This window comes from Delphinapterus leucas, chromosome 12 (genome assembly GCF_059928025.1).
Source record: "Delphinapterus leucas isolate spDelLeu-1000000601 "Yukka" chromosome 12, BTC_Dleu_Yukka2, whole genome shotgun sequence".
NCBI lineage: Eukaryota > Metazoa > Chordata > Mammalia > Artiodactyla > Monodontidae > Delphinapterus > Delphinapterus leucas.
The window spans coordinates 62,059,394-62,188,961 of record NC_143140.1 but is presented as its reverse complement, the minus strand read 5'-3'; the positions used below and the strand labels follow the sequence as shown (position 1 = coordinate 62,188,961).

The window sequence follows — 129,568 nt, the reverse complement described above, 5'->3', positions numbered from 1 at the left end:
CCATAAAGTATGTAAATTTGTGAACGTAAATATATTTCTAATTTACTATCCCTTTTTAAAGATGACAGTAAACAAAACTTCCTCAGTTATTACAGTGAAATGTGAATAATGAAATTCTCTGGATAACCACTAGATGGTGCTATATAACCTATTAAATATAGCCTACCACCTTGTTTTCACCGTCCTCTGTTTTAGGCTCCTTCCAGATGGCTTTTTAATGATTGCAAGTCCAGTTTTAACTAATATTTATTTAACGACTTCTATAGATAGTGATCAAATGGCATTGTACTAGTTGAATGACCTTGGACAAGTCAGTTATCCTCCCTGTGCCTCAGTTTCCTCATCCATGAAATGGGCAGAAGAGTCTTTCCTCGTGCAGGACCCCACGTCATGGCCTCTTGGTTGTGGCAGAATACACCAAGGGTGAGCCTATGACCTAAAAAGAGTGATTCAGAATCCTTCCCTGGGTTTTTTTCAAACTAGAATTAGGAAAAGCCAGCCAGTGCCTCCTTAGAAGTTTGATTTGGGTTATCATCACTTTAGCCAGAGGAATTCTTACTAATCCAGGTGGTCACTCATTCTGTTCATTCAAAAGTATAGCGAGCAGTTTAAGTCCTTACCCCATAATCTGTTCAAGTCTAACTCCCATCGTATTTAATAATACCAAAAGAGAAAAAGTGCAAAGACGGCAAAAGGCAAAATAAGGAGAATAAGTTCCAAGCTTGTGACCCATTAGATATGAGTAGAACCTTGAAAGGAAGTGCCCCCCCCAGAAATACCAAGCACTTTGCAAATGGATGTTACCTCTTACAACCATCACTTCAGTCCTAAAAGTCTGGATGGCTCAGCTTTCCCAAATATTCTGCTACTGGGAAGATCAATAGTTTTGGAGGGTAGGTAAGTGGCATAATTTTATTCTGTTAACTTATAGTGGTCCTGATTCTACTCTTAAAAACTAATGGAATAAATATATATTTCGCAGTACTTACATTCTCAGAAATTCAAGACTAAAGGAAATAGTAGAAGATACTAGGGTTCTGGTGCAGAACCTCAAAGCAATAAACCAATGTAGATCTCTCTCTCTTTCTCTTTCTCTCTTTCCTCTCCCTCTCCCTTTTTCTCCAGCTCTCTCTGTCTCTGTCTTGGCAGAAGAATGTAGTATCTTGCGACCTATTAATGTCTTTGAAAGCAGAGTCTTAAGGTGGGTACACTGCTGGGGGACAGGATCAGAAAGAACCTGGGGACTCATCTATTGTTTCATGCCTTTTTCAGACCCAGCAGGAACATACCCTAAATTAACTTGGAGCAGTACAGAATCGCTCGTCTGTTGATTAGTATGCAGGTCAAATACAGCTGTCCGAGGTATGGAGGAGCAATATAAAACATAAAAAGTAAAAACATCCTTTTAAAAAAGTGTTTTATGACTTTAAAAATTTGTTTTCATTCATCCTCTACATCATTGCAATAAAGAACACTGTGGGTTCAAAACAATTAAAAAAAAAAATCTCAATAAACCGTCACTCTTCCTCCGTAACAGCAGTGTCGTTCTTCCAAACCTTCCCACCTTCTTTCTTGTTGAAAGTGGCCCAACAGTTTCCAGCTCTTGAAGATCGCAGTATTATTAAGAATATCTGTGAAATGCCACTTCCCTCCACCCACTGTAGTTATTTCAACCAGTTCACTTCTTGTCCCTTTTGAATTCATTACTTTTGCTCCAGTTGTATAACCATTCCTAAACCACATTCCAGCGATCTCAGATTGAATTACAGTAATCTCTTCCTCACTCTCTTTGTCTTGCTGAGATTTATTCTCTCTCTGACTGCAAGTAATCTTTAATCTTTTCTTCTAGTATCCATAGTATATCTCTGTTTCTTTGTATATCAAAGCAAAACTCTGTTTTGACATTTGAAACCTCCATGAACTCTTATTTACTTATGCACTGACTTTGTATTTATTCGTTCATTTGTTTAAATAAATGAAAACATTTTTGAGTTCTTACTAATGTCCTGTGTTTTGGGTCCTAGAGATAGAGCGGTGAAAAAACCCAAAGCTCTACCATCTTGTAGCTCCCATTTTAGACAGGAAAAATCAATTACTATAGAGTATGTTAAATGCAGATAAGTGCTATGAAGGGGGAAAAAAGCACGGTAAGGAAGATAGAGATTGTTGAATGGGCACAAGTTTGTACAAAGAAATTACGATATTGGGACAGTCAAAGAAGGTGATATTTGAAAAAAGACCAGAGGAGGTGTGGAGGTGAGGCAAGTGACTATTTTAGAGAAGAACATTCTTAACGGAAGAGAAACAATGCTTCAAAAATCCCGAGTCATGAGTGTGCATGTAGTGTTTGAGGAAAAAGCAAGGAGTCCAGTGTGAAAGGGGAGAGTGGGACAGGACCAGGGCAGAGAGAGTGAGGGAGCCAGACCCCCTGGCCTCTGTGAGCCATACGTGTACCGTAGGTTTTGCCCTGGGAGAGATGGCAAGTCGTTTTAAGGTTTGAGCAGAAGAGCAACATGTTCTGACATGCAGTTGAAAATATCACTCTGGTCACCCTGTGGACATTACTTACATAGGAAAGAGAGCAAGTGTAGAAGCAGGGAGATGCTCTTAGGGAAGTGATCATTTTCCTTTGGACTGTGGTGGTAGCAGTGAGAGTAGTGAGAAATGAGTCTATATGGAAATTATTTTGTATTTACAGCTGACGAGACTACCTGATTGCTTAAGGGGTTGTGTAGGGAAGAAGAAAGGAGTCAAGAATTTTGAATTAAATAACTGGAAAGGTGGAGTTATTACTGATGTTGGAAAACTGCTGAAGATACCTGAGTAGTCATTAACACAAAGATTCTACATCTTTCACTTTGGCCTCCTTCCTTGCCTTAGTCTATATGTTTCATTTCCTTTGCTTAGATTCCTCTTCCCTTTCGCAACATTCCCATTCAATTGAGAATATTTATGAAGCACTCATAATTGGCAAAACCCTGGTCTAAAAGCTGGGAAGGGTATAAAATACGTAAGATGTGGCTTCACACATCCCAATCTATATGAGAGGAATATTACATGCATTTGTGACAATACAGCAATATCATTCAAATATGCACATTTTTATGGATAAATAAACTTCTGTGAGCAAAGAACAGTGAATAGGTACATATGCAGTAGGGATGTAACTATGAGCAAGACATGGCTCCTGCTCTCAAGAAGCTTATAACATATGCTGAAAGTTCAATGAAAAATATGGAAAGAATGAAACAGAATTAAGGCAGAAATAGATCACTGTCAGCCAGGGGAATTCAGTAAATGGGTCAAACCTGCAGTTCTCTCAAGGCCAGCTTGAGTTTTATCCTTCCATGAGGTTTTCCCTAACTAAATGTCTCTCCAATAAGTTTCCTGAACACCTACATAAAATCAGCACTCATCTGATTTTCACTTAGGTTTATATTTTCTTAGAAGCATCCATAAGTTATACTCTAGAATGTAAACATGAAAGCAGGAACTTCATCTTATTTAGTTTCCTTTGAAATTTGTGAACACTAAATATTGTAAAAACATTACAAAATATACCTGAATATTATAAAATGTCTTATATTGCTTTAAAATGCTTTTGGAAAAGGAGTGTGGAAGGGTAGGAGAGTCTTCCCAAAAGTCCAGAACACTTCCACCTTTTGAATATATATATATATGTATATATATATTTGTCTATATATACAAATATATATATACATATATATATATATATCATCCCAAACAGGAATCCACTAAATGTTGAAAGACTTAGTACAATGCTTGTTCCCTAATTTTAGTTCTTAGACTTTAAATCAAGCAACTGTTCTATTTCCACATATTCCATACAATTGCTATCAATCATGAGATGTGTGATTTAAAGGTTCCTTTCATCAGGCATTGCATGTTATTTTAACTTCCTCTGAAATATTTCTGATTTAAAGCGCTATTACTTTGTGATAAAGATTAAAAGAAATAATGTATGGAAACACTATAGAGTTTGAAGCATTTTGTAAATGTAGCATATTTTTCTAAACTACTAAAACCTGCTATTACGCTAGTTCTGTCCATCTTTGGCAAGATGCTTTTGGTCAAAATGGGGAGTTTCATCTAGAATGGTTGACACTAGTTTGTTGCGTTGATGATTTTTTTTACACTTCAGAGGTGTATACTTTTATGTGGGGTGTGTGTGTGTGTTTGTGTGTGTTCTTTAAACAAAACTTTCTTCAGGTTGTCTCAGACCATCAATGACCTTCATAGTATGAAGTTTTTGCCTTTTAAAAGTGCTGAGATTGACAAAACGTAGTGAAAGAAATCACTGCATAATACTGATCTTTTCACTTTGTCAGGCACTCTGTAGTTGGTTAAGCAAGATTTGAGATTATCTTAATAATGTAAACAGGCATATCATTTTTTCTTAGACTTCTTTATGCAAAAGAAAAACAAAAAGTGAAAAAAAAAGACAGCAAAGAAAAAATCATTCAAGTGAAGAAAATTTGTTCACACGCACATCGACTAGCTCAAAATCCATAAAATTTACTGACTTTTAGTGGGTAGATTCAGGGAATATTTATTCGTTTGTGTAACGATTTTACATTCTTCATTTCTAAAGGCAATTCAAAAGGTTTTCATATTCTTCATTTCTACAAAACATTTAAAATAGTGAATGAAAAACGAAATTTACAACATCATTCAGCTACATGGCAGAGACAAAAATCAACTAATTATAGTTTTCATATACAGCAACAAATAATTGGAAAATATAGTTGAGAAATATGCTGTTTACAATTGAAACAGATATTTTGAAATACCTGAAAATAAGGCCAGTACATAAGTGCAAGACTATAACAACGACAAAAAAGAAACATTATTAAGGACCACTTAAAATAATCAAAATCAACAGGTAGATTATGTTCCTAGCAAAAATACTCTAATATTATAAAGACATGAATTTTCCCAAGTAAATGTATAAAGCTAGATAATCACAGCAGGATTTCCATAAAACTTGATAAGCTAATTCTAAAGTTCACATGAGAGAGAAAATGGAAATAAGGAAACAAGAAAAGATTTAAACGAATAGGAGGGGACAAGCCCTACCAGAAAGCAACATGGTTTATGAATTTATTATAATTAAAGTAGCATATATCAGCATAGGAATAGATCAATGAACAGACTGGGTATGCAGAAAAGACAACATTATTATCGGAATATAGAATATTATAAAAATAGTATGATAATTAACAGCATGCATTCTGGAGCTAGCATGGCTGGTTTCAAGTCTGAGTCTGACACTAAACTGTGACTTGGGAAAATTATTTAATCTCACTGAACCTTGAAATCCTAATGTATAAAATGGGGGTAATATCAGTACCTATGTATTTTTAGGATTAAATTTATAAATCATATAAAATACTTGAAAGGTTGGACTACCTTCATTAGCAATCAAAAGATGTTATTTATAACATTCATCATCACAGTAAGACAAAGAACAACAACAACTAGTACGATTATCAGTGGAGAAAGGATAACTGATTATTCATTTACTTAAACCAGACTTAAATTACTATATCACATCATTCACAAAAATAATTTCCAGATTTATTTGAAACAACTAACTTTAAAATTTTTTTAAATGATATCTGAATTAAAGCTATGCATAAAATATAATTATAATTTTGTAATGGGAAGACCTTTCTAAGCTAGATATAAAGACTAACAGCTATAAATATAATGATTGAAAAATGTATCCACATATTAATTAAAAATTTTGTGCAAAACACCATAAAGTCAAAAGGCAAAAGACATTCTGGAGACAATATTTACAAATAGAATATAGGAAAAGTTGTACTAAGATTTCCCAGTGGAGTATAGAGTAACTTAGGATGGCTACTATACTCATATTAGGGAAATTTAATTATTGATGAAGGAGGATTTAGGGTAAGAAGATAAAAAATTATTAAAGCACTGCTATATGAAATTTGACAGTTCTGAGCTATTAAACTAGTAGAATTAGGGGAAATTTAATAACAAACTTAAATGTTTATAACATTTACATAATAACTACTAGACTTGTTAAAAATCTCCACTAAGATTAAGACTGAATATGGAATGGGATTGAAATCAGATGCCTGATAATATTTTGGCTATAATGACATTAAATTGAATTATCAAAGGTTGATATTCATGAGCAGTTATAGAAGTAATGCAACAGAAGTTTGGCTATGCAATACCCAACTGCAAACTTCCACAACAGCAAAAGCAAGAGTGAATAAAACATCTGTGGTAGAGTAGCAATTTCTGCCATTCACAAGTAGCAATCTTAATCCAGTATACGAATTAAACCATAGGTTTTTGGTCCTAATGTTAAATTAAAATATGTGTACATTTAGTCCAAGAGATTGTAGAACAGACTTTATTGAGAGGGCTGAAATTAGGCTAAACCCAAAGTATTATATGGTGTGGGTAGCCTGCTTAGAGATAAAAAGATAAATCATGGTGTTTACAACCCAAAGAGTCTATGATTCTTAAATTATTATCTAAAATGTAACCCAGATAACAAATGTGGTGGGTGGCTGCATACATATGTCAGTAAAGGTCAAGACAATGGCACATATCCAAGCTAAATTACTCTCCAAAAACAGAGGATGGATCTGAAAATATCAGCTTTTCTCCGTCACTAGAAATTTACCAACCAATCCAATCTCTATACTAACCAGCCTCAATGTGCCCAGCTCTCTGCTGAAGACAATGAGGGAAACAAGAGTATAATTTTAAGATATTTACTATCTGAGTGGACAATTATAAAATAATCCAAGATTAACCAAGTGTTTCTAACAGTGTCACACTGTTTATTAGTTCTGTGGAAATTCAAGAATAGTAGAATTTGGTGTAATATAATTATATTCCTAAAGTATTAATTGACAATAATAGCTAACATTTATTGATAGCTTACAGTGCCAGGCACATAGTAATTATCACTGATCATTAGCTATAATTAGAGCATGTTTCATGCACTGCGATATGAATTACTTTCACCATTGTATTAATTATCACATAAATTAGGTCTATTAAAATAAATTCAATAATATATGTTACATTTATAAATAGATGAATGAATGCGTTAGTGTGAAAAAAACTGAGGTGCAGAAATTTTAAATAACTTGCCTAAATTCATATGAAAGAAAGATTTGAAACTTAAACTAAACCTTAAAACATGGGTAACTTTTGGACAGGAAAGGAAGACAGACATACCAAGTATGGAAAATGACAAGAGGAAAAGTACACAAGCAAAACAAGACCACATACTTATGGGGAAAAGAGACAATAAGTCTAAGAAGACAGAGAATATGTATTAGGGAATACATTTTGGCATAGGATGGGGACAGTGCAGCCCCTTAAAGTCTAGGAAGAAGGGTTTGAACATGACGCAGTGACTGTAAGAGTGACATGAGGAAAATTTTGTTTAATAAAGGTGTAAACTGGCAGCATTGGACAGTGTGGATTTAGCAGAAAGAATCTATCTAGGGCTTCCCTGGTGGCGCAGAGGTTGAGAGTCCGCCTGCCGATACAGGGAACACGGGTTCGTACCCCGGTCCGGGAAGATCCCACATGCCGCGGAGCGGCTGGGCCCGTGAGCCGTGGCCGCAGAGCCTGCGCGTCCGGAGCCTGTGCTCCGCAACGGGAGAGGCCACAACAGTGAGAGGCCCGCGTACCGGGAAAAAAAAAAAAAAAAAAGAATCTATCTAATATAGAAAGTATTTGCAGTAGTTTAGGATGTGGGTTTTGATAGTGATTGCACAGGAAGTTTAATAAAAAAGATAAGCCTAGGAAATATTTTGAAAGAAAAAAATGGATATAGAAGCAAAGGAAAAATATTAAGCAATGAAGAACCCAGTGTTTAGTGGGAAGGATATAAAAGGATGATTTCACTAAAAGAAAAAAAGATATAGAATACAGTTTTTCTCAACTAAAAGAAAAATAGAATAGAAATCGATGCTAGTTAGGGGAAAGAGGAAAAATTCACATGACATTTGAGGTGATAGTATTATTTCCACATGTAGAGAGCCTGTGCATATGTGAAAAGATCAGACTAGGATACCGGTGAAAAATCAGGCTTAGAGATTAAGATTTTTAAGTTATGGTATGAAAAACGTGGGAAAAATATGAAAAAGGAGACAATGGAAGAGGACCTAAGTTCAAGTTCTGATTGTGAAACTGAACTTGAGTAAGTCACTTAACATCACTGAAACTCAGTTACTCCAGGTTTTAAATGGAGAAAATAGTATTTACTTCACAGTATTTTGAGCATACAAAGTGAAATGCCCTTGCAAACTGTAAAGCTATGTAGGTAAAGAGCTGTTATATAAAGTCATGAGAATCAAAAGGTAGATATTTTAAGCTATGTATTTCTTAAGGGCTTCGAAGTTGAGACCTTAGCCTTCCCTTGATCAAAGATCCACATTACTGTGCTACAGAGTGGATGATTTATTATTACACACATTAAAAGGTCAGTTGGCCAGTCTGCTTCTGAAACACAGTAAAAATAATACCTAAGCCTTTCTAAATTCTGACAAAATCTTTGAATAATCATCTTTGGTGCTTGCTTAATTGGAGAAATATAATTTTAACTAGAAAATAAAATAAATCAGATAAATTTCCAATTCAAAAGTTCTTCTTATGGCATATTTACATGAGTAAAGAAGCATCCTAAATATTGCTCATACTTAATCTTTATTATTAAAAAGTTTAAAACCTTGAAATTGCATAATACTGTATTATAAAATGACACACTTAAGCACATGATAATGTGCTTAAGAATGCATGATAATGAATTCTTGATTTTTATTAGACTTAGAGTCACTAATTGCTTTGAAATAAATAATACTGCCTTAGGAAAAATTGAAACATAGATGCCTGAACAGAGTACAAGTTCTTAAAGAAGCAGGACCAGGTAGGTTTTCTGTCCACAGACTATGTTTATAATATTATTTGATTTGTAAAGATTAACCTGAAAATTTTTTTATCCATTTTGGTTAAATGAATCTTAGTATTTCTTAAGGAAATCGCAACTCAAATTTGAGTACATAATGACAATTTATTATTTAGCATAAATTCCAAGTAAATTGTGATTACATTTTACTTTGCCTTTTTCTCTGTATTTTTGGTATGCTAGTCAAAGTCTGAGCTATTCATTATAGAGTCACAGACATCACATTTCCACCTTCAAAAAGTATTTAAAGGATTATATGGAAATTATCCCAATTCTCATCAATATGCTTAAGCCTTCCCAGACAGGAACTATTTCTTATCTTTGCATACCCAGGACCTTGGACAGTGCCAGGCATAAACTAGGCATTTATCTATTTGGGAGCAGATGAGTACGTGAATGATTTTGTCCTGCTGCTATATTTGTCTTATATATTGCTGGAGATACTAATCACCAGGGCTTGAACATCTTTTTATTTTGCTGTAATGATATTGTCTGAATGCAAAACATTCCTAAATTGTGTTATTTCATTTTTAATGCAAGATATTACACTTGGAAAATAAAATTTGTTATACTAAAATTCATATTAATATAAAAAATTATTCAAGATATTGACCTCATTTTACATACAAAACCACAATATTAATGTAAGAGAAATTTAAAATAAGTAAAATACCCTTTCTAAGACAGTGTTTATTTTCATTCTTGTCTTCAAGTTCACCAAGGAATTCTTAAAGGTAAGAAGAACTTCATACTTTCCTCCACACCACTCCCCCTCCCATCACCACCAAAAAATAAAAATAAACAAAACTAGAAGGGAAAAGAGAATTTTCCGGTCATTTAAAAATACTATTACTGTGAAGTATTATGGATTCTTGTACATCGTAAAGGCACCTATTCTGAATTCCCTTTTCCCCCTGAATTTCCTTTAAATGCCTATCTTATAATAAATACATTAGATGATTCCTGTTACCCGCATGCACTACTATAAAGATTATGGATCCTGGTAATTGTTCCTTGTATTCACAGTGGAAACTGGAACTTAATAAAGGAGAGAAGAAAATGTATCGAAGGCAAACCCATCTGTAAAGGATCGCTGTAAACCGGTATTTATTCGGTTTGTACCAAATTAGTCGTGGCATGACAAGAACCCTTTGTCTGTGGGACCGTTGGTCTGGCAACCATTATCTACCCGTGGAAAAGACGTCTGAAGACTCCGCCTTGGCTGGGGGTGGGGAAGGCGCACCGCGTGGAGAGCTCGACTGAGAATTAAAGGGAGCGAACAAAGAGAACTCCCAGCAGCCGCCCGCCAGCGCCTTGCCGCTGCATCAGGAGACGTCAGTCAAGCCCGGAAGGCTGTTGGAATCCGCCTCCCTGCGAAAAGCTCAAGTAAATAATTGATGGCAATTGACGCGGTCCAGGACAAAGCTTTGAGGAAAGCCAGTGCATCCGATTTCGAGCGGTTTGGGAATCTTCCGCCGAGTAAGGGGTATGCGAGTGCAGCGAGGACTGTGAGCTTGGCTACCGGTCTTCCATCGCGGGCGTGGCTCTGGCCTTTTTGTCTTCTTGCCGCCCGCCCCTCCGCCTCCGCACTCCGCCTTCTTCTCTTCCCTTTTGAAAGTAGCCTCTGGTTACTTCTACGCAGTCCTCCCTTGCAATCCCGCCCCCTCCCCTGCCCAGTCCGGTGAGGCCAGCTCACGAATATCAGTGCACTTCCCGGGGAGCGTCTGGCACGGCTTGGTACCTTGCGTGTTCGCCTGCTCAGAGCCGCAGCTCCAGCCCAGCCGCGGGCCGCCAAGGAGTAATCCGCTCTTCCGGCCGTTGAGCCTCCACGTTAACGCCATTGTTTGGAGAAACAGAGTGGGTGTGGAACTGGGGCGAACCGGTCCAAAGTCAAAAGTGCTCAGCCAGATAGTCGCATATATAAAACTACGAAGTTAAACTCTCCTCGTCTCCGAAAAGACACAGTAAGAACCCTGAGGTCCCCGGAAGATCAGAAGGAAAGCGCTGTTGATTTGCTCCAGCCTCAAAACATCGCCTCTGCCAAGAAGTGAGCAGTTCTGGATTTTCTAAAGGGATGGGGAGGGTGAGTGGGCAGATAAAACTTGAGATTAAAATTGTTGGTTTAGGCCGTGCTGGGGTTGCTGGGTTGGCGAATTTCACAGGAGAAGCCTCAAAGAGACACAGCATCCTGGTACTTTGTGAGAACCACGTGACAGCAGCCAGGTACCTTTGATTGTGGGAGCCGAGTTCCTGGAACTCGAGCTTTCTCCTGCGATAGAGCTGTATGGGGGCCGAATTAAACGTTCTCTGGTGGCTCTCAGCTTCAGAGTGGTTCTGCCTAATTCAAAACAAAAATAAGTTTGCATTGGCAATATAACTTATTTGGGTGATCCCGGTTAGTGTGACCTGCTAGTGAACTAGACCAGATATTCTAGGAGCATGTTGCTCCGGGAGAACATGTAGAAAATAAGTTGATGGATGACTCCTCCCTCTCCCTCCCCATGTCTTCTTTGTTCACTGTTATTTTCCAAATTGAGTTGGAAGGAGATCCCAGAAAGAGAAAGGGAGGTGGAGGAGCCTTCCAGTAATATTTCTTTATAAAATGAGGGATTACTACACATTGACTAAGCTATGATACTTAGACAATAACAGGACTAATGCTAGTAAAGTAACTAGCAAGTATCTCCTCCCCTAATAGGATTTTTTTTTTTAAGCAGAACTTTCTGCCTAGTCATGCCCTTTTCAGTCATGCCCTTTAGAGAGAAATTATATTTCTAAGGAAAACGCACCTAACTGACTAGCTGACTAAGCAGTTGGATCACTAGGGAGAAAAAACCAGGAGGCAGTGGGTTTTGAGTTGCTATTTTCCAGATTTTAAAAGCCAGTGATGGATTTATCTTGGAAAAAATACAAAACAGAAGTTGATCTTACCACCGTGAGTGAGGATGCACCAGCCTTCTTGGGTGCAGGGTCATTCTGTCTTAGCATTTGGCTTCGTGGAAAGGACTGGGCACTTTAAAAGTACACCTTTGCCTGTTATATACCATCTGAGAAGGTGCTTAATAATGAAAATACTTTGTTTAGCAATTACACTTAAACCTAAAGCAATTCACAAGAACATTGAAATTTAGATAAGTGTAGAAAAAGTTATCACCTGTAATTTAAGAAATTGTGCAGAGCCACCAATAAATTTTTCCAAATGATTTTTAATTTATTTCTCAAAACTAAAAAATAAATCAATTAAAAGAAAAAGAAAAATCCCTTCAGCGCTGCTAATGACTAAACCACATAGATGATTTTTAATGCCATATTTTCTTGAAACTGAAGTTGGCTTAAAGTCATTCATTATTTATATTTTCTTTTAGTTCTAGTCTAAAGGAAATTGGGTGTATTTCTCTCACAAAATGCAACATTAAGGGCTAGAGCTGTTTGAGAAAAGTATCATTTATCCATAACAAGTGTTCTCTAAGAAAAACCCTTTCATAACCGTTTTCATCTAATTGACACTTGGGAATATCAATTAAAACTTTCTCCATGAAATTAGGCTTTGAAACGCAGATTTGATAGTGAGGAAACCAAAGCTGAAAAATCAGGGTATTGACAGTTCTAGCCTTTGGACTTCTTTTCCTTCTGAAGCTTCTTGACCTTATCTTCTTAAACAAACAAACAAACAAACAAACAAAAAACTCCCTTCCCATCAATTCCTTTCTGATTCCATCCTTGCCATAACCTGCTACCGTGAGAATGGGAGGTTCAGCGGCTTTCAGATCTTCATTTTACTGAGGTGGCGTGAGATGGAGATAGCGCCTCCCTGGGCAAAATGAGAATTGACAGTTCTACATCCTAGTTCTAAAGTCTAGTCTTCTATTAAGCGCCGTCCAAATCTCATTTTCTAGGGCTTCTCTTGTTACGGAAAATCACTCTTTGCTCTGTAACAATGCAGACACGCTGTGTGCTTTCCTTCTTTTGTTTCTGTCCCAGATTAGAAAGGAAGGTTGCTGGCAGTGAGGAGGGAAGAGAGTGATCTGGTGATAGACTATTGTAAATCGCCTCTGATAGATTCTTCCTAGACCGCAATGAGTCAGCCACCGACGGGGGGCGCTGCCCCTGCCACAGCCGCAGCTTCTGCCGCCACAGCTGCCACTGAGGCTCGCTTGCACCCGGAGGGCAGCAGCAGAAAGCAGCAGCGTGCTCAGTCACCCGCTAGACCGAGAGACAATTCGGTCCGACAGACCACCGCGGCCACCCGGTCCCCGGTAGGGGCTGGTACTAAACTCAATTCTATTCGACAGCAGCAGCTGCAGCAGCAGCAGGGCAACAAGACCGGGAGCCGCACGGCGCCTCCGGCCAGCGCCCGAGGAAGCGGAGGAGGGGCGGAGAAGACCGCGCCCCTGGCGCCCAAGGGGGCCGCGCCGGGAGCTGTCCAGTCCTTGGCTGGTGCTGAAGTGGCCCCCGTGGCGACCCTGGCCCCGGTGGGTGTCAGGAGGCCTGGCGCGTCGGAGGAGCCGCCCCGGGAGCTAGAGCCCGCGTCCTCTAAACTCGGGGAACCCCCTCCTCTCGGAGAAGGAGGAGGAGGGGGTGGGGAAGGAGGAGGAGCCGGCAGCGGCTCTGGGGAAAGGGAGGGGGGCGCTCCGCAGCCGCCGCCGCCGCCCAGGGGTTGGCGAGGGAAAAGCGTACGCGCTCAGCCGAGGGGCGGCAGCGGCGCGGAGGGGGCCTCCCCCTCGCCATCCACCTCCTCTGCGGGCAAAACCCCAGGCTCCGGCAGCAGAAACTCTGGGATTGGCGTTGTGGGGCCTGGCAGCGGTGGCGGAGGGAGCTACTGGAAAGAAGGATGTCTGCAGTCTGAGCTCATCCAGTTCCATCTCAAGAAAGAGCGGGCGGCGGCGGCGGCGGCCGCGGCTCAGATGCACAGTAAGAACGGCGGCGGCGGCAGCAATCGCAGCTCTCCGGTCGCTGGCGCCCCTGCCATTTGTGAGCCCCTCGCAGTCCCTCCCACCTCCCCAATGGCGGCGGCAGCAGAGGGCCCCCAACAGGGCGCAGAGGGCAGCGCGAGCGGCGGCGGCGGCATGCAGGCAGCGGCGCCCCCTTCGTCGCAGCCGCACCCGCAGCAGCTCCAGGAGCAGGAGGAAATGCAGGAGGAGATGGAGAAGCTGCGGGAGGAAAACGAGACTCTCAAGGTGAGGAGGGTGTGGGGGACGGGTTGGAGGAGGGGAGGTGTGGGCCTCGGAGCATTAGGGCGTGTCCTGGCGGGAGTGAGAGGCTGCTAACCTGTTAGGGAGCCTTCAAGAGGGAGGGGAACAGGAAATGAGGGGAGGGGGTCCCTAGGCCCTTTCCGGATCTAAAAGGGCTTTGCGATCAGCAGCGTTAGGTTTTTATTTAGATCCAAATCTGGGCCTTCGTTTCTCCGTTTATTATGGTTTGGCTCACTTTTTCACGGACAGAGCTGGAGTAGGAGAGCGAGGGAAGGCCTAAAGACGGCCCGTTTTTTCTAGTTTCTTCTTGTTCATTCAGCTCCGGGTCATTCCTGTCTCATGGAGAGGGAGCAGTAAAGCTGAGAATTTGGAGCTGGGATGGGGTGTAGACGGTGTATGTCCGAGGGGTGGGAGGCGAAGCTAATTTTGACCCGCGGCCTGTCACCGCCTCAGAACGAGATCGATGAACTGAGGACCGAGATGGACGAGATGAGGGACACTTTCTTCGAGGAGGATGCCTGCCAACTGCAGGAAATGCGCCACGAGTTGGAGAGAGCCAACAAAAACTGCCGGATCCTGCAGTACCGCCTCCGCAAAGCCGAGCGCAAAAGGCTCCGCTACGCGCAGACCGGGGAGATCGACGGGGAGCTGTTGCGCAGCCTGGAGCAGGACCTCAAGGTCTGCGGCGCCGGGGCCCGGGGGGCGCGCGGCAGGGGCGGTGGGTGGGGACTCAGGTCACGGGCGCTTTGCGTTGAAAGGCCTTCAGTGGTGATTGGCAAAGAGCTCTAGGGACATGGAGTTTCGCAGCGCCAATCACAGAATGTCAAGGTGCCGGAAAGGGAAGAGGAAAAACGGACAGGTGGGTCTGAAGAGCCCTGTGTGGGGGGAGGGTCTTGCAGAGAGCGAGCTCTGCGGGCTGCCCTGAGAGCCACGGTGACGATTACAGAGGTGGTGGGAGGAGGGCGCCTCCTTCCGCGGCGGAAACGGCGTGGCCGAGCGCAGGCCTTGATCTGACTTCCAGAGACTGCCCTCCAAGCGCAGGCCAGATGGAGTCAGGCCCTCTGGAGCAGCGCGGTGAAGACTCCTTCAGTGGAGTTGAAGCCCAGAATAGGAACAGCACTGGGAAGATATTAGAGTTAAGATTTCTCTCTGAAAGCCACCCCCGTCCCCAGCGCCTTCTTCCAGAACTCCTTCCTTTCTGTAATTACCACTTAGATAACTCCCAGAAAGGAAGACTGTCCAGCTTGTGGTCCCTTTTGGAAAAGTAAAGGGAGAGTGCGCTAAATGAAAGAACCATGTTCTTAGGGAGGTTGCTTCTTCAGAGTCTCCCCCAGTGGAGAAATTTCAACTTTGAAGTGCGTTTTTTAGATAGGTGTGGTCTGTTCGTTCGGTTTTACTGTAGGCAGATTCACTGACAACGCAAATCAGATGTTATCTTCATGGTCTGGGACAGCAAACGAAATATAATTTTAATTGTATTAATTTCATGAAGATTTAAAAGCCGAGTGTAATTATCTTGTATTTTTTTTAAAAGAAAGCCATGGGAAAACATTTTATGAAAGCCGTTGTATCATTTCTCTTTTTTTCCTTTTTCTGACATTTGTCAAGTGTTGACTAGGCACCAGGCACTGTGGCAACCATTGTTACTCATATTATTATTTCATTTAGTTCTCAAGGAGAAAAACCTGTAAGGAAGGGATTATGAGTAGCATCATTTTACAGGTGCCCACAATGAACCTTTTACGAAAGTTAAGTGCCCAGCCCCTAGCCCTGGAACTTGGCTAGTAGTTGGTCAGGCTGGCTCCCCACTCAGTCCAAAACCACAGCCTGTGTCCTGAGCTGCCCCACTTTTCTTCCAAACCCTAAAATTTCTGAGGTAGTCTTAAAACAGGAGGCAAAAATGCACACACTAATTTAAACAAACAAACAAAAGTCTCAAAGACTAAAATATTTCTTAAAACTAAGCACCTGGAATGTTAGGATCAAAATTCAAGCCCCAGACCCTACCTGGGAATATTTTATTTTCTAGTCTTTAAAATAAGTGATAATGGAGGCATCTACCTCATAGTTTTGTTGTGGAATTCGAGACTTGTGAAATCTCTACACGTGATAAAACACAATTGAACATTTATAACCATGATGTCATGTAGACATTAAGGGAACAGAGTGGAGAGCCAGACTACCTGGCCACTTGTTAGCTGTGTCACCTTGAGCGTATTACTTTACCTCCATGAGACTCAGTTTTCCTCATCTATAAAACAGGAATAATAATAGGGTCTATTTCATGGGATTGTTGAGAGAGTTAAATGGTTTATGTATGTGAAATGGCTTATATGTAATGCATCTGGAATGATGTCTGGCATATGGTAGACACTATATACATATTGGTTCTAGTACTTTTAATATAACTTAAGCCCATTTGTTGTATTGTCTTTAATTACAGTTTATTGTTAAAAACACTTTAATTTAGGTAGCAAAGGATGTATCTGTGAGACTTCACCATGAATTGGAAAATGTGGAAGAAAAGCGAACAACAACAGAAGATGAAAATGAGAAACTGAGGCAACAGCTTATAGAAGTTGAGATAGCAAAGCAAGCTCTGCAGAATGAACTGGAAAAAATGAAGGAGGTTAGTAATCAGTTATCTCATGGCGTGCTATATATATTTAGCTCTTCATAGAGCGTACCAAAGACTAATATGACTGTTAAAATAATTAAATTTTTTATGATTATAGGACAGTTTGTTGTTCTCACCCAATATAGTAACAGATACATGATTTCATACTAATAAATAAGTAGCAAAGAAGAAATTCTGACCTCTACCCTGCCTCTGACTTGACATATACGAGCTGTGACGGATGCTTCGTGTGTGATATCTAAATGGATGTTAATTAAATAAATTACACAGCTATACCAAACACAAGGGATATCAAGAATATGAAGGAATAAGCCTTCTGTTAGTTGAGGGGAAGTGCTAATCCTGTGAGATTACTAGAGTTCATAGAAGCACAGACTTTCAGGATGAAAAAGACCATAAAGGCCATTCAATCTAATCTAATCATTGTTTGATTCCTTCTTATAACAAAGCCCCCAAATGGTCTAATACTTAGAACTTCACCAGTGACTAGCCCTTAAGATCATCTCCAGCAGCCAATTTTATCACAGCATAGCTCTGTTTAAGGTTTTCTTTGTTTTGAGTTGAAATCTATCTACTTGTAACTTTAATAAATTCATCTCAGTCCTCCCCTTTCGGGTACAAGAGTCAGAGTTCTCTTCCACATCAGCTATTAGAAAATTCCTACCATGTTTCCCCTGAATCTTCTCAAAGCACAAAATCAGTATCAAAGAAAATAACGAGAATAAAAGAAACAGAAAGATGTATCGAGAAATAATTAGAACTAACACACCATTGTAGAGCAATTATACTCCAATAAAGATGTTTAAAAAAAAAAAAGAAATAGCTTTGTGAAAAGTAACAGTTTGAATTGAAATAATATTCTTCCTTGAAAACTGCCTGAAAATGTACAGTGCAACTTGTGAAAACCATTATTGAGAATTAGCAAATACACACGTGGTCCTCTGAACACTTCCTCTGCTTAAATATGCAGAATTTAAATGAAAATCCTAATCTTCCCATAGACTAACTGAGATATTGGCACATTCCACTGCTGTGTTTATCTCGAAATGGTATAAAAATATAACTACCGTGTAACAGTGAAAATATCAGTTGTCAATTAAGAATGTGTGGCAGGAATTTGTAGAACACTGTTTCAGTGGGGCAACCTGTTTTGTGATCTAAGTTTCTACTTATATTATCCTGAATTTAAACATTTTTAACATGACAAATTAGGGCAGAATCATTGTACTGGGGCTTCCCTGGTGGCGCAGTGGTTGGGAGTCCACCTGCCGATGCAGGGGACACGGGTTCGTGCCCCGGTCCGGGAAGATCCCACATGCCGCGGAGCGGCTGGGCCCGCGAGCCATGGCCGCTGAGCCTGCGCGTCCGGAGCCTGTGCTCCGCAACGGGAGAGGCCACAGCAGTGAGAGGCCCGCGTACCGCCAAAAAAAAAAAAAAAAAATCATTGTACTGATATGTGATTCTTAGCTAATACCTAAGGGTGGCTGTGTGCTACAGCAGAAAAACATGGCGACTGGGAGCCGTGGGACTATCTTCACCAGTAACTAATTGGGTGACTTAAAAGTCCTCTAACTTCTACTTGCCTCACTGCAGTTATAAAGTGTTATTTTCAGTGAATCTCCACACCTCTTGCAGCTATCATTACTTTTATCGTGAAGTCCAGGACATTACCATTAAAGAACAGCATAGATTTTATTCTAAAGTTGAGAGATCAAATATTAAATTAATATAAATATAAGGATAGGTTTCTTCGGTAATAATGTACAGTTGAAGTTTGTGAAAAATTGAAAGTTTGAAAAAATTAAGTAGGTAGCTGTTATTTGGTGGGGCTGTCATAAGAAAGTACTACAAACTGAGTGGCTTAAACAATAGAAGTTTATTTTCTCAGAGTTCTGGAGGCTAAAAGTCCAAAATCAAGGTGTTGGCAGGGTTGGTTTCTTCTGAGGGCTGTGAAGGAAGGATCTATTCCAGGCCTCTCTCCTTGGCTTATATATATGCATCTTCACACTCACATGGCATTCTCCCCGTAGCTGTCTATGACCAAATTTCCACTTCTTGTAAGACACCAGTCAAATTAGATTAGGACCTGCTGTAATGGCTTTATTGTAGCTTGATTGTCTCAGTAAAGACCCTCTCTCCAAATAAAGTCACATTCTGAGGTACTTGCTTGGTGCTAGGACTTCAACATGTAAATTGGGGCAGTGGCACAATTCAACCTATAAGAATAGCTCTTAAATGCCTTCTTATGGACAAGCAAGAAGAAAGCTCATTGTCAGTTCCATAAGGCTCCATTCCATATTCAGACCTCACTTGCCTTCTTCCATACTCTTTGTTTATCCAATTAAAAATATTCAGGGCTTCCCTGGTGGCGCGGTGGTTGAGAGTCCGCCTGCCAATGCAGGGGACGCGGGTTCGTGCCCCAGTCCGGGAAGATCCCACATGCCGCGGAGCGGCTGGGCCCGTGAGCCATGGCCGCTGAGCCTGCACGTCCAGAGCTTGTACTCTGCAACGGGGGAGGCCACAGCAGTGAGAGGCCCGCACACCGCAAAAAAAAAAAAAAAAAAAAATTCAAGTAAAAACAAACTTCACTGATTATAAGGGATAGAAAAATGCCTCGTGATTTGGCATTATATCAATGTTTTTCAAGTGGATATCTGGAAAGTTGGATTTAAGAATGGCATAAGAGCTTTCTGATTTTCATCCTGTGTCCAGGAAAGGGGGAAATTCCTGTAGACTGGCTGTCCATTAGCCAGAGAGATGAGACTTTTCCCATCTTAAAATAAAAGCCAAGATAATCTGGCTACTAGAAAAAAATGACTGGAATCTGGGGACGTCCTCAGGAGAATCATTGTAAAAATGCATTTCCACTTGTTTTCCACACTTTTTCTTATAACTGTTTCCTCCATCAGGGTTCTAACTCTGAATTAGGAAGATACTCTTGCTGCATTAGGCAGTGTGGGTATATGTTCATGCCAAAGAAAAAATTCTCATCCTCCTTGGACTTATAAAAGCCAAACTCCAATCCCTAATTAGAGACTACAACAATAAAAGTGTAAAAAATTTAGGAGCAGGTATGCAGGACATTGGCTTTTAAAGTGACCTTTTATTTTTAAAATGGGCTCTAAAATAGCATTCACAGTTTGAGTAGGTAAGTGGTGATAGGGAAAAGAAATGGAAATAGAGAAGGGAGAGAAAGCAGAAGTTAAATATCTGAAGGATTCTAAATGGTACAATAAAGGGAAAATGAAATATATTCTGGCAGAAAAGTTCCATAATCGTTCACTAGAGGTTGACCTTCATAGTGTTCAGAAAAGTGTCAGAAATAGAAAAAGTAGTTTAAAAGTAGTTTATAAATCAGAAATGTTTCATTAAAATTAAGATTTTTGTAATGGTGATTTTGTTATTCTCCAAGAAAATAAATATAAAAACTGAATTGCGGGGCTTCCCTGGTGGCGCAGTGGTTGAGAGTCCGCCTGCCGATGCAGGAGGCATGGGTTCATGCCCCGGTCCGGGAAAGATCCCACATGCAGCAGAGCAGCTAGGCCCATGAGCCATGGCCACTGAGCCTGCGCGTCCAGAGCCTGTGCTCCGCAACGGGAGAGGCCACAACAGTGAGAGGCCCGCGTACCGCAAAAAAAAAAAAAAAAAAAACTGAATTGCAATCATAACTGGCTTACTGTGTGCGTTAGAGGTTGTGCGTTTGAAGCCTGACTTGTCCCCCTCTAACTTCAGCAACTTCAGTTAATCATCTGCTTTCTTGTTTGTAAAATGAAAACATATTCAAGTCCTTGGTGAGTGTTAACCACACAACTTTTATCACTTTGAGGCGTTCTACCAGTGAAGAAAACATAACCAGGCCAAGCTTTCCATTATGAAGAAAATGCACTAGCTATGGAGTAAAATCATAAAATGCCCAATAGAATACACTACAGAGAAGCAATCCTCCAACTCGCAGATTTTAGTTTCCTCTATGGAGTCATATAGCTGTAGAACAGCACAACTGGGAACAGTAGGCCATCTGCTGGAGTTTGGAAACCATTTTCTAAGAGTTTAACGGGCTTCAAGGGTGTTGGCCAATTGCTCTCAGGGCTGGTGGCTGCACAAGGTCCTGTGCACCTGCTCACATCCATCTGCTTATCTTCTCCCCCTGAGAGCAGGGAGTCGGTACTGGGGGAAAGAAGAGTTGAGCAGAGGCAGGATGGAGGTAATTAGTTGACTCTACTACTACTCATTGCTTGTGTTGAACAGCTGATGTTCTGCCACCTGTAAACAGGAGGGATCTCTTAGGATGCTGCCTTAGAATCTTAATGGCATTCTCATCCTACTTATAAAACATTGATTACTACTGGCATTATGCTTTCTTGCAGTAGAAAAATGCCTTTACCTTTATGTAACCTGGGAAAAATGCTTTTCTATCTTTCAGCATCACAAACAATCAGTGAGACAGAAGTTTTTGTAAAAGTTATTTTATGGAAACTACAACTAGCTCTTTGAATGCCAGGATGGGTTAATGCACACATAATGAGAATATAGAGTAGGCTATATACAGTATGGAGGAGGTTCTATGAGGGGTGAGTCTCTGCTACAGTTAATTGAGGATCACTGCCCTTTCTGAAGTCCTACTGCTGTGGGAACAACCTTTATTTTCAAAGCTTTGAAAGCCCTGTGCTCTTCAGGAGGAAGGCGTCTTCTCATGTCACCTTTAAAGTCTGGTACTTGGAGAAGCACTGGTGACAGATATTTGAGAAAAGAATGAACCAACAGAGGATCTTTAAAGATGGAAAAGGAAAAAAGAGTAACAGTAACTGAGATGATGATGATGAGAGCTCTTTGTTAGATCTTTTTCAGTTCAGAATCTCTTTGTGTCGTCTCATCCCTCACCCCGACCCAAGAATCTTAAAAGAAAATAATTTTCTTAGCTTTTACTGGCCTTTGCTCTAGGGGGCTGTTAACTGGCCTACTGCAATAGCACCATCTATCTTGGGACTTCTATTTTCTGTGCACTTGGTTAATATATCCTATCTATTACAATGAACTTTCATTCTAGAACACAAAAATAATTAGTACTATAAATTTCAACAGTAGTGCCTCTGTTTTTTAAAAAAAAATTTTATTGAGTACATAGAGAATATATCTGTTTACTCAGACTCTGTACAGGCAGAACACTTTAATAAACAAATGCTTGTCCTGACTGTTTACAACTACCTACTTCTTTTCTTTTTTTTTTTTAACATCTTTATTGGGGTATAATTGCTTTACAATGGTGTGTTAGTTTCTGCTTTATAACAAAGTGAATCAGTTATACATATACATATGTTCCCATATCTCTTCCCTCTTACGTCTCCCTCCCTCCCACCCTACTTATTTTCTTATATAAAATAAAGAACTGATTGTAACCATACTTGGTTTTGATAGGGCATGTTTAAGTTATAAAGTGCAAAAAGATACTGAGTGATAAATCAGCAAAGAAGCAGCCCAAAAGACAGTTTAAATGGGGAATTTCTTTAGCATTCAAGTATTTTCCCCTGGTTCTGGTAGTTAACTTATAATTTGAAAAAATGGAACAGTAATCATTGATATTTTTGATGAAATTACTATAAATATTTTGAAATGCATCAATTAAACAATATGACGTTAGTTACATCTTCTCAGAGGCAGTAGTTTGTTGAATAACATAGGCAGGAATAAAAGAAACTAAATTAAAAGCAAAGAATAATGTGCCAGGTAAGCATAGAAAAGCTTGTCTTCCAGGTCACCAATTGTTGCATTTTTAAAGATATATTGATTTCGGAATTATAAACCTTATTGGATTTTTTAAACGAAATTACATATGCAATTATATGCACTTTGAAGTGATTCCCAAGACTCATTTGGGTAAATGGCACTTTTCTTTTACCCTGATGCCGAGTTCTCAGTAAAAGTGAAGTAGTGAACAGATCAGAAAATCCCTGTTGGCTTATTTTGTGAAAAATATTGATTTTTTTATTATAAACCTCAAATTTCTGGGTTTTGTTTTACATAAAAGTACACATCAGCATTACACACCCTGTACAATGGATCAGATTTCAGTTCTTTTCTTGGCTGGAATTTCAAACTTTATATTCTTGAAACAGTAAGGCACTGTACAAATGATGAACTCTTACAATAATGGACTAAGCACTTCCCATTGAGTACACATGCAGTTCCCATGGCTTCATAGAAATTGTTTGATAAATGTATTTTGAAATGGTTGTTGCACTTGCTGATAAACCATATCCATGGGCGCTAAGTCTCTCACCCTGGACTCTGCCAGTTTAACAGAGGACCTGGGGCTTTAGGCCGAACTTTGAGTGATCTGCCTCTGAAAACTGAGGAGCTGACCTGTGTTTCGGTATCTTCGTGGAAGCATGTTGCCACGTAGTTACTGAAGAGTTGTTTACTTCTCTGACTTCTCTATTCAACCTACTTTATTTTTTAATTAATTTATTTTTTTTTGCGGTACGCGGGCCTCTCCCTGTTGTGGACTCTCCCGTTGCGGAGCACAGGCTCCGGACGCGCAGGCTCAGCGGCCATGGCTCACGGGCCCAGCCGCTCCGCGGCATGTGGGATCTTCCCAGACTGGGGCACGAACCCATGTCCCCTGCATCAGCAGGTGGACTCTCAACCACTGCACCACCAGGGAAGCCCTCCAACCTACTTTAAAAAGGGGTTTGAAATGGTTCTTGGTAAATCATAACCATTGAAATAAGGGTTTAAAACTTTGGTCACAGAAGAATTCTGGGAACATGAAGGAAAACTTAGTCCAGGGGATGTACACTGTTAATCTAAGTTTAGTAGCAGTCAAGTCAGGGAGAGAAATATTGAATGAAATTCTTACCTAGCTGTGACCTAATATGGAGGTAACACCAGGTTTCATGAGAGGTCTCCAGAATAACCATGAAGAAAATCAATTACAGTACAGCAGAATGTTGACAATTATAAACAGACTTTATGTGATGATGGATGACAACCAATGGATGGATGAGCCTTTGTAAAAATTGTCAGTTCTCACCTTTGTAAAAATTGTCAGTTCTCACCTATACACTTAATAAATTAGGAATTTAAATTTTGCAGAAAATAAAGTTAAGACATTTTGTCATTAGCTGCGAATTTGAGGTTGACTTATTAAAAATCACATATGTCATGGAGTCTAGAAACTGGCTTTAAAATTTCACCTCTCATTCCCTGTTATGTTGAGCAAATAATTTGAAATTTTTAGGCCTCAGTTTCTTTATCCATAAATGCAGAAATTAAACTGAATGCTCTCAAAGGTCTCTATGAAAATGTCATTTTCGACATTATCAGTTATCCATCTCTGTGCTTCCTGAAAGTTCTGTTCATAGTCAGGATGCCACTTCATATCACTACTATTATTTTATTACTGTAATTTTTTGTATATTCAATCAACAGGTATTTATTGAACAGTAATTTATTATCTGCTAGAATGTGGCCACATGGATACCATGGAGGCTACAAATATACAGATATCAGGGGATTTCCTTGGTGGTCCAGTGGTTAAGACTCTGTGCTTCCACTGCAGTGGAATATATACACTGGGCAGAATATATACACTGGGCAGTATATATACACATACACATACACACACACACACACACACACACACGCAGAGATATCAGAATGTTGCATTAAACTGAGAGTTTGCACTCACTGAGGGCTCTGCTGAAGGGTTTTCAACCACAGAGACAAGACCTACAACGCTCTCTCTGGTTGTTGCTACTATTCAGCATTCAAGGGCCTGGTTTAGTGTCGAAATCAGAACTGAAGACCCGATATACAGGGCTGAGAATAAGTGAAGCTTTCTGAATAATCTGAGCCCCACTTTGTATGTAGTCTTAGTTCTCCAACCCAGGTGGCCAATAAGACATCATGATGACCAAAGAATTCACCATCTTCTCCAATAAGAAATAAACCAGAGTATTGAATGATGGTACCTAGACATTCTAAGTTGTGCGGAAAGTCTCTGAGGTGAGTTCTTTAAACGTATAATTCTCTGCAGTGAAATCTGCCACCGGAAGGCTGCCAGGTTCTCACCCTATGGTGTGTGGCACAAGTTAATGAGTGCTGGTCATCAGTTAAACATCCAAACATTTGTCTTTAGCTATTATTAAAATAATAGGAGACTCCTCTGATGTTTTTTGAAGGTGAAAGTCTTTATGTTTCCAAGAGCATAATAAGAATCTTTTTGAGGTCCTTTGGCCTTTGTTGTGTGTGTGACAGACAAAAACCTCATGTAGAGCCAGCCCCCATTAAACAACCTAGTCCCTTCCTTACTCAGGGGTGTCGTTGTGACCTAACTTGTCCCTGTGGTGCTTTTAGGCTTTGGGGCAGTAATTATCAACACTGTTCTCTACCACTGCCGTCTACCCACGGCCACCCTTGGCTGCCTGAGAACGGCCCTGCCTCTAGCAGTGGCAGAAAATAGCATCTACACTCTGTCTCAGCCTTTTCCATGAGGCTAAAATCCCAAGACTTTGATCTGACTTCAGTTTAGCAAATATTTTTAAACAAACATTTACTGAGTATGTGTATAGTGTGTATAAGGGAATAACAGTTAATGTCGCCATGAGAGTAGTAGTCTTTCCTATCAGAAAGTTAATTACTTTCTGATAGAAAAGACAACCTTGTAGAGGTTGTGTTTGACAGCAGAGTATTTGCTGAATACTGAGTACTGAATACTTTGATGTTCATTGTCTCAGTGTGGTGAACACTATGAAGACAGGGCCCTACCTATTTTGATCACTGTGGCACCTTCAGCGTCCAGTTCAGTGCCTGGCTTGTAGTCAGTTAGACCATATATTCTGTAATATTATAACAACTTCTATTTCATATTTAATTTGTCTGGAACTTTTTCCTGCACTAGAGTGTAAATTCCCTGAGGTTAAGGACTAAATCTGTCTTATTCATCATTGTATCCACAACAACCAGTAGTTGTTGACAAAATTTGACAAACAACAAATAATTTTGAATGAGAGAGTGTATGGAAATTAGGAGAGGTGTTTCAGGCCCTATTTTGCAGAGAGAACAAAAAATGTGACTCAGAATCAGGGCTCTTTCCTTGGTGCTGAGGCTCTACAAATAAGATGAGAAGGAAGCAGATGACTAACTCCAGCCTCACCCCACTTCCAGAATTAGAGGTCTCTTGAGATTTTTGCTACCTCCTAGAAATTTCCAGGCTTCTACCTTGCTTCTCGCAAACCCCAGTTATTCTCCAGAAGCAGCAACTCTTCCCTGAAACAAGTTCTCATAGGCTTCTTGGGAGGGGGAATGAGGACGGGAGTTCAAAAACAAGAGGACGACTCTGATATCCGGGGTATCAGTTCTGCAGTTTAACTTCTGTGTTCTTTGGTGAGAAAGTGTGAACTGCATGTTTAGAGAATGGGAGAAGGCTGCAGATCCTTTCACTCCCAAAAACTATCTAAATTTGCTTTCAATTTTCAATGTTTGGGACAGTCAATTCAGCAGTTAATTTGGCTGGGGAGATGTGGAAAATTACCCCAGGGCTGCAGTTGTTCAATAGCTACCAGTGTTGAGTACTAATTATAAGCCAGTCACTTTATGTATCATTGTGTTGTTAATAGTTTCATTTTAGAGCTGAACACTCAATGCTCAGAAAGCAGGCCAGGTCCACAGTAGTCCATCTGCCTCCAAGCCCATGGCCTCCACTAGCCAGCTTGGCCTCACTGCAGGGACTCAGGCTGCCCCTTCCGTCTTCTTCCTGACCCACACATGACCTGCCCTCGGTAGGGACCTCAGTACTCCTAGAATCTTTAAGTTCTGTACCTGTAGCACACGTTTAGGGATTGCTCTGGGCAGGCTTTGAGAGAATACTTCCAAGGTGTGTCTATAGGAAAAATCTATTTTATCTCACAAAAAGGGAGTCTTCGGAGGAAAAAAAAACAAAAACAACTAAGAACATAAAGCTAGAAAAATGTTTTCAGGTCTGTTGATCCTGGCTCTTCTTTTTACAGATTTAATACCTGTGTTACTTCAGATAGGTTATTTAATGGCTGATTCTCAATTTAATCACCTCTTAAAGGAAAATAAATATTTTCCGTATACAGTCTATTCACAAGGATAACAGGAGGTAACATGGGTGAAAGTGTGAAAAACTGTAAGGTATGATATAGACATCAGATTTTGTTGTTGTTAGTATAAAAATATAATATGTTAGTATATGTTAGTATAACATATATGTTATATGTGTTATTTTATATGTTAGTATAAAATGTTATACTGTATGTATACAGTATACTGTATATGTTATGTATACAGTATACTGTATGTATACTGTATACATATACATAATATGTTAGTATAAAAATATAATATGTGTTAATAATATTATTATTATCACATAGCTCTAGATTAGCTGATTAAGACAGGTCCTAGAAAGAAATTTTAAGTCCATGAGGTTGAAACTTTAGATCTATCTAGGGTGCTTGTTCTTTTATACAGGCCTTTGAAACACTTTTGCTTTCTCTTTTCCCATGAATGTCTGCTACTTTCTGAAGTTCCCCCTTACATCTAGCTTCACTATGGAACCATTCTAACTTCTGTCTGTCCTGAGGTATGAGGCATGGGGTATGTCCGAAGTCCTTGCTGCTTCACCATCCATTAGCTCACATTTGCAATGGTTTTGGGGACATGCTTACAACAAGGCTGCACTGTCTGCCCCTGCATCCATCAAAGGGGCTCACAGCACTAATTTGTCTGGATAAATGTTTCTCTCCTACCTTTGCTGCCCTATAAACATTCTTCTTAAAAAGAAACATCTTAGCAGGGAGTAGAGGGCTCTTGTATTCAAGCACAAGATACTTTAGATTGTTTTGTAGCTTTTGTTGACTCCACAGCTAAATTCTATGCTCTCTGAATTTAAGAACCATATTTCATTTAATTCACACACACTCACAGTTATACATACAAAAGCTATCAATAAATGCACAGGCAAGAGAAGCAGTGTTTCAGAAGACATGATTGCTGTCAGAAGAGCCCAGCTTTAGCTCCTAAAATTAGAATTTACTTGGTTCCTCTGTTTTCCAATAATTGTGTTACGTTTGAGTAAATATAACATGCAATTTCACTGTATATTAGGAAGTATTTTCCAAATTTAAAATTCAGTCATATATTGAATATTTTAGACTTGATTGCATTTTAATGGAAATACAGTCACTTATTTGATGTCTGTTCTGATTCTGATTTTTACATTTCAGGGTCAGTTAAAGTGATCTTTATCCAGATGGTAAATGACATTTGAAGATGACATTTAAAGATGTCATTTAGCTGCTCTCCTGACATTTTCCATTTTATACTTATATATTTTACTTAATGGAGCCATCTATATTCAGCATGACAACTCAGAAGCGCTTAAAATTAAAAATTCAAAGTGTTCTATATTCATTCATCTTCTGGCTAGCTCAGTTATTTCTAATTTGTCTAGCCCATCAATCATAGTGGTAAATAAAATTAAGTACATTATTTTTTCTTTCCTTCACAAAGTAAGCATTCTTACATTGGCCAAGAGCCTTGAATAATAGTAGAAATAATTAGACAACCCAACTGATTATTGCATTCAAGTGCATAGTGAGTGACTAATATGTTGGTATGTGATTATATCCACTGCCTCCTTGCACATGGAAAAAGGGTTTTCATAGAACTTTATGAAACGGTAGCCATCTGTCTGTATTTAGGAGGATCTGTTATATGGAAAGTATTGTCCTTCAAGGATAAAATGCAATTATCAAACTCATTTACTTAGAGATAAGGCTAAATTAGAATAATTATGTTCTACAGTGATTCAGAAGATAAATTTTTAAAAAGTTTTAAAGGCATTTTTAATTCTACTAGTGTTAACTTTGAGTTTTGTTTTTTGTTTTTTAATACATAGCAAACAGCTTTAATACAACCAGTTAGCATTTGGTTGACTTCACATAGGAACGCAGAATGAAATTTTTGAGTCAAAGCTTTTTCTTCTCATATATTTTTTTTCCATTAGCTTCTGGCATTTGTTTTGCAGTGGAGAAGCGTGTGATTGGTCTGACTTTGAGTCCTTTGTATATCAAATTATTTTCTCTCTGCATGTTTATTTTTCTTTACCCTTTGTATAAATCAGTGTCCTTCAGTAGGAAGTAAAATTCACCCTAGATGGCTCAAATGAATAGGATTATTCACAGTGGTGTAGGTAGGATTAAGGGAACAAGCGCTTAATTTGAGCTGGTGAGGCATTCAGAGAAGACTAGCAACAACACTTGGAAGCCATCAGTACCTCTAGAGATGAGGACATTGCTGAGGAAATAGTGTTACAGGGGCCAGTGAAAGCTGGAACTGTGGAGAGGATCCACCTAGTGGGAGCTGTCATCTGGAGGGGTCTTAGCTACTACTAAGATGTGGTGTTGAAAAAAGTGAGGGAGCAAGGAGAATCCCCCTGAACTCTCTCTCTTCCTGCCCTCTATCCCTCAGCATTTCTGCCAGTGCCTTCAATTGGCCAAACCCAAATAGAAGGTAATTGACAGGGGAGGGAGCCTGGGTAAAATGGTCTGCAAAGGTCAAGTTCTCAAAGTACAGAGCAGGGCAGAGAAGGGGCAAGAATGAATTGGGACAGCTGAAGGAGAATAACCAGTTTAAAAACACTGCCAGGGCATATCTAGGTGATGGTCTTTGTAATATACCCAAAATGTATAGACCCTTTAATTGGAAAATTAACATCTATTTATTAATTATTTCAGAGGAACTTTCTTGTAGTCTAGGCTTGATAATCACATATGCTTTATTTTTTCCCTAGGATTTTCTTCACTTTGTACTTCTTATACCTATTTTTCTCATCCTTTCACCTTTTTTATCCTTTTCACCTGTGTTGGATGATTTCTCAAGTTTGTTCTTAATATCACTGAGTTAATTGCCGTGTTCGTCACGTCATGCTCTTTAAAGATTCCAGTGCAAAATTTAATTTTTGCATTGAATTTTAGTGTCCTTTGTGAATTTTCTTATTCCCAACAGCTCCCTATTTCAGAGATTAATCTCTTCTATGACGTTCTATTTTTGGTTCATAGAGGCCATATTTATTATCTTATTAAGAGTAAGATTATTAAGAATTTATTATCATATTAAGCAGTTTTCAAAGCTGCTTTCTGTACTTTGAAAATTATTTCAAAATAATATTCAGACCGTTTTTTTGTTTTTTTCCTTTCTTTTTATCTGAACTTTTTCTTTTCTTTTCTTTCTTTCTTTCTTTATTTTTGGCCATGCCGCATGGCTTCCAGGATCTTAGTTTCCCACCAGGGATGGAACCCAGGCCCATAGCAGTGAAAGCACTGAGTCTTAACCACTGGACCGCCAGGGAATTCCCTGAATAGTTGTTTAAAATTGACCCAATACATTTTATTTTAACAGCTTTATTAAGGTGTAATTTACATATCATAAATTCGCTTGTTTTAAGTGTACAATTTAATGTTTTTTAGTAAATGTGCAGAATTGTGCAACCATCTCCATAATCAATTTTTGAATATTTCTATCACTGCACAGAGATTCCTAGTGGCCATTTGCAGTCACCTTCTCTTCTCACCCCTGACCTCAGTCGAGCACTAATACGTTTTCTACATCTATAGCTTTGTATTTTCTGAATATTTCATATAATTGTAATCATACCATATGTGGCCTTTTGCATCTGGCTCCTTTCACTTAGCCTAATGTTTTGATTTGTTTTGTTTTGTTTTTTATTAAAGTATAGTTTATTTACAATGTTAGTTTCTGCTGTACAGCAAAGTGATTCAGTTATACATATATATACATATTCTTTTCCATTGTGGTTTATTACAGGATATTGAATATAGTTCCCTGTGCAATACAGTAGGACCTTGTTTATCTATAGTAGTTTGTATCTGCTAATCCCAAACTCCTAATTTATCCCTCCCCCACCCTTTTTCTCTTTGGTAACCCTAAGTCTGTTTCTGTTTCTTAAATAGTTCATTTGTGTCATATTTTATATTCCACATATAAGTGATATCATATGGCATTTGTCTTTCTCTTTCTGACTTACTTCACGTTGTATGCTAATCTCTAGGTCCATCCATGTTGCTGCAAATTAGCCTAATGTTTTTGAGCTTGATTCTTGTTGTAGCGTGTATCAATACTTCATTCCTTTTTATTTCCAAATAATACTCAATTGTGTGTGTGTGTATATATATATATATATGTATACATCACATTGTTTACCCATTCATTAGTTGATGGACATTGGATTTTTTTTCATTTTTATTAATAATGCTGCTATGAGCCTTCACATATAAGTTTTTGTGTGAACCTGTGTTTCAATATCTTTAAAGATATCTAAGAGTAGAATTTATGGGTCATATGATGTATTTATGTTTAACTTTTTAAAGAAGCTGCCAAACTTCTTTTCAAAGTGGCTGTACCAACCACTTTACATTCTCAGCAGCAATGGAGGAGGGTTCCAATTTATCAACATCCTTGTCAACACTTATTACCTACCTTTTTTATTATAGCTATTTTATTGAACGTTGAGCGGGATACCTTTGTGGTTTAAATTTGTGTTTCCCCAATGATGCTGAACATCTTTTCATGTGCTTCTTTTCCATTCATATATCTTTTGTGCAATGTCTATTCAGTTTTCTGTTTATTTTGAATTGGATTATTAGTCTATATATTCTTGAGTTCAAATTTAAGCTCTTTATATATTCTGGATACAAGCCTTTTATCAGATGTATGATTTGCAATGTTTTCTTCTGTGGATTGTCTTCACTTTTTTAATGGTGCTTTTTAAAACCCAAAAGTTTTACATTTTGATGAAGTCCGATTTATAAAAGTTTTTTCTTTTATCACCTGTGCTTTTGGTGTCACATCTAAGACATCTTCACCTAACCCACAGGAAAATCATTCTATTGGGTTTTTTTTTTTTCCTAAGAGTTTCCTAGTTTTAGAAATTACACTCAGGTCTACGATCAATTTTGAATTAACTTATGTGTATGGTGTGAGTTAGGTTTCTAAATTCATCTTTTTGCATGTGGAGTTCCAGTTGCCCCAGCACCATTTGTGGAAAAGACTATCCTTTCCCTATTGAAGTGTCTTTGTCCAATGCACTTCCGTCTCTTTTTCTAATTTTTGTTTCTTTTTAGAAACTGTTATCATTGAATGTCAGATTTTCTTTTTAAATTCAATCTTGGCTCAAGACACTCACTGTGTAACTTTTTCTTAGTCCCCCTTGGTGCCTGTTCTCAGATCCAAAGCTGTGGTGCAACTTGATACGCACAACTCCAACCCAATTTCTGTTGGCTAGTAGACATTCATCTTTTTGGCCTATTCTGAAAGAACATAGGAAAGTCTACTACTGCAGCACTCTGTCTACACAGGCACACTGACTGTGAGGAAAATTTGAATCTTAGAAACATTTGAAGCAGCTTGTAGTTGTTCTTTGCCTACTTTAGTGTAAGAAAAACAATAAACCCCAATATAGGTGACCCCAAGGCTTTTCTGTCTATGCTTCTACCCTTGATGCCCTGGATAAGGAAAGAGTATATCTCTTGATTCATTACACAATTAATTATCTAGCTCCTTCCCTACTTGGTTCCTACTTGTTTTGGAGTTTTAATAACCAGAGAGCTGCTGATCGCAAAGGGGCCAGGCCATTTCTCCAGATACATGGTAAAGTAGAGCTTGTGCAATATTTTTGCATGTATTGGGGAAAGTAGGGATGTAGAAGTGTTGGCTGCCTAGTTGTTTGGGTTTATTTTAATAACTTTATTGTGGTATGTTTTATATATCATATAGTTCAGCAGTCCCCAACCTTTTTGGCACCAGGGACCGGTTTCGTGGAAGACAATTTTTCCATGGACCAGGGTAGGGGGGGATGGTTTCGGGATGATTCAAGCACATTACATTTATTGTGCACTTTATTTCTATTATTATTACCTTGTAATATATAATGAAATAATTATATAACTCATCATAATGCAGAATCAGTGGGAACCCTGAGCTTGTTTTCCTGCAACTAGATGGTCCCATCTGGGGGTGATGCGAGACAGTGACACCCAAAGCATGTTGCTTATGTCCAGTCTACTCCGTAAGATGCAGCTTCATTGTCACTTGCCACTCACTGTTAGGGCTTTGATATGAGTCTGCAAACAGCTGATTTATTATGGTCTCTGTGCAGTCAAACCTCTCTGCTAATGATAACCTGTATTTGCATCTGCTCCCCAGCGCTAGCGTCACTGCCTCAGCTCCACCTCAGATCATCAGGCATTAGATTCTCTTAAGGAGCGTGCAACCAAGATCCCTCGCATGCACAGTTCACAGTAGGGTTTGCGCCCCTATGAGAATCTAATGCCCCCACTGATCTGACAGGAGGTGGAGCTCAGGCGGTAATGCGAGCGATGGGGAGCGGCTGTAAATAGAGATGAAGCTTCGCTCGCTCGGCTGCTGCCCACCTCCTGCTGTGCAGCCCGGTTCCTAACAGGCTACAGACCTGTATCAGTCTGTGGCCCGGGTATTGGGGACCCCTGATATAGTTAACCCGTTAACAGCTGTACAATTCAATGTTTTTTTCTTTAGCAAATTTTCCAAGTTGTACAATTATTACAATAAATCGGTGTTAGAACAGTTTTATCACCTCGGTAGGATCCCTCATGCCCATTTACTGTTAATCCCCAACCACTAATCTACTTTCTATATCTATTGACTTCCCTTTTCTAGACATTTCATATAAACGAAATCATACAGTGTATGATTTCTGCCTGGCTTCTTTCACTTAACGTAATGTTTTTGAGGCTCATCTGTGTCATATCATGTATCAGTAGTTCATTTTTTATTGCTGAGTAGTATTCTATTACATGGATACTACACTTTATGTATCTACTCATCAGTAGGTGGACATCTAGGTTGTTCCCATTTGAGCTATTATGAATAATGCTTAACAATATTCTTGTGCAAGTCCTTGGTGAATATAAGTTTTCATTTTTCTTGGATATATACTTAAGAGTGGAATTGCTGAGTCATATGGCAAATTTGTATTTAACTTTTAAGAAACAGGGATGTCTAGTCCTGATTCATTTGCAGCTCCAATTCTTTTGTTTCAGACCGTAAAGGCTACATATAAGATACAGTATTTCTTTGTTGAATTCCACTGATGCTACCACTGAAGGAAAATTTTCTCAGATTCTGACAAATGCTTGACCATTAATCTTAGTTTCCAGTCTTACTGCATGTACATTTTAATCTTTGCCTTCAAGTATATTTTAATAGGAAGAAAGAGATAGCTTCGTGTCATGTTATCCCAAATTCTTTTAATTAGAGTAACAATGTGAACAGGGTAGATTTTCTTTAAAAAATAATACGTTAGGAAATGAATCTGGTTCATCTGTGATTACTTTCCATAACTTCCTTAATATATGGAATATTTTCTTCCTATTTCGGTGATAGCTCGTGCTCTATGTTCATGCATGTATCTTCCAGGTACTTATTTATTATTTATAAAGGGACTAATGTATGTGTAGCTGTTAAGTTGCTCTCATGTCTAAAGAAGATGTGTGTGAATATGTGTGCATTCTTTAACATTGTATTAAGGAATTAAGTAAATTTATTTAGCCTAAAATATGGTACTTGTTTTTGTTCAAATTAAAATTTCAGAAATTTAGTGATTTTCCATTTATTCCAAAGTAACTTTGAAATGAGCTGATTTGATCAAAAACAGTACACTTCCAAAGGATATCAAGATATCCCTTAATATAAAGTAAAATAAGATTATAACTTATTTCAGTGAGCGTGTGTTCTCATATCTCTAATAGACTTCAAACTATGTGTTTGGCATATGGATAGAGGTTACAGAGATTCTGACTAGCTTTGTGTTTTAGAATTCACTGAGCAATTTTTAAGATGTGTAGAAATTCTTTCCAGGACCTAAAACACATACATGTGTACACATGCACATACTCTCACATGGTCCGATGCATACACACACATATTTACATATGCATGTATGCACATAGACATACACACACACTCACTTGCTCTATGAATGTGCATAAATACATGCAAACAAAACACAGTCTGTGGATGTATTATTTGCTTTTAAAAGTTTGGATTTAGTTCTTTGTGCTTTTAAATATACTCTGTGAATTTTTTTAAAACTAATTACTTCTGCTTCTACTTTCTCTATCTTTAAAAATGGTAAAAGGCCAATTTCCCAGGAATAAGTTGATTATCATTGAATTAAACCATGGAAACAAGATTTTTTTCCAATCCATTTAAGAGTTGTGGAGAAAATATTCTATGATTATACTTTATTCATGATTTTTACTTGATGCATGTGTTGAGGTTACAGAGATTTTGACTGGCATGCTCTATTTATAAATGTTTTCATGTTATTTCAGCTACATGTCTAGTACATACCTATTATACTCTAATAAAAGAATATGTAGGCAGAATCTTCTTGTAGCAATCAAGAAAAATACAGGCAAGGACAGAACAAAAAAAATTGTTAGCGTACTAGACCAATAAACCCAAATTAATAATGAAATTTAATATGAATAAATGTGATGTCTTACAATTTGATTTTTTTTAATTTACAGAAATACAAAAAGGAGAGAAATATATTCATAGCTATTTACACAAAATAGGCTTAGGGAGTTAAGTTGACTGTAAGCTAGACATGAAACCATGTCACATGATGAATGCTTAAAAGTACTGGGTATTATATACAGATGTGATCACTCCCTTCTAAATGAAAGGATTTAATATAGAAGATAAAGTAGATTTATTCTTTGAATCACTTTAAGTGATTTCTACTTTAAGTGGATTTGAGATGAAAATAAAGACATTTTATCCATTAGAGCCATTTGTAAAGGGATTGTATTGCCTGCCTCCTATTGAAGCAAGCTCCTGGAAGAGCACAGGCAGGGTCTAGGTGGTATAGAAAGCATTCCTGTAAGGTACTGAATGGAAGATTGAGTTTCCTGGGCTCCTTCCGCATATGTGACCTTAGCAGTCCAGAGCAGAGTTTGATCATTCTGCTGTCACTCGGGGGTCAAACAGGTTATATGAATGAGTGAGGCTATCTGTGTTGAGTGATGGGGCTAAGTGGATATTGTGTATGTCTCAGTAGTCAGTTCCAATCTAAGGTTGCCACGCCATAATCAGGACCCAACTTTACCAGGTCTTCCAATTTTTCAACTGAAACTAGAAATCTTAATTTTTAAAATGTAAACTGTCCACTTTTTAAAATTTAGCAACTAATTCCAAAATTTTTAAAGCACAATTATGGGCTGTCACTTTTTAACTTAGTTTAGGAATTATCCCAGAAACTTGCTTCTACTCCCCCGCCTCCGAAGTGCATTTTGGGAATTACTGAATACTCTGACCTTTGAAATTTTATCACGAAATATCTAAATGTGTGACTGTGTAAAGAATAATTTTAAAGCACCTGTGTAATACCCACCCCTTAGCATCCTGTCACCTTTAATGGCACATCAAACATATTTCTTACAAGATTCTAAAGCTGATACAAAAATGATGTTAATATCACTGCATTAATTAAGTAGAAGCTGGTCGATACACAATATAAAAACTGGACAAATCATTATTTTAACGTACAAATGCTGGCCGCGATTTTTTTCTTAGCCTTATTATAGAGAAAAGCCATAAGAAACTGCTTTCACTGCCCAGCCATAATTTTCTAAATGCATTTTAATTTCTAACTGCATTTTAATTACTAAATGCAGTGGTGCTTAGAACTCAATTCATTAACTAGAGCAAATTAGAAGGGAATATAAATCTCCGCATTTGCTGATGACATTCATCGCTTAGTAAGCATACATTTACTGTGGATCAAGTATCTAAGACATAAAATAATTTTTTAATGATTATTACTTCAAAAGTCATTAACCAGGCTCTCAGGTTTAAAAAAAATAGTCTCAACTGAGAAAGCTTCCAGTCCTGTATCTATTCATTTGTGTGGGACTTTCTGAGGCCTTTTCAGGATATACCTATCCAAGTGTAATATGTGATATGAGTATCAGAGAAGCACTCGTATCATGTTGCCTTTGCTTTTTTAAAGCTAGGTGGTCTTGTTTGGGGATCAGTTTATTATTGATAATTTGGAAGACCTTCTAACAACCTACACCCTACGCCAATAGAGGATTTCTAAAATGATGTAAGAGATTCTTGTATCAGAAACTCTCTCACCAGTAGCCTTGAACCCTTTGAATATCTTCAAGCAGCTTAGAGAATACAGAGACTAATTCTGTCTAAGGAACAGGAGGTGTTTGGTCATATAGTATAAGGCACACAATGGAAGGCAGGGAATTATTGGGTCCAAACCTAACTTTTAAAAGGGATGTTTTTTACAAAGATTTTATAAGCGCCAACTATTATAGTATTATCTCCAGTTTCCTCCCAATTTCATTTCCTCTAGTTCTATAGCAACCACATCCCATTAATGGGAGAAACCTTCATTTTTTTCCCTTCTGACATCACATGGTCCTTCAGACCTTTTGGATTTTCTGGAGTTAAGTTCAGTATTTTGCTTTTCAAGTTTCTGGCTTACCTAAATTTCACTGTACTAATTATGGAAAATGAGTTCCAATCTAACAACATTTAAGCACTAGTAACAAGTAATATTCTAGGAAGAGGGCAGAAGAGATCTAAAATAATGACTGGCACCAAAGAATGACTTTTAAAAAGGAAAGACACTATGCAACTCTAGAGCCATTCAAAGCCATGTGGCCCTGAGGAGATAATCCTGACTCCCACATAGGCAAAAGTTCTAATGTTTTCTCTTTCATTGGTGGTTTGGTTTGATAGCATGCTCTACAGAATTCACACATTGAGATTCTTTAGCAATAAAGAATTTATACAACTCTGTATTCAGTCTGACCTCTGTTTTGGATATCTACATCAGCACAAAGGGAGAAGGATGAAGGAGCCAAGAAAAGGAAAATTCATTGGATTCTTTTATTTTTAAAAAACCCTTTAAATAACAAAGGACATGATCCCAGCTATTTCAATTTGGCATTGGTTCGAAGTAGAGCAGAAAACTAGCTTTTCCAGCTTTTAAAAGTGTTTACTTAGGCATTCACTGTAGGTAAGAAAATATAAGTTTTGAAGCCTCATAACTCAGAAGGGGCCTGGGCTTGTGGGACAGAAGGAGAAGATAACCTTCTGGCAAAAGAGGGTTGATTTATTCTTGCAGATGTGGGTCTCCACCTCCATGACACACACTCTGTATGCCAGATACACCTCTCCATGTGTGACATGTACCTCTGTGATAATATTCAGAAGGGGATCCCCATCTTCCCCAAGAATGAAAAATGCAGTTTTTTAAATAAATACTAATACTAATAAATATTAGTATTTTCTGGGAACAAATCCCAGATTTAAATTGTTGATTAATTTTCTTCCCCAATTCTTCCCAAGTTGTTTCTTGGAATAGATTTATTAATGACAACTTTCTTTTCCTCTCTTCTCTATTCTATCCCTTTCTAAATTCTGGCTTTTTAAACTAACAATCAGTAGGAGTTTGGGAAATCTAGTCCTTAAAATGCAATTGAGAATTTTCTCAATACAGCTTTCTTTGAATTGTTTATGTTTCAACTCTGTAAATTGACTTAATTAGGAAGTTTTGTAAAATTATTTTTCTTCCCTTGCCTAAGAAAACTATAGAAACAAAAGGACAAATAAAATTGACAGATATAAATTAGAAACCTAGATCCAGGGAAGCACTGTAAAGATGTATACATCACTTCTTCTGAAAAAGGAAGAATAAAAGCTAAGTTCAAATAGAAGAAGTACTTCAAAAATGTGCTGAGCCAGACCCTGTATTAAGCTTGACTGTTAGAATGAACTTTATTAGCATTTAACTTGTATCACGCCTTCGGTGCTAATTAAACACCTTCTTCTATTAAAAGAAGCATCTTAAGAGAAGCATCTACCTTTTAGAACTGAAAGGGAAGCTTTTATGATAACTTATTTAAAGCTCAGTTTTATTAAAAAAATATTTTATGGAATCAAAATATTGACAAAAGTAGGGGAAAAATAAAAACAAAGAAAGTACCTTGACTTTCTTTTTTTCCTATGTTTTGTGATCCTCCCTTCAGCTCTTTTACCTAGCCTTTTATGTATGTCTTTTGTTTTTCTGGGATTTGAATAAAGGATTTTTTAAAATAAATATCAACTGAATATTTTTCAAACTCAATGATGAAAAATATTTGGTAAATGTAATAGCTGTTTATGTGCAACAAACTATCACAAAACTCAGTGGCATTAAACTATCATTTATTTGCCTAATTCTTTTGCCCTCTGTATGGATTATTCTGGTCTCAGTTGGGTCCCCGAATATATTTGTGGTCAGCTGACAGTCAGTTGGGAAGCTCTGCTTCTGGGAGTTGGCTGGCTGTTGGCTAGGACAATGGGAATAACTAGGCCATGTGACTCTTTTCATCCAGCAGGCTATCCCGGACTTGTCACATGGGGCAGCATGTTTCTAAGAGAGAATGAGCAGAAATGTGCACGATCTCTTGAGGGTAGAGTCAGAACTAGCATGTCATCTTTCCTACCACATGTTACTCCTGCTGTATTTTATTGGTCAAAGCAGGTCACAAGGCCAGCCCAGTTTGAAGAGGTGCAGAAAAAGACTCTGCCTCTTAATGGGGCACATTGTAAATGGACTATTTACTGGGAGGGGAAAAATACAGCCAGTTTTGTAAACAGTTTTACTGTGGAAAGCCTTTATCACTAATAAAGTCTTAAGTCTAATGTATAAGAGACACTGGTAGGAACCCAAAGGTTAGGCTCCTTTATGCCCATAATTTCCAGATTATGTTTTGTAAATCCTTGGTGAATTATATTACATGGGAAGTAACTTAGTTCACATAAGAATTATCACATTGATGTTTCTCCAAGGCTAGGGAAAGTGAAAGAGTATGGAGAGTCATTGACTTGGTTCCTTCCACGACTGAGAGCTAAGAAGAGGTCACTTAAGAATGCACTTTGGTGTAGAGTGTCTTGATCCGGGCTTGAGGGCAGGAAGAGAAGCAGAGACTCTGTAGACTTCCAGGGCCAGGGGAAGAAGAGAAACTGTTGTAGAGGTGCTGATGAGAAGAAGCCACAAAGGCAGATAGGCCATCAAAGAGTGTTGGTACCAAACAAAATGATTTTGAGACCTAGAATCTTAATTTATCACGCTGGGAAAGTGAATTGGTAAAAATCAAAAAAAGTATTAGAACAGAGCAAAGGTGTATCATATGTCCCATTTTAAATACTTTTCAGCTCATACATTTTTTACTCTTTAGTCTTTTTGTTGAAAAGGTTGAGACACTTTGTTTTTCTAAGCTTTAAATGGAACTTTTAAAATGGACTTATTTGTTTGTTTTAACCTACCAATTTCTTGGATTAGGATGCTTCAAAAACAAAGCTACGTAAAAAATAAGGTCGAAGTAGCTATTTTCTCATTCAACTGACATTGTCTGAGCAACTCCTTTGTGCCAGGTATATTTCTAAGAGCCAGAGCTATCACAGAACATTACAAAGGCCCTGCATGGGTGGAACTCACATCCCAGAATGAGACAGACATGAAACAGATACACACGTCAGAGGGTGAGAGGAGGTCTGGAGAAAAATAAAGCGGAGTTAGGAAGACAAGGAATGTGTGGAGAAGAGAGGAGAGGAGGTATTTTATAGGGGCTTCCCTGTTTTTTTGTACCAAGTGGTCTGGGAAGGCCTCTCTAATTAGGGACCCTGAATGAGCTATGGGAGTGGGTGGTGAGAGTGTATGAAGGAAGAGTGTTGCAGGCAGAGGAAAGGCCCAATCTGGAGCATGCTTGGCATGTTTGAGGAACCACAGGGATGTTGGTGACACTGGAGCCGGGAAAGCAGAGGAGGAGTGAGGTGGGGATGAGGCTGGAGAGCTTGTTTGGGGTGGGGGGCAGGGCTGACCACATAGCTCAGGGTTGTGGTTCAGAGCCAGCTGTACATTTTACCCACTGTGGGAGCTTGGAAAAAATTCCTGAGCCCAACCCCAGAATCTATTGAAATTTGTCTGGGTTGAAGCCTGGTCATGTCTTTTTAAAATGGCACCAGGACAAATCCAGTGTGTAGTCAAGGTCTCCTGTGCCTTAGTAAAGCATGGCTCTGACTGAGCGAGCTGGAAAACCACTGGAAGATTTGCCAAAGAGTAACAAGACCTGATCATCCTAGCATGCCTCCTTCACCCACATTCCCTTTGCTTCTCAAGATCATGTCTTGTATAAAGCTTGGGACCCTGCCTCATACGTTGAGGGGAGAGAGTGGAGAATGTGGTCGTGGGCAAGATCTCTGGGTGCTCTTACCTGCCCCTCCTCTGCCAGGTGTCAAGGATGTAACACACAAGGCAAGGAGGAGGACTTCTAGGGACAAGAGCCTCTCCTGTTCCCTTTCAAAATGGGTTGCTATAACAAAATCCCACCGACTGGTTGGCTTATAAACAACAGAAATTTATTTCTCACAGTTTGGGAAGTCCCAGCTCAGCATGCCAGCATGGTCAAGTGAGAGCTCTCTTCCAGGTCACAAACTTGTATACTTATATGGCAGAAGAGGCTCAAGAGCTCCGTGGGGTCTCTTTTAAAAGGGCGCTAATCCCATTGTTGAGGGCTCCACTCTCATGATCTCAGCACCTCCCAAAGGTCCTACCTCCTGTTACCACCATCTTAGGCATTAGGATTTCAACATATGAACTTTGAGGAGACACAAGCATTCAGATGGTAGCAGAGCCAGAGTTCCTGGCTCTTCAAGTTTTCCTCCAGCCTTCAGTCAGAAATCCCCATGCCTCACTTCCAATGTCACCCTGAAGTCACAAGCATTCACAGGATGGCTGTGAGAACCAGTGAGTGTGTATGTCACTTCTGCTGACTTCTGTGTTGACAATAGAAAAATACATTGCTCATGTGTAATATATATAAACTAGTGCCTCAAACCCATGCAGCTATGATGTAATAGCATACAGAAGGATATGCCCAGAAATAATATAACCCTCTACTTGTTTTAGAGTAGCAGTGGGATGTAATTGTTCAGAGCAAAAGCCGTGAAGCTGGATAACTTACATCCTGGCTCTAACACTTGCTAGCTAAGTGGTTTATCCTTTGTGTGCTTTGGATAATGGTGGCAGACTCCTAAGACTGGTAAGATTAAATGAATGGATACATATTAAGTACTTAGGGAAGTACATGGCACACATTTAGTGCTCCATAAATCCTATATTAATACAGTTATAGTTTCCTTCTTGATTTAATCACCGTACAAATGGATCCCTCTTTAATTTTATTAAGTACATAGGAGATTTTTGTACAAATAATATGTATAAAAGTAACATTTTAGACGGGTTCTTCTCTGTTGTTTAATTGCCAAAAACACAAAGAGATCACATATTAAGAAGTGTACCAGATTTTAATCGAGGAAGAAAGTCAGTCTCAAAACATTTTAGAACACAAATCCAATTTATATAATTGCTGTGCAAACAATTTTTGGTAAAACTTTCTAATTCCTGGCCTTCGCGTGGATAAAAAGAACAGCAGTCTCTTTTGGATAGCTGAGGATGGGAATGCAAAGGATTAAGATGTGGACAAGACATGTTTTCAACATATTTATCTAGAGAGCCACCTGAAGTGCCTACTTTGAGAACAAAGATGAAAATGTGAGATTTAGCTCTAGCCTCCTAAACTGGTCCCCTTATAGAGGTTCCTAGATTTAGTGCATGAATGTGGGATGGTATGATTAGAGGGGGCGGTGACAAAATTTTATCCTCATGGGAAAGAGACTGTTTAGACTTACCTTATTTCTCCAGCTTTCTCTTCCCAAATGAATCTCTCATCTTTGTTTCATTGGGATCAGAAAGTTAATAAAAACTTACAGGAATACGAAAAGATGATTAAATATTTATTGAAAATTTAAATGTGATACTTAAAGGTACAGGTAGTCCTGGGGGTTCCTTAAAGGCAATATATTTTTATTTAGGGGGAAACCTTCTCTCAGAGCTTTATTTGAGTTTGACCCACCACTTGAGTGATGTTTAAATAAAAGTAAAATAGAAAATGCCTCTTAAGAAAGGATGGCCTAGTTTCAGCATTTCTCCTGTATTAATTTAGAGGGCTCATTTTTACATTGCCCACACGATAAAATCTAAATTTCTCATCTCCACAAGCTGACCTCAGTCCCTGAAGCGTCTTCTTCTATCTCGTCTCTATAGTGTCTCTGTCTCCATTCATCTGTAAGGCATGCTTATTCCTCCACACCTTTGCCCTTGCTGTTTACTTGGTTTTATTTCTGTTGAAATGTTGCACGTCCTTCAAAGGTCAGCGCTCTTGGGTGATTTTCTCTGATTTCCCGACGTCTGGAACCATAGCTGTTTCTTTGCTCTCTCAATCGTTTGTTTGTTCTTTATTCATAAATGCTGTTAATTCTGTCTACTGTTTTAACTAATTACCTGCATTCTTTTTACCATCATAGACAGTTAGCTCTTTGGGAGGAGAGTAAAATATTTCTCATATTTGTATAACCATACTGTACCGTATATATGCCAGAACTCAACAAATATATGTGGAATGAATGAAAAACAAACTCCCCCGCAAAAGTTCTCAGAACCAGAGCATACTTTCCCTCATTTCACTTGCATGTCATCCCTTTACTTCATGGTCATTTGGACTACCACCTTTGTGTCTTTGTATTTCTTCTATGACAATCTGATTATGGATACTCCTTTAATAATAATTTAATAATGAAATTTAACTAATCTAATAATGTAATTTAATCATGATTTAATTTAATTATTCTAATTAATTGGATAATTAAATTTAGTAAATTAATAACTTAGTAATTAAACCTCTTAATACTTCTAATTGACCTTAGGACAATAATTTGACTTGATGAGGTAAAATCCAAACTTTATTCAATGTCCTTCAAGATCTGATAGTAAATCCCATGTCACCCTCTCCTCACACTTTGTTACAGCCATCCCAAATTTCTTTGTGTTCCAGAAATGGTCTACGTGGAATGCTTTGTTCTTCCCTTCGCCCTCCTCTCCATCTTTAGGTGTGTTAGTCCTCGTCTACCAGATTCAAGATAAGCTGTTACTTCTTTCTGGAAATCACCTCTAGTTCCCCATACCATCTCCAGCCCTAGACTGGATTAAGCCTTTCTTCTTTGTGATCTAGTAAATAATAAAGATCAGAAAGACTTGGGTCAAGATCTGATTTTGCTACTTACCAAGTAGTGAGTTTAGACCAATGCTTCTCACAGTTCAACATGCATCAGAATCACCTGGAGAGCTGGTTAAATTGTGGCTCACTAGGCCCCATTTCCAGAGTTTCTGATTCAGTAGTTCTGGGATGGGTCCCGAGAATTTGCATTTATCACAAGTTACCAAGTGACACTGATGATGTTGTTCTGGGGATCGTACTTTGAGAACCACTGATTTAAATAATCTAGTTAACCTCTCTAAGCTTTAGTGTTACCATCTGCAAAAGGAGACTAAAGGGGTGTTTTAAGAATTAGTTGGGGTAATGTATATAAAGTGTTTGACATGAATTAGTCCTCAATCAATGCCAGTTAATATTGCTTCTGCATTATCATTGCTTTCATCACACTGTATTAAATTGCAGACTGAACTGACCATTTGCCAAGTAAATCAGGAACTTCATAATGAGCAGAGACTGTGCTGTTTTTATTATGGTACCTTATGAAGTGCATTAGTAAGTGCTAAATAAACATATAATGGAGTAAATTCAAAGTAAGAGCATTCCATAAATATTCAACAAAATAAGGTGGTTCTTTGTAGGTAGCCCCTATACAGAATGTTCCAGGATTCCCCAGTTCAGCTCTCACTATATTCTTGGTTTTCTTGAGACTGTTTTTGCTGCTTGGTTCCTAAATCACTTTTGGTTATGGTGAATCAGTCCCCACAGCTTCTGTTTCTAAGAAAATTATACAAGCAACATGGAGAATGTCTGTGAACTAGAAATAAATAACCACGTAGACTATTCATTCGGCTCTGTAGTTTCCTTTTTATACTGAATGAAAGCAGTTGCAGCACGAACGTATGCCAGCCTTTAACACTGGAACTGGGTTAGAAATGAACATGTGAAGAATTTAATTTGCAGGTCTTGGCAAATTCATGAAGCCTGCTCTTTAGAGAAACCGTGCCTCCTTTTCCTGTCAGCCTGTACCGCCATCCTCCTCTTTGACCTCAGAATCTCATGTTTCATATTCACTCATTAGTTCAGCCAGTATTGTTTTCAACGTCTGCTGTGTGGCAGCTATTACTCTCATGGTGGTGATGCCACACTAGGACAAAGTCGCTTCTTTACAGAACCGAAAGCACGGCATTTGCCAACTTGTACTTTGTTTGCATCCCTGTCTCCCACGCTAAATTGTGAGCTTACTAATGGTAGGTGCATTATTTAATTGTGTATCCAGCTCAGTATTTGGTACATGGTAGATATTCATACATACAGTTACTGTTCATACAGAGGAACTTTATTTTAACGGTGGTGAGAAATGGAACTGAGCACCAGAGATCAATACTGCTGGTCCATGAAAGGATTTGACACTAGATGTGTATTTTTTGACCTACAAAGTGTTATTTGTTTGAATTTCAATTAGAGCCAGCCAATAAAATGGGGGAGATTTTACGTAAAAATCCAGATCTCCGGCTTCTTTTGAAAAAGCCTACATTCCTAATTCCCCCTCAGCCGGCTCCTTTAGATGGAGCATGCCATCTCCATTTTACTATAACCCCTACTATTCCCTACAGTATTACATGTGTGTGGAAGAGTGTACATGAACATGTGTATCATGTTTGTCTACATGCATATGTGGTGAGGAAAGAATGAAATTCTTCAAATTCTACATAAATCCACTGAAAGTTTGTCTTTATAAGCTTATAACAACCTAAGTCCAACTGCAAATAATACCGTATTCCTTTCTTTTCTTTAATGATGTAGAATGCTAACAAGGATTTCTTTCATTTGAATAATATAATACATTGAGTTATCGATCTAAATTTTCTCCAAATTGCTTTTCTGCGTTTTTATAGTAGGTTTCCTGTATTTCCCAAATCACCTTGGTAATTGCCAGCTACTCTTCTATTGTGATATATATCCCCATCCAAAGTAAAATATATCTAAATCTATCTGGTTTGGTTTTCTTTCCCTCCCTTATGGCTATTAAACTAACACTTTTCATTTGGCTTGGTTTTATCATAGGAAATTAGGATACTTAAAAATATAAAATTGAATTAAAATTGTAGTTTACCAAACTAAATCTATTCATGCTTTATTTCAGTTATCTTTAAAGAGAAGAGGAAGCAAAGATTTGCCAAAATCTGAAAAGAAGGCTCAACAGACTCCCACAGAGGTATGTGGAAATAAAATTTCAGCTAGTACATCAGACATCTCTAAATGTATGTAATAATAAGCTACATCTATAAGTAGACATAGTAACCAGATACACTCATGTAAAACAGAGTTAAATTATGCATATCAATTATGTAGCTGTAGATGCAGGAGACAATATAAAGCATTCAGTATCTTTTCTTTAAAAGCTAGCGCTAACATCCCTGTTATTATTGCTTTTGCATTGTAAGCACACAGCAGAATGTCATTAGTACTTTATGTGTTGCTACATTTAAGAACTGTACCCATGGTGCTGATCTTGTTCACTCATAATTAATAAGGACAATAGAATAGCTATTCCTATAGTATCAGGAGAGAGTAAAGTAAGGAATGTTGTAGGAAGGGTGGCAGAGGGGAGGGAGAGACTCCTGATGGCTTTGGAGAGTCCTAGCGTGAAGTAGTTCTCTCTACCAATGACTGGGGAAGCAAAAGAAAGGAAATTAAGTAATAAAAATAAAACTTAAAACATGTCTTCAACATGGGCTTGTTAAGAGACTTAGAAACACAGCCACAGTAAAGACTAGGTCTACTTTTAGGGAGAGCAGAGGTGCTGGTGGATGTAATAAAGGAGATTTTAAAACAGAAGAGGAAATATTTAGGGACAGCTATGATACTATGGCTCGTTAAAAATACTTGGCTAGGGCTTCCCTGGTGGCGCAGTGGTTGAGAGTCCGCCTGCCGATGCAGGGGACACGGGTTCGTGCCCCGGTCCGGGAAGATCCCACATGCTGCGGAGCGGCTGGGCCCGTGAGCCATGGCCACTGAGCCTGCGCGTCCGGAGCCTGTGCTCCGCAATGGGAGAGGCCACAATAGTGAGAGGCCCATGTACCAAAAAAAAAAAAAAAAAATACTTGGCTAGATATTGATTTTTAAATGTGTAAGTTGGGATCTATAGGACTGTAGCATATGTACTTTTTTTTATTCTTACAAGGGGTTTTCTCATTAGATAATAATTTTAACTAAAGCAATACTTAAATATTCAAAATTTGAAAAAGTTGATCTCACTCATTTTTTTAAAAGCATAACATATTAATTGTTAATTTTCCTCTTCCTCGCTCTCCCTGCTCTGTCCTTGGTTAATTTTTCCCCTGGTGCTGGACATGAACATTTATAGGCCTCAGCAGTTCTAGAATCCCAGAGTCTCCTACCAAAATCATCTCCTTTTTGCACCTTTCTCATCATCCCCTTAATAAGTTCATATATGCTCTGTCACCACAACTCTCGCACCGTGTCTTTGCCATAATTTTATGCAACAGTTCTCTTCCCCGCCTCACTGAGGGAGAGGTGCTATACGCTCCCCGTTCTAAAAATCTTAAGTCAGCTTTAATCAACAGTTTATTTTTTTAACTCATGTTTGTCCTATTCTTTTGTCCTATTCTTATACTTCCCATGGTAAAGCTTATTTATTTTTTTCAACAACATTCTCTAATCCAGGAATTCTTAACTGTTTGTTCCTGGCTCTGTGGACCCCCCACTCCATGTGTACAGGGGCACTTTTCTGCAAAAGACATATGCAGCTTTCATCAACTTCTCAGTGGAACCTGGGGCCTTACAACAGTCAAGACATGTTGCAATCCACCAGTTTTTATTTCATGCACAGAAATGTCCTGGGAAATTTGCAAGGACGCTATTATGGCCTTTGAAGTCCCTGCTATCATTTTCAATTCATTTATTTTCAGAGGTTATTACCTGTCTTTTTTTCAAAAACCCACCCCAGAAGATTGATTGGACTGTCTCAGATGGGAGATCTCAATTATAAAATAGTCCATAGTTGATTCTATTGCTCAGTCAAGGTTGAGGACCATTGAGTCACATACTTATGTTAGGGCAAGCATCCTATATTGTTGTAATTCACATTTACATATTCATCTCCCATGCTTAGCCAGGGCATATTGTAGGCAGGGGCCATCTTATTCAGCTTGCACTCATCGGTGTCTAGTGTCTGGCACTCTGCAGCGGGATCAATATGCACTTTTGAATACTCCCACGTCCCCCTTTTCTAGATGAGCCATATGAAATTGCAACATGCTGTTGTTCTGACCTACACGAATGGCAATTTCATATGGTTCAACCTGCTATTATTTATATAGCTTTTTATTTCATTTTATTCAGTTTCTTCTTTGTATTCCTCACATGTTCCTCCAGCAGCACAGTGACTTTATATACTGAGAAATGGTATTGCATAGCAGTTAAAAACAGTAACTTTAGGGTCAGGTTGCCTACATGGGAATCTCTGCCACATACCAGCTGCATGGCCTTAGACAAGCTGTCTCCTCATCCTTAAAATGGGGTCATAATAGAGAGTTGTACAGATTAAATGAGTTAGTATATGTAATTTATCAGAGTGCAACTTAGCTTCCAGTAGTGGCTAGGTTAAAGCCAAGCTCAGTTCACTGCTTTGGGCCCTCATCATCTTTATGTTCCCCTTCCTCTTAACGTCGTCTGTATCTTCTCAAGACTGAGTCTTTAACATACACAAAAATAAGAGACAGCTTGCTTCACATCTCAAAGCTTTGTAATGTTTCTTGACTGGCATTCACTGTGAAAAACAGGAGCAAGCGTTTCTGATCAGTTACATTTCAACGAGGCACTTTCCAAACAATCTCTGATTTTAATGATTTCACATTTATATATGGGATTTCCCTGCCCAGTTCCAAACGGAGCCTACGATAGTTAGGTTATAGGATGAGGAGGCAAGGCACATTGGCATACAGGATTCTTAAACCTTGGCCATTGCAGAAACTACCATACTTGGTATCTTGAAAAGACTTCTCTTAAAATAAATAAAATAATCATCATGCCCATCATTCTCCTTCCTTCTTTATCACGGCTTTGTTACATGCAATATAGGTCCAACTCTTAAAATACTTTTCATGTTTTCATCCCTTTGGGCAGGAGAGCTTACACGTACACAAATCAAATATCCTCCTCTTTTATATTTGCTTTACATAGTCCAGCGAAGTGTTATTCTGTTCCAGTCTGTGATTTATATCACATCCATTGCCGTTTTGGTTAGATTCAAAGTGCAGTATTATAACATTTTTTTTTCTTACTAGCAAATAAAGGCCTTGCCTTGCAATCGAGGACTTTGATAGAACATGCAGCCCAGCTAGCTTCCCAGTCTCACCTGCTCTTACTTCCCAGCAGAGCCTAGTCTAGATAAAAGCATATTTGATATGCATATTGTTGGACAACTTTCTATTCAAACATTATTTCTAATTCTGGCTTTAGTGACCTTCGACTCTCCTGCTCTGTGCTCCAACTTTTAATCATTTCTTCTCAGTCTCCCTTTCTTTTTTTCTCCTCTTTGATTGCCTCTGAAGCCATTGCAATAGCTTCAATCATCACCTCTATGCATCTCATCCTCATGTCCTCCCCTCTGGGCCTGAGCTGTCCTCTAGGTCCAGTGCTGTAATCTTGGTAATCTTGGGCCTGAGATTCCACATGCCTGTTGATAGATGTTTCCACTGGGTATCCCTCCACCGACACACCTCAAAGGCAGCGTTTTAATGTACTTAAATCCATATTCTTCCCATAAAACTTGATCCTCTTTGTTCAGTCTCTGTCCCTATTATTGGCAACACATCCATCAAGACACCCAAGCTCAAAACATTGGGGTTATCTTTGACTCTTCTGCTGATGTGCTATTAGACATTGTAATACGTCCTTGGTTTCATCCTCACAGAATTAGTTCAGGGACCCGAACACATAGTCTCTTGCAGGGCAGCTTCTTTCTTTGCTTGGGAAACGGATTCTCACATCGAATCTATCTGTGACATATATTCTTATCCTTTTTCACTATGCTCCTGGAGTTCTCTCAGTTCTCTGTGCTTCTCTCTTTTCTTCTAAACCCCTTCTAAAGGGAAGCATACAAGCCAGCACATCTGATTTTGTTATCTTACCTCATTGCCCTACTTTTTTCCTCTCATGCATCTTTTCACGCAACATGTACAGTGGAAAAAATATGATTTTTGGAATCAGTCTGAATACAGATGTGCTCTGTCACATTAATTTGCGCTCTACCATGTAGCTGCCTTGTCTGCAAAGTAGACATAGTATATCATCTTCCTCGTGGGGCTCATGTGAGGATATAATGATATAAGGAATGTGATATTCAGGCTCTGCACACTCAGCAACTCTCATACTAATTCTTATTAGTGGATGGGAGCATAGGAGCCCAGTGCCCTGCTCTCCATCTCTTCTCTCGCAAAAGCTCTGGGCCATATTTATTGAGCATCTCTGGCAGGAGCTCATTATTCTCCTCACCTTCACCATCAGTGGTTGCTACTTTTTTACCAGAATTCATCTCAAACACAGCTGACTCAGTGCTGGAAAAGAAAGGCATTTTTATTCCTTCCCATTTTTTAAAATGAGGAAACCAAAGTCCACAGAAGTTACATGGTATGCCCAAAGTGCATACTTAAAAGAGAATTTTGGGAAATTGTCTTTGGGAAATATGTCCTTGGATATAATAATGTGTTTTTATATTAGCTCTCTGAGAAAGAGTTGATTTCCATTTTTCTGTTTGTAGTTTTCCGTTTAGTTAATGATTAGGGTTTGAAGGTTGTCCTAAGAATGTGTGAGAAGAACTTCTACAGGGTCTACGCCATCATCCTTTTACCAGGCAGAACCAGTTCTATCCATTTCAGACTGATGGAAATAAATCCAATTTTAAAAGTGATCTAGATGGAACACTTACCAATTTCTTCTTGGACGGACCATTCCAGTGTTAAACTTTCCCTACTTTAAAGCCCTTTAAAAACAATTCTCCCTTGCATAAAGATGGGGGACAGATTACTTGCTGTATGGCCGAGTGATCATGTACCAAACTAAGCTTTAGTGTCAGAACCGAATTCCAGTTTCATCTTTGTCCTTTGCCACTTATGAGCTATGTAACCTTGAACAAGCTATCGAACATCTTTAAACCAGGAATTTTAATAGCTACTCATAAGCTTACTCTGCACGTTAAATTAGGTCATACATGTGAAGAACTTTACAGTATCTGGCTGAGAGTCAGAGCTCAATAAATGGCAGTGGGTACATATTAAGCCACATGCTCCTTCCAGGGAAGAGGTTTCATATTTACTACAGTCAGGGGAACTCAAACCATGAGAAAAACAAAACAAACAAAATGAACATTGTTGAAAATGACAGCCAAACAGTTGTATGCAGTGAGAACGTATAATTCTCTGAATAGTGATGACCACAGTTTTTCTTTTTATATTCCCTTCTCTTTTGGTTTCCAGGATGTAATATTGTCCTAGTCTTTTCTCTGCCAAAGAATTTAAATGATTTGGGAAAAATGTACAGCATCTACTTCTCTGTCTCATTAAATCTTATTTACAAGAAAAAGGAGTTAGTTTTGCAGGTGTCCCTTTTTGGTTGTTTTATTTACATAAAAATGATCTCCTGTCCGCTTCCCTTTTTTTTTCTCAAATGAGGAGGACAATGAAGATCTGAAATGCCAGCTGCAGTTCGTGAAGGAAGAAGCTGCTTTGATGAGAAAGAAAATGGCCAAGATTGATAAAGAAAAGGACAGATTCGAACACGAGCTCCAGAAGTACAGATCCTTTTATGGGGATCTGGACAGTCCTTTGCCTAAAGGAGAAGCCGGGGGGCCTCCCAGCACCAGAGAGGCTGAGCTCAAGCTGCGGCTGAGGCTGGTGGAGGAAGAAGCCAACATCCTCGGCAGAAAAATCGTCGAACTGGAGGTGGAGAACAGAGGCCTGAAGGCGGAACTGGATGATCTGAAGGGCGACGACTTTAACGGCTCGGCCAACCCCCTCCTGCGGGAGCAGAGCGAATCCCTGTCGGAGCTGCGGCAGCACCTGCAGCTGGTGGAAGACGAGACGGAGCTGCTGCGGAGGAACGTGGCCGACCTGGAGGAGCAGAACAAGCGCATCACGGCGGAGCTCAACAAGTACAAGTACAAGTCGGGCGGCCACGAGAGCGCGCGGCACCACGACAGCGCCAAGACCGAGGCCCTGCAGGAGGAGCTGAAGGCGGCTCGCCTGCAGATCAACGAGCTCAGCGGCAAGGTCATGCAGCTGCAGTACGAGAACCGCGTGCTCATGTCCAACATGCAGCGCTATGACCTGGCTTCTCACCTGGGCATCCGCGGCAGCCCCCGCGACAGCGACGCCGAGAGCGATGCGGGCAAGAAGGAGAGCGACGACGACTCGCGGCCGCCACACCGCAAGCGCGAAGGGCCCATCGGCGGCGAGAGCGACTCGGAGGAGGTGCGCAACATCCGCTGCCTCACGCCCACCCGCTCCTTCTACCCCGCGCCCGGACCCTGGCCCAAGAGCTTCTCTGACCGGCAGCAGATGAAGGACATCCGCTCGGAGGCCGAGCGCCTGGGCAAGACCATCGACCGGCTCATCGCTGACACCAGCACCATCATCACCGAGGCGCGCATCTACGTGGCCAACGGGGACCTGTTCGGACTGATGGACGAGGAGGACGATGGCAGCCGCATCCGCGAGCACGAGCTGCTCTACCGCATCAATGCGCAGATGAAGGCCTTCCGCAAGGAGCTGCAGACCTTCATCGACCGCCTCGAGGTGCCCAAGTCCGCGGACGACGCCGGCGCCGAGGAGCCCATATCCGTGAGTCAGGTACAGTTCTGCCTATTGCGAGCCACGGCGATGGCGAGGCTGGTCCGCGGAGCCGCGGTCCCTGGAGGGGCGACTCCGCGCACCGACCTCCAAGCCCCGCTTTAGGGAAGTCCCAGCTCAGAGCCTCTCTGGGCTTGGAAGCCCCATGGCGCACTTGTTCTTTCACACTGTCCTTCTTCAGGCCTGAGGTTTTCGTAGTCCAATCACTTAGCAACTATTCTCCCTCTGTTTTGCTTAAAAGGGAAATTTGCCCGCCTCCCCCTCTCTCCACCCCCCACCCCCAGTTTTTGTGTAAAGATGAAAGGATTTCTAAAATATATGATTATTGAAGGTCCACATTTTCAATATTACTCTACTGATTCTAATAGATTGAGCTGCAAGAAGATTCCGAATAGAAATCTTCAATTGCTCATCTGTGGTTTTCGAGCCGAGATTCAAATTAAGCTTAAAATATTTTCAAATCACTAAATGATCAGGATTGATGCATAACTCCTGGAAAGAATGTAGAAACCAGAGGTAAAGAGAGATAATATTGTGTCTGGATCCCTACCAAGAGGAGCAAATAGGAGCCGCTGATGTACCTACCACACGTCGAAGTAACATGATCTTTATTTCTAGAGAAAATCACTGTCGGCTCTATAACGGAGAATCTCAGGACTGGGGAAGGAGTGTTATACCTTAGCTTTAAGGCAACACTAATTCAGAGAAATAGTAATAACTATTCCCGAACAGGGAAAACCAGCATTTTTCCTTCATCCTAATTGTAGAGGCACACCCGATGAGTTGGACTGATCTCCTCTAGCCAGGTATGGTGGCCAAAGACTGATGCATTTTGTCAGGGTTAAGCACGGAAGAGAGTTTATAAAGCAAACAGGCAGTGCTACTCCTCTAGCAAGGCTGGTATCTTGTATCCATTGGAGAACCCACGGAAGAACAACAGCATGCATGGCTTTTAAGACACGCAAGAGGGTTAAACTTAAAAATCAGTTTATACACAGAAGCATGATATTAGATTAACTGCCTGTTAGTCACAACTAGAAAAATTGCAACCCTATCGCTTATTTATCTCGCATGCTGCTTTGCTTTGCTATTTAAAAAAAAAAAACAAACTTTTATAATAAAACTTGTTGAATTTCGAAATATTAAAGATTTTTTTCCTCTATGTATTATATCACATAGTTGGTTTTTAATTTCCTAGTTTCAGATTTTTGAATACTTTAAGTATGTGGCTTTTCAATTATACTCTCAGGGTGAAGAGATAGAAATCAGAGTGAGAGAAAGTACTGTACATAATAGTAGGTTTTCAGACTTTGTAAATATATATAAGGGAGGGTTCTCTATTGTAAGTTGAATGAATGCTTAGATTAGTTGATATAAACTTAAGTTTTAAAAATTATTATTAATGAGTTCTTCTTTTTGTCTTTGCATTTACCTTCCCAGATGTTCCAGCCTATCATTTTACTTATTCTCATTCTTGTATTATTTTCATCACTTTCTTACACAACGATATTTAAACTTGTCTTCCTTTTTACACTGTTTTTTGTACTGTAAATCTCTCATCATTTACCATTCATTGTAGTATTTTCAGTTTGTTTGTTTTGTTCACCCTTCAAGACAAGAAGTAAAAGAAGTATAATTTCTGTAGTAACCAATGCTGTAAAAACACTGAAGACTGCTTATTTCTTTAAAAAGACACATCTTACCACTACTAAATTCAATAAGAAGCCTGAGCATTAAATGTTTCAGGTAAGGGAGTAAGTATGACTTCTCTTTTTATGAATCATTTAAATTTTTACTTCTTTCTTTTACATCTTGATTTGCACTCTTCTTAAATCACTGTAAGAATGACTGTAAAAATTGCCTAGATCTCTCAATTATTTCTCAGTATTTGACTATTATGATAATTCAAAAGCTGGACATTCACAAGTTGGTCACATCTTAGAAAATATATAGACTTATAAAGTACTTTTGCTAGGTTGCAACAGACTAACAACATAATTTTGATAACCAATAAATATCAATGAAAATTATGGTGAACAAATGAAATGTGACCATCATGGGAACTAAACTATTTATTGTGATACTGATGGTGTTCTGTCTAAAAAGATGTGTTTGGAAGCATGAGAGTGGATTAGGCCTTAGTTCATTGAGAAAGTAATTATCTTCATCCTACTACATTTGACCAGCTTCAACCATTCCAACCAAACCAACCATTTCTGCATTTACCTGTTATACTTGGAGCCATATATTGCTAATCAAGTTTTTGCCTGGAGTCCTGTCCTCTATAATAGGTTACCACACAGAACTGCTTCTGGGGCAGGAAATATGCTAGAAATACAGTATATTAAATATTTTGAGTAGGGAAAAGAATAGTCATTCTGTAGAATTTCATTAAATCACAGTCCAAAGCCAGTAGCATAGTTCCAGTGGGAGTTGCTCTCTAGACAAACTTACTTTGGTGAACCTCAACATTATCCTTTCTCCTCCTACCTAAAGTGGCCTGGATAGGTTTCCTGTACCCAGAAGGTCCTATTCTGTCAACCTCATTGGCAGTTTACAGAGTGGAAAGCTGGACTGCACTACTGTCACCAAGATTCAGAAATACTAGCACTCGTTGACGTCACAGACGTAGAGATACTTGTATGTTGGTTGGTGGATATGAAAATCTGTAGTAAAGTGAAGTGTCTTGCCCTCAGCATAAAAAGTAATATATGGAAAATCTTTGCTCTAATACAAAATTTGGTACTGGCAACAGTCTTTTGAGTCCTCATCCCCCAGCACGTCAGTTTCCCTTTGAGTATTAATTTAATAAAAAGGAAAACTACATAATAGTTTAAAATTTAGTTTATAATACTTGCTCTTAATATCCATGGTTTTCAATTTAATTTTGGTTTTCATTTTGTTTTGTTTTGAGGGGAGGAGAGACCGGGAGTGAGGAGTGGTTGACCAACAGTTCAAATCTGTCACTACATACTTGCGGCTTTTTGTCTTAGAGATTCAAATGGCTAGATAGAACGTCATGACAAGAACAAATGAAATAACATAAATGCTATACTTAATTATTCAAGTGTTACTTTTTAAAAATTCTCATCTCAGGAAAAGCAACCACTTTAAAAATCAAAATTTGTCTGTTAGATCCTTGGTCAACCCCTAGACCACCATCTCAGAGGAACCATTTTGGCAATGGAAGTGGAACTGAAGGTAAATGTTTGAGGCTGAAATTTATCTGAAATATTTATTGCCTTGGGAGCCAGATACAGCCAGCTAAGCAAGCAATGACTCTTAGCTACCTATGGAGCATTTGGTAGCTTATGGAGGTGTTGCCAGTTCCAGTCACAATGACTGGAAGCTCATTGGCATTTAGAGGAAAGGGGTCAGAATTTCAAATAATTGTCCTGCCCAGATTCCTAACATTATCCCTCTGGGGAAGCATGGCATGCAGTGCACTTGTTCACTTCAGAAGGATCGTGGATATTCAGTACCCTGTGTGGCTTTAAGAAACTGGCTTTAGAATTGAAACTTTCTTTACCACAAGGAGAATCAAGAACTAAATATCTAGATCAGTGGTTTTCAACCCTAGCCATACATCAGAATTCCTGGCATGCTTTTAGAATTGAGACCCTACTTCACACTAATTGAAACTGAATGTATGAGCCCAAGCATTTATATATGTATTTTTTTAAACTCCCAAGAACTAATTCTTGAGATGTTTGAATTATCAAAAATATGTAGATACAGCTTATACCAAGGTTATAGTAAACCATGTGATAATAGCTGTATAGAATCATCAGTTGTCTAGGTTTTTAGTAGACCTTAAAGTTCCAGGCATTCATTGGATATCCGTATCCTCTCTAGGGCATTTCCACCTTTGTCATATGGCCTTTGCCACAAGTCCTCTAATGACAAAGAAGTTCTCTTTCCACACTGGTGATAGTGTTAGAAAACTCCCCTTTCATTCATACAGGTGTTTAAAGCAAACAATATCAGAGAAGACGAATAGGAATAGTACATGACAGAAAGGAGAACCGAGGTCAGTATTGTGTGTGTGCAGGGTCACACACACACTTGGAGATACAGACACATGTGAATGCTGAATTAAAGCCTCAAGATGATCTCACACACACACCCTAACAAACCACCACTTTGTCGTTATACAGTCACCTCTGCTACAAAGCTTCCCCATGTGATCCACAGAGAGGATATGGTGTCCCAGCAAGAATGATGGATGCCAACTGATTCTACCCTCCAAACCCAGACGAGAAAGCATACATAAAGAGATGTGAGAATGGAGCAAAAAGATAGAGCATGGATCCTTTGTCTACTTAACAAACTTTTTTTTTTTTTTTTGCGGTATGTGGGCCTCTCACTGTTGTGGCCTCTCCCCTTGCGGAGCACAGGCTCCGGATGCGCAGGCTCAGCGGCCATGGCTCACGGGCCCAGCAGCTCCGCGGCATGTGGGATCTTCCCAGACCGGGGCACGAACCCGTGTCCCTTGCATCGGCAGGAGGACTCCCAACCACTGCGCCACCAGGAAAGCCCCTACTTAACAGGAAAGCCCCTATGTTAGGTATAGAGGAAATTGAGGTTCAGTTTCTACTTTTTCACAGCTTTCAATTGATTGATTGACCAGGACAGACATGTAAACAGCTAACTCTGACAGGTACTATTATTGAAGTGCAAAAAAAGGTTTGTGGTTGCAATTTATTGTTCATTGCATACCTGAGAGCATGTTAGATTTCCCTAAGAGAACACAATGAAACCCCTAGGCATTCTTGGATGGAATAATACCATAAATCAATGCAGGGCTGGTACATAGACCTCAACAATATCTTGTGACCTGAACAAGAAAGGAGATGCTAACCAAGGGATGGCTGGGCTAACCAAAACACCAGCCTTGCCCTCAGATCTCTTGTGAGGAATTAAAGTCATCTTGGCAACAAGGGTATTAATCTTACCTATGGCTTCCTAAGGCATTGACTTTATAGAAGAATTTCATGACAATTTTGAACTCCATCCAGGCTCTTTATATATGCAACCCCAGTAAGATAATGATGAGGGGAAACAGGACAGACTTGGAGGCTCTTTCCAACTGTGCTCTACCCACTGCGTAGCCGGCTTCTCAGTTTGTGCCTGTGTGTACGCACACACCTCTACACACTGTGGTGTACAATAGGAAATGCACCTAGTGTCAGAGGATTCAGACCTGCATCTATCTTAGGGGCCTGCTGGGGGCCGGTAGTTGGAAGGCGGTCTCAGCAGACTGCCAGCAGGCGCAAGGTGACCTTGTCCCTTGCTTTCTTCTCCCTGGCACTCCAGGCTGTTCTGTGAGCACCAAGGATCTAGGGTGCATCTCTCCCTTTCACCACAGGGCATAGCCACGGGAAGAAAAGTTAACAAAGATGGCACCCAAGACCTCAGAAAGAGAGTCCCCAATATCTCCTTCCCCTCCCCTTTGATCCTGTTCCTCACATTATCTTTGTTGTATAAAGCTAGCTCTAAAAGAGGAACGCCCAAGCTTCTTTGTTCATGAAGAAAACAAAATCCTCCAGTTATTGAGACAAGGAATCTTCTCATATTTGCGCCTTTGAATCTGTGCTATTTAAACATCACACTGAAAATAAGTTCAAACAAACAAAAAATTCCTTTGTGTGCACATTCTTGGGTGTAGGAAGGAGTGTCTTTGGTAATTTGGCCTAGATTTAAGAAAAAAAATTCAATTTGGCTACTTTTAAGCAGAACAGGCTCAAACTCATAAAACAAGGGAAAATTTGGTGCTCAGCCTGGAATGTGTATTGGCTTGCATTCTCCAGCCTTCATTTCAATCTGTGTGGTAGAGTGGGATGCGGTTATTTCATCAGCTGCCAATGAAGTTTGCAATGTCAATTTGGTAGCTAAGCCTTAACTCTAAATATTCATGCAGTGTTGGTAGCTATATTCTTACAGAACCACAGCCCACTTTCCTCTGGTAGAGTCATGCTTTGGGTGAGATGCTCTAATTGAATATAAGGATTGAAGAGAAAGTGGTAGAGGGTAATATCAGAAAGTGGGAAAAGTTGACAGCACTTTTAGGAACCACTTTCAAGTAGAGTGCTGTTATCATCTCGCTTGATCAGAGAACAGGAGCAGCAAAGGCAACACTTGCCTGTTAAAAATAAGGAAAAATCTCCACCTTTCACTTTCCACTGTCAGACCAGGCTGTGATGTCTCAAAGAACCTCATCTTATCTTATGACTCAGATGTTTATGTTTACTAAGCTTAAATGTATTGACGTTTCTTGATTATTCAGTTTCATTGTTACAATTATAAAACGTTTTTTTAGTTCATAGTTATCTGAGTTTTCCTATAGCTAAATCAAATACCATGAAAATCCAACATCTGAAGATAAAATTGTAAGATTTTATAAATTCATAAAATTTACTATAAGAGTATATAGTCAGTGGTGTTCAGCAGTTTTTCAGCCTTTCAAAAAATATTCATGTAACTGTTTTGACTTGTGGATGAGAATGTTTCTTTGAATGTTGTCTAAACCAAAATTTCTGTTTAGGGTATTTCAAGTTCAGTTCATAATATTTTGCTTTTGTTTTGATTCTTTTTCTTTTAAATCATCAGAACATTTTTAGGCATATTGGGTAAATAATTTAAAAGTTTTCTCTTGTACCAAGATAGATATTAAATAAACAGTATGTTGGAGGATTGCACTAATTGAAAAACTAGAGCCTTTCAGAAACATTTAGAAGAGTTACTCATTTCACAAAATGGGAAGGGACCCTGAAGTACTCAGGAATGATACGACTATTTCAGGAGCTTTGTTATACTGCCGACTCCAAAGATGGAACTCTGGAAATCATTGATTCTGAAAAAGTGTGCTTTACATGTTTTTTTTCTGTCGTCTCTTCTGAGTGTTTTGGGTTGAGCTGCTTATAAAATCTGTGTTAACAAGCAAGAGGCATAAGTGATCATCGAAGGCTGACAAACATTTGTTCCTTTCTGAGATTCTTCATAATGTACCTGTGAAGTCAGCAAGTCAGCTCTTTGAGTTCATGTTGAAAGTTCCTGCCTTAACCTACGTGTTTGAAAATTTAAAGAGTCTGAGGGGCAGAGAGAAGCTCATCAGTTTGTCCACTTGCCTCAAATGGCTTAGTAAGGAAAGAGAATTTAAGAGCTTTTTTAAAAAAAATACCTTATAGTGTCTTTTATTTGTTAATGTCAGAAAACTCAGTTTAGCATCTAGTTTGTAATTCCCTTCTTTTTCATGAACATGTGCGATTTTTGTACAATCCATTCCCTTTGTCATTCCCTCTGTATTATTAACTCCTGGACAGATAAAACAGACTTAGACTATTTAAATAGACATCCTATGTGTCAGCCTAGATCAGTTGTTTAGAACTTTGAAGGGGGCAGGGGATGGTGGTTAACATAATGAGTCAGCAAAATTAATTTATTCTGGATTTTGGAATCTGAGCTCCTTCACCTGAAAGGAAGTGTGTATCTGCAGAAGCACCAGAACCACTGTATGGAAGGTCTTAGCATTATTCTACCTGCTTAGACTCCATGTAGTGGAAAAAGCCCCAGGAAAGCAGCCAGAGGAGGTAGTTGAAGGAAAATGAGGATCCCCCAGCAATGGACCTTCAAATCTTGGAGTGAGAAAGCTCTCCAGGAAGAGAAACTCATGCCTCTGGTCACACTTGTCACTTTCGAGGGAATGTGATTTATTCCCAAGTAGCTATTTGTTTGAAGTACTCATATTTGTGGAAAGTAGATGGATTAAAAACAGTAGGGTAGATGCAAAATAATTGGAAAAGAAAGAATGAAAGAATCTTACTGTGCAAAATAGTTCAGTGGCAACGACAACAAAAGAATATAGTGTAAGGGCCAAGCATAGGTGTCAGGGCGTTGTCAGAGTCTCTGTGGACTTAACTAAGAGACCTTGGTGTAGAGAGTGGGTCCAGCTATCTCTGCACAAGTCCTCTGATTGGAGTGGACCCAAGGCTACACTGAAGTGTGACTGTGGGCCTCCCTTCCTGGACCCTCATCTCCAGATCCTTTACCGTAGCCTTCTCACATCATGATGCCGTATTCCTTTGCACCTGGGCACCAAGACCTCTCACATTAGCCCCTCAAAATCTAGCACCACTCATACAGTTCCTCTTTTTGATCTTCCGTCTCTCTCCCTGCTCCACGGCCCACGAATGAAAAAGACGACTTTCCCCGGGCTCCGATCAAAGCTTACCTGTATTGACTGTTCCTTCCAGCCCTTTTGTGTGTTAGCTGTTCCTTTTTTTCTTTTACATGGGTTTGTAATCACAGCAATTGAGTTATCTAAACTTCAATTGGTTCCTCTTTAGAGTTTCTAGTTCCTTGTTACACTGCTCTGCGCTTCTATCAATCATCTTTCTTACTCCTTTAGCATTTTTATTACCTCCTCTTTGAACTAGGGGTCTAGTAGTCTGGAGAGATGTTTCACTGTTTGTTCTTTCAGGGGATTTCTCTTGTTCTTTTAATTGGGAGTAGCAGCTCTCCTTTTCTGAGCAAAGTTGTGACTAGCCAGTAATCGCTTCCTTTGTCAATGGCATTTCATTAGACAATTACTAAAAATATAATGCTGTCTCCTATTTCTGGTAGAAGATATAGGTGGGGTAGCAACACCCTGGGATGGGGCAGGACGGGGAGAATACAGATCAGTTCCTTTGTCCTTCAAATTATACTCCCTAAATGGCCTCTCTTAGCCCTGCTTTCCTGCTAGAACTTCCTAACAGAAGTGACTCAGGGTGGCCCTCTTGTGGTGGAAAGTCATTCCCAAGGCCCTTTTCTGGAATGAAATGAGAGGTAGCCCTAGAACAGTTCCTGTATCACTTAGCTTTTGTTGTCATCATTATCAATATCTCCCAAGTAAAGAATCTGGAAATAATATAGTGAGATGCTAAAAACAAATTTGAAAACTGTAAGGAAGATCTGTCTCTAGTCTTAAATAGCTCACGTTTTAAAAATGTTTTATTGTTTTGTTTCTTCAAAATATAGACCAGTACTTTAAAAAATAAAATAAAACAGATAGTTTGAAACTGTTTCTTTTGAATATTTCTGTCATCTGGAAATGCCTGTACATAATCCCCATGACAGACTTGCTTGGCTAAAAAATCTGTTGACATGTCACCATCCCTCAGAATAGGAGAGACAGCCAGCATCCCGTGATTCTAGGGAAAAACATTCAGCACTGGGAAAATAGCACGTTAGCTGAAACACAACAACCTAAGCATGTAACTTCCATGGATAATAAATACTTTGTGTGTCACTCTCATCATTTTATAATCTAAAACAGATTCTGATAAGTGTCAACCTATTTCTTTTACTAACACAGAGTCCAAACTCTGTCATTCTAGGACTCAAATAACACAGGACCAAGTTTCACAGACTCAGCTGTAGAACTTTATAAAAATTAAGAAAACTGGGCCTCACCCCTGGATGGTCTAGTTCAGAAAGTGGAGGAAAGTTCCAGCTTTAGGAACTTTTAAATCTTTGAGCGATTGCAGGGTGCAGCAAGACCTGAGAGTAACACAGCACGGAACTGTGGTCCCGTTGGTGGAACGCTATGGAGATTACCAGGAGAAGCACCCCACATTTGCTTATAAATTTGTTTCAAGGAATACTCAGGAAGTGGACAGTCGTGCTGCAGGTCACATTTCAGGGATCTTCAGAGTTGATGGAGCTTGTTGAGATCAAAGATTTGTCTTATTCTTCTTCCAGTCCTCAGGATCTAACACTACAGCTGGCCCAGAGCTGGTGCTCACAAATATTTGTTAAGTGGAATGTTAATTGGAGTGCCCAAGACCTCTTCCTAAGAATGGAAGATCGTTTAATGTTCAAGAGAGTTCTGCTAAACGACTGAGATGTATCGTAAAGCGCTTTGAAAATTGTAAATGCCACATGTAATAGCTTCCTTTTTTTGGCTGTATTGGGTCTTCGTTGCTGCACGGGCCTTCTCTAGTTGCAGGGAGCAGGGGCTACCCTTTGTTGCGGTGCGCGGGCTTCTCTCCAGTGGCTTCTCGTTGCGGAGCACGGGCCCTAGAACATGCGGGCGTAGTAGTTGTGGCACACGGACTTAGCTGCTCCGCGGCATATGGGATCTTCCCGGACCAGGGATCAAACCCGTGTCCCCTGCAGTGGCAGGCGATTCTTAACCACTGCGCCACCAGCGAAGTCTCCTAGCTTCTAAATTATAATATGCTATAAGAATGAGTTCAGTTTTTCAAAGTCATCTCTTTTCCAATTTTTTCCATATGGTTTACAATGAAAATAGAAATACAATACCCCTTTAACTGGTAAATATGTTTAGAGAGTAAAAGAAGAAGGGGCTGAAAAACTATACAAGCAAGAAATCAGAAGCCACCCAGTATAAAGAGATTAAATAAATAACTGCTTTGTGGTGCTTCAAGATCATCCTTCAGACAGAAAACTGTAAATTAAATGTGCAGTGGGATACTAAAGGCAAAGTTGGTGCATTTATCCCTAGATTTTCTTCCATCACTAATTTAAAATTCTTTTGTCTTCGTATTCTGACCGAGGATTTACATTATTGAAGGATACAAACCTCTTTAAATAAATGGCCATGAAGATAAATACTCTGTTATATGACTCCTATGTTATACTTGGAAGATGAAGTATTAGCTCCCTCATTTGGGACTTAGAAGAGAACTGAATTTAAGATTTAATAAAGCCAGAAATAAATGTCTCACGCCCCAAACTCTTATCCCTGGGTTCTATTCCCTTCCTTGAGCTCCTTGGAATTTTAAACTTTAAGGCACTCCTCCAGGAATTAGAAGACCTGGATTCTATTCCTGGCATTGCTAGTTAGTGCCTTTGTGACCTTGAGCAAATGGCTTAACATCAGGGCCTCTTTCCTCAGCTGTAAAATTAGAAGCGTGGCTAGATGATTTCAGGGGTTCTTTCTGGCTCTAAAATTCTGTAAGTCTGGAAACACCTGCTAGTGACATTTATGCACTCATTGCTCTTTCCCCCTTTCCAAAATGTTTTAGTTTGTGGCTTAATAGCATCATTTATATAGATCTTTTCAGACCCTTTCCAGGATTTTCTTTTTTTGTTTCTTGATAGCAGCTCGTGTTTCTACATTTACTTTACATTAAGAATTGTTACATGCATTTCTTTACATATTTGTTATACACTGAAATAGGATTAGTATGACATCAGATATGAATGATTCCTCCAAATTCTCTCTAATATATAGAGCAATAATTTGAGTCACTTTCATATTTGAAGGTTTAAATATTTAAATGGATTAACAGTGACCTGGATTGTGCAACAAATTGCATTTTTTTCCATAAGGCTTTCAGCCATTTGACACCTGCTTGAAAATGTCAGGCGCTTCAAGATGTCTGAATATCACTATAGGGCTGGGTATACCAGCATCTGTTTTCAAAATCCATTTGTTTTATGTACATAACAGGAGGAACTTTTTAAAACAAAGCTTTCTTAGAAGTTTTTAGTGGAAAGGTTCAGAAATACCTGAGCTGAGTATTTATTGCCTTTGTATGCAGTCATCTAATTGCATTGCTTTATTTCTCTGGGGTATGAAATATAGCATGGAAATTTTAGCTAATATACATAAAAATTATTCAACAGAAAGGGTTGGTAACTAGAGTTAATGGTAGACTTGGGAGAAATTCTATCAAAGTTTTTTGTGCCTAGTTTTTTATTCTATTTTTGATATAATTTGAGGTCAACTTTACCATGACAAGAAGCAGATGAAGCACCTGCAATAAATAATTACTGGGACATCCATGAAAAAGGGCATTGAAACAGATACTATTGGAAGATAGTATAAAGGATAGCACAGCATAATTCCTCCTGTAATTAGCTACAGATTATCTGAAGTTCTGATGGGGTGTAGAAAACAGTCTTAATTTGATTTACCAATGACACATGGAAATTAAGAGGTCTGGAGCGGAAGAGAGGTCCGGAGTGTCCTGATAAGGGCAAAGGCAGAATGAACTAACATTTCTTAAGTGCCTGGCACTGTAAGTACCCCCTCATACTCTTACAACATCCTTACAAAGTAAATATAATTATCCCCTTACAGAAGTAACAAACTCGAAGTTCACACTGATAAGTAGTGGCAGTAATTTGAAACCAATATCTCTATGACAAAATTCCAGGGTCTTCAGTTAGAGAAACCGGTTCCAAGACCTACTTCTCTGCGTGGTCAAGTTTCTGTGAATTTTGGCAAGATACTCTGCCTCCTTGAACCTTGGTTTTATCAGTAAACTTGGGTTAATATCTACAGACACATTTTCTGTGAGAGTGAGCTAAGATAAAGATATATTAGATATTAGAAGTACTTAGCACAGAGCCTTGCAGAGAGCTGTCTCTCCATGAGTCATCACTATTATTACTCTAACTATTATTGTTGTTGTTATTGCTTTTGAGATTTGGGGACGGGGGGTGGGGGTTGCTTTTTTTTTTGCTTTTGATGCCAGGCTTTCAAAACACAGAGTATGATTTCATTCAATTGTCCTACATGTACTAAAGTCCTACTATGAGCAGGTTATTCTTAGTAAACTTTTTAACTCCCCATGAAATATTTATCTGGAATCTGGAAGCAGGCAAAAATAATGTGACAGGGATTATTAAATGCTTTAATGACCACACAGACTTTAGACTTGAGGATAAGCCCTTATTATTTAAACTTTTATGTAGCTTATTTGCTGAATTAGGTTGCAGCACACCTTCATTGAAAACAAGTACATGGGTATCTCATTGGTTTTTTCCTTACCACAATAAGTATCATACTTTCCCACGGGCTCTGATTTCCACTAGCAGAAAGACATCACCATCACTATAGATAGAAGCAGCAAGCTGCCACAGAATCACAAAGAACTAGAAGGCTGGTCTTCATATATGCCATTTCTACTTTATTTCAAGACAGAAGTTTGATACCTTTTCACAAATCTTTTGCGATTATATACATAAAATTTCTGCACATATTCTGCCACATCCAGAGACCAACTTCCAAAGGCACCGCAAAGTACATTTTGAAAAGGGGAGAGAGAGGTAGGCAAAGAGATGATTCTTGCCTGTAAAAAAGGAGTTAACTTTTCCAAATAAATGGAATGTAAAATTGGCCAGTGTCATTGTGTGATATTAACACCGGCTCTTTTGGCAAGTTTGGAAATACTGGGCTCCCTTATAAAAGTTAAAAATGTCCTGGACCTGGAGTTGTTTACCCAGAGTGGGAGCTGCTCTAAAGTTACAGAGCTCTGGTTGGAAGAGATGGCTTGAAGGCCGCCTCCAAGAAACTGACGTCACAGTAGCCTCAGCTGCTGCTGTGACATTAGCTGAGCAGCTTTTTGATCTGTGAGATGGTGGAGGTTTCAAAAGGACTTGTCAGTATCTCTCTGTTGAATGGTTGGACTCATTTTGCATCCCCATTTTGTGCAAAGAAGCAAGAGTCACCGTGCTGAGACTTTTCTCTTTTAAAACAACCGGCTGTCCTCCCATTGCTAGATTGACCAGTGGTCGGACATCCATAGGATTTCTCCCCAGAGCAAAAAGGTATGTTTCTTTCTGGCAGTTTGAAAGCAAGTGACTAATTGTGGCAAAATATAGAGGGGCCGCTGTTGACATATTTGAAACTGTAGATAGTTGTTTAAGTAGAGGGTGATTTCAACATCTGCCTGATTCAGTGTCTGTGTCTTGGCTTAAAAACAGTGGGGCAGGGTGTGTAACGGATTTTACTGACTCCCAGGGAAGAGAAGGTCCAGCTGCTGTGAGTGGATTTCCTGACTCCGGACTGATGGTACCATATGCTCTCTGAGACTGTTTTTGAAACACTGCTTCTCAGTACTTTGAACACCACTTTCCCTACCATAAGATTTCACTAAATTTATTTTTTAGAACACTATTTTCATTAGGATGAAGACTTTTTAACATTTGCAAAGTTCACAACCCTTGAAATTGCTGGTATTTGAAAATTGCAGTGAAAAATAAGTCAGTGAAATTTCATCCAAGTTGATGGTTTGCTTACTGCATGATAAGTGTTTCTGTGATTTGAGTTGAAGTGCATGCCATTCATAACGGGTTAATCTGCAATTAGGAGGGAACCTTACCACTACAGCTTCTACTGTTTAAGCTGGTTAAGTTTAGGTGTTTGTTTATCCAAGCCAAATGTGTCTTTCAAAGCTTTCATGAGCTAAGAGAAGTAAAATCGGTGCCCCTGTATGTTGGATATTTTCTAGTTTGAATATATAACTGGAGAGAAAACAAGGAAAAGATAATAAAATGAAAAGGCAAAATTGATTTCTTCAGAATTGCACGTGGTAGTATTCCTTTGACCTTATTGGAACATGAGGAACGATGCTGAAGTAGCAAGAAATAGCAATTTCTCAAAATTCCCTTTTGCTTTGTAACAAAATCAAGTCATAGTTTTCTTTGCAAAAATGCATTCGCCAGTGAACAGTAGGGGAGGAATAAGGTCTTATAATCAGTTGAAATGATGCAAGTGATTCATAATAGCCTAGAGAAAGGGCTAGAGAATCTTGGAGGCAAATGGTGCATAACCTTGATGGGTATAGCCCTGGGAATTCCTAATTCTTCAAAGTTAAGAGGAAGCAAAGCACCTCCAAGGCAAATGATGGCTCTAGGAATTGTGAGATTGGCAGTACCTACTGTGTGTGGCATTCCTATTGGAATATGTAACCTCCTACAAGTGAAAATTTTTCAATTATATGAAAAGCAGTATGTTTATAAAAAGGAAAGCAGAGAGCAAGAAACAAACACTCTGAACAAAACTCTCAGAAGAGAGAAGTTGCAATCGAGTCAACTCCCCTAACGCTGTTTCATTTGTTTGGCTAAAGTCCAGTTTTCAATGGGGGAGATGAAGGTTGAAATGGTAACAACCAAGGTGTAGTAAGAAGGGAGCACCCCTCAGACAAAGAAGTGTTACCATGACCTACTTGAGGCTAACATGGGAAGTAGAAATGATTTATTGTGAAACTCCTGTGTTAATCTTAAATTTTGCTTCCTAGTAGGGCCGGACGGTTAGCAGAACTATTTTCCTCCCATCACCATACTTATGCAACCCACTCACAACCCTCTACAATTCTGGCTTCCGGCCTTGGGGAGGGGGAAGTAGGTTAAAATGGATTATGTAATGCTCACTTAGAGTTGTTGGGGGAAGAACGTGTGCATGACTAAGTAGTGCAGCTCCCTCTGTCCTTTTATATTTGCTCTAATCAAATTTTATTCTGAATGAAATTCTGGAGGGAGTGAAATGAAATGGAGAGTGAAGGGTGCAGATTGCAGAAATTCTTCCTTATCTCCCACAGAGATACCAATATCTGTGGGCGAAAACAAGTGACAACTAGGAACAAAGAGAACTTTTATATTTGCCTCAGCAGAAAGCACTGAAATTGAGTTTTTGAATCGGCTGAGCCATTTTACCCCATAACTTTTCATTACAGAACGTTATGTCCCTACAAGATTGCTCTATTAGTTGGATTTTTTTTCACATTTAGGGAGAATTATAACAAAAGCAGTTTTATATAAGAGTTGTCTATTCAAATTTTTGCTAACAATAAAAACATTTCCTAAATATTTAACCTGCCTTGTATTCTTAAAATATTTGAAAAATACTGAGGGCAAAGGAAAACTGTTAAAAATATGAGTTCACACAATTACACTTGCTTCTGTGAATTTTCTAATGAAATCAAAATCAGTTTTATTCTAGAGGAAGATAAATAAAAGGAAGGAGGGTAGGGGGAACACAAAATAAAAGGAAGGAGGGTAGGGGGAACACAAAACGGGAGGGAGACAAGGACAGAAGGAAGAAACCAAGAAATAGGCATTTACTGAGCATCCATTATGATCCAAAACAGTGTTAGTCGCTTTGATTAAGCATTCTCTTTCGTGCACATTTAATTCTCCCAAAACTCTATGGACCCCACTTTATTTTTAGAGGAGAAAGCAATATATTCAGCCATATTACATTTGACATTTATGACAAGTAGATACTAAAAAGGCGAAATAAACCCTCCCACAGAAATTGGCACAGATATTGCCCTATAGGAATTTTCTTTCCAAGGCTTGTTTTTTATCCATAACCATTACATTTTAAGGCACTAGATATTGCTCTGGTCCTGGAAAGGGGAAGCCCTGTAGATTGGCCCTTCTTTGTATTAAGTGATGAATTTGGCTCTTTGCAATTAAGTGCAGGATTCTGTCTGCTTCGGGAACATTATCTGGGTTCATGTATAGTCCTGTTACCAGGAGCAAGCCTGATTGAGGGTTTTCCTGGATGATCTCCTTCAGGTAGGTAAAAACGAAAAGGGTGTGGTGCCCTTTCACCCTGACCTGGAAGTGGTTCAAGAAGAGTTAGAAATAAAAAGAAAAATTGGAGCCATTTGCTACATAATTGTAGGAGAAACTTCATGATGATTTCTGAACATTTACAGTGTTTAAAGACAGAATGAAACATGGAGTATCATAGCACCTCTTCTCCAGGTAGCTTGAAATTAGTCTGCTCTCTTTCTGTAACACCTTTGGTTAAATCTGCAACTACCTCTTGATGTCTTAAACCACTTCACTCTTCCTAAGAAGTTTCAATGTTAAATACCTGCTAGTCAGCAAGATAGTTTCAGCTCACAGTTAATTACATATAGTTTAAAGCAGTCTGCAGTCTCTGAAAATTAGCACCGTCTGCATTTCCTGCAAATAGTTATTAGATGAACCTAGAAATTAATAGGTAATCAAGATCAATAACAGATTCACCAAAATACAAAATTCTGTACATTCTTTACTATCTTCATTTTGTTATGTCTCCATCGACACATTTATTTTGGGGCAACTTGCATTTGCTTTGGCAGGTACTTGTGGTCACTGTCTCACGGGATTGGAGGGTAGCAAAAGGAAGGAAGGGTGACAGAGAGGATGGAAAGTGAGATTAGAAAAAAGACATGGCTGAGTGGATAAAATGAGACGTGATAGTGTTTTTAATGGCTAAATCTGAAATTACTTGTTTTTCTTGGCTGAATTAGTCATAGTTTTGTGAATGCCAAAGAAATAGGTAAGGATGATCAAAGTATCTGTAGCAAAATTTTTGAGAGAAGAGTAACCATATAGATCCCAATATTATTAGGGTGTTTTTGAGGGTGGAGCCCTGCATATAGCACTGACATTTTAAAATCTTTGTTAGTCTATTATAATTCATTAATAGATTGCCACTCAAAAATACATGCTTGGAACAGTTTACCACTTGGATATGCATGTTCAGAGCAGTCTGACAAAGCTTGAATGTCTTCAGTGTTTATCTTATATTTGGGATATAAAATATGCGGCCGTCTTCTATGACTGCGGAATGGGGCTTGTTTCCTGGTTATGTGGGCTTCACTAGACAATGCCAGAACCCAGGCAGCTACTGAGTCTCGAGAACTTTGCTCAAAATTAGCATCAGCTACCACCTGGTAAGTTAAGGCATTTTGGTCATGGCCAAATTGGCTTTTTTTTGACCAACTCTTCAGCTTTTTAAAAGCTAAAGAGTTAAGACTTCTTATAGGCGTGATTATCTTAGAAGGAGGTTCAAACATTTTAAATGTGCTTTTCTACCCATTAAAAAATGTATCTGACTTTAGTAATAAAAATATTTTCAGTGGATGTCAGCACAAGATTTTTTAAAGCAAAAAACGGGAAATTTTATATTTCTCAAACCAATTTGCAGTCCGTATGTCATTTAATCTTCGTAATAACCCTGTGGATATCCCCCATTTTAATATAAATAAATCTCAGAAATTTTAGGTGATTTATAACAGAGTTACCAATCAGGTATTTTAAAGTGCATCTTCAGATCCTGAATGAACACATGCCCTAAATGCTAGAAATCTAATTATTTCAGTCACTCCTTAATATGATCAAGAATTTCCCTGCAAACTGATGAAAACATTTTTTTTCATTTCTCTGTATTCAGTATCAGAAGATAGGTTCTGATATATAGTCTATTAGAAGGAAAAAAGAGCATGGATAAATGTTAACATATGGCTTTCAGGATAATTTTGCTGCTTTTACATTTTACTTGATGAAATAAAATAATGACAATTTTTTTTATGCTTTAGTTTGGTTTCTTGCTGATACGTCAGTCCCAGACTTACTACCAACATTGGGGTCTTATTGATACAGTAATCACGTTTGCCACAAGCTTGAACTCTATGAGTGTAAAATTGAGATTGTAGCCCAATACCGCCTCAGGACTTTAAGTCACAGAAATGTATAATCTGGTTGCATCAGAACAGAAGGAGTAATTCCATTGCAGCAGAATCTACCACAGTTGTGTAGATGTGACTAAACAGTTGAATTTCATACTTCCACTCTTAGATATTCATGAGAAGTTCTATGTTTAGATTAGGTGGTGAGTTAAAGGAATACTTATATCTCACACATGCATTTAACTATCCTGTCCACTGTAATTTTACTGTCTGGTCTCAGAAAGGGGAAGAAAAAAAGTTTGGATGATACTTTTTTCTTTGACTGTGTTAGTTTCTCCTTCGGCAGATATTTTTGTCATCTCTTCTTTTGAGTCCAGTTTTCCTAAAGTTTGTTTATGTCAATGGCTCTTGACAAACTGATAAAATGTTTCCAGAAAGCACATGGATTTGGAACTCTCTCTTGTTATGTTTATATTAGGCTTTGTTTTAAAGGCAAGTGAGACTGCTTCAAATAAAACAACTCCAAGCTTCCAAGAAACAGTTAAGAGAAGGCAGAGACGGGCAGAAACACCCCTTCACTAACACTCACACGGTTGCCATGGACCTACATAAGCAGTGGGAGAACACAGAGACTAACTGGCGCAAGGAAAAGATGGAATTACTGGACCAGTTTGACAATGAAAGAAAGGAATGGGAAAGTCAATGGAAGATCATGCAGAAGAAGATAGAAGAGGTACAGGTTGATTTGTTTTGAATGTACTGGAAACTTAAAACTCAGAATGAAAATTCTGTTGGTTTGTTTTGTATTGGAAACTAATTTTACTTTCCAGTTCCACCTAAAAGATGCATGTCTCAGTGGTATTTACTAGACCAAAAATAGCATAACCTAACCCAATGTTAGACTATGCTAATTTATAGCTTTGCATGCAAATTAGAACTTGAAATGTCTTTCTAAAGTGTATCAATTTATTATTTTCTGACTAGAGTGCTGTGGTATCAAAAGTGAGGTATGTATTTTGCATAAGTTTTCAAATTCCGGGCCCAGGATGAAAACAGAAGAAAAACATAATTGGTGGAACATATTTTAGTAAAATTATAACTGGGCATTAAAACACAGATCTTTTCAGAGATGACTTATGAATAATGTCTACTAAAGGCAGTTATGTATTAGATAATTCAGTATAATCAAAAAGAACATCATATATCAAAAAGAAAATGGAGGTGGACATGGTATTTATCCTGGCAAGGTGTGGCACATTTATTGACACATTTATTTGGAAAGAATTTATAAAAAAAGACATGCCGAGACTCTGATACAAATAATAATTTTATTCCTTCATGCTGTTTGGCCCAGAATACTTCCTTTAAGTATCTGCATTGATGTATATTCAAGCTTGTTCCAACTGAAAATTATTTATACTTATCTTGCTTTCTTGTAACATTCCCTGCTGTTGACTTATATGGTTTTGTGCACATTGCCAAGGCAGTTATTTTAACAGACTCCTTGGCCTTTATTCACAGACAATCAAAGCTGGTGCTTTATGTGTTTATAGTGCAAATATTTTTCTTATTAACAGCCCTATAATTGGTTATAAATAAAATACAAGTTGGCGTGCTAAAAGGAAAAATAAAAAAGAATAGCCATGGGACTATCCTGAAATAGAGCTGAGAAGGCAGGCGTGCAGCAGGTGACGACAGATTGAAAGGAGAATTTACTTCTCATCCTTCTATAGTTTGGAAAATGCGTTTTGCTTGCTCCCTTAACTCCTCCACCCAGAGGCTCAGATTGGACCCACAGGGAGATGGCTAGGTCAAATCAAAATCCACAACTCCAATTCAAAACCTGAACTCATTGGCTTCCAAAGGTTTGGAAGGACCAGTTAGTAGCAATCTCAGATAATTCTAGCATCCAAGCAAAATAATTGAGGGAGTCAGGATTAGTCTAGCCAGTTGTTTAAGCCATGTAGCTAAGATGGTCTGCTGTCTGGTTAAATTTGTTATTGTCAAATAATTATTCTGACAGCTCTGTAGATTCCATCTATGGAAAATATTAACCTTATCAATTAGCAGGCGTTAAACATAGATGATAGTCCATAGAAATACTGACAGAAGGGCTGGAATATTTTTTCTTTATCTTGGATAGTAGCTGTGCTGCTATTTATGTCATTCTGCCTGCAGTGTACAACACCATACCTGGGAATATGTTTAGATAATGTGCTTACCCAAACTACCCACTCAGAGATGATGCTGTTCAACACCTGAATACTAGCATTGTGCTTCCCTTATCATACTAATATAGTTGTCCCTCAGTATACATGGGAGATTGGTTCCAGGAGCCCCTGTAGATACCAAAATTCATGGATGCTCTCAAGTTTCTTATATAAAATGGCATAGTATGTATGTATTTTTTCCCACTCCCAGCTTTGTACCTGTAAGAATGTACCTTCTTACAGGCTACAAAGCTGGGAGTAGAGAACAGGAGGAAATTGTCCTCACATGTCACAGAAAATCAAGACAATATTTTTAACTAAAATTAAAAATCAACACTTGGAAAAAAATGTAACATGCCACAAGCATAATAGACTGTATTTCTTTCTTATTTATCACTAAGCTCTGTGTATTAAATCAGACACAACTTATTAAGCCATATATTAGAACATTATACATTTCCCGGTGCATGCATATAACTTCTGTGATTCCAAGTAAAAATGTTGTTAGTGAGAGGATCAGTGCTGGGTATTAAGATGCTAATGATTCTTTGTTCAGCGACTATCCACAATCATTGCATTTGCTATTACAAAACGAAGATGTACATACTTGGATCTTTGAAACCTAGACTAATCCAGATAGATACCCTTAATAGAGTTAATACATGCCTGGCAATTTTCTTTTATCACATTGCCATCTTTCCTGATTGTCTCCTTTGATCAGATAACCATTGAAAACAGCTAGGTACCAAGTAACACAGATTTCCTTTTACAAAATAAATGGTTTTCCATCAATAATATAATGATATTTGTTTATTCATACTTCACCTAAGTCCCCAAGAGAATTTAGGATGTCAAATGAAATTCTATGTAAGGTAAAGTATTCCAAAACTAGAAGAGAAAGATGAGATTAAGACAAGAGGAAGGATCCTTTGTGAAATGCATGCAGCAAATCTGTCTTTCTAGTAAGTAACAAAAAATAATCAAATGCATATTTCTCAGTATTCAGAAAACAAAAGCAAACGTATTTCCCAGAAATAGCACTTTCGTCCCTGATTTTGCAACTAAAGCAATTTTGTTTCCACCCATGACTCCTCTAAAAGAGGACAGAGCTACCAATAGCATCCTTAGATTTAGCATGGTGTTTTGAGGGTTGCTTCTTATAATGTCCCTCAAATTCAGCCAAAATTATAATGGCCACAACTGTTCAGTACAGATAATTTTACAGGGGCCAAAACAGTTGATTCACGGCTGCAATTTGATGCTATCCTGACTTCATCCAACTACAGATTTGTAAGTATTTAGGGCATAAATGCATGGCATATCCTTCAGGCATTAACTATGTTATAGTGCTTCACTCATCTGAGATTTGGGTAAGTATTGAGCAGCAGTAAATCTGTTATTCTTTTTTTTTCCTTTAACATCTTTACTGGAGTATAATTGCTTCACAATGGTGTGTTAGCTTCTCCTGTATAACAAAGTGAATCAGCTATACGTATACATATATCCCCATATCTCCTCCCTCTTGTGTCTCCCTCCCACCTTCCCTATCCCACCCCTCTAGGTGGACACAAAGCACTGAGCTGATCTCCCTGTGCTATGTGGCTGCTTCCCACTAGCTAGCTATTTTACGTTTGGTAGTGTATATATGTCCATGCCACTCTCTCACTTCATCCCAGCTTACCCTTCCCCCTCCCTGTGTCCTCAAGTCCATTCTCTACGTCTGTGTCTTTATTCTGGTCCTGCCCCTAGGTTTTTCAGAACTATATATATATATATTTAGATTCCATATATATCTGTTAGCATACAGTACTTGTTTTTCTCTTTCTGACTTACTTCACTCTGTATGACAGTCTCTAGGTCCATCCAGCTCACTACAAATGACTCAATTTCATTTCTTTTTATGGCTGAGTAATATTCCATTGTATATATGTGCCACACCTTCTTTATCCATTCACCTGTTGATGGACACTTAGGTTGCTTCCATGTCCTGGCTATTGTAAATAGAGCTGCAATGAACATTGTGGGGCACGACTCTTTTTGAATTATGGTTTTCTCAGGGTATATGCCCAGTAGTGGGATTGCTGGGTCGTATGATACTTCTATTTTTAGTTTTTTAAGGAGACTCCATACTGTTCTCCGTAGTGGCTGAATTAATTTACATTCCCACCAACAGTGCAAGAGTGTTCCCTTTTCTCCACACCCTCTCCAGTGTTTATTGTTTGTAGATTTTTTGATGATGGCCATTCTGACTGGTGTGAGTTGATAACCTCATTGTAGTTTTGATTTGCATTTCTCTAATGGTTAGTGATTTTGAGCATCCTTTCATGTGTTTGTTGGCAATCTGTATATCTTCTTTGGAGAAATGTCTATTTAGGTCTTCTGCCCATTTGTGGATTGGGTTGTTTGTCTTTCTGATATTGACCTGCATGAGCTGCTTGTAAATTTTGGAGATTAATCCTTTGCTAGTTGCTTTGTTTGTAAATATTTTCTCCCATTCTGAGGGTTGTCTTCTCGTATCTTTTATGGTTTCCTTTGCTGTGCAAAAGCTTTTAAGTTTCATTAGGTCCCATTTGTTTATTTTTGTTTTTATTTCTATTTCTCTAGGAGGTGGGTCAAAAAGGATCTTGCTTTTGATTTATGTCATAGAGTGTTCTGCCTATGTTTTCCTCTAACAGTTTTATAGTGTCTGGCCTTACATTTAGGTCTTTAATCCATTTTGAGTTTATTTTTGTGTATGGTGTTAGGGAGTGTTCTAATTTCATTCTTATACATGTAGCTGTCCAGTTTTCCCAGCACCACGTATTGAAGAGGCTGTCTTTTCTCCATTGTACATTCTTGCTTCCTTTATCAAAGATAAGGTGACCATATGTGCATGGGTTTATCTCTGGGCTTTCTATCCTGTTCCGTTGATCTATATTTCTGTTTTTGTGCCAGTGCCATACTGTCTTGATTACTGTAGCTTTGTAGTATAGTGTGAAGTCCCGGAGCCTGATTCCTCCACCATCAGTTTTTCTTTCTCAAGATTGCTTTGGCTATTCGGGGTCTTTTGTGTTTCCATACAAATTGTGAAATTTTTTGTTCTAGTTCTGTGAAAAATGCCATTGGCAGTTTGAGAGTAGTTTGACTGCATGGAATCTGTAGATTGCTTTGGGCAGTATAGTCATTTTCACAATGTTGATTGTTCCAATGCAAGTACATGGTATATCTCTCCATCTGTTTGCATCATCTTTAATTTCTTTCATCAGTGTCTTATAGTTTTCTGCATTCTGGTCTTTTGTCTCCTTAGGTCGGTTTATTTCTAGGTATTTTATTCTTTTTGTTGCAATGGTAAATGGGAGTGTTTCCTTAATTTCTCTTTCAGATTTTTCATCATTAGTGTATAGGAATGCAAGAGATTTCTGTGCGTTAATTTTGTATCCTGCTACACTACCAAATTCATTGATTAGCTCTGATAGTTTTCTGGTAGCATCTTTAGGATTCCCTATGTATAGTATAGTATCATGTCATCTGCAAACAGTGACAGTTTTACTCTTCTTTTCCAATTTGGATTCCTTTTGGTTTTTTTCTTCTCTGGTTGCTGTGGCTAAAAGTTCCAAAACTATGTTGAATAACAGTGGTGAGAGTGGGCAACCTTGTTTTGTTCCTGATCTTAGTGGAAATGGTTTCAGTTTTTCACCATTGAGAACAATGTTGACTGTGGGTTTGTCATATATGGCCTTTATTATGTTGAGGTAAGTTCCCTCTATGCCTACTTTCTGGAGGGTTTTTATCAAAATGGATGATGAATTTTGTCAAAAGCTTTTTCTACATCTATTGAGATGATCATATGATTTTTATTCTTCAATTTGTTAATATGGTGTATCACATTGATTGATTTGCATATATTGAAGAATCCTTGCATTCCTGGGATAAACCCCACTTGATCATGGTGTATGTTCCCTTTTTTTTTTTTTGGGGTACGCGGACCTCTCACTGTTGTGGCCTCTCCCATTGCAGAGCACAGGCTCCGGACACGCAGGCTCAATGGCCATGGCTCACAGGTCCAGCCCGTCCGCGGCATATGGGATCTTCTTGGACCGGGGCATGAACCCGTGTCTCCTGCATCGGCAGGCGGACTCTCAACCACTGTGCCACCAGGGAAGCCCCATATGTTCCTTTTAATGTGCTGTTGGATTCTGTTTGCTAGTATTTTGTTGAGGATTTTTGCATCTATGTTCATCAGTGATATTGACCTGTAGTTTCCTTTCTTTGTGATACCTTTGTCTGATTTTGGTATCAGGGTGATGGTGGCCTCGTAGAATGAGTTTGGGAGTGTTCCTCCCTCTGCCATATTTTGGAAGAGTTTCAGAAGGATGGGTGCTAGCTCTTCTCTAGATGTTTGATAGAATTCACCTGTGAAGCCATCTGATCCTGAGCTTTTGTTTGTTGGAAGATTTTTGATCACAGTTTCAATTTCAGTGCTTGTGATTGGTCTGTTTATATTTTCTATTTCTTCCTGGTTCAGCCTCGGGAGGTTGTGCTTTTCTAAGAATTTGTCCATTTCTTCCAGCTTGTCCATTTTATTGCCATATAGTTGCTTGTAGTAATCTCTCATGATCCTTCGTATGTCTGCAGTGTCAGTTGTTACTTCTCCTTTTTCATTTCTAGTTCTAGTGATTTGAGTCTTCCCCTTTTTTTCTTGATGAGCCTGGCTAATGGTTTATCAATTTTGTTTATCTTCTCAAAGAACCAGCTTTTCTATCATTTCCTTCATTTCTTTTTCATCTATTTCTGATCCGATCTTTATGATTTCTTTCCTTCTGCTAACTTTGGGGTTATTTTGTTCTTCTTTCTCTAATTGCTTTAGCTGTAAGGTTAGGTTGTTTATTTGAGATTTCTCTTGTTTCTTGAGGTAGGATTGTATTGCTATAAACTTCGTCATGTTTTCATTGTCATTTGTTTCTAGGTATTTTTTGATTTCCTCTTTGATTTCTTCAGTGATCTCTTGGTTATTTAGTAGTGTATTGTTTAGCCTCCCTGTGTTTGTATTTTTTACAAATTTTTTCCTATAATATCTAGGCTCATAGCGTTGTCAGAAAAGATACTTGATACGATTTCAATTTTCTTAAATTTACCAAGGCTTGATTTGTGACCCAAGATATGATCTATCCTGGACAATGTTCCTCGAGCACTTAAGAAGAAAGTGTATTCTGTTGTTTTTGGATGGAATGTCCTATAAATATCAATTAAGTCCATCTTGTTTAATGTATCATTTAAAGCTTGTATTTCCTTATTTACTTTCATTTTGGATGATCTGTCCATTGGTGAAAGTGGGGTGTTAAAGTCCCCTTTTATGATTGTGTTACTGTCAATTTCCCCATTTATGGCTGTTAGCGTTGCCTTATGTACTGAGGTGCTCCTATTTTGGATGCATAAATATTTAGAATTGCTATATCTTTTTCTTTGGTTGATCCCTTGATCATTTTGTAGTGTCCTTCTTTGTCTCTTGTAATAGTCTTTATTTTAAAGTCTATTTTGTCTGATATGAGAATTGCCATTCTAGCTATCTTTTGATTTCCATTTACATGGAATATCTTTTTCCATCCCCTCACTTTCAGTCTGTATGTGTCCCTAGGTCTAAAGTGGGTCTCTTGTAAACAGCATATATGCGGGTCTTGTTTTCATATCCATTCAGCCAGTCTATGTCTTTTGGTTGGAGCATTTAATCCATTTACATTTAAGTTAGTTATCGATATGTGTGTTCCTATTACCATTTTCTTAATTGTTTGGGGTTTGTTATTGTAAGTCTTTTCCTTCTCTTGTGTTTCCTGCCTAAAGAAGGTACTTTAGTATTTGTTGTAAAGCTGGTTTGGTGGTGCTGAATTCTCTTAGCTTTTGCTTGTCTGTAGAAGTTTTAATTTCTCCGTGGAACCTGAATGACATCCTTGCTGGGTAATCTTGTAGGTTTTTCCCTTTCATCACTTTAAATATGCCCTTCCACTCCCTTCTGGCTTGCAGATTTTCTGCTGAAAGATTACCTGTTAAACTTATAGGGATTCCCTTGTATTTTATTTGTTGTTTTTCTCTTGCTGCTTTTAATATTTTTTCTTTGTATTTAATTTTTGATAGTTTGATTAATATGTGTCTTGGCATGTTTCCCCTTGGATTTATCCTGTATAGGACTCTCTGCTCTTCCTGGACTTGACTGACTATTTCCTTTCCTATATTAGGGAAGGAATATAGGAAATAATCTCTTCAAATATTTTCTCTGTCCCTTTCTTTTTCTCTTCTCCTTCTGGGACCCCTACAATTCTCATGTTGGTGTGTTTAATGTTGTCTCAGAGGTCTCTGAGACTGTCCTCAATTCTTTTCATTCTTTTTTCTTTTTTCTGCCCTGTGGTAGTTATCTCCACTATTTTACCTTCCAGGTCACTTAACCGTTCTTCTGCCTCAGTTATTCTGCTATTGGTTCCTTCTGGAGAATTTTTAATTTCATTTATTGTGTTGTTCATCATTGTTTGGTCTTTAGTTCTTCTAGGTCCTTGTTAAACATTTCTTGTATTTTCTCCATTCTATTTCCAAGATTTTGGATCATCTTTACTATTATTACTCTGAATTCTTTTTCAGGTAGACTGCCTATTTCCTCTTCATTTGTTTGATGTGGTAGGTTTTTACCTTGCTCCTTCATCTGCTGTGTATTTCTCTGTCTTCTCATTTTGCTTAATTTATTGTGTTTAGAGTCTCCTTTTCGCAGGCTGCAGGTTCGTAGTTCGCATTGTTTTTGGTGTCTCCCCCCAGTGGGTAAGTTTGGTTCAGTGGGTTGTGTAGGCTTCCTTGTGGAGGCGACTGGTGCCTGTGTTTTGGTGGATGATGCTGGATCTTGTTTTTCTGGTGGGCAGGACCGCATCCGGTGGTGTGTTTTAGGGTGTCTGTGAACTTAGTATGATTTTAGGCAGCCTCTCTGCTAATGGGTGGGGTTGTGTTCCTGTCTTGCTAGTTGTTTGGAATGGAGTGTCCAGCACAGTATCTTGCTGGTTGTTGAGTGGAGCTGGGTCTTAGTGTTGCGATGGAGATCTCTGGGAGAGCTTTCGCTGTTCGATATTTCATGGAGCCGGGAGGTCTCTGGTGGACCAATGTCCTGAACTCGGCTCTCCCACCTCAGGGGCTCAGGCCTGACACCTGGCCGGAGCACCAAGACCCTATAAGCCACTCGGCTGCTAGTGCTGGAGGGTCTCCTGCAGAGGCGGGGGGTGGCTAGGGCTCGGCTGGGGCTCACGGCCAGGACAAGGATCTGGGAGCAGAAGTTCTCTGTTATTCTTTGAATAATAGATGTAGTGCAGATATACGTTGTGACTGTAAAACGTAGAGTCATTTGCTTTAATAGTTCTCTGAATGTCTTTGGAATTTGACAAGCTTTCCCAGAACACAAGCCTGAAGAGAAAGCCAGTAATAGCCGGCAGGTTAAACTGAACTCTCAAGAACTAATTTGGGGCCCACTTTAGCATAGACTAATAGATGATCAACGCCTTAGAGTTCTATCGTATTACCTAGGACAGGGTCACATTTGTTTTAATTACGACAGGAAACATTTTTTGAATGTATGTAGCCTTCGAAAAAAAAAAGTCTCAGAATTACCTGTCCCTCAACAATGTAACTTCCAAAAGTAACATATTTTGATTGCAAAATGTCTACTTAGGGACAGAATTAGCTGCGTTACTATATGAGATTGTCACCTATTTAGATAGTTAAATGTTGGCATATAGGATCATATATTTTTAAAATATGACCTTAATGTTAATTAAACTCTTGCTTCTCTCTGAAAGCAGTTAGAGAGCATTGCCAGTAATTGATTCGAGTCATTCCAATTTTGTTAACAGTGCTTCTGTATCATCATGATATCTATATATAAACACAGGTTTGTTTCATTTTTGAATGGGTTGATTTCTACTCAGAAGAATAGAAATTACCATCCATGCTTTGACCTACTGAAAGTAGTCTTTATGGTTCCTCAAAGTTGTTCCAGCTAATCCAGACTTTAGAAATGTTATTTGGAAGCATAAGCATTAATACCATGGGGTAGTATATAGTAATGTGGCAAAGAGAACTCAGAACAGTATGCTTAGTATCAAAAATATTGAGAGAGTGGATTAGGGGGAAATTTTTATCTTTGTTTTCTTTACAGCTCTGCCATGAAGTAAAGCTTCGGAGGAAAATCAACGTGAGTGAACGTGCGATTATTGATCTTAATCGTGAAAAGGCCATTCAAGACAAAATGATGGAATCTTCTCCAAATTATCCCAATTCAAGACAATGTGAATTTACAGGGATGAATCACAGGGATGGTCTGGGGAGAAAAGGTAAAACAGAGCAGAGCTTACTCAGTGAAAGAAATCAAATGTGTAAGGAACAAAAAACAATCAAAAAATCAAAAGTAGAGTTAATGGATTCTATGGCCACAGACAACCAAAAGGAATGTGAGACCCCGCCTGACCTGAGGACTTCTGAGGAAGAGAACAAGAGGTGCTCTGGTGCCCTCAACACAGTAAGTAAGCCAGGATTGGCCTAGAACTGTTTCTAAAGACATATTTACATTTCAAAGGGCTAACATGCTATTGCTTATATGTATAAAGGCTCTTGAAGAACTTGCCAAAGTTAGTGAAGAATTATGCAGCTTTCAAGAGGAAATTCGAAAGCGTTCTAACCACAGAAGGTAGGCTGGTACATCTATGATGATTTTTATGTTGGAAAATCAAAAAGAATGTTGTTTTTAGTTAATGAATCCAAACTTCCTTTAGCATCTAACACTTTGTTAGTGAGAATTAATAATGCTGTTAAAATATGTTATCTTAGGAGATAAAAACTTAAATTGTATGTTTCTCTGTTCACTAATTCTTAAAGCAAATCTTCTAGTTCTCTTTGTAGTTTGACTCTTAGGTGTACTTTACTTTTTTGGTGTTTAGTGAAGTTATACTAACCATAATAAATTAACAAGTATACTCCAATGGAGTTCTTTTTTATTTTGAGTATTTGGCCAGTGGAAGAGTATACTGGGTTAGTTTAGTTAAATACATCTTTAAACTATGTCAAATTTAACAATGGTGTTTTAATTATATAATGATGTTCTACTGAAACATTTTCAGCCATTTATTTTTCTACATTTATTATATATATAATGGAAGCATTCATAATTTTCAGAATAACATATTATAAATATGTACACACATACATATTTATACAGTGCTGTAAAACATGCTCTTTCAGTTCAGAAGCACCCTTATAACTGTAAGGGTAGGTTTTAGCCAAATTGAAAAATAAATTGGAATTCTCTACAAGTTAAGTAAAGATGGATTGTTCTAGGATCACCATTTATCTCCTAGTGGGGCAGTATACTTCTCTTAGAAGCTATAGGAATGTGGACCCTTATTTTTCTTTAGCTTTTTGGAAGCTCAGAGAGAATTTTTGTACTGACTTACAACAGATTTTCTTACCCAACCATGTTTTTTACATAATTTTGCCTTCCACTTTTCCACTGAGCTTTTGCCTACTACTCTCTAATGGGTATTTGTCTGCGCTTTATTGTAAGCTATCTCGTAATATAAGTTGAAGAGATATAAATATGATTTATATGTATCAATATGATTAATTAATGTTAATTTGTGAACCCACATTCTTGTAATATTTAGGTTTTTGTTTCAATAATTCTTACTTGCCAATTTTTTTTTAACAAACCACACCTGGTATAAAGTTCTCACTGCCACTTATTGCCTTTCGAGAAAAGCTTAAAATCCTTAGTATGTAATTCAAAGTCATTACAGTTTGACCTAATATTTCTCTTTTATTTGCCATCATCTTTCCCACTTTTTTATATTCCATCCACACCAGAGTACTCACTGTTCCTTGAATAGCCACACTATTTGTACTGCAGCTCTCTTTTGCTTATATGTCCTTTACTCATAAAATTTTTAAAAAGATGATCACTTTTCTTTTATGCCCAAATAACACCTTCCATTTGGTATTGCTCATGTCTGTTTGCGCTTTGATTCAGATTTCTGTCACACTACTTAGAATGTTATTTCAAATTCAAGGGGAGGAGTTTGAGCTCAGAAGACGTTATAAATAGGAATTCAGTAGGCAAAGTGGATATAAGGAAATGGCAAGAGAAAACCTATAGAAGTGGGAACGCCAATAGCAGACACCCAAGAGACTACACACAGTCGAGTCTGAGTGTAGGTGAAGTTTAGGTAATAGAAAAAAATGAGAGACACAGTTAAAAAGGTAGCTTGGGTCAGACTATGTATATAGAGTTGAATACAACACTGAGAGGTGGCCTTTATGCTGCAGTAAAGGGACTTGAAGTTTTGTACTATGGGATTTATATAAAAATAATGTTTAAGGAAGTTGTGACTCCTTTTCCTATAACAGAATCCATTGCTTTAGCCCCAGTGTCTTTTAAGAGTTTATCGTAGGGCTTCCTTGGTGGCGCAGTGGTTGAGAGTCCGCCTGCCGATGCAGGGGACACGGGTTTGTGCCCCGGTCCGGGAAGATCCCACATGCTGCAGAGTGGCTGGGCCCATGAGCCATGGCCGCTGAGCCTGCGCGTCCGGAGCCTGTGCTCCACAACGGGAAAGGCCACAGCAGTGAGAGGCCCACGTACCGCAAAAAAAAAAAAAAAAAAAAAAAAAGAGCTTATCATAAATAAAGTCATAACTAATATACCATGTTTTATAATTGTCTAGGATGAAGTCAGATTCTTTTCTCCAGGAAACACCAGTTGTAACTAATATGCCTTATGGAGATCACATGATCAACAACAACCAGTGCATTACTCCAACCAGTTTAGAAAAAGAGAAGAAGAAAAATAGAAAGAATCTGAGCTGTACTGATGTTTTCCAAAACAATTCTAAGAAAAAAGGTGGAATTGATAAAACTGATCTGCAAAGAAGTAAAACCCCACCAGTTCCTCCTCCAAGAAGTACATCTCGAAATTTTCCCAGCTCATGTTCTGCACAAGCCCATGAAAGTTTGAAGGAAAGTTCAGACCACAATGGCTGGGTGGCCCAAGAAGGTCAAGGCAAAAAGAACTGCAACCCTCATTTCCTCTGGAGGCACGACGAGATGCCTATGCTGTGTCTAAATGAAAGGAAGACTTTGAAAGATGGTATCACATTTTCTTCTTTGGCACCAGAAACCAAAATAGATAAAAAGCCTTCATGTAATGAAAATGTTGGACTTACCACGTGGTCATGTGACACTGGGATTGGTGCAAAAAATAGCCCCTCTACACCATGGTTTCAGAAAACCTGCTCTATTCCCAGTAAGCCAAAATATGAAAAGGTGATTCCAGATCACCCTGCTAAGTCTCATCCTGATCTTCACATAAGCAATGTCTGTAGCTCCTTGGTGACACAGAGCAGCAGCCCGCTGAGAAGTTTCAGTTGTGGCTTTGAAAGGACTACTAGGAATGAAAAGCTGGCAGCAAAGACTGATGAATTTAACAGAATCGTATTTAGAACAAATAGAAATTGTCATGCAGTACAGCAAAGTCAAAGCTACTCAGAACCATCTGAAGATCTTCAGCCCTGTGATACTTTAATTTCTTGCACAGATAACATCTCAGAAAGTGACAGTGTTTCTGACATTCTGAAAACCAGTGCCCCCATGCCTGTGCCCAGGGAAAATGTGCATGATAATTCCACCAAAAAACCCACAACAGGCCTATTTAGACAAATGCAGGAACACATAAGCCGTGGCAGTTACCGGAATATGCTCCACGAGCATGACTGGAGACCAAGTAATTTGTCTGGCCGACCAAGGTCAGCTGATCCCAGGTCAAATTATGGTGTGGTGGAAAAGCTGCTGAAAACCTATGAGACATCAGCGGGGTCCGCATTGCAAAATTCTAAATGCTTCCAGGCTAATTGGACCAAATGTAATTCTGATGTCAGTGGCAGAGCCACATTAAGTCAGCATTTTAAAAAGCTCCAAATAGAACAAGAGCTTCAGCAAAAGCCAGCTATGTGTGGAGCACAACAAGTGAAGCAAGGAGCAGATCGGAAAAAGGTAACTGAGGTGAGAAAGAAATTTAACATATTTTGGTAGAACTGCATCCATATTTAGCAATGGCTCCGAGTTCAGTCAGTTGCCCATGCATATAAATAGAATGTAGGCACATGTTTTGACATCTTCTTAGTTCCTTGACCCTTCATTTGTGAATAAATATAAACCTTAGAATTGTAACTCAAGATGAACTTTTAAAAGCATAGTTTTTAAGTCTGGGTTTAGCACATTATAACTTTTATTCAAATTCTGAAATGGCACAACACAATCTAATAAATTAAATTCTTAAGAACCTCAAAAAGATCAAATGTTTGCTGTGTTTCTTTCTTGAAAAAAAATACTCTGAATGTGCAACTGTTCATTTATAGAATCTTATCCTGTTAAAGTGTTTATATTTTTAAAAGTATATGGGAAGTATTTATAAATAACTTGCACTTTTCAGTTATTAGCTATGGTTGGTTCAGTCATTCCCAGAATTTGATTCATGTTCTTCCTCAGGGGATTAGTCACATGAATATGAGTTTGGGTGAAAAAAAATCATTTAAAATAGTGCCTTATGCAGTTCTCTTATTGTGGAGCTAAAAGGCAATATATGAAAAGAAAAATGATAGTATAGCGTAAAAAAATTTAAGGTCATTATTATTTGTATAAATTCTTCGTGTGGAAATTGCCTGCCCCGCCCCCCCCAAAAATGGGTATTTAAATAAACTGTTATCCTTTCTTTATTCCAGTTTGCTTGCAAAAGAGTATAATTTTAGAGGAGAAAAAGAGGTTGAAGAGAAGAGATTTGTATTTACAATGAAGAGCTATCCATCAGCACATTTTATGCATAATTTATAAAAAATTACAAGGTGACATACTGTTATAATTAGCCAATGCTTTGAAAATCCTGGTTTTACATAGTGCGATGTATATGCACCATTGTTTTAAACAAGGCAGGTTGCCTCCTTCTTGTGTAAGAAATTATTTTTATGAGGCTTTCAAGCCCTACAAAAGTATCAGTATATATATAGTTTATCAGAAACTTTGCCTGTTTGCCCAAAGTACAAATAATTAATCCTGCTTTTCTATTTTTTTTTTTTTTTTTTAGTTAAGCCCATAAATACCTGTAAGGTCCTGTGGCTTCAGACGGGAAATGAAAGCACATATACAATAATCAGCCAAAATTCTCATGAACAAATATTACTAAGTATCTCCCATTTTTGTACTGATAGGAGGTTTGGGAAGGGTCCTCTGCTGTCGATCATTAAGAGTAGTTCTCCACCCCTCCCCCCCAGGAACAGGTTTACAAAAATAAGACTCCAAGGAGAGAAAAAGCAAATGCAGGTTACTTTCATAGAAATAAAGGTTGTCCTTACTGCCCGTCTCAGGTGAAAGAGCACAGGCTTTGTTAAGAAGGTCAATAAGAATCAAAGTACAAAATGTGTCATGAAAGCTTTTTAACTGTTTCTTAATGGCAAGAGTCCTAGAATGCTTTTCTTCCATTAAAATAAAAAGAAAGAGAAGTAGGAAGAAATGAAAGAAAGCAAAGGGAAGAGAAGGGAAAAGTTTTCAGTCTTCGGAAGATACCCAAGATAGATCGCAACTCTTTCTTAGCAAATAGAATGAAGTTATATTTTAAAATATTTTAATGATAATTTTGAAACTTTTTAGAGATAGTAACAGTGGTTCTTAGTGGAAAAAAAAAGATAGCATCAGACAAATCATTTGGTGGTTTGTGTGTCTTTTGCTTATGATTTCTAAAAGTGTCAACTTGACATAAAATAACTGGACATAAATTAATTCTTCTTTAAATTATTATCTTTAAAAAAAAACACTAAAATATCCTAACACTCCACTAAGAAAAATCTTTAGTTCTATCATATCAATTTTATCTAACATGAACTTTTGAGTTCTAACATAACATTAACTCATAGTTAGTTCTAAACAGAAATCAGTTGTATTAAAACTTGTCAGTGTGGAGATCTACAATATTATCAAATGCCATATTCATATTAAAAGTGAATTGTTTTGATTAAAACATTCAAGACCAGGAATAGCTTCTTTAATTTTCAATGCTTTTTCTTGCTTGTAAACACGGTAATACAATACATTAATCCTATAGTTGGGATCCATAATATGTTAAGCTCATTGTTTGTGCCTGAATAGTGAGATGAATGTCTTCATTTGTGTCTTAAGGAATCCGTGGCAGTGAAATGCTCACATGGAAAAGGATTTTCCCGACCTGCTAGACCAGCAAATCGCCGTCTCCCGTCCAGGTGGGCATCCAGATCTCCATCGGCACCCCCTGCCTTGCGGAGAACTGTCCACAACTTCCCCATTTCTCTGCGATCAGAAGCATCGATGGTCTGAGTCTCTGGCCTGGATTGCTGGATTACAAAAGTCCCAATTGCCAAACAGAGTATTCTGAGTGTTCACAACCAATTCTGTCTCTTTCAAGATTACTGGGACAATTGAAATCTTAACTTCCCATCAGTCTTCAGTGTTTTTAATCTATGGAACAATTATCCTCCTGTATTTTGATTTTTTAGATCAGAATTTTTTAATGCCATCCTCATTAATTTGCCAATATGATTTAAGTTGAAACAATGTACTATATTGTATATTCCAACTTTCTTGCAAGTGGCAGAAAGCAAGGTTATTTGCATGGCCGAGTGTTTTGTAGGTGCATGTGTTGATATAGGAAGTATCAGTATGTATTTAGATAAGAAAAACTTATGTGCTAGTGTTGACTTTGAAATTATAACATGTATACCTATATATTCTTTGTGTTTATTTAAAATTTTTAAAAATATACAGTATTATTTATATTTTTTATACCTTTTAATAGGTATCCACTTAAGGCTCTTGAGGTACCTATATTAACTAACCACTTCCTTGGTCCCAGCTACATACAAAACTAATTATACATATATCTAATGTTAGTAGATTTCTACAGACAACTCATAGTTCCTTAACCCATATAAAGATAGACTAATACCATTGATCTCCTTGTTTACTCTTTTAAATAAATAAAAGTGTCACAGGTTTAAACAGATTAGCCTTCTAAAGCAAACATAAAATGTTCACAAAAGCTTTGATATATCATTCAGCAGTCTATTGCGGCTTTCCCTGTATACTTGATCCTCAGAGCCAGCATCCTAAGACTGCTTTATAAACGACGTGACTAAACCGTGAATTCATTTTGGCAACTTCAGTAACAAAATACCTTAAATAGGATATAAAAAGAAATTTAATTATGCTGAATTCTACTCTTTGGTAAAATTATAGTAAATTTTTGTTCAGCTACTTTATTTGGAGTCCTACATATTGAGAGGTAAGTTATTCACTTTTTCCTTTTTCTAACCTTTCCCCTAAAATTAGTAGATAAGAGACGAATTCAATTTTTTATTAACAAAGAAAATCAGGAATGATATTTCATTGAGAACTGAATTATATTTCTTATAGTGTACTACATTAAGAAAAGCCTTAAACTAACCTTTGGCATCCATGGGGCAGCATAAGGGGCAGAAACTTTTTTGGGGCCACAGTTCATGAACAGTGAGCATATTATATCTATATTGAGAACTGACAGAAATATGAATGTTGAGGTGCTTGGAATTCTACGTGAAAGATCTTAGAAGCAACTTTGCTCTCCATTGTCTCTATGTAAAACCAGCTACATTATTAGATAGTAATTCTATTTAAGCTTTTCTTTACTAGCAAAAAGGTTAAGGAATTCTTATGGCAAAAGTATTCAAAGAACCTTCTCCTTGTGATACATTCTAACAATTTAGAGAGATTCACTTCATTATACCATGACTTGAGGTAAAGTAATTAATTTTCAAATCCCAGACTGCCTTAAAGGCTCAAGGCTGTTGCATGGTGATGGACAGATTCATACTTACCAATAGGAGAGCTTCCAGGAGTTGAGCAGAATTAAACTTCTAGAAGGTGAGGTTGGAGCAGATAATAAGTAAAGGCTATAGATCCAGTCTTTTAATTCTTGTTTCTTTCAGGAATATCCTTTTCCATAGGAAGACTATCAGAGAAAAGTAACCTGGACATTAAATGATGTCACTCATATAATATGCTTTTCATCTAGAAGGGAGAAAACACTGGGGAGGTGGTAGCCTATGGCATAAAATGATGGACCTGGTAGGGAGATTCTGCTGTGTAACATTGGAGAGCCTGCCCAAGGGCTGTGTGACATAGCTGCTCCTCTCCTTCACTGCATTCCAGGTAGTCTGATGTGGATCTGTGGTTCCTAACTTGAATTACAAGTCAGAATATTGAAGATTGTTTTTTAAATTAGATCCTGACCTCACCCCATAATTACTAAAGCAGAATTTCCAAGGGTGGGGAGGGAATCTTGAGTCCTTAATGAAACAAAGCAAAATATTTGATGATTAGGGAGATTTGGAAGCAGTGACATTGATTCATACCCCAGTGGATGGGCACCATTGGGTAGTCATGTTACTTCTCTGGAACTTGCCTTTGTTATCTGTAAATTAAAAGGGTAATATTGTCAGGCATCACAATTTTATGCCACTTGTTCTAACCATTTGAATGAAAGAGGGGAACACGTTTTAACATCTTGTGTTGACAAAAATCATAGAATATTAGAGCTGAAAAAAACTTAGCATCTAGTCCAGCTCCTTGATTGTAAAGACGGAAAAACTAAAACAAAGATTATTTGAATGTTCTGTTTTCTCTCTTTAAATATTTTACAATTTTTATGGAAAAACCTACGAGTTAAATGGAAATTATCCTTGAAAATACATGTTTGATGTATCGTGATTTTTAACCAGTAGTTTTTCTACTTTGGATGGGCATTTTCTTCCCAACATACCCTTTATTATGCCATCATTGCTGGATTTAAGGGATTTGTAAACATTTCAGGAGCACTTGATTAGATGTTTTCCCTGGCAGACTTTTTGGGGGTGGGATATCTTATATTATTTCAATAGAGGGTTATTGATATTATAGGTTGATCTCAGAAAGGAATAAGAATGAGGCAGAGAAGAGTGCTTGAGTTTCTGTGGGTGTGCGTGTGTGCACACGCGTGCACAACCCTTGCCCGAGTTCTCCATATTCCCTTATGCCCGAAGCCAAATATAAATGATGTTGCATAATTCATTTTATCAAAAATTATCTGTAACTTTCATTTATTTTTACATAGACAATGAAGATGATGAGATATTAACATGCACAAAACGTGATTTACCTCTACATAGAGGATTTAGCCAGACTCCATGTCATCCTGAGAAAACATCTGGACCTAAAAAAGGAGAATCTGCTTTCCTACAAAGATTTTTAAAATTATTTTGAGGCACACTTGCTGACAAACAACTACTTGATAATAAAATCTCTTCAGTCATTGGAAGCTATCAAGTAAAATAGGTGGGGAAACACGTGCTGTGGCATCGGTATACGTGAGGAACATTTTTATTTTCCTCCTTTTCTGGTGAAACTCCAGCTGAGAGTTTTTTAAAGTCTAAACTCAAATATGTACACAGTTCAACCTAGCTTCTCCTAAAATGTTTCTAGACAGTAGAGTCTAAAGACCAAGCCTGCCTGATTCCTACACCCAGCCGAATGCCAACACATCTAGTTTCTCATGTACTGACACCATTTTGTGCCCATTTTTCTGCTTATTGAGTCCGATTAAGTTTTGTTTAAAAAAGGAATACTCCTCTGAAATTTTCTTTTACATGATGAAATTAAATTATTTTTAGGCATATTACAATTTCTAATATAGTACGATTTTACTTCAAATTCTTAACATTTCTTTTTTTTTTTTTTTTTGCGGTACACGGGCCCCCCACTGCTGTGGCCTCTCCCGTTGCGGAGCACAGGCTCCGGACGCTCAGGCTCAGCGGCCATGGCTCACGGGCCCAGCCGCTCTGCGGCATGTGGGATGCTCCCGGACCGGGGCACAAACCCGTGTCCCCTGCATTGGCAGGCGGACCCTCAACCACTGCGCCACCAGGGAAGCCCTGCACATTTCTTCTTAAATAACAAGTACCTTTATCAGAATCTAGAACCATGACTTACTCATTTTACTATAGCTCAGAAAATATGCGCCTTCAAAAAATGAGCTTCATGAAGCAAAAAAATCAAAGCAAAGAAAAAAAAGTTGGGGGAGGAGTTTTAAGGCAAGTGTCTACTCAACATTTTTTAGTCTTTGTCTCAATGGGAAAAAAATCATAAGACTTAAAATCTGACATATATTTCAATGATCTCATGAATCCAACAGGTAAGACTGGCAAATTCTGAAAAAAGAAAAATTCTGCTTATATGAAGCTGTGATGGAGTCTAGAAATGAGAGAAGAATCTAGAATAGGAAGGACCTTAGAAACCACACAGCGCAATCTCATCTAGAGGAGAGAAACCCGAAACTTGGAGAGGTCTGCATGGCTGCCAAGGTTATAGGGCCAGGAACCCAGCCAGATTCAAACACCAGTGGTTTGCCTCCTTGTACACCCATGTGCATCTGGGACTCGATGGTTTGCAAAGCACATTCATATGCCTTGACTTATTTACTTCTTACCAACGAGCTTCAAGGCAGCCATTGTGATTTCTCATTACAGAAGGAAAAATTAAATAGTCAAGACAATAGAATAAATATTTCCCAAGATAATGTTTAGAAATAAATAGGTGGCTCTTCGACTCTTAGTTCAGGTTCTTTTCCCAAAGAAGAGAAGAGGAAGGCAAAGAGTGAATAGTTCCTTTTCACTTATGTTTTATGCATGACAATGGAATTGTTTATTTTGCTTTCATTGAGAATTTCTCTTTTTTTATTAATATCTTTATCGGAATATAATTGCTTTACAAGGGCCTGTTAGTTTCGGCTTTATAACAAAGTGAATCAGCTATACATATACATATATCCCCATATCTCCTTTCTTGCGTTTCCCTCCCAACATCCCTATCCCACCCCTCTAGGTGTTCACAAAGCACCGAGCTGATCTCCCTGTGCTATGCAGCTACTTCCCACTAGCTAGCTATTTTATATTTGGTAGTGTATATATTTCCATGCCCCTCTCTCACTTTGTCCGAGCTTACCCTTCCCTCTCCCCGTGTCCTCAAGTCCGTTCTCTACTTCTGCACCTTTATTCTGGTCCTGCCCCTAGGCTCTTCAGAACCATTTTTGTTTGTTTGTTAGATTCCACATATATGTGTTAGCGTACGGTATTTGTTTTTCTCTCTCTGACTTAATTCACTCTGTATGACAGTCTCTAGGTCCATCCACATCACTACAAATAACTCAGTTTCATTTCTTTTTACGGCTGAGTAATATTCCATTCTATTTATGTGCCACACCTTCTTTATCCATTCATCTGTCGATGGACACTTAAATTGCTTCCATGTCCTGGCTATTGTAAATAGAGCTGCAATGAACATTGTGGTACATAATGCTTTTTGAATTATGGTTTTCTCAGGGTATATGCCCAGTTGTGGGATTGCTGGGTCGTATGGTAGTTCTATTTTTAGTTTTTTTTTTTTTTTTTTTTTTTTTTGTGGTACATGGGCCTCTCACTGTTGTGGCCTCTCCCGTTGTGGAGCACAGGCTCCGGACGCGCAGGCTTAGCGGCCATGGCTTATGGGCCCAGCCGCTCCGCGGTATGTGGGATATTCCCGGACCGGGACACGAACCCCTGTCCCCTGCATCGGCAGAAAGACTCTCTACCACTGCGCCACCAGGAAAGCCCTATTTTTAGTTTTTTAAGGAGCCTCCTTACTGTTCTCTATAGAGAACGGTATGGCTGTATCAATTTACATTCCCACCAACAGTGCAAGAGGGTTCCCTTTTCTCCACACCCTCTCCAGTGTTTATTGTTTGTAGATTTTTTGATGATGGCCATTCTGACTGGTGTGAGGTGATACCTCATTGTAGTTTTGACTTGCATTTCTCTAATGATAGTGATGTTGAGCATCCTTTCATGTGTTTGTTGGCAATCTATATACCTTCTTTGGAGAAATGTCTATTTAGGTCTTCTGCCCATTTGTGGATTGGGTTGTTTGTCTTTCTGATATTGACCTGCATGAGCTGCTTGTAAATTTTGGAGATTAATCCTTTGCTAGTTGCTTTGTTTGTAAATATTTTCTCCCATTCTGAGGGTTGTCTTCTCGTATCTTTTATGGTTTCCTTTGCTGTGCAAAAGCTTTTAAGTTTCATTAGGTCCCATTTGTTTATTTTTGTTTTTATTTCTATTTCTCTAGGAGGTGGTTCAAAAAGGATCTTGCTGTGATTTATGTCATAGAGTGTTCTGCCTGTGTTTTCCTCTGACAGTTTTATAGTGTCTGGCCTTACGTTTAGGTCTTTAATCCATTTTGAGTTTATTTTTGTGTATAGTGTTAGGGAGTGTTCTAATTTCATTCTTTTACATGTAGCTGTCCAGTTTTCCCAGCACCACGTATTGAAGAGGCTGTCCTTTCTCCATTGTACATTCTTCCCTGCTTTATTAAGGATAAGGTGACCATATGTGCTTGGGTTTATCTCTGGGCTTTCTGTCCAGTTCCGTTGATCTATATTTCTGCTTTTGTGCCAGTGCCATACTGTCTTGATTACTGTCGTTTTGTAGTATAGTGTGAAGTCCAGGAGCCTGAACTTCCAGCTCCGTTTTTCTTTCTCAAGATTGCTTTGGCTATTTGGGATCTTTTGTGTTTCCATACAAATTGTGAAATTTTTTGTTCTAGTTCTGTGAAAAATGCCATTGGTAGTTTGATAGGGATAGCACTGAATCTGTAGATTGCTTTGGGTAGTATAGTCATTTTCACAATGCTGATTCTTCCAGTCTAAGAACATGGTATGTCTCTCCATCCGTTTATATCATCTTTACTTTCTTTCATCAGTGTCTTATAGTTTTCTGCATAGAGGTCTTTTGTCTCCTTAGGTAGGTTTATTCCTAAGTATTTTATTCTTTTTGTTGCAGTGGTAAATGGGAGTGTTTCCTTAATTTCTCTTTCAGATTTTTCATCATTAGTGTATAGGAATGCAAGAGATTTCTGTGCATTAATTTTGTAACCTGCTACTTTACCAAAATCATTGATTAGCTCTGGTAGTTTTCTAGTAGCATCTTTAGGATTCTGTATGTATAGTTACCATGTCATCTGCAAACAGTGACAGTTTTACTCTTCTTTTCCAATTTGTATTCCTTTTATTTCTTTTTCTTCTCTAATTGCTGTGGCTAAAACTACCAAAACTATGTTGAATAATAGTGGTGAGAGTGGGCAACCATGTCTTGTTCCTGATCTTAGTGGAAATGGTTTCAGTTTTTCACCATTGAGAACAATGTTGGCTGTGGGTTTGTCATATATGGCCTTTATTATGTTGAGGAAAGTTCCCTCTATGCCTAATATCTGGAGAGTTTTTATCATAAATGGGTGCTGAATTTTGTGGAAAGCTTTTTCTGCATCTATTGAGATGATCATATGGCTTTTCTCCTTCAATTTGTTAATATGATTTATTACATTGATTGATTTGTGCATATTGAAGAATCCTTGCACTCCTGGGATAAACCCCACTTGACCATGGTGTATGATCCTTTTCATGTGCTGTTGGATTCTGTTTGCTTGTATTTTATTGAGGATTTATGCATTTATGTTCATCGGTGATATTGGCCTGTAGTTTTCTTTCTTTGTGACATCTTTGTCTAGTTTTGGTATCAGGGTGATGGTGGCCTCGTGGAATGAGTTTGGGAGTGTTCCTCCCTCTGCTGTATTTTGGGAGAGTTTGAGAAGGATACATGGTAGCTCTTCTCTAAATGTTTGGTAGAATTGTCTGTGAAGCCATCTGGTCCTGGGCTTTTGTTTGTTGGAAGATTTTTAATCACAGTTTCAATTTCAGTGCTTGTGATTGGTCTGTTTATATTTTCTATTTCTTCCTGGTTCAGTCTCGGGAGGTTGTGCTTTTCTAAGAATTTGTCCATTTTTTCCAGGTTGTCCATTTTATTGGCATATAGCTGCTTGTAGTAGTCTCTCATGATCCTTCGTATTTCTGCAGTGTCAGTTGTTACTTTTCCTTTTTCATTTCTTATTCTATTGATTTGAGTCTTCTACTTTTTTTTCTTGATGAGTCTAGCTAATGGTTTATCAATTTTGTTTATCTTCTCAAAGAACCAGCTTTTCTATCTTTTCTATCATTTCCTTCATTTCTTTTTCATCTATTTCTGATCTGATCATTATGATTTCTTTCCTTCTGCTAACTTTGGGGGTTTTTTGTTCTTCTTTCTCTAATTGCTTTAGGTGTAAGGTTAGGTTGCTTACTTGAGATGTTTCTTGTTTCTTGAGATAGGATTGTACTGCTATAAACTTCCCTCTTAGAACTGCTTTTGCTGCATCCCATAGGTTTTGGGTCTCGTGTTTTCGTTGTCATTTGTTTCTAGGTATTTTTTGATTTCCTCTTTGATTTCTTCAGTGATCTCTTCGTTATTTAGTAGTGTATTGTTTAGCCTCCATGTGTTTGTATTTTTTACAGATTGTTTTTCCAGTAGTTGATGCCTAGTTTCACAGTTTTGTGGTCAGAAAAGGTACTTGATAAGATTTCAATTTTCTTAAATTTACCAAGGCTTGATTTGTGACCCAAGATATGATCTATCCTGGACAATGTTCCTCGAGCACTTAAGAAGAAAGTGTATTCTGTTGTTTTTGGATGGAATGTCCTATAAATATCAATTAAGTCCATCTTGTTTAATGTATCATTTAAAGCTTGTGTTTCCTTATTTATTTTCATTTTGGATGATCGGTCCACTGGTGAGACTGAGGTGTTAAAGTCTCCCACTATGATTGTGTTACTGTCGATTTCCTCTTTTATGACTGTTAGCATTTGCCTTATGTACTGAGGTGCTCCTATATTGGGTGCATAAATATTTAGAATTGGTATGTCTTCTTCTGGATTGATCCCTTGATCATTATGTAGTGTCCTTCTTTGTCTCTTGTAATAGTGTTTATTTTAAAGTCTATTTTGTCTGATATGAGAATTGCCACTCTAGCTATCTTTTGATTTCCATTTGCATTGAATATCTTTTTCCATCCTCTCACTTTCAGCCTATATGTGTCCCTAGGTCTAAAGTGGGTCTCTTGTAGACACCATATATACAGGTCTTGATTTTTTATCCATTCAGCCAGTCTATGTCTTTTGGTTGGAGCATTTAATCCAATTACATTTAAGGTAGTTATCGATATGTATGTTCCTATTACCATTTTCTTAATTGTTTTGGGTTTGTTATTGTAGGTCTTTCCCTTCTTTTGTGTTTCCTGCCTAAAGAAGGTACTTTAGCATTTGTTGTAAAGCTGGTTTGGTGGTGCTGAATTCTCTTAGCTTTTGCTTGTCTGTAGAGGTTTTAATTTCTCTGTCGAATCTGAATGAGATCCTTGCTGGGTAGAGTAATCTTGGTTGTAGGTTTTTCCCCTTTATCACTTTAAATATGTCCTGCCACTCCCTTCTGGCTTGCAGAGTTTCAGCTGAAAGATCAGCTGTTAACCTTATGGGGATTCCCTTGTATGTTATTTGTTGTTTTTCCTTTGCTGCTTTTAATATTTTTTCTTTGTATTTAATTTTTGATAGTCTGATTAATATGTGTCTTGGCGTGTTTCTCCTTGGATTTATCCTGTATGGGACTCTCTGCGCTTCTTGGACTTGACTATTTCCTTACCCATATTAGGGAAGTTTTAAACTATAATCCCTTCAATTACTTTCTCATCCCTTTTTTTTCTCTTCTCTTTTTTTTTATCTCTTCTTCTTCTGCGACCCCTATAATTCGAATGTTGGTGCATTTAATGCTGTCTCAGAGGTCTCTGAGACTGTCCTCAATTATTTTCATTCTTTTTTGTTTATTCTGCTCTGCGGTAGCTATTTCCACTATTTTATCTTCCAGGTCACTTATCTGTTCTTCTGCCTCAGTTATTCTACTATTGATTCCTTCTGGAGTATTTTTAATTTCATTTGTTGTGTTGTTCATCACTGTTTGTTTGCTCTTTAGTTCTTCTAGGTCCTTGTTAAATGTTTCTTGTATTTTCTCCATTCTATTTCCAAGATTTTGGATCATCTTTCCTATTATTACTCTGAATTCTTTTTCAGGTAGAATTCCTCTTTTCTCTTCATTTGTTTGGTCTGGTATGTTTTTACTTTGCTCCTTCATCTGCTGTGTATTTCTCTGTCTTTTCATTTTGCTTAATTTACTGTGTTTGGAGTCTCCTTTTCGCAGGCTGCAGGTTCGTAGTTCGCATTGTTTTTGGTGTCTACCCCTAGTGGGTAAGTTTGGTTCAGTGGGTTGTGTAGGCTTCCTTGTGGAGGCGACTGGTGCCTGTGTTCTAGTGGATGAGGCTGGATCTTGTCTTTCTGGTGGGCAGGACCGCATCCAGTGGTGTGTTTTGGGGTGTTTGTGAACTTAGTATGATTTTAGGAAGCCTCTCTGCTAATGGATGGGGTTGTGTTCCTGTCTTGCTAGTTGTTTGGCATAGGGTGTCCAGCACTGGAGCTTGCTGGTTGTTGAGTGGAGTTGGGTCTTAGAGTTGAGATGGAGATCTCTGGGAGAGCTTTCGCTGTTTGATATTTTGTGCAGCCGGGAGGTCTCTGGTGGACCAGTGTCCTGAACTCAGCTCTCCCACCTCAGAGGCACAGGTCTGACACCCGGCCAGAGTTCCAAGACCCTGTCAACCACACGGCAGATGAATGGTTTATTACCGAGGATATTGAAGCACAGGAACCAACAGCCAGATGAAGAGATTCATAGAGTGAGGTCGAGAACAAAGAAACTTCAGTCCTCTTGTAGTTAGTTTGGAGCCCAGAATTGTGGCCCATGGAGGCATTCTGCTTCACCAATCTGGAAGCTCTCTGAAATCCCTCCTTTTGGATTTTAATAGTGACTGAGAATTTCTCTTAATTTTGTCTTCCAGTGATCTTAACCAAAATTCATCATTCCTGATATGTATGATTTCAGTTCTTCCAAGAGATATTATTCAAGAGGTCATGAAGTCTCACTTTATGAAAATAATTTAACTTTTGATTCTTATGCTCTGATATTGTATATGTTTTGTATGTAAGTCAAAATGTTAAAGGTAAAAACCAGTAAGTATCCCGATAACTATCCAAAGCAATTCTCATCTATAGCAGCAATTGAATCCTGACCTCTTCAATCTTCAAAAGAATCACAGAAAATGTTCACTCTATATGACTTATGTGTACTCCAGAATAAATGCACGCATTTCCCTTGGTGCATGCAGTTATTTCCAATTTATAATTTCACTCTAAAATTACTTGTGTCCCATCAATTTCTTTTTGAGGCCTTATTCTCCAATTACCTTATTTACTCATGTAATTTTATAAAAATCACTGAACAAATTTACTCCAGTTATTTGGGATCTGCATTTTTTTTCCCCACATAATGCTATTCAGCCTCAAAGTAGCACCAAATTATACAACCTGAACTATAAAATTTTTTATTTCAGTCTTTGCAAGAAATGTTTATGTTAAAATTAACCCAGTAAAGGATTCTCTGAGTTAATGATACCTAGAGTAAAAGAGTTAATTAGCAATGAAGGCCAGAAAAACTTATTTTTAAAAGGAAGTTATATAAAGGAGTAAAAGGGGACAATATTCTGTCTCTTATACATTTAAATTCAGGAGGTAAATCATTGAGAATAAAGATTCTTCCTGGGAAATCCCAGGCAAGGAGAGAGGAGCTGAGACCAGGCTTGTCACCATTTCATTATGACGGAAACTGGTGGTGGTGTAGCCCAGTGAGCCAAAGCGAAATGAACTCATGACATTTTCAACACAGCAAAAGCAACCACTAGGCTTTCCCAGGCAAACTGAGGGCCTGGGAAAAGTACAATATCAGACTCCAGGGTGGATGTGCTCAGGAGTCACACAGGTGTTCATCTTCATGGAGATTCCTCATAAAGCATCAGAGACCTGACACTGGGTCCAGGGCCAGGGTAGGAATGAAGTGTCCAGAGAAGGCAAATAGCAAGAGCAAGATACTAGATCAAGAAGCCTAGTCCTGGGGACCAGCATGTAGGAAATTTGAGAGATAAAACTAGAGGTTGGGAGGGAAATTTCCATTGGAAATAGGAACGGAGAGGTTTTCACCAGTGTACCAGATCTTTACCGAAGTTTGGAGCCAAGAAGACTTGAGTATCAAGTGAAGGACCCATTTGTAGGGAATTAAGAGTGTAACCACCAGAAACTAAAATAAATGGAGGATCAGTGCAAATTGAGCTCTGATTTTGCAAGACAAGTGAAGGTGATGAGGTATGGACTGATGTTCTCTTCTTTTCACCTTCCTTTTATTGTCATTTTCCTGTGACTCTGCTGCCAGAATCTAAAATTTTACCTAGATAATCTCATAAATAAAATAAGCCATCTGTATCTTCACATAATAGACCATAAGAGCAAAACTAGATACCCCAGAAATTGAAAGTGACATTTTTCTTCAATAAAAAATAAAAATAGGCACACCATCAAAGAGTACCACCATTTTTAGAAGAACTTCTTAGAAAATTACTGTATATATGAAGTGGATCAGCATAGGTAACACCCAGATTGCATCTGAGAATAGAATACAGTCTTAGAGAAAAAGAAATGCAGTGTTATTATAACTAAAGACGGTGAAACGTAATCAACTTCTCTGAGCTCTGTCTGAATGGAAAGGAGGTAGATTTCATGGAGCAGAGGAAAAGGTACCTGAGAGCAAGTATCCAGTGTTGATCCACTGCTATCCAGTTAAAAAAAAAAAAGGCCAGGGTCTGAGAACATGAAGTTTCTGACCACAGGATTATTCCATTCTGTCTCGGGAGGAAGAGGTTCCCACACACTGATCTGTGCCACGAGGTCACCCAATGCCATCAGCTCACTTTTCCACACTAACTCAAGCACCCTTCTGATTCTCAAATTAATGACCTAGATATTGAGAGAAGTAAGAGAGCATCTAGACTGGTGTTCTTTGACTATTTCCAGGAAGTCTTCTCTAAGAGCAGAGAAAAGAAATCACTACCCAAAGGTCTCTGACGTTGTCTAAAATTCTTTAATTTGGGGGGGTTGTAACTTGAAAATTTTTACAGTCGTTAAACAAACAGGAATTTTGTTTGCTTGCCTTTGCCAAGCGCTTAGGAAGGTACCAGCAGAGAGTAAGCTCAATAAATGTTTGTTGAATAAATTAACAAAAAATTTTTGTTAACTGTTTAACAATAACAGAATGAAGTGTTTTAATCACCTCCTATCAGGAGCTTCAAAATAGGTTTTCCTGTCTGCTTCCTTATTTAATTACCACTGGACTGAATTTATTTATTTCCTAAAATTGAGCCACCTGAATTTACATTGTATATTCATTTCTCTTCTTGTCATAGTGTCACCATATTTTAGCACTTAAAATGTGCATACAAATTGAGATCATTTTTTTCACTCTTTTGTAAACTTTATAAGCATAATCACTGAGGCAAGATACAAAATCACTACCAAAGAGATAGTATTCCTCTATGTTTGAATTGACTGCTGGTAGAAATTTTAAGTATCTTTTAGCTGAAAAGTTGACATGTTATATGAAATATTGTAAGGCTGTATCTTTTATTATCTTAGGAGAAAAACAGTTGAAGGGCCTTTGTGAAGGAAAAAAAAATAACAGTATATGGACTAACTTTTATCACAGGTCATTGAATTAAAATTTCCAAAATTTCATTGTCGATAAGGTCAACTCTTTACAACTCTCACACTTTAATTCTGCTGCAGTCTTATTACGCCCAGTGAAAGCTTTCACAATTTCACTTTCACAAAGAATTCAATCTTAACAAGTTTTTGCTAAATAAGCCAACTCTGAGAACTGCTGTTTATCATTAGCCAAAGCAGTGATTCATCATTTTAACCCATATTTTAGCCATTTTTACAAGTTTTTAATTCTCCATTTAAAAAAGAGTAATTCTACTAAATTGAAAATCTGATCAGCATTTTTCTCTGTCTAAACCAGCACATATACATGTCAAAGTGCAAGTTTTCAGACTCATTTCCCATTTCCTTATAAATTTATCTAAAAGATAAGCATCTAAATAATTATTTTTGTTAATTTTCAACAAAATTCAGCATTTATTTCCAACCCACTAATACACAAAGAAAAGCAAAAATCAAACTCTTTGAAAGGAGGTATTATTGATGCACAGCTTCAGGGCTGCTGATTCATGCAGGATGTAAAAAGTGACCTTCCCCATCAATGTCAACATCATAGATTCGTTTCTCTGCATTCACTCATCAATGTGTATTTTCATTCATTAAAAATGAATCTCATATATAGTTTAAATTTTATTTTTACTGTTGTTTTACTCTAAATCATCCATATAAAATTAATGGGCAAGGATTAATTAAATTGCCAAATTATTAGTGTCCCTGCTTTTCAGTTAAAATAAAGAGCAAAGTTAATGTTCGTCTCTCAGTCATTCCGGGATATACTTCTGGTGTGTTAGAACTATTGAACATCATTTAATAGTTGTGTCTTTTTCACCTTGTCAGTTTCTTTTTAAGCCCCAAACAGGTATAACCATAGCTATAGCATGGAGCTTCACCAAGGTTGGGGTTTTTTTCTTTAAATAGACTTTAATCATCAGGAAATTTTGACTTTTCAATTGTGCTTTTCATTCCTACCTAATTTTTTTTTCTCTGTTGGTGCAACATTTTCTGGTTGTTTGAACAGTTCATTTTAATATTAACCACAAGAACAGTGATGGTTTATGCAATTATTCTCAGGGTTTTATCCACTGAAAGATATAAAGGACTAGACCTTTGGCAGGTCCACGATATTATAGCTCCTATTTCAAATATGCCTCTAAGTACATCCTACTATTTTTAGATGGCAGCTACCTAGTACTAGTTCAGCAGTAAAGAGAATGGCCTATGACCTTTTCACCATCATTTTCACCGGAAAAACTCATCTCTCTGACCTTTGGTGATTTCTGGATGCACTAAAAATTTTAAATCATCTGTTTTATTTTACTCAATATTCAGCTTGTGATTAAAACTTCCTGTATTAAATCACAAAGTGTATTTCCTGTAGGGAATACAATTTTAAAATTACTACATTTTAAATGTATAAGTGAAAAAATGATAACACACAGTACAGATTATTTTAGTATATATATTTGCTACTGGCAGGAAGTAGAACTTAGAAGGAATCAAGCACTTGTAAACAAAATACACAATGACAGTAATTGTTAGAAATTCTTAGATTCCATTTTGGAATCAATGACTTTACGTGGCATGTAATCTAAAGTTTGAAAACACTGACTCTTGCAGTAACTAAATAATTTCTCTAAAGACTGGCTGTGCAGGTCTCTGAAGACACGTGACGAAATCTCGCTTTTCAGCTTTTCCGCTCTAGCAGCCAGTGCCTTAGCACACTCTGTTCTTCCCCTAGTAGCATGTTCAGATTAATTTCTTGGGATGGTAATGTTGTCAGCCCTTTATTCCCTCAGCACGGGAGTACCAAATTTTCCAATCAACAATCGTGCCTAAGCAAGTTATGCTTTCTAGGCTTACATAAAAGCAGCGAAATATTCACCAACAAAGAAAATCAGATTATCTACTTTTCATTGAGTTGGCATGTACTAAACACAGCTTTTTACACTTTTTACTTTGAAGTAATAATAGACTCATAGGCAGTTGAGCAAATAGAACAAAGAATCCCCCATGCATCCTTTTTTACCCAGCCTCCCCTGATGATGACATCTTATAAAGCTCTAGTGTAAAATCAAACCAGGAAATTGACATTAGGATATTACCGTTTTAAAACCTGCATTCATTTGTGTGTGTGTGTGTGTGTGTGTGTAGTTTTATGCACTTTTTTTCATGTACAAATTTGTATAATCACCACCACAATCAAACTAATTGCTTGTTCTATCATCACAAAAGAACATCCTTGGCTGCCTCTGCGTGTTTGTGTCTCCCTCCTTCCTGCACTACACCCATCCTTGTGCCCTGGCAGCCACTAACCTGTTCTCCATTTCCCTAGTTTTATCAATTCAAAGACGCTATATGAATGGAATCATATACAATGAAATGTTGTGAAATTAACTTCTTTCACTAAACGTAATGTCCTTGGGGGTCCATTTGGTTTGTTGCATATATCATTAGTTCACTACTTTTTATTGCTGAGTAGTATTCCACTGCATGGATGTACCAGAGTTTGTTCAACCATACATCCACTTAAAGACATTGAGTAGTTTTCAGTATTACGCTATATAAACTGCTGTAAACATTCACAGGTTTTTGTGTGAAATAAGTTTTCATTTCACTGGGGTAAATGCCCAAAAAGAGTACAATTGCTGGGTGGTACGATAAGTGTATTTTTAGTTTTGTAAAATCCGGAAAACCATTTTCCAGAGTGGATGTACCGTTTTACATTCCCAAAAACAATGTATTCGAAATCCAGTTTCTCTTCACCCTCCCCAATATTTGTTATTATTATATTTTTTATTTTAAATGTTCTAATAGGTAGTAATATCTCATTGTCGTTTTTGTTTGCATTTCCCTGTGGTTTTTGTTTGCATTTTCCTCCACCAGAGTGGAGGAAACCAGAGTGCCATCCAGCCCACTTCATGCCACCTGTCCACCTTGATGCCAAACAAGGATGGAGACTTGGCTCTCCATTTGGCCCTGGAGACAACAGGTATGCAGACTAAAGACTAGCGCAGCTTGCATCTCCTCATTCTACTTCATTGATGCCGTAGTGGGGTAGAGGCTCAGCTTCCAGCTGGACTCCACTAACACTACTACCCAGGAAGAAACACCAGAGGATTGCCACCTTCCTCTACTGAGTAAGAGGTAGATCGGCTCGCCACTTATCTTTGCCAAAACCACGGAGGGTGTGCAGTCAGTGAGGTGGACAGTGTATTGTACTGTAGTGGTATTTTGCTGGAGTACAGTGGGTATTGTCAAGAAGCTTTTATGTTCTGTTAGACTGCCTTTTTCCTGGTCCTTTGACCAGAACAAATAGGCTTTGCTTGGAGTTCGTTTTGCCTGTGCCTGTTGGTGGTCCAGGTTGCAGGCTTCCCCGGTGCCCTGTCTGAGTTACATGAAAGGCCAAAAGAAAAACCAAGGAACTGAATCCCACGCCATGCCTCACATCCTGGGGTAACTGGTCCCTCTTCCATCTTTATCCCAGCTTTCAGAGACTTCTGATGTTTGTTTATTGTGTTATGTCCAGTGTGTTTAAAGAAAAACGACCTGGGAAGAATTGGACTACTTCACATTGGCTAGAACAAGAAGTCTTCCCCAAGCAATTTCTTTTTGTAAAAGCTTTATTGAGATGTAATTCATAAACCATAAAGTTCATCATTTTAATGTGCATAATACATTGGGTTTTAGTTTATTATCAGAATTATACAGCCATCACCACCATCTGATTGTAGAACATTTTCATCACCCCAAAAAGAAATCCTGTACTAGTAAAAGTTACTCTCCATTTCATCCCCTACACTTCCCTTTCCCCTCCCCCACCCCACACAAGCCCATGGCAACTACTAATCTAATTTCTTTATGGATTTGGCTTTCTGGAAATTTCATATAAATGGAATCATATGATATATGGCTTTTTATAACTGGTTTCTTTTACCTAGCATAATTTTCTCAAGGTTCCTTCACATTGTAGCATGCATAAGTGCTTCACTTCTTTTGTTTCCCAGTAATATTCCATTGTATGGTTAGAACACATTTTGTGTTCTAACCATATGTAGAACCATTCATTGGTTACATTGTAACCGATGTAGAACCTTTCATTAGTTGATAGACTTTTGGGTTGTTTCAGTTTGTGGGCTATTATAAATAATGCTGCTCAGAACATTCAGGTACAGGTTTTTGTGAGAATATATGCTTCATTTCTCTTGATCAGATAGCTACGTATGGAATTTCTGACTCACGTGGTAAGTCTACGTTTAACATTTTGAGGAGCTACCAAATATTTTTCCAAAGTGGCTTCTCCATTTTACAATCTCACTAGCAATGTACGAGGGTTCCAATATCTTCACATCCTTGGTAACACTTTACATTGTCAAGATTTTTTATGTTAGCTGTCCTGCTGAATGTGAAGTGGTATCTCCGTGTGTTTGATTTGCATCTCCCTTATGATGAATGATGTTAAGCATCTTTATGTGTGCTTATTGGCTATGTGTTTGTCTTCATTGGAGAACTATCTATTCAAATTCTTTCCCAATGTTTAAGTTTGTTGACTTTTAGAAATTTTTTACATATTCTGGACACAAGTTCCTTATCAGATACATGATTTGCAAATATTTTCTACTATTCTGTTTTTTTTTTTAATTTTCTTAATGGCGTCCTTTGAAGCATAAAAGTTCTTAATTTTGATGAAGTCCAATTTATCTATTTTTTCTTTTGTCACTTGTGCGTTTGGTGTAATATGTAAAAAACCATTGCCTAATGCAAGGTTATCAAGATTCATTTCTATATTTCTATAAGTATGTTGCTTTTTAGCTTACTTTTAGTTTTATGATCGATCTTTAGTCAATTTTTGTATATGACATGAAGCAAGGCTCTAACTATATTATTTTGGATGTGGATACCCAATTTCCCCAGCATAACTGATAAAAATAAATGATTTATTTCAGGACTCTCAGTTCTATCCCACTAATCTGTATGTCTATCTTGATGCAAGTACAATATTGTCTTGATTACTGTAGCTTTAGAGTAAGTTTCTGGGCTCCTTACATTCCCATATAAATTTTAGGATCAACTTATCACTTTCTGCAACAGAAGAATGCAGCCGGGTTTTGGGTAGGGACTATATTCAATCTGTAGATCAATATGGAGACTATTGCCATCTTTATTATGTCTTCTGATCCACAAACATGTGATATCTTTTCATTTATTTCTATCTTCTTTAATTTCTTTCCATAATGTTTTGTAGTTTCCAGGGTATGAGTTTTGCACTTTTTTTGTTAAAATCAGTTTTAATCATTTTATTCTTTCTGATGCTATTGTACATGGAATTGTTTCTTTTTATTTTCAGATTGCTCATTAATAGTGTATAGAAATACAATTTATTTTTATATATTGATCCCGTGTCTGGCAATCTTGCTGAATTCATTTGTTAGTGCTAATATTTGTGTGTGTGTGGTGGGGTGTTTCCTTAGGATTTTCTACATACAAGATCATAGCGTCTGCAAATAGACATAGTTATACTTCCTCCATTCTAATCAGGAAGTCTTTCATTTCTTTTTCTTCACCAATTGACTGGGATAGGATATCCAGAACAATGTTAAATAGAAGCAGCAAGAGTGGACAGCCTTGTCTTATTCTAATCTTAGGGGGAAAGCATCAGTCTTTCATTATTAAGTATGATGTTAGCTATAGGCTTGTCACAGTTCTTCATTATCAGTTTGAAAAAATTTCCTTCTATTTCTTAGTTGAGTGGGGTTTTTTGTTGTTGTTAGGTGAGTGTTTTGTTTTGTTTTTTAATCATGAAAGGGGGTTGGCTTTTGCTGAATGATTTTTCTGCATCTGTTGAAATAATCATGTGATTTTTGTCTTTTATTCAATTGATATGGTGGACTACATCGATTGAGTTGATATGCTAAACCAAACTTGAAGTCCTGTAATAAGTCCTACTTGGTCATGGTGTTTAATCCCTTTTATATGTTACTGGCTTCAGTTTGCTAGTATTTTGTCATTGAGGGTTTTTGCATCTATATTCATAGTGGATATTGGTCTGTAGATTTTTTGTGATATCTTTATACATTGTTTTGGTATGAGGGTAATATTGGTAATACTGGCCTCATAGAATGTGATGTGAAGTGTTTCTCCTCCTTTTATTTTTTGGAGAGTTTGTGAAGGATTGGTATTAATTTTTCTTCAAGTGTTTGGTAGAATTCACTAATAAAATTTTCTGCCCAAAACTTTTAAGCTTGAAGAAAATATTGTCTTTTTAAACACAAATCTCAAAGTAAATATACATTCCAGTAAGCTGTGTTGAGTTTATAATATAAACTTCTATTTACATTTCCAAAGCATGAATGTACTTTATCATTCTTTTGTAAAACCATATACTTTGCTATAAAAAGAGCATAATTCTTAAGGTACCTCTTCATTCTGGTGTCAAAGACAGATGTCCTGTTTGTAGTGTAGGATTTCTAGTGGCTTCGTATCAGTACTTTATCAGTCAGGGGCCAGTCAGGAAAACAGAAACAATGGTAGGAATCTAAACACGAAAGAACAGGAAATTGATAACAAAGGTACTGGCATTTCTGGAAGAACAACTGATGATGGGGCCTAGAGGAGCAAGAAAGGAGACGTAACACCTAGAGATTAAGAGCTAATGTTCCTAGCCTGGAGCACACACTTGATGCTGCGCTGTTGGAAGCTCTGTCAGGGCTGATTCTAGGATGTTAAATAAGGACCATTTCATATAGAAAAGTGCAGCTTCCATTTGGACTGTTGAGTCTGAAATCACCTCACCTCCACTACCATTACAATGACACCAGCAGTTACCACTGGGTGGGAGCTAGAAGCTTCTCTTTCCCTTTATCATCCTGATCTCCTGCCAGTATCAAAGGAGCTTAAGATGTGTAGTCTCCCAGCCCTGACCATACACAGCAGAGTGTACAAAGGCAAGTGGGAAAATCCAAAATGCTTCTGCAGAACTTATTATAAAATTAAACATTTGATTTAAAATGCCTTAACAGGAAAAATGGTAGTACATGGCACCTGTTGGGAAACTTTATTTTTTTACCCCAATATTTTAGAGCAAAATGAAATTATCACCAATGTGTAGCAGGATCATTTACTTATAGATTTTAGTAAAAGTCACAAAGAGGGTTTATAGGCTTAAATTGGCACAGAGTACTACATAGAAATTTCAAACTGCTAGTAAGAGAACAAAGAAATTTGTGGGGGTTTTTCCCAAATTGTACTCAGGATATTAACTTGTTTGTGTGAAGGAGAAGAGCAAGGAATAAGTCTGCTCTTCTTTTATGGTATTGAACACCATAAAAGTATTTAATCCATTCAAAAAAAGAGAAGATTAATAAATCACTGAGGATCAGCCTTTAAACTGCATTTCACATTTGTGCCCTAAGCAAGCACCTCTTACCCAGGTCATCCTAATTTAATTTACAAAACCTGAAAATATATTCATTCACCTGGTATCTCTTCTCCAACTCTGTAATTTATACTCTAAAATGTTCATGGCTTATTAAACAAAACTTCCATAATAATTTAAATGAAAAGACAGACCTGGTTCTAAATCACATGACTGTTACTGTCCCCAAATTCAGGCAGTGCATGTCATGCAACGGGGGCACAGACACACACAACATTAGCAACCAGAGGTATAAAAGTAAAGCGGTTGTCCTGGGGAAACATACAGTCAGGCACACTCAACAACAGCAAGGCACACTCGATCCCGTTGACCTGCATACCCTGCATAGCTCACAGAGGCAAGCTGAGGAGGGGAGAGCAGGACTCTCATCGTAGAAAGGGCTCTAGGAGAAAGACCTCACATGATACTACTATTCTACATATTAATAGAGAAAGAGGGATAGGAAATGGCCACTTGATTTTGAAAGTGTAACAAGGGGAGCTTATTTTAATAATGTCATGGGACATTAAAAACAGCCTTGCGGGAAAGGCGGAGCCCCAGAGCTCAGGCACTGCTGTCAGCTTGTTCTTTCATCAGGCTGACTCAGACCAGAGTCTAGCTAGCTACCAAAAGGGGGAGGAAATGAGCTACTGACACCAGCCATCTCAAGGTGTCTCTCCTTATAATTGTGAACTGTAGCAGCCAGGGAAAGAGAAAGAAGAATTTAGAGAAGTTTAGAGGACTTAGTAGCAAATAGTCACTTAATCTTTTGACTGTAGGAAAAAATGTTGTTGTACTGTAGAATGGAAAAATGTAATGGGATTTCACTTATATATAACAAATACCTTTGTATTTTCTACTCAAAATTTTATAGAAACAGATATGTGTAAAGAGAAACAAATTTTAAAATATCTAAACAAAATATGATTTATTTTATTGAGTCTTTCAAATGATTTTTATCTTCTGGTGTCCTAATTAGAAAATTAACTTAATTTTCCTCTAAAGTATAAGAAAAAATATTTTTATCTTATAAATAAATCACTTTCTATTCATTTAAGTTACATAAGCATTATCTGTTAGCTGAATTGTGTTTAATCTATTAACTTATTTTAAATAATAGACTATAAAATACTGAGTTAATGACCCTTACCCGGGTTAAGAAATTACCATCCTGAGGAAAACTGTTCCAATAAGCATATTTATGATGACCATACATGTGGGGTTGCTATACTTAACAATTATAAATACAGAATGCCCAATTAAATTTGAACTTCAGATAAACAACAATCGGTTCATAATCACCTTATTGGTTTATTCTACTCTGAACCGATTGTTAACACAAAGATAGATAAATAGATGATGGACGATGATGGTAGGTAGATAGATAGATAGATAGATAGGTAGATAGAACACAATATTTGGGACACACATGCTAAAACATTTCTTGTTGTTTTCTGATTCTCAATAGAGGAAAGAAAGAAAAAAGAAATATTTTTAAACCAGAAAGCAGAGACCAAGGGAAGGGCTAACCAGACTAACAATAAACTGGTTGCTTTGAAAAGCAGAGGAGGTTTTAAGTTGATCTCCATGGGAGACTGGTGGAACTCCTAGTTGCTGCAAGATATGTATTTCTCAAGCTTAAAACCCTACAACATGCAGCTCAGAAGAAAATGGAACAATCAAAAGAATTCTTTTGACTTGGAAAAGTCAGTCTGGAGCTAAAAGGAGTTTATAGCTTAGAGTAGGATACACTAATAAAGTAGTTATAAACTGTTAACAAAAAGATTAAGAAATCAATTACAAAATAGAAGCTAATTACAAAATAAACTATTTTTCCATTGTATTCATAATAATGCTTATTATATAAAATTTGAAATTGTTAGAGAAATATAATTAAAATCACTATGTTTTCCCAACCCAAAAAAGTAATAGAGAAAGACAGCACTTTTGTTTTTGAATAGGTGTTAAACCAGACTATAATGCACATCACAGGTAACCTGCTAAGAGATTGCGAAGACAGAAAGGAGTCTTACCCTCTTATATAGCCAAGCTGATACAGTCCATTGCACACCTATTTTCTTTTTTTCTTTTTACATCTTTATTGGAGTATAATTGCTTTACAATGGTGTGTTAGTTTCTGCTTTATAACAAAGTGAATCAGCTATACATATATATATATCCCCATATCCCCTCCCCCTTGCCTCTCCCTCCCACCCTCCCTATCCCACCCCTCCAGGTGGTCAAAAACACCGAGCTGATCTCCCTGTGCTATGTGGCTGCTTCCCACTAACTATTTTACATTTGGTAGTGTATATATGTCCATGCCACTCTCTCACTTCGTCCCAGCTTCCCCTTCCCCCTCCCCGCGTCCTCAAGTCCATTCTCTACGCCTGCGTCTTTATTCCTGTCCTGCCCCGAGGTTCTTCAGAACTAACTTTTTTTTTTTAGATTCCATATATATGTGTTAGCATACGGTATTTGTTTTTCTCTTTCTGACTTACTTCACTCTGTATGACAGACTCTAGAACATCTATTTTCAAGGTAATAATAACTAATCCTCAAAGGGAGGACCGGGCAGCACCGCCTGGCACGTAGAGTTCATCCTAAATTCACCTGGTAATTGGGGGTGGCCATCTGTGTTAGCTAACTGACCTGTCCAGAGGGAAAACAAACTTCTCACGTTCTTATGACAGAAGGTAGTTTTGCAACTTGGAGCCAGGTGCCCACTGAAGTTAGGCTCCTGCCCATCCACAGAGACTGGGAGATAGGGATGCCGTCTTCCTCAATGTTTATGTTTCCTGTTGTGTGTGATGGGGGCGGTGGAGGGGGCAGGAAGACTTAAAACATTTACTTCTCATAGCTCTGGAGGCTAGAAAGTCCAAAATCAAGGCGGCCGACAGATTGGACAGGTTTGGTGTCTCGTGAGGACCCTTCCTGGTTCATTGACTTCCAGGTTCATTCTGCTCACTGTGTCCTCACAGGGCAGAAAAGTTTGATGTTTACATTTCAAAGAGATGGTTCCCAGATCTTTGAGAGAATATGTTCCTGGTTCATAAAGCTGACAAAGGACTATCTAGTCTCCAAAAGGATTTACATATATTTCAAAAAGAGGAGAAATTACAGTTACAAGTTTTCTAAAGTAAATGCTCTGAGAAAAAGGAAGAGAGGAAGATTTCTTCCCTTATTTTCAACAAAAAGAAATAAGCCTCTTATTTTTAAATTGTATTTCCCCTTAAATATTATAAGAAAAGTTAAGGAGGTGTCTTGATACTGCCTATACGTAGATATAATCCCTTTAGCATTTTGGTATATTTTCTTTTATAATATTTTATATGTCACTTTGTTTCTATAGCTTTAATTGTACCATATAAACATAATTTTGTGTCTGACTTTTTTCTCTTAACATTATCCTATGTTATTTACAAGTATCGCTTTTAATGGTAATATTTTAATTGTTACATTATGGTTCATTTTATACAGCAGTTAATATTTTGGTGAATAAAGCTTTTATTCCTGCATATTTAACATTATTTTCTTTTGAAAGATTATCAGAGGAACTTCCCTGGTGCTCCAGTGGGTAAGACTCTGCACTCCCAGTGCAGGAGGCCTGGGTTCAATCTCTGGTCGGGGAACTAGATCCAGCATGCATGCTGCAACTAAGAGTCCGCATGCCCCAACTAAGACTGCATGCTGCAACTAAAAGATCCCACATGCTGCAACGAAGATCCTGTGTGCCACAACTAACGCCCAGCGCAGCCTAAATAAATAAATAAATAATTTTTAAAAAGAAAGATTATCAGGAATAAGGTTTCTAAGTAAATAAGAATGAACCTTTTAAAGCTTTTGATAGATGTTGCTGAGTTGCTAAAAATTACTTTTCTAAATAACACAGTATGTTTTATCCAGTAGTTTTTCTGTCCCTCATTCTTCAAGCAACTGCGCAGTTCCTATGATTTTTAAAGTGACTTGAACAATTCCTTCTCCTTAATCCAATTAAATCCTCTAACGCATTTAGAACTACTGGGAATCATGAAAAAAATAGTCCTGTTATTTTTTTCCCTCTTTATAGAGAGAGCCCACATGTTTTGCCCTCATTGGAAGCCATCACTTGACAGTGAGCCATCACTGACAAGTCAATAGAAGCTACCAAAGATAAGAGGAGAAGGAATACTGGATGAATCTCACGTTACCTTTGACCATGGTTTGAAGCCTTAATGAACACTTGTGATAATTGTATCCTCATATAGAAAAACAGATTGCTCAACTTCAAATAAATAACTGAAAGGTGACTTTGAAATAATCTATTTGGCTGCATTACATATTTTTCTTGCTCTGCTGCAGGCTGTCCTGTTTACCCTAGAGACCGACTAAAGTAAACCCTGGAGACTCCACTGACTTGAGTCTCTGAAGCAGCCACTGAAGTCCTTTGATCAATGGATTTAAAAAAAATAGGTCCCGTAAACAAAGCATCTTTTCTCTCTCCCTACCCCACCCCCAGCTTTTCCACTTTTGTCAGCTGTTTGAAAGATCTAATTAAAGCCACTGTGTTTTGATACACAGCCAGCCCCCAACAGGTTGAATTACAAGTCATTCTGTAGTCAGAGATTCAAGTCAGTGTTCTAGCTTTTAAAGTTAAAACAGTGAGTAATAAGTTACATTTGATCAAATTCAGCATTGGTTTTCAGGCAGAGAGATAAAATGGAGGGATATATAATTTTTAAATTAATATACAGAACTTAGCTCCTCTTTGTCACAGTTCTGTTTTAAATTACCCCACGTCCCCTGTAACTAACAACAACAAAGAATTAAGCGCTATTTTCACATATTGCTAACCAACTAATAAGATATTTAACATGAGATACTCTGGAAGCATTTTATCACCGTATCAAATCCACCCCATTAGTTGACAAATATCTTTGTTTATATAGACTAGAAAAGTACTTGGCCAGGAGTATTGAGGAGACAAAGTGTAAGAACTATACAGCATTCTCAAGAATTCAGGATGTAGATGGAGAAAAAATACAATACAATACAATACAAAAATACAATACATAAAATTGTAACTAAAACAATACATGGTATTAAACAAAAATTATGGTATACTCAATATTTCTATAATTTATTAAGGTGTACAAAGTTTGGCCTTCACTAAAACTCTGAATTTGTTATTATTACCACCATACAATGGATGAAGAAATTGGGATTTAGGGAGACAGGAACCTGCCTAAGATTTCAATTCTAGTAAGAGATAAAGTCTGACATCAAATTCATGATTCTGAATATTCTAGGCAATTAAATGTCTAGAAAATCAAAATTGGAGGGGAGCATTTATGACAGATGCTGGATTTGACTGGACCTAAGCACATAGGTCATGTTAAGTGAAAGACAACTTTGTTGGCAAAGGCATGACAAATGGAATTCCTGAGGCCTCCACTGGAATTTGGAAAACAGTGAGTGGACCAGGTTGCCTGGAGGGGTGGCTTCAGGAGAGACTGGAATAATAAGGCTAAAATGTTTATACTTTATTAAGTAAACCAATGGGTACTAATGAAAATTTTGAAAGAAGCCAGTGACATTTTATCTTTGAAGAAAATGACAGTAGGCTTCAATAAAGTATATGAGTAAAAAACGTTCTTTATATTTTTAAGAAATTTCTTCTAGGAACTTGGGACTGCCATACTATGCCAGAATATATTTTCGGACCACTAAACTTGGCAAAAATGTTATAGGTATCAACTGTCAAAATCCCTTCCCAGATGCTCCTATTGTATTTGATAGTAGCTAAAGGATATCCGTTCATGTCAACTGTTTCTTTGTAGAAATGCCCCAAGATTCTGAGGACCATTTTTCTGGTTAAGAAACTTAGGTCATTGTTATCTTAATAAATAGACTTTGTTTTCAGGGACTTTGAACGTATTCTGAGGCAGTGTTGATTCTCAATCCTTGAGATTCCAGGAAACTGGGAAGAGGCATGGCAGAGAGGAAGTGAATGGCACAACAGTGACATGAGTTTGGAGTCTACTGGGTGAGGCTTTAAGACAGCCAATAGATTCCAGTCTGGGGTTAGGGGACATTGCTTCTTTTTCTTTACCAGGTCAGAGCTGACTAGCTTCCATCTTGCGATAGAATAAAGGTGTATAGCACTGGTTCTTTCTCAAACACAACTTTGTCCCTCTTCTAAAACTCTTTGTCAGTGAAGCATAGGGAGAATCTATGAGTCTGAAGGATTCACTAAAATTGTTCTTATGAATACTATGCTTGTTAATTTTATAACACTATATGGAAACAAGACACACCAGGTTGGATAAGATTAATTAGCGTTCTGAAAATGTTCTCAATGCTTAAATAATTGGAGATAAAAGTTGAAGCAACATAATGGAAAGTTATTCTTTCACTTATTCTTTTTCTTCTATTCTTCTATTCTATTTCTTCTATTCTTCTATTCTCTGATTCTATTCTCTGAATATCTTGATATTTTAAAAACATGCAAGATTTATTTGTTCTTATGTATGTCTTGAATAGCTTGGTGTAATTGATACCCATGGAATATGATTATAATTTTTATGGCATTATTTGACTCTCAGAATTAAAAGACAGTCATCACTGAACCATAAATATGAGTTAACCTATATTTTATTGAGCCTCTGCACACATCACCATTTTAGACATCATAGTAACCTGGGCCTTTGCCCTCAAGTATTAAAACATGGTTATAGAGAAAAACATACATGCTTTGAAGCATTTCCAAAGTTAGCAGTCAGTAAGCATAAAACAATACTGTAATAGCACAAATTAAATGCGTACATGTAGAAGTGACAGACTAGACAGAGTAATAATATTTCTGACAAACTAGACAGATTGAGTAATAGTATTTCTGACCACATATGGTGCCTCTGTCCCACTCAGCAGATGGAGACGTTTTTCAAGTTCCCAGCATTTGCCAAACCCCATTCTATGACCTACATAAAATAGGTCATCTTTGTTCCATCTGATTAAAACCCTGATGACATTGCCAGTCCTGAATATAAAACAAGAATGAAGCTTCTAACACTGTAACCCAAAATATGCAGGGGGATGAAGAAATTCCTCTAGATTCATAGAAATCCATAAGAAGATTAGAGGTCATTTTAATAAGCTAGAAGACCCAAAGAAATGCTATGCACGATATTCAGAGAATAAAAGATCTCATTTATTTCGTTCAACAAATATTTATCAAGCACCTTTACGTATTTGGCATTGTTGTGGGTCTGGGTGAATACAAGCTGATAAAATCCCTTCCCTTGGCGCTTACAGTTTAATGAAGGAAGAAAAACCAAGAAAAAACATACAGAGAAAAGATTTTGGATGCCAGGTGGGAAGTAAGATGTTGGGAAATGAACTAGAAAGAAGACAGAATGTGCTGGAATGGGAATTCAATTTAAACAGAGTGATTAATGAGGGCTCATTGGGAAGAGGATATTTGAGCCAGGATCATAAGAAGGCGAGGGAGTGAACTCTGTAGGTATCTGGGGGAAATGTGTTCTAGGGAGAAGGAGTAACGAGACCAAATGTCCTGAGCCAGCGGAGTGTCTGGCGAGTGAGAGACCCAGTAAAGAGGCCAGTGTGGCTGGAGAAGAGCGAGCAAGAGAGAGAAAAATAGAAGAGACTGGAAGGGTCATGGGGAGCCAGGTTGTGTAAGGCCGGCTGAGATGTTTTAAAGGCTTACACTTCCACTCCAAGCAAAATAGAAAGCCCTGGCAGGACTTTAAGCAAAGGAACGACATGATCTTACACATGTTTTAAAGGCATGGCTCTGATGCTGTGTTGAGAGTTTAAAAGAAAAATCTAAACAAATAATTCTCCGTTGCCTTGAAAGCAAGGAGTCCATAGAAGTATCTATCAAGCGAAAAAAGAAATGCCTTGTCCTTTGGACAAAGATGTGGATCCTTTGTTTGGGCGTTCGGCAGAAGAATGGTGGGAAAGCTGGAGCTGATGCATCCACCCTGTCTAAGCCTGTCACGCTCCTGCCCAGTGCGCACAGAGGAACCAGCTGGCCAGGATTAGGTGCTTCCTCCCACACAGGGAATGAAGGAAGGCGTGGGCCTTGGGAGCTTATCATTGGCAAGTGCAAAGTGAACGACTTCTCTCTCTCCTCCTGTTCCTACTAAGATGAAAATCAGCTTAATCTCAAGAGCAAATAAACAGCATTTTTACTGATAAAAATAAGGTTTCTTTACTTCAATTACTTTCTCGAAAAATATATACAGCACACAATCCTCAGAGTAAAATGCAAAATCCCAAACCTGACATCCAAGGCCTCATCACCACAGCCCTGCTCTGTCTCCCATCTTCTATTTTTTCTGAACACACACAGTGAGCGTTAGCCAAACCAAACAGCCATTTTCTACTCCTTTGCTCATGTTATTTGCTCTGCCTGAAAAGCTTCCCCAGCTCCCACTTCTCCTGATCCAAAATGAAACTACAAAATGAAGTTGAAAGAGCAAGAACTTAAAATGAGGAGCCTGGGTGACTAACTATTAAACTTTGACCCCCGTCTCTTAAACTTCCTCAGCCCATTTCCTTATTTGCCTCACATAGTGTGTTATATGCCAACTAGATGATATATGTGAAAGTCCTTATAGATTACAAAATAAAAACATCACGTGAATTTATTTAGTCAATAAATATTTATTTCATTGAAGGGGACAGATTGAAGAGAATAGGGGGAATGTAGGAAGAATTTAGGAATAAGAAAGCTCAGTGATAAGTGCTGTCACAGAGGGGGTCTATGGCTGCCTAAGGATGTTCTCCTCCACTGCACCTAGTCATATGGTGGAGAGAAAATAGTCAGTCCCACCCCTAACCCTCATGGGGCCTGGGGCAATTGTACAAAATGGAAACCCATATTCTATGTGTCACATACCTTCATAACAACAAAATTGCAAAATACCTGTAAAACTATGGTTTTCATATAACTTGAAAATCTGAGAAACACCAAAGTTGGCTGAATTCAATTACTGTTACACATGTCCAGGATTCTATTTATAGACTGGTGGTGTGATGAGTAATAAAACAAAGGCAAGCATAATTAATGAATAACTTAATATATTCCATTAAATTTATTTTTCTTGTCTTCATTTTGAGAAAACCACTAATGCTGTGCTAGAAGTATAAAATACACACAGAATTTGAAGACTTGCTACCCCAGAAAAAGAATGTAAAATATCTCATTAATTTTTGTATTGATTAAATATTGATACAGTATTTTGTAAAAATTGGATTAAGTAAAACACTATTGAAATTAAATATATATATATATATATATATATAGTACGTATTGACTTTCAAATGTTTTTGATAAAACTAGGCACTGAGCAGTCTAACGCTAATTTGGGATAAGTCCCCGTTCATTTTATTTCTGAGGCAGGGAAGATGATAGTGATCATTGCTCCTTCAATCCTTTCCTTGAACAGACATAAGAAGAACACGGCAGGAACAAGGGCTGGAGCTCAAGAACCTGACTCAGCCCAAGTCCACCTTTGGCCATGCTATGCCTTGTTACAAGAGAGTAACTCTGAGCCTGATTATTAGTGCAGAGGGAAGGTGGAGAGGACTGAATAATATCGGCTCTGTGAACAGGAAGAATCTGCAGCACCTGGAGGACGGCATGCTCTCACAGCTCCCAGAAAACCATAGCCAGAAAAACCTCCTTCCTCACCGAAACTTGAAATCCTGGAAAGAATTTCTTTCTAAAGTCACAGGAGGAAAGGGATAGCATCCAAACTACCTCCCAGAAAACTGTATTTCATGTTTTATGTAAGTCAAAGAGTATCTGTGAAATCAAGGACTTAGGAAGTTCCCAGAAATAACCTTGAAATTGAAAAGTAGTTGTAAGTGACTTATAGTCTGTCAGATGGGTTTTGCATCTTTAAGCTGTGTTGATATTTGCCTTTTTTCATTATTTATTCGACGAATATTCACTGGTCTTTTTCTTCTGGTTAGATCACAGTGAAAAACGAAAACAAGAAACTTTCTAATTTTTGGACTCATATCTTTTTACGGCATAATTTAAAAATAATTCTTCTAATTAAACATTTCTCAAAGAGGTGATATTTGAATGAGCACGTTGTAAGCTTTGAACATGGAGAATATTTACTCTGCTTTTTCTTCCAGTCCAACAGAGCAATTTTGAAAACTGTGCTAAAAGCATTTACTTACAAGATCATATCTGGGCCAAAGATACTTGATAATTTTCAAACTGGCTGCAAGAGAGGAATGAGATTAAGAAGACAGGCCATTCTGCATATTATCAAAAGGAGGGAAGGGATCAGGGGCACCTACCAATCATTTTCACTAAAGTATTGTAAATCTAAATTTTCCACATGCCTGAGACATAGTTTTATTATTGTAAAGGTTATTTACATATGAAAAAAATATACCTTTTTATAGATTCATTGATTTTCGTTATATAAACAATAAAACCATGTATTCGAAGGGCGTAAATAATTATACTAAAGTGCTACTGGTATGTGTGTTCATGTGATGAGGTGTGTTCTTCCCTCGTTCCTCTGCTTTCTAAATTTTAGGCTTTCTTCTATGATTTAAATAACACATATTAGGAGGACGGGGAGGTTCTTGCACCTAGCCATGACATTCACCTAGGAAAATCTCCGATTTATATCAACCTGTTGGTTTCTTTTCTCTCATCTACTGAGCAAGCTAGAGGAAATCCTACACCTCTGAAAGTTAGTATGTCGCCACAAGGGGCAACCATCAAGCTTATCAGGGCCTCAGTGCCTGCCGCTCTTTTATTTTTCCCAAGCCATCTCTCTCCTACTGCCTTATGGGTATTTCAGTCCTACATTTTCCCAAAACCCTCTATTTCATATTTCTTCCTTGTTTTCAACAGTTTATCTTATTTTTAACTGAAAGAAAAGAAAAATAGAAATCATTCTGCAAGAACAGTGTCACCTTTCTCCACATCACACCATCACTCCCTCCTCCTCTCAAAGGTTGGCTCTTTCTCCTGGTGCTCTAAAAACAATCTCTCGGGCTTCCCTGGTGGCGCAGTGGTTGAGAGTCCGCCTGCCGATGCAGGGGACATCGGTTCGTGCCCCGGTCTGGGAAGATCCCACATGCCGCAGAGCGGCTGGGCCCATGAGCCATGGCAGCTGAGCCTGCGCGTCCGGAGCCTGTGTTCCGCAACGGGAGAGGCCATAAGAGTGAGAGGCCCGCGTACCACAAAAAAGTAAAAAATAAAAAAAAATAAAAACAATCTCTTTTTCAGTCTCTAACCTGTTCTTGACAAGGGAGACGGTAGAGGTTATACTCTCTGCTGGAAAGTTCATTGTTAGCAAATCCAACTGTGAGGAAATCTAGGGTCATCTGTTCCCAGACATGAGTAGCACCTGCAGTACTGGATCAGGAAAGGGTCTCAATAGGTACAATACCTTCGTGTTATTCCTTAATTTATTTAACAAATGTCGAATGTCCTCAAAAATGTTTACAGTCAATAGGGAGGAAACATATTAAGCCAGTAATTACACAGATCATTAATTATATTCTATTAAATGCTCTGAAGGAAAGATACAGGATGTTGGGAGTATATAACAGGAGACCTTGCCTAAACTACAGCATTAAAAAAGCCTTCCCTGAGAAAATGTCAGTTAATTGAGAGGTGGAGGATAAGTAGGAGTTAGTTAAACAAACTGATGGGGAAAGGGCCTTGTAGGCAAAGTGATCATAAAGCCTGGCATGAAACTTGAAAGCTATGAAAATTGAAAGTAGGTCAGTGTGGCTAGAGTTTATTGACCAAAGAGAAGAAAGGGTAAAGATGGAGCTTCATAGCTATGCTGGGACCAGATCTTGGAGGAGCCTGGTCTTATCCTATGATCTTATCCTGCGGGAGCAATGGAAAGCCACTGAAGGATTTAAATCGATTGGCCTTATTTGCATTGTTTTTAAATGTAGATTTCAGATTTTTTGTTACCAGCACCAACTAAAGCACTACTATTTTAACCCATAAAATGCATATTAAATTCCAAGAATACATTACTATTGGGTTTTTCTTTCTGGTTATCTAAATCCCACACCATTGAATGCACAGCTCACCTTTACTTCCATGAAGCCTTCTTTGAGCATTTCAGGGCTCAGTGATTTACAATTTTGTGAGTTCTTAGAGCCATTGCAGCCTTGTCATTCCCTGTCAGAACATTAGCTTCAGGATGACAGGGATTACCATCTGCTGACTTTACTGATCTATCCCTATCCATAAAATAGGACCTGGCCATAGCTGGTGCTCAGTAAATATTTGTTAAATGAAAGAATGTACTGCCCTCAGTAAGGTTTTGGGATTCAGGATTTGTAATAGTCGTTTTGGAGTTGTTATATTAATTTATTATTAAGCCTACTTTGCCTGAAAAAAAAAATTCTGGCAAAATACAGCAAATATACATATTTGTTTAAGGTATATATGTTGAGATCTTCATAAATGTCCTGCTTCACATATAGTTTATATATAATATAATAAATTATACATATGTATTAAATATATATTTATGCAAAGCAGAACATTTTTAAATATACAAACTCACAGATTTGAAGGAAATGCCGAACAATCAGATTCCAAGAAATATAGGAACCAGGGTAACTCTGGGGATCTCAGCCATGGAAATTCTCAGATGGTCTTTTTAGGGCCCCGCCTCCTGTGTTTGTGTGGCTTCACTTCAGATTGAGATTTTTAGGAGATGACAATTAGCACAGATTGGAATACATGCATTGCTTGCCCTCTACCCCTTTGAATCTGGGATGAGGGAGGGACAACTTCCAAAAGGAAAAGTGAGGTGCTCTAAACAGGCACCAGAACAGCTGACAAGGGAACATCTGCAATAAATAACAGATGTCCAACACACAGTTGTCCCTCCATATCCACAGGTTCCACATCCTCTGATTCAACCAAACACAGATCAAAAATATTCAGAAAAAAAATTCCAGAGAATTTCCAAAAGCAAAACTTGAAATTGCCCACATGCTGGCAACTGTTTAAATAGCATTTGCATTGTATTATAAGTAATCTAGGGATGATTTAACACGTACAGGAGAATGTACATGAGATATATGCAAATACTATGTCATTTTATATAGGGAACTTGAGTATCCTCAAATTTTGGTATCTGTGGGCCCGGGGTGGGGTGGGGAAGGAGGGTGGTAGGTCCTGGAACCAACTCCCCACAGAAACTGCAGAACAATTGTGCTCACTTTACCATGATGCAGTGTCTCTTCCTTTAATTAATTGCTATAATAGACAACAAGGTATAGGTACAAAGAGGCTTCAGTTCTTGAAAACTTAGAACAGTATGGAAGTATTATCTGTATTTATGTAAAAGAATAATTATTTATAATTAATAATTTATTTATAATTTTATATGATTCATATTAAAATGTAGACCAATGTGATGAATTCTAAAAGTGGCCACAAACTCTTTCTCTCCCTGAACCCATGTCTTTACAATTTGACTTTACAGGTCCTCCCATGAATAGGTGGAATCTTTTCACCTTTGATTTGGACATTAGCAAAGGAGACACGAGCGGCAGAAGCTTGACAAGCAGTTGCACATTGGAGCTTGACCATGTGAACAAGCACACATGGCTAGTCAAGACAAGGATGACAGATCGCATAAAGAAGACACAAGCCATACCAGCTGAGGCCTCCCAGACCAACCGCCAGCCAACCTGGGCTGACCGCAGACACACGGCTGACTGCAGACACATCAGAAAAGACCTGCAGACTCAGACCAGTGGAGCCCAGGCCAAACAAAATTTCATGAGCCAAATAAATGTTTGTTGCTTTATGGAGCTAAGTTTTGGTGTAGTGTGCCATGAGGCGAAATCCAACATATATAATCGGTAAATTAACATTTTAAGCATAAGAAATAAAAATGAAAAAAGCAAGTCAAGCAAATTCAACCATAACCATGTATGTTGTCTCTCTTCCTCGTTTGATCTGATAAGTATTCTTTAAGACAAGATAGTATGTGAAAGTAAGCCAATTCTGAATTAACCTCTTCATCTCCTTTCGTGATTCATTCTCTTAGTAGGAACCATACTTTAGGTTTCAGGTACTCCTATTCTTTTGTTCTCAGAGTAACTCATACCTGTTTGATTCTAGGTTTTGTTGTTGGTTGATGTGTCTCTTTTGTTTTAATTTACAAAATTAAAAAAAAAAAGAAGTTTCTCTTCCTCGCCGATGTTTAAAAAACATTTTACAGAGCTTCTTCTCACAGTTCTTTCTTGGATGAAGCCTACCATCTGAAAAAACAGAAAGCAAATTTTCTCTTTCTGGCTCTCCTTTGCCTTTCACTTTTAATAGTGATGTTCTCTGATGATATTCTTGGTTGTTTTCAATGAATTTCACAGATGAGCACTCCCAGTCCCACTCAGAGTTCATTACAGCCCATGGAAATTTCTTTCCTCTTATAACATCTCATCTTTCTTCAGATTGTGAATGAAAATTAGCAAGACACATAACAAAGTTAACATTGAATACAGAAATTGAAGACAGAAGTCCAGCAGATCTAAGTTCAAACACCACCTTTGTCACTTAAAGGCCTATGGCACATTATTTACATTTCCATTCTTCATTTTTCTCACTTGCAAAATGGAAGTAAGTTATAATTTACAGGATTTTTAAGAATAAATGAGTATTTATAAAAGTACTTTGATAGTGCTTGATGTAATAAAAATTCTCAGTAGAGGTGTTTTACTATGGTTTTCATATGTTTAGTATTTGTCCAAGTGCATTGTTTCCAAAGTTATTTATTGACAATCCAGAGAAGATGAAGACAAGCCTATAATGTTAACATGAAGAAGAAGAAGAAGGAACAATTCAAAATATTCAGAACACTTTTATTAGTTTATCTCACCTAAACTTCACATAATCCTATGAAATGGTTACTGTCATCACCCACTTAATAGATTTGTAGAGTGAAATCTGTGAGTGTTAGTGTCCTTTGTAAATTCACACAGCTTTGAAGTGGTCACCACTCAAATAGAGACCCATTTGGCTCCCAGTCTCATGCTTTCTGACAACTGCATGCTGGCATACCCTCTGCTATCACAGAACAAGTGTCTCACATGTTGGGAGTAATTTTCAGGAAGGCAATGCTGAAAACCACTGTATATGCAGTCAGTCAAGCCTTGCTCAACTTTTAATTCAACTGATGAAATGGAAACTTTGGGTCTTCTATCCCCAAAGTTGCTGATGCCACATCAAAAGCTTAGAAAAAGCCTTCAGAAGTTATCAAATATTTCTCATATCATATAATATCATACCATATCATATTCTTCCCTTTAGAGATATTGGTTAAAATACTAAAAATGAAAAAAAATAATAGGATAATTCTTTGTCTTTGCTGTCTCTCAAACAGGTCCAGAAATATAAAAAAGCTTCTAGAAGGAAAAGTAGTACTCACAGGGTTTCCCTGGTGGCGCAGTGGTTGCGAGTCCGCCTGCCGATGCAGGGGACACGGGTTCGTGTCCCGGTCCGGGAAGATCCCACATGCCGCGGAGCGGCTGGGCCCGTGAGCCATGGCCGCTGAGCCTGCGCGTCCGGAGCCTGTGCTCCGCAAAGGGAGAGGCCACAACAGTGAGAGGTCCGCGTACCCACTCCCAAAAAAATAGTACTCACAGAAAAGCCCAAGAACACTAATTTCAAAATTCTTCCTTTGTCTGCTGTAAGGTTTTATTCAGATGTGCATCCCACATTATATAAGTTGCATTACTTAAAGTACTAGCGTATGATTTCTATAACTTGCATAATGCACTAAAGAAATGAAATGGGTCAGATTGCAATTTCATTTCATTGTGCAATAGCTTGTCTTAGAATCAGGGTCTATTACTCTATTCCCAAACTTACCCTATCTTTGTATTCTAATGTTACTTAACTGAGATATTTTTAATCGATGAATATACAGTATTTCATTTTGAGAAGCAGAAACTCATTATTGGATCATGTGATAAAAAGATCATCTTAAGAAAAATAACAGGTGGTGCTTCAAATTGTTTAAAAATTAGTCATGAAAGCAAATTTTTACTGCTGACAGTTTTGGCAGAATGCAAAGAGCTGCATCACCAGAACTGATAGACGTACGGAGCTAACGAGCAACAGATGTCGGGCAGACAAACATAGATTCCACAGTTGCTCCCATCATTTGAGCAATACTTAATTGTGTGATAAGCACCTCCAGTCCTTGTTAACATGCCCTAGAGGCCAAGGAAAATATTCTAATCCAGCAAGATATTCTCTGATTTACAAGTTCTATCAGAGATTTCTTAGTGTTGATATTTTTAATCCACAGAAGTGTGATTATATTTTAAAATGAGCTGCACATTTATTAAAAAGAGAACATTTCTAATATTCTTCCTAGCAAGAAATAATGAGGAATAGATCCAGAATGCCAGAGTAAATCTTTGGTTTATGTTTTGAATGTTAAAAAGTAAAATGTTTTAAATTGTGCCATAAAGCTGATAAAATAAGATGACTGATTCCAGAGTTGGGGCAAGGAAGGTACAAGATGAGCCTGGAACCCATTGTTGTGCCAGAAATTAAGGAAGTACTCATCAGAAAGGAAACAAAACAAAACAAAACCAAAAAAACCCACAATGGGGGCATAAATAAGTAATACAGAAGACAGCCTGAAGTGTCTCCACTTTGGCAATCTGAGACATTTTAATTATTCAAATACATAAAGATGGTAATATCATCAAATAAAATAGGAATCCATGAGTCCACATTACAGATAGATAAATAGAGGAGAGGAAAAGCCCTTACGTAGAGTAGAATGACAACTAATACACGTGGAACGAGCACTGGAGTTGTGAAATCATTTTGCCTCCATTATAGTAAATATTGATTTGGGGAAGAATAGTCAATAGATGGATATGAAGGCAGGGGCTAGGGTTAAGTTTGATGAGTTTGTTGAATTGTTTTAACCCCATAGACTATTTATCAGGATACAGTGGAGAAACCAGACAACATACTGACCAGTGATCAAAATTAACATCACCAAGAAAGGGTTGGTGGATATCATGTGACTCCAGATATGACACCCTAAAAAGAACACAACATCACTTTTGTAGCATTCTGGCCAGGAAGGCACTACCTGTATCTAACTATGAAAAAAACATCAGACAAATAAATATTCAGGAACATTCTATGAAATAACTTGATCATAGTCTCCAAAATATCAACCTCATAGGCTTGTGAACTATTTCAGATGATTGAATACAGAGACGTGACAACTTCCTGCAATGTGTGAGCCTAGACTAGTTTTATACGGAAAAAAAAGACTACATAAACATTATGATAAAATTGTCCAAATGGTAATATAAATGTTGATTTGATAAAGCTATTGTATCAATGCTAAACTTACTGAGTGCAATATTGCGGTAGTGTAAGTTATTCAAATTTTTCTTGTAACTTTCCTATAATTTGAAACTATTTTAAAATAAAAAGTTTGAAAAAAAGAAAACATATAAGAAATGTGTTATATTATTCTATTCCAATAGTTCATAGTACTTTATAATAGATTACTTCATGTAGATACATACATAAAACAAACATATTTACACCAAATTAGCAGAAAAGCAAATTTGTGATGTAAATCAGTTAACTTTTTAATATATATAATGGATTTATCTCCCCCATCACGATCTAATTTATTTTTTTAACATCTTTATTGGAGTATAATTGCTTTACAATGGTATGTTAGTTTCTGCTGTATAACAAAGTGAAGCAGCTATACATATACATATATCCCCATATCCCCTCCCTCTTGCATCTCCCTCCCACTCTCCCTATCCCATCCCTCTAGGTGGTCACACAGCACTGAGCTGATCTCCCTGTGCGATGCAGCTGCTTCCCATTAGCTATCTACTTTACATTGGCAGTGTATATATGTCCATGCTACTCTCTCAATTTGTCCCAGCTTACCTTTCCCCCTCCCCGTGTCCTCAAGTCCATTCTCTATGTCTGTCTTTATTTCTGTCCTGCCCCTAGATTCTTCAGAACGATTTTTTTTTTTAGATTCCATATATGTGTGTTAGCATACGGTATTTGTTTTTCTCTTTCTGACTTACTTCACTCTGTATAACAGACTCTAGGTCCATCCACCTCACTACAAATAACTCAATTTCGTTTCTTTTTATGGCTGAGTAATATTCCATTGTATATATGTGCCACATCTTCTTTATCCATTCATCTGTCAATGGAAATTTAGGTTGCTTCCATGTCCTGGCTATTGTAAATAGTGCTGCAATGAACATTGTGGTACATGACTCTTTGAATTATGGTTTTCTCGGGGTATATGCCCAGCAGTGGAATTGCTGGGCCATATGGTAGTTCTACTTTTAGTTTTTTAAGGAAGCTCCCTACTGTTCTCCATAGTGGCTGTATCAATTTACATTCCCACCAACAGTGCAAGAGGGTCTAATTTATTTTCAATATGTACATTACAACTTGGTTCTGGTCCTATCCATCTGCATCCATTCTAATTTCAATTATTTTAGTAACTAGCATTGCAAGTTATCTGTGTTACTGTTTCAATTAATTAAAAAATAGATAATACCGGAAAGCTGGACCACACTTCTATTTAAGCCCCCTGGGTTAATTAAATAAGTGCAGTAGAAATATGGTCCAGTTTTCCAATATTATTATCAATAGCAGGAAATAGAGTCTTTTTTTTTAAGCTAGTAGCTGTCACTATATTTACCTATTCTTTTATTTCCTGATTATTGAGAACAAAGCAAGACCATCTATAATAGTGAAAACTTTTTTTAACTACTGGAAAGGCAGAATAATAATTGTTCTACAAGTGACCTCAGGCTTTTATACAGTCTCAGATGTCCGAAACTGAACTCTATGCTATATTCTTAGACTTGTTTAACACATTTCTACTATATGCAGTACTTATTCTATTTCCTGAGCTAGAAAACTTGGAGCTTCTTTATCCAACATCCATCCAGTCAAATCTCTTGGTTACATCAGATGTATCTCTTTATTCTGCCCACATGAAACTGCTCATCATTTCCCAAACATCACAAGTTCCTGTTAGAACTTTGTGCTTTTGTACATGCTGTTACTTGCAAGGAAGTATTGTTCTTTCTGTCTGCCCAACTTTTCTCATCCTTCGTGTTCTGTCTCAAATGTCCCCAAGCATACTAAGCAACACCCTCCCCTGTGCTCCAGTAGCAATTCTATCATTTTTGTGGTATTCTGGTATTTTAATTTATCTGTTTACAGGCCTGTCTGACACAGGAGACTATGAAATCCTTCAGAATAAGGAACACCTCTTATACATCTTTATATCTCAGTCAGGATGTGGAATGTGCATCATAAAAAGCAAGTATTCAATAAATGTGGAATGAATTAATGTAAGAATAAATAAAAAACAAATGGATGAATAACAATAGAATGAAATTAAAAAGCTAACATCTCTGGGGGAAGCAGGGAAGAGGTAAGACTTTTCAGGAAATAAAGAGCTAGGAATGTTCAGTCATTTGAATTTACAGAATATCAATATACATATGTGTCTGGTCATATGTATATTGCATTTTTTTGAATGGAAGTTCTCTGGGGTCCAAAAGAAGAGTTCTTAGATCAAACTTGGAAACAACTCAAAGCAATGGCAGAAAAAAGGGCTGAGAGTCTTGGTTCACGACAAGGTGAAATCTGCCAATCATGTCCGGGCAGGAGCAGGAAAGGCCTTCTTCTCAAAGATGACACCCCTCTTGCACAGCAAATCTCTGTGAGCTGTCTTTTGGCCTGTGACGATTCTTAGTCTTCATGCATTTTTATGGTGCAAGTCATCTCTCTGTCTTTATCATTCTTTGTCTACTACTCTGAGTTATGTACCTAAGAACTACATGGCCTTGTTCTGTATAAAACCCTGCGACTTCACCTTGGTTCATGGGATAGTCTTGTAACTCACCAACACCTGGCCTGGCCTCAGCTTCCTCCTATCCAAATAAGGGAGAGGAACTCTAATAGTCCAGAAGCTTCCTTCTAGGTCTAAAATTGTGTGATTCTAATGATAATATCAGGTTATACTAGTAACACAGGTTATCTGGTATGTTGCCAGCTGAAAATCACTAGTCCATCCCATGGGTGAAGGCTCTGAGGTTGAGAGTGACATAATAACTCAAGGAGACTTTTGCAGTGGTTGAGCTGAGAGAAGCCACCCTCCTAGTGAGCCACCTGGCCTAGGTAGGCAGCTGCGTCACCAACAGTGTGCTGAGCTTTAACTACAGAAGACTAGCCTCTCAGATGTCCTTGAGTCCACGTGGTGAGCAGAGCTAAAAATCCTAAATAGCTCCTGGGTCTCCTAGGCTCTGTTTTTGTAGATGTAAAAATAGAAGAACATTGTGTATTAGGTCTTTTATAAACCATAAACTGGAAATACCAAAACACATGCTTCCACTGTAGAGATGGGGTAGGAGTTTGTCATCCACCTGGCCTGAGGGAGGCAACAGGATAATTGATATGCCCGTTATTTATAGCCGGGCCATAATATCATGTTGGTCATTTTAGTTGTATAAGAAAAGAATGTTTTTTAATTCCTGAATAAGTCCTGGACCATATTTAAATGATATCACGCATCCAAATAAGAAAAGCAATCTTTGTGTGATAAATGAATGGGAAAATGAATGAATGCCTATCAGCTTGATGTTATACAGGCAAAATAGCTTATAATGTGATGGAATATTACAGATCCACACAGATCATTCTTGACATTACACAGATGTGGCCTCAGGCTTTGTCAGAGGCGAACAGCTCAGAAAATTATGAGCTTTGGGAGACAGGGTGGTGAATGTGTTGTCTGAGCTGGTCGCATTGTTTATACATACACTATTGCTATGAAGTTTTCATTTAGCTTACATCAGGCAGCCACACTTGTCCTGCCAAGTGCACGATGACTCCAAGACATTGCATTCTTAGTCATGGAAATAGCTACAGCATTGCAAAAATGCATGATACTCTCTACCCCACACTATAGTTAGTGTCTTCTGGTCTTATTCAGTCACGTTAAAGTGCCCAGAGTTTTCTTGACCTCATAAACTGTGTGTTCTCATCCAGACACAATTTCTGGCTTGTCTGTCCTCTTCTCACAAAAGGTACTCTGAGTTCATTTATT

The 129,568-nt window shown here is 38.2% G+C and overlaps 2 protein-coding genes across 3 annotated transcripts; both read left to right on the top strand.

Annotated features, from left to right (window-relative positions):
• The first annotated feature begins 9,393 nt into the window (after positions 1-9,393).
• On the top strand, positions 9,394-65,340 carry MTCL3 (MTCL family member 3). The gene is made up of 6 exons (XM_089921988.1): positions 9,394-14,166; positions 14,635-14,859; positions 16,652-16,810; positions 46,169-46,240; positions 51,720-52,895; positions 54,336-65,340. Exons 1-6 carry the CDS (start codon positions 13,066-13,068, stop codon positions 54,444-54,446), a joined length of 2,844 nt encoding a protein of 947 aa, XP_089778114.1. The 5' UTR covers positions 9,394-13,065; the 3' UTR covers positions 54,447-65,340.
• Positions 65,341-65,343: 3 nt separating this feature from the next.
• KIAA0408 (KIAA0408 ortholog) lies at positions 65,344-90,970 on the top strand. Of its 2 annotated transcripts, XM_089921987.1 has the most exons (6): positions 65,344-66,458; positions 71,577-71,831; positions 81,470-81,829; positions 81,918-81,997; positions 84,024-85,356; positions 87,523-90,970. In XM_089921987.1, the coding sequence occupies exons 2-6, from the start codon at positions 71,697-71,699 to the stop codon at positions 87,694-87,696; spliced, it is 2,082 nt and encodes a 693-aa protein (XP_089778113.1). In that variant the 5' UTR covers positions 65,344-66,458; positions 71,577-71,696; the 3' UTR covers positions 87,697-90,970. The 2 variants fall into 2 exon arrangements, with proteins under 2 accessions (XP_089778113.1, XP_022411932.2); XM_022556224.2 differs by having other exon boundaries at positions 65,344-71,831.
• Positions 90,971-129,568: the final 38,598 nt, after the last annotated feature.

Bases quoted from the DNA above. Each gene is read 5' to 3' on its own strand.
- MTCL3 (XM_089921988.1), top strand. From the start codon at position 13,066: ATGAGTCAGCCACCGACGGGGGGCGCTGCCCCTGCCACAGCCGCAGCT. The intron at 14,167-14,634 runs GTGAGGAGGGTG...TCACCGCCTCAG, and splicing joins AGGAAAACGAGACTCTCAAG to AACGAGATCGATGAACTGAG. The intron at 14,860-16,651 runs GTCTGCGGCGCC...ACTTTAATTTAG, and splicing joins GCCTGGAGCAGGACCTCAAG to GTAGCAAAGGATGTATCTGT.
- KIAA0408 (XM_089921987.1), top strand. From the start codon at position 71,697: ATGGACCTACATAAGCAGTGGGAGAACACAGAGACTAACTGGCGCAAG. The intron at 81,830-81,917 runs GTAAGTAAGCCA...ATATGTATAAAG, and splicing joins GCTCTGGTGCCCTCAACACA to GCTCTTGAAGAACTTGCCAA. The intron at 81,998-84,023 runs GTAGGCTGGTAC...ATAATTGTCTAG, and splicing joins AAGCGTTCTAACCACAGAAG to GATGAAGTCAGATTCTTTTC.